Below are 143,616 nucleotides of genomic sequence, written 5' to 3'. Positions count from 1 at the left end.
TGTTCATTTGTGTCATATTTTAGATTCCACATATAAGTGATATCATATGGTATTTGTCTTTCTCTTTTCTGACTTACTTCGCTTAGTATGATAATCTCTAGGTCCATCCATGTTGCTGCAAATGGCATTATTTGCAATGAACATCTTGAATGTAGATTTTGCACAGATGTGAGATGTCTTTAGGATAGATTCCCGCACATGGGGCAAAGGATGTGTGTGTTTTGAACTTAGGTAGTAATTGTCAAATTTCCCTCCAAAGAGAGAAGACCAGTCAACATTCCCACTGACCATGTGTAAGGGCGCCTATTTCTCTACTAACCTTTTATTCTTAAAAGAGCTGCCTTGATTACTTAATTAGCTAATAGTTTAACAAGATCCTCCTAGAAAACATTTTCCTCTGTATTCAGGCCATAGTACTGCCTCAGGAAGGGAAGTCACCATCTAGCAAGGGTCTCCGATTACTTCAGAAATAAACCCCCTTTGGATCCCATCCAAGGCCTCTGGCCTAATACTAAATTGGTTTTATAGGGAACAGTGCCATGGCAAGGTTCCAACGTGCTAGGCTTTGCTCTGCTGAAACATTTCTTAAGCAAAGTAAATTAATTACAGGCCTTTGCAGGGTTTAGCTCCTTTGGGACTAGGATTACATCTAAAACATTTCAAGATAGTAATTGTTTTTTAGCAGAGTTAGGCATGTTACTCTTTTGTAACCTCAACAAAATGCTTTTGTCTAAAAAGAATATGAAGTTCACATGTTCTAATGGGACATTTTGGTGTCTCAAAGTTTTGCCACTTCTAACTCCATGATATGAAAGTATGCTAGGTCTGCTATAAGAGCTTAGTATGAATCAGGTGGTAGTCAATGTTAATTGACTTAAAACAATACAAAAAGTGTTGTAGGATGTATCTGTATATGGGAGTAGGTTTACAGTGAGTATAGTGAGGGTGGCACCTGTCTGGGTATGAATCCTAATTTCGTCACCTACCAGCTGTAACATCACAGGTAAGTTACTTAATATTTCTGGCCTCGTCTGCAAAGCAGAGTAATACTAGTATCTTCCTCATAGGACATTAGGAGGATTACAAGAATTAATTTGAATAAAGCATTTAGAATGATGCTTAACACATGGTACACTCTCAACAAACATAAACAATTACTATGTTTGCATGAGCCAGTATTTTTTCTTTTTTGGCAAAATGTATTAATTAACATAATCAAAGCTCTGTGAGATGATGTCCTGGTAGATGGTAGGGTGTTTTACAGTGTAAGTTGCCTTCTCCTAGCAAAACCAATCATACCCTTAGGAGCTATTCCAAAAACAAAGAGAAGCAAGCCACACATACAGAGACACATTTAACAGCAACGAACAATTGTCCATAAAAGACATTTCATGCAGGGACTCAGAAAATCACCTCTGTGGTAGAAACTCCACTGTAACCTTTTATTCCAGATATTTGCCAGTGGAGTTTATTTACCCTCATTAGATATGTGAATGGGCTATTTGGAGGGGCAGGGCTAGGGCCACAGCTGGAAGCTGGAGGGAATTGGCTTGAAGCAGGAAAGTGTAAATAAACAGGTGTCAAAATTCAGGGATAGACTGAACAAGAGGGGCTAGAGGGGAAGTAGATTTTGAGTAAGGTTTACACATTTATCTCCCTTTAGACTGTGAGCAAGGTGAGGGCAGGGGCCCCATGTATGAATCATCTCTCTAGGCTGAAGGTGATTCAGTAAATATTTATTGATGGCACTAAATGGAATTAAAATTAAACAGGTGTCAAGGATTCCAAAGTGAACAGGAGAGAGCTGGCAGATTCCTAGAGTGTCTGGGAGCAGTGGCCCTGAATGCAGCAGAGACAGATGGATGCATGGAATTGGCAAGACACCGTTAGAAAAAAATAGGCAATAAAACATTGCAGAAAATTTGAAAAAACTATTTCTAATCATATCTCACTACTAACAATTACTGTCATTTTTGTTTATCCCCTTGTAGTGGTTGTGATACCGTATGTATATTACTTTTCATTCTTAATTCAGTCAACAAATGTTTACTGAGCACACGTGCAGGCGTGTTCTGTACATGGTTGTACATGGGTGTGATCATAATTTGCACATCATTTTGTAGCCCGCCTCTCCACTTACAGTAGCATAAGCCAGCATTTCCCTCATGTGTTTTGCTGAGCACAAGCTGCCCCATGACAAAAAGCTTCCATGATCAAGAAGGCTTGGGCACACTGCAATCTAGAGCTCTTCTCTTGACAGTTCACAGCTCAGTTTCCTTTCTTGGTTGTTGCTTCTCTACCAGGTACCTAAACACTGGACAGCCCCAGGGCTCATCCTGGGTCCTCTTCTTTATTTACTTTTGCTCCCTAGGTGAACTCATCCAGTCTCAAGGCTTTAACATCGATGTTTTAAGGACTCCCGAATTTCTCTCCAGCCCTGACCACTGCCCTGAACTGCTCATCTGTATATCCAGCTGTCCACTGGCATCACCCTTTGAATGTCTAATAGGCAACTCAGATTCAGTATATATAAAACATAACCATTCATTCCTCTGACCTTCCCAAATCTGCTCTTTCTCAAATCTTTACCATCCTAATAAATGGCACCACCATCCATACAGCTGCTGAAACCCCAAACCTAGGAGTCATTCTTTTTTCTAATAATCAATTTTTTAAAAATTGAAGTATAGTTAATTTATAATGTTGTGTTAGCTTCAGGTATACAGCAAAGTGATTTAGTTATATATATATAAATTATATATTTTATATATATATAAATTATATATTTTATATATATATAAATTTATATATAATATATATTATATATATTATATATATAATATATATATATTATCTTCCAGATTCTTTTCCATTATAGGTTGTTATAACACATTGAATATAGTTCCCTGTGCTACAGTAGGACCTTGTTGTTTATCTATTTTATACATAGTAGTGTGTATATGTTAATTCCAAACTAGGAGTCATTCTTTTTTTTTTTTTTTTTGCGGTACGCGGGCCTCTCACTGTTGTGGCCTCTCCCTATGCGGAGCACAGGCTCCGAATGCGCAGGCTCAGCGGCCATGGCTCACGGGCCTAGCTGCTCCGCGGCATGTGGGATCTTCCCGGACCGGGGCACGAACCCGTGTCCCCTGCATCGGCAGGCGGACTCTCAGCCACTGCGCCACCAGGGAAGCCCAGGAGTCATTCTTGATTCCCCCCTTTCACTTGTCATCCACTTCCAAGTCACCAGACAGTCTGGTTGGTCCAATATTCAAAACATAACCAAAATCCTTCCACTTCTCCCCATCTCCATGGTTGCCTCCCTGGCCCAAGCTGCTGTCCTCTCTGCCTGGCTTGAAGCAGTAGTCTCCTTACTGGTCTCCTTACTGGCCTTCATTCTTGCTTCACTCCACTCTGTTCTCCACAGAGCAGCCAGAACAGTTCTGAAAAAAACAAAAAACAAAAAACAAATCATGTCAGCAACCCTCCTAAAACCCTCCAAGGGCTTTCCTTTGTTCTTGGAATAGAATCCCAATTCCTTAGCTTGGTCACTCTGCTTCACTCACCCTCTCCCAGTCATGTCGGCTTCTTTCTATTCCTGTAAAACAACAAACTCTCTCCCTCATCCGGGTCTTTGTGTTTGCTGTTCCCCTGCCCAGAAGACTCTCCCTTCAGGCTTCTTGATGTCACCCCAGAGGAACCTTCTGTGATCAACCCATCTAGAGTAGCCCTTCCCTCTCACTTCCCATCTCCCATATCACCCTGTCAATTCCCTGTACAGCACTTGTTGCAGTCTGAAGTAATTTGGCATATTTATTTGTATTTTGCCTCTTCTGATTGGAATATAAGCTTCATGAGGCCAGGGATCTTGTGTCTCTGTTCACTGCTGTATCCCCAACACCTAAGTGTCTGATATACCCAATAACTATTTGTCAAATGAATAAATGTATAATAAAGGCTCTGAGAAGTCCAGTTACTACTAAAGAAACCTTTTAAATCTGTATTAAAAAGACTATAAGTAATGTCTTATGTGTTTTGGGAGAAAAATACTTAAAGAAATGCTAGCAGAAGTATTTGTTTTCATGTTGCAGTGTAATGGAGTGAAAATAACAGAGGTTTCATATTCAGACATAGTACTCAAATCTTGGTTCTACCCCTCACTAGCTGTGTAATCTTTGGCAAGCTAATTTGCTTCTCTGAGCTTCAGTTTCTCCATATTTATTTTTTTAATATTTATTTATTTATTTGCCTGTGCTGGGTCTTAGTTGCAGCAGCGGGATCTTTAGTTGTGGCATATGGGATCTAGTTCCCTGACCAGGGATCAAACCCGGGCCCCCTGCATTGGGAGTGTGGAGTCCTAACCCCTGGACCACCAGGGAAGTCCCAGTTTCTCTATATTTAAATGAAAGTAACAATAAAAGACTTTGGAGGTGGCTGCATTAAACTAGATAAAGTAATGCACTTAGTATAGTATACATGTTAAGAAGTATCACTAAATAAATGTTAGTTTCCTTCCTTCCCATTATCATAATTATGATTTTTACTTAGTGGTGCTTAGCAAAGTTTATTCAATGGTTTCCCTGTTGAGGGATACTTGAGTCACTTCCAGACTCGTTCATATAACATTTTCCTTCCTTTGCATAATTTTCCTAGCATAGATTCCCAGAAGTAGGATTACTGAATAAGAAGGTATGAGCATTTACAATTTCCTGATGCAATTGCCAGATTTTATTTTAAAGGGATCATGTTTATTCATAGCGTCAGCAGCCAGTAACTCCAGGCATCAATTTGGTACTCTTTCCAGCCTGACATATTGTGATTTCTTCCTCTTCCCCTCAATTTTTGCTACTATAATAGGCAAAAAAATTGCCATTCAGTTTTCAAAATTTTGTATGTCTTCTCTCATTAAGGAAGAGTAGACATTTCCCCATATGTTTGCCTCCTAATAGTATTCCCGTCTGTTTGTGCCTTCGCTCATGTTCCTCTCATGCAAGTGTATTCCTATCATGGTTGCAAAGACCCAGGCTGGTGGCTCTCAGACCTGCTCTGATGCATCCTGCGGAGCAGGGGTGAATAAGGGTTGGTGCTGTGGTCCACTTCCTTTGGAAATTTGGCAGCTTCTTCTCTCCTGGGTTGCCGCCTCCCCCGTCTCTTTCCTAGACTCCTTTTCCTGCAGCCCTTCCCTTAAATTTGGTGCAACTCAGAATTGTATCCCAGGTCTTTAAAAAATGTTCTTGTTGTAAAATACAATACACAGACATGCATACAGAAAAGTATGCATACAGAAAAGTAAAACAAATGTACAGTTTGTACACTTGTAAAAATTGTTACAAGTGAACACCAGTATGACCACTATCCATGTCCAAAACTAGAACTTTGTCAGCACCCTAGAAGCCTCCCCTGTGTCCTCACCAATTACAATTTACTCTTCGTCTTATAAGGAGCCACTCTCTTAACTTTTATGATAGCAATTTCCTTGCTTTTTCACAAATAGTTTTATCATCTATCTGTACATCCCTAAACAAGAGTGTAGTTTTGTTTATTTTTGCACTTTACATAAATGGAATCATACCGTATGTGTTCCTTTGTGCCTTGCTTCTTTTGCTCAACTTTATATCTGTATTCTCCATACACGTTGTTGCATGTGGCTATAGTTTAATTGTCATTGCTGTATAATATTCCACAGTTTATTCGTTCTCCTCTTGATGGACTGCTGGGTGGTTTCCAGTTTGGGCTGTTATGTGCAATGCTGCTATGTATCTTCTGTATATCTTTTGGGAAAGATAGGTACACATTTCTCTAGGATATATAGCTAGGAGTGGAATTGCTGGGTCTTGGGGGATGTGTACCTTCAACTTGAATAGATAAACTGTTTTAACTGAAGTGGTTGAATTCAGATCCCCACCAGCAGTGTATCAGAGTTTCTATTCCTACACATCTTCCTCAACACTAGTTATTGTCAGACTTAAAGATATTTTGCCATAAAATTAAAAAAAAACTATTGTGTATAGAATGGGTAAACAACAAGGTTCTACTGTATAGCACAGGAAACTATATTCAATATCCCGTGATAAACCCTAATGAAAAAGAATATATATGTATAACTGAGTCACTTTGCTGTACAGGAGAAATGAACACAACATTGTAAATCAACTATACTTCAATAAAATTTAAAAAAGTATTTTTCCAGTCTGGTGGATGTGAAATGGTATGTCATTGTGTGTGTGTGTGTGTGTGTGTGTGTGTGTGTGTGTGTGTATTTTACAGCTATATTGAGGTATAATTGATGTACACCAAACTGCATGTATTTAAAGTGACAATTTGATGAGTATACTCATCTGTGAACAGAACCACAATCAATATAATGATCATACCCATCACCTCCAGAAGTTCCCCTGCCCCTTGGTAATTCATCCTCCCTCTTCCCACGTTCTTCATTTCTCTGATAGATGAGGTTAAGCACCTTTTCATGCTTATTGGATATTTGGAGTTCTTCTTTTATCATGAGCCCATACAAGTCCCTTGCCCATTTTTCTACTGAGTTTTGTTTTTATTACTAATTTGTAGTTCTTTGTGTATTCTGAGTACCAGCCTTTTGTTGGTTATATGTGTTACAAATATCTCTTCTTCTACTGTGGCTCACCTTTTCACTCTTTAAATAGTTTCCTAGTTTTAAAGTAGTTGAATTTTATCAATTTTCCTTTATGGTTAGTGGTTTTATTTCTTATTTAAGAAATCTTTCTCGATTCTGAGGTCATGAAGATATTTTCATTCATTATCTTCCAAAAGCTTTATATTCTTGCTGTTCATATTTAGGTTTTTGTCTACTTGGAACCGATTTTTTAGTATGGTATGAGGCTTATTTTTTATCATGTGAAAAAAATAAAATAGAATGATAGGCTTCTCAATATTTATTGAGCCCCTATGGCAACAAGTAAAATGAAGAATAAAGACATATGAGAGATATTTAGGTGGTAGAATCTGCAAAGCTTATTGGATGTAGGAGATAAGAAAAGACATCTAGGAAGGTGCCCAGGCCCCTGGCTCATGCAAATGAGTGGATGGTGACACAATTCACTGAGGGAAGAACCACAAGGAGAGGGGCAGTAGGTGTGACTGAGACAGCCCAGGGAAAGCTTGTAAAGGAGAAGGAGGAGAAAGCCTGGGATACAGGCCTGAGGACTCCAACTTAAAATAAGAGTGGAGGGAGAGGGACTTCCCTGGTGGTCCAGTGGCTAAGACTCCATGCTCCCAATGCAGGGGGCCTGGGTTCGATCCCTGGTCAGGGAACTAGATCCCACATGCTGCAACTAAAAAAAAAAGAGGATCCTGCATGCCACAATGAAGATCCCACGTGCCACAAGGAAGACCCGGCGCAGCCAAATAAATAAATAAATATTAAAAAAAAAAAGAGCAGAGGGAGAAGCAAAGGAAATTGTGAAGGAGCGGTCAGATAAGTGAGTGGGGAAACCAGGAGAGTGCAATGTCAAGGGGGCCAAAAGAAGCAGCTTTTTTTTTTTTGGCGGTACGCGGGCCTCTCACTGCTGTGGCCTCTCCCGCTACGGAGCACAGGCTCCGGACGCGCAGGCTCAGCGGCCATGGCTCATGGGCCCAGCCGCTCCGCGGCATGTGGGATCTTCCCGGACCGGGGCACGAACCCGTGTCCCCTGCATCGGCAGGCGGACCCTCAACCACTGCGCCACCAGGGAAGCCCGAGAAGCTTTTTGAGAAGAAAAAAAGCTCAAGAGTACCAAGTGCTTCAGAGGTATAAGACAGGACTGAAAGCATCGCTGGATTTTTAAAATTTTTTTGGCTGCATTGGGTCTTCGTTGCTGCACGCGGGCTTTTCTCTAGTTGCGGCAAGCGGGGGCTACTCTTCGTTGCAGTGCACGGGCTTCTCATTGCGGTGGCTTCTCTTGTTGCGGAGCACGGCCTTTAGGTGCGCAGGCTTCAGCAGTTGTGGCACGTGGGCTCAGCAGTTGTGGCTTGCAGGCTCTAGAGCACAGCCTCAGTAGTTGTGGCGCACGGGCTTAGTTGCTCTGCAGCATGTGGGATCTTACCGGACCAGGGCTTGAACCTGTGTCTTCTGCACTGGCAGGCGGACGCTCAACCACTGTGCCACCAGGGAAGTCCCAATTTTTTTTTTTTTTGACATGGAGGTCCTTAGTGGTCCTCAGGATGGCATGTGTACGTGGTGGAGGGAACTCAGATCAGAGAGAGTTGTGAGCAGGTGGCACATGAAGGACAGAGCTGGACAGTGCTGACAATTCTTTCATGATGTTAATTTTTTTTCTTGTTCAATACCTACTGGTCTTATATTTGTTATTTTGATATTGAGCACAGCCAGAGAATAGATAACTTTCCTTAGGAGAATTTGACTGAGGTATTATAATTTTAAAATATGTAAAAAAAGTGGCTTCTCATAAGTTGCAAATATTCACAAAATATTATTTTACACAGCAGTGCACAGTTGAGACTTTCACTCATGAGAGATCAAAAATCCAAATTTGTTTTCATTATCAACCCTTGAAAGAAATAAATTAGTCATAAATGTAGTTAATATTAAAGATTTTCCTATTCTAACTGATTTTTAAAAAAATCAAAGTATAGTTGATTTACAATGTTGTGTTAGTTTCAGGTGTACAGCACAGTGATTCAGTTATGCATACATACATATATAGATTCTTTTTCAGATTTGTTTCCATTATAGGTTATTACAAGGTATTGAATGCAGTTCCCTGTACTATACAGTAGGACCTTGTTGTTTTATCTATTTTACATATAGTAGTGTGTATCTGCTAATCCCAAACTCCTAATTTATCCCCTCTCCCTCTTTCCCCTTTGGTAGCCATAAGTTTGTATGTCTGAGTCTGTTTCTGTTTTGTAAATAAGTTCATTTGTATCATGATGTTAATTTTAATGAAAGGAGATGAGGCACAGGATGGTAGCTGGAAAGTGATGTGATGTCCAAGAAGAGTTATTTTTAGGATAGAGAGATGTGGCTGTTTCCTTTCCAAACAGAAGGAGTTAGGAGAAAGGAATCCCAGGTCACTGTTTGACCTCCACATTGCCTTGTTATTTCCAGAGAGAGTGACCCCTCCCCTCAAAAGGCCACACCATCTCAGCTGATGGCTCTGCTTCCTATTTCACTGAGAAACTTGAAGCAGCCAAAAATGAACTTCCTCAGACTCCTATATCCACTCCAGTCCATGCAACCGTGGCTGTGCCCAAATACTCTGCCTTCTGTCCTGTTACTATGGAAGAACTGTCCTCACGCCTATAAAAAGTCAACCAACCCTTCCTCCTGTGTTCAGGGTATTATTCACTCTCACCTTTTCTTTCTTTTTTAAAAACGTAATTGACGTATTGTTGATTTACAATGTAGTGTTAGTTTCAGCTGTACAGCAAAGTGATTCAGTTATACTTATATGTACGTTATTTTTTAGATTCTTTTCCATTATAGATTATTACAAGATTAAAAAAAATTTTATTGGAGTATAGTTGCTTTTCAATATTGTGTTAGTTTATACTGCACAGCAAAGTGAATCAGCTATACATATACATATATCCCCTCTTTTTTGGATTTCCTTCCCTTTTAGGTCACCACAGAGCACTGAGTAGAGTTCCCTGTGCTATACAGTAGGTTCTCACTAGTTATCTATTTCATACATAGTATCAATAGTGTATATATGTCAATCCCAATCTCCCAATTCATCCCACCCCCCCTCCTTTTCTCCCTTGGTATCCATACGTTTGTTCTCTACGTCTGAGTCTCTATTTCTGCTTTGTAAATAAGATCGTAATACCAGTGATTCCACATATATGCATTAATATACGATATTGGTTTTTCTCTTTCTGACTTACTTCACTCTGTATGACAGTCTCTAGGTCGATCCACGTCTTTACAAATGACCCAATTTCGTTCCGTTTTAAGGCTAAGTAGGGCTTCCCTGGTGGCGCAGTGCTTAAGAATCCGCCTGCCCCTAGGTTCTTCATGACCTTTTTTTTCCCCCTTAGATTCCATATATATGTGTTAGCATACGGTATTTGTTTTTCTCTTTCTGACTTACTTCACTCTGTATGACAGACTCTAGGTCCATCCATGAAGAACCTAGGGGTAAGACGGGAATAAAGACACAGACCTACTAGAGAATGGACTTGAGGATATGGGGAGGGGGAAGGGTAAGCTGTGACAAAGTAAGAGAGTGGCATGGACATATATACCAAATGTAAAATAGATAGCTAGTGGGAAGCAGCCGCATAGCACAGGGAGATCAGCTCGGTGGTTTGTGACCACCTAGAGGGATGGGATAGGGAGGGTGGGAGGGAGGGAGAAGCAAAAGGGAAGAGATATGGGAACATATGTATATGTATAACTGATTCACTTTGTTATAAAGCAGAAACTAACACACCATTGTAAAGCAATTATACCCCAATAAAGATGTTAAAAAAGAAAAAAAGAATCTGCCCGCCAATGCAGGGGACACGGGTTCAAACCCTGGTCCAGGAAGATCCCACATGCCTCAGAGCAACTAAGCCCGTGCGCCACAACTACTGAGCCCATGCACCACAACTACTGAAGCCCACGCACCTAGAGCCTGTACTCCACAACAACAGGAGCCACCGCAATGAGAAGCCTGCACACTGCAATGAAGAGTAGCCCCTGCTCACCACAGCTAAAGAAAGCCCATGTGCAACAACGAGGACCCAATGCAGCCATAAATTAATTAATTAATTAATTTTTTTTTAAAAAAAAAAGCCTGAGTAATATTCCATTGTATATGTGTACTACATCTTCTTTATCCATTTCTCTGTTGATGGACATTTAGGTTGTTTCCATGTCCTGACTATTGTAAATAGTGCTGCAGTGAACATTTGTCTTTTTTTTTTTTAACATCTTTATTGGGGTATAATTGCTTTACAATGGTGTGTTAGTTTCTGCTTTATAACAAAGTGAATCAGTTATACATATACATATGTTCCCATATGTCTTCCCTCTTGCGTCTCCCTCCCTCCCACCCTCCCTATCCCACCCCTCCAGGCTGTCACAAAGCACCGAGCCAATATCCCTGTGCCATGCGGCTGCTTCCCACTAGCTATCTACCTTACTACGTTTGTTAGTGTGTATATGTCCATGACTCTCTCTCGCCCTGTCACAGCTCACCCTTCCCCCTCCCCATAACCTCAAGTCCGTTCTCTAGTAGGTCTGCGTCTTTATTCCTGCCTTACCCCTAGGTTCTTCATGACATTTTTTTTTCTTAAATTCCATATATATGTGTTAGCATACGGTATTTGTCTCTCTCTTTCTGACTTACTTCACTCTGTATGACAGACTCTAGGTCTATCCACCTCATTACAAATAGCTCAATTTCGTTTCTTTTTATGGCTGAGCAATATTCCATTGTATATATGTGCCACATCTTCTTTATCCATTCATCCGATGATGGGCACTTAGGTTGTTTCCATCTCCGGGCTATTGTAAATAGAGCTGCAATGAACATTTTGGTACATGACTCTTTTTGAATTTTGGTTTTCTCAGGGTATATGCCCAGTAGTGGGATTGCTGGGTCATATGGTAGTTCTATTTTTAGTTTTTTAAGGAACCTCCATACTGTTCTCCATAGTGACTGAACCAATTCACATTCCCACCAGCAGTGCAAGAGTGTTCCCTTTTCTCCACACCCTCTCCAGCATTTATTGTTTCTAGATTTTTTGATGATGGCCATTCTGACTGGTGTGAGATGATATCTCATTGTAGTTTTGATTTGCATTTCTCTAATGATTAATGATGTTGAGCATTCTTTCATGTGTTTGTTGGCAGTCTGTATATCTTCTTGGAGAAATGTCTATTTAGGTCTTCTGCCCATTTTTGATTGGGTTGTTTGTTTTTTTGTTATTGAGCTGCATGAGCTGCTTGTAAATTTTGGAGATTAATCCTTTGTCGGTTGCTTCATTTGCAAATATTTTCTCCCATTCTGAGGGTTGTCTTTTGGTCTTGTTTATGGTTTCCTTTGCTGTACAAAAGCTTTTAAGCTTCATTAGGTTCCATTTGTTTATTTTTGTTTTATTTCCATTTCTCTAGGAGGTGGGTCAAAAAGGATCTTGCTGTGATTTATGTCATGGAGTGTTCTGTCTATGTTTTCCTCTAAGAGTTTAATAGTGTCTGGCCTTAAATTTAGGTCTTTAATCCATTTTGAGTTTATTTTTGTGTATGGTGTTAGGGAGTGTTCTAATTTCATTCTTTTACATGTAGCTGTCCAGTTTTCCCAGCACCAATCATTGAAGAGGCTGTCTTTTCTCCACTGTATATTCTTGCCTCCTTTATCAAAGATAAGATGACCATATGTGCGTGGGTTTATCTCTGGGCTTTCTATCCTGTTCCATTGATCTATATTTCTGTTTTGGTGCCAGTACCATACTGTCTTGATTACTGTAGCATAGTCTGAAGTCAGGGAGCCTGATTCCTCCAGCTCCGTTTTTCGTTCTCAAGATTGCTTTGGCTGTTCGGGGTGTTTTGTGTTTCCATACAAATTGTGAGATTTTTTGTTCTAGTTCTGTGAAAAATGCCATTGGGAGTTTGATAGGGATTGCACTGAATCTGTAGATTGCTTTGGGTAGTAGAGTCATTTTCACAATATTGATTCTTCCAATCCAAGAACATGGTATATCTCTCTATCTATTTGTATCATCTTTAATTTCTTTCATCAGTGTCTTATAAATGTCTGCATACAGGTCTTTTGTCTCCTTAGGTAGGTTTATTCCTAGATATTTTATTCTTTTTCTTGCAATGGTAAATGGGAGTGTTTTCTTGATTTCACTTTCAGATTTTTCATCATGAGTGTATAGGAATGCCAGAGATTTCTGTGCATTAATTTTGTATCCTGCTACTTTACCAAATTCATTGATTAGCTCTAATCGTTTTCTGGTAGCAACTTTAGGATTCTCTAAGTATAGTATCATGTCGTCTGCAAACAGTGACAGCTTTGCTTCTTCTTTTCCAATTTGGATTCCTTTTATTTCATTTTCTTCTCTGATTGCTATGGCCAAAACTTCCAAAACTATGTTGAATAATAGTGGTGAGAGTGGGTAACCTTTTCTTGTTCCTGATCTTAGTGGAAATGGTTTCAGTTTTTCACCATTGAATACGATGTTGGCTGTGGGTTTGTCATATATGGCCTTTGTTATGTTGAGGTAAGTTCCCTCTATGCCTACTTTCTGGAAGGTTTTTATCATAAATGGGTGTTGAATTTTGTGAAAAGCTTTCTCTGCATCTATTGAGATGATTATATGGTTTTTCTCCTTCAATTTGTTAATATGGTGTATCACATTGATTGATTTGCGTGTATTTAAGAATCCTTGCATTACTGGGGTAAACCCCGCTTGATCATGGTGTATGATCCTTTTTTTAATTTTTTTATGATCCTTTTAATGTGCTGTTGGATTCTGTTTGCTAGGATTTTGTTGAGGGTTTTTCATCTATGTTCATCAGTGATATTGGCCTGTAGTTTTCATTCTTAGTGACATCTTTGTCTGGTTTTGGTATCAGGGTGATGGTGGCTTTGTAGAGTGAGTTTGGGAGTGTTCGTCCCTCTGCTATATTTTGGAAGAGTTTGAGAAGGATAGGTGTTAGCTGTTCTCTAAAAGTTTGATAGAATTCGCCTGTGAAGCCATCTGGTCCTGGGGTCTAGTTTGTTGGAAGATGTTGTTTTTTAAATAAATGTATTTATTTATTTTTGGCTGTGTTGGGTCTTTGTTGCTGCGCATGGGCTTTCCTCTAGTTGCAGTGAGCAGGCGGCAACTCTTCGTTGCGGCGTGCAGTCTTATCCCGGTGGCTTCTCTTGTTGTGGAGCACTGGCTCTAGGTACGCAGGCTCAGTAGTTGTGGCGCGGGCTCTAGAGTGCAGGCTCAGTAGTTGTGGTGCTCAGGCTTAGTTTTTCTACAGCATGTGGTATCTTCCTGGACCAGGGCTTGAACCCGCGACCCCTGCATTGGCAGGCAGATTCTTAACCACTGTGCCACTGGGGAAGCCCTGTTGGAAGTTTTTGGGGTTTTTTTCCCCGTACGCTGGCCTCTCACTGTTGTGGCCTCTCCCATTGCGGAGCACAGGCTCCGGACGCGCAGACTCAGTGGCCATGGCTCACAGGCCCAGCTGCTCCGCGGCATGTGGGATCTTCCCGGACCAGTGCACGAACTCGTGTCCCCTGCATTGGCAGGCGGACTCTCAACCACTGCGCCACCAGGGAAGCCCCCTGTTGGAAGATTTTTAATCACAGTTTCAGTGTTTGTGATTGGTCTGTTCATATTTTCTGTTTCTTCATGGTTCAGTCTCAGAAGGTTGTGCATTTCTAAGAATTTGTCCATTTCTTCCAGGTTGTCCATTTTATTGGCATAGAGTTGACTGTAGTAATCTCTCATGATCCTTTGTATTTCTGCAGTGTCAGTTGTTACTTCTCCTTTTTCATTTCTAATTCTATTGATTTGAGTCTTCTCCCTTCTTTATGATTTCTTTCCTTCTGCTAACTTTTCGGGGGTTTCTTGGTTCTTCTTTCTCTAAGCGCTTTAGGTGTAAGGTTTGGTTGTTCATTTTAAATGTTTCTTGTTTCTTAAGGTAGGATTGTATTGCTATAAACTTCCCTCTTTGAACTGCTTTTGCTGCATCCCATAGGTTTTGGGTCGTCGTGTTTTTATTGTCATTTGTTTCTAGGTACTTTTATTTCCTCTTTGATTTCTTCAGTGATCTCTTGGTTATTAAGTAGTGTATTGTTTAGCCTCCATGTGTTTGTATTTTTTACAGTTTTTCCTGTAATTGATATGTAGTCTCATAGCGTTGTGGTCGGAAAAGATTCTTGATACGATTTCCATTTACTTAAATTTACCAAGGCTTGATTTATAACCCAAGATATGATCTATCCTGGAAAACGTTCCACAAGCACTTGAGAAGAAAGTGTATTCTGTTGTTTTTGGATGGAATGTCCTATAAATATCAATTAAGTCCATCTTGTTTAATGTATCAGTTAAAGCTTGTGTTTCCTTATTTATTTTCATTTTGGATGATCTGTCCATTGGTGAAAGTGGGGTGTTAAAGTCCCCTACTATGATTGTATTACTGTGAATTTCCCCTTCTATGGCTGTTAGTATTTGCTTTATGTATTGAGGTACTCCTATGTTCGGTGCATAAATATTTACAATTATTATATCTTCTTCTTGTATTGATCCCTTGATCATTATGTAGTGTCCTTCTTTGTCTCTTCTAATAGTCTTTGCTTTAAAGTCTATTTTGTCTGATATGAGAATTGCTATTTCAGCTTTCTTTTGATTTCCATTTGCATGGAATATCTTTTTCCATCCCCTCACTTTTAGTGTGTATGCGTCCCTAGGCCTGAAATGGGTCTCTTGTAGACCGCACATATACGGGTCTTGTTTTTGTATCCATTCAGTCAGTCTATGTCTTTTGGTTGGAACGTTTAATCCATTTACACTTACGGTAATTATTGATATGTATGTTCCTATTAACATTTTCTTAATTGTTTTGGATTTGTTATTGTAGGTCTTTTCCTTCTCTTGTGTTTCCTGCCTAGAGAAGTTCCTTTAGCATTTGTTGTAAAGCTGGTTTGGTGGTGCTGAATTCTCTTAGCTTTTGCTTGTCTGTAAAGGTTTTAATTTCTCCATCAAATCTGAATGAGATCCTTGCTGGGTAGAGTAACCTTGGTTGTAGGTTTTTCTCCTTCATCGCTTTAAATATGTCCTGCCACTCCCTTCTGGCTTGGAGAGTTTCCGCTGAAAGATCAGCTGTTAACCCTATGGGGATTCCCTTGTATGCTATTTGTTGTTTTTCACTTGCTGCTTTTAATATTTTTTCTTTGTATTTAATTTTTGATAGTTTGATTAATATGTGTCTTGGCATGTTTCTCCTTTGTTTTATCCTGTATGGGACTCTCTGTGCTTCCTGGACTTGACTATTTCCTTTCCCATATTAGGGAAGTTTTCAACTATAATCTCTTCAAATATTTTCTCTATCCCTTTCTTTTTCTCTTCTTCTTCTGGGACCCCTATAATTTGAATGTTGGTGCATTTAATGTTGTTCCAGAGGTCTCTGAGACTGTCCTCAATTCTTTTCATTTTTATAAAATTCTGCTCCGCAGTAGTTATTTCCACTATTTTATCTTCCAGGTCACTTATCTGTTCTTCTGCCTCAGTTATTATGCTATTGATCCCTTCTAGAGAATTTAAAATTTCATTTATTGTGTTGTTCATCCCTGTTTGCTCTTTAGTTCTTCTAGGTCCTTGTTAAACGTTTCTTGTATTTTCTCCATTCTATTTCCAAGATTTTGGATCATCTTTACTATCATTATTCTGAATTCTTTTTCAGGTAGACTGCCTATTTCCTCTTCATTTCTTAGGTCTGGTGGGTTTTTACCTTGCTCCTTCATCTGCTGTGCGTTTCTCTGTCTTCTCATTTTGCTTAACTTACTGTATTTGGGGTCTCCTTTTGTCACGCTGCAGGTTCATAGTTCCTGTTGTTTTTGGTGTCTGCCCCCAGTGACTAAGGTTGGTTCAGTGGGTTGTGTAGGCTTCCTGATGGAGGGGACTAGTGCTTGTGTTCTGGTGGATGAGGCTGGATATTGTCTTTCTGGTGGGCAGGTCCACGTCTGGTGGTGTGTTTTGGGGTGTCTGTGGCCTTATTATGATTTTAGGCTGCCTCTCTGCTCTTGGGTGGGGTTGTGATCCTGTCTTGCTAGTTGTTTGGCATAGGGTGTCCAGCACTGTAGCTTGCTGGTCTTTAGTGGAGCTCGTCTTGACGTTGAGATGGAGATCTCTGGGAGATTTCCACCATTTGATATTACATGGAGCTGGGAGGTCTCTTGTGGACCAATATCCTGAACTTGGCTCTCCCACCTCAGCGGCACAGCCCTGACGCCTGGCTTGGGCACCAAGAGCCTGTCAACCACACGGCTCAGAATAAAAGGGAGAAAAAGAAAGAAAGAAGAATATAAAATTAAATTAAAAAGTTATTAAAATAAAAAATAATTATTAAAAAATATTTTAAGTAATAAAAGAAGAAAGAAAGAAAGAAGAGAGCAACCAAACCAAAAAACAAATCCACCAATGATAAGAAGACCTAACACCTGTACTATAACAAGCAAACAAACAAAAATGGAGAGACAGAACCCTAGGGCAAATGGTAAAAACAAAGCTATACAGGTAAAATCACACACAGAAGCATACACATACACACTCACAAAAAAAGAAAAAGGGAAAAAATATATATATATCGTTGCTCCCAAATTCTACCTCCTCAATTTGGGATGATTCGTTGTCTATTCAGGTATTCCGCAGATTCAGGGTATATCAAGTTGATTGTGGAGATTTAAGCCGCTGCTCTTGAGGCTGCTGGGAGAGATTTTCCTTTCTCTTCTTTGTATGCACAGCTCCTGGGGTTCACCTTTGGATTTGGCCCTGCCGCTTTGTGTAGGTCGCCTGGGGGCATCTGTTCTTCGCTCAGACAGGACGGGGTTAAAGGAGCAGCTGATTCGGGGGCTCTGGCTCACTCAGGCCGGGGAGAGGGAGGGGTACCGAATGCGGGGCGTGCCTGCGGTGGCAGAGGCTGGGGTGAAGTTGCACCAGCCTGAGGCGCGCCATGTGTTCTGCTGGGGAAGCTGTCCCTGGATCACGGGACCCTGGCAGTGGCGGGCTGCACAGGCTCCCGGGAGGGGAGGTGTGGAGAGTGACCCGTGCTTGCACACTGGCTTCTTGGTGGCTGCAGTAGCAGCCTTAGCGTCTCATGCCCGTCTCTGGGGTCTGCGCTGATAGCCGCGGTTTGCGCGCGTCTCTGGAGCTCCTTTAAGCGGTGCTCTTAATCCCCTCTCCTTGCGCACCAGGAAACAAAGAGGCAAGAAAAAGTCTCTTGCCTCTTCAGCAGCTCCAGACATTTTCCCGGACTCTCTCCCGGCTACCTGTGGCGCACTAGCCCCCTTCAGGCTGTGTTCACACAGCCAACCCCAGTCCTCTCCCTGGGATCTGACCTCTGAAGCCGGAGCCTCAGCTCCCAGGCCCCGCCCGTCCCAGCGGGTGAGCAGACAAGCTTCTCAGGCTGGCGAGTGCTGGTCAGTACCGATCCTCAGTGCGGGAATGTCTCCGCTTTGCCCTCCGCACCCCTGTTGCTGCGCTCTCCTCTGTGCCTCCGAAGCTTTCCCCCTCCGCCACCTGCAGTCTCTGCCCACGAAGGGGCTTCCAAATGTGTGGAAACTTTTCCACCTTCACAGCTGCCTCGCACTGGTGCGTGTTCCGTCCGTATTCTTTTGTCTCTGTTTTTTTCTTTTCTTTTGCCCTACCCAGGTACGTGAGGAGTTTCTTGCCTTTTGGGAGGTCTGAGGTCTTCTGCCAACGTTCAGTAGGTGTTCTGTAGGGGTTGTTCCACGTGTAGATGTATTTCTGATGTATTTGTGGGGAGGAAGGTTATCTCCATGTCTTACTCTTCCGCCATCTTGAAGCTCCTCCTGTAGATGTATTCTTTTTATTTATTTATTTATTTATTTATTTATTTATGGCTGCGTTAGATTCTCGTCGCTGCATGTGGGCTTTCTCTTGTTTCGGCAAGCAGGGGCTACTCTTTGCGATGCACAGGCTTCTCATTGCTGTGGCTTTTCGTTGGGGAGCACGGGCTCTAGGCGTGTGGGCTCAGTTGCTCCGTGGCATGTGGGATCTTCCCGGACCAGGGCTCGATCCCGTGTCCCCTGCATTGGCAGGCGCACTCTCAACCACTGCGCCAACAGGGAAGTCCCTGTAGACGTATTCTTGATGCATTTGTGGAGAGAGATGAACTCCACGTCCTCCTACTCCTCCGTCATCTTGGTTTTTCCCTATTACAAGATATTGAATATAGTTCCCTGTGCTATACAGTAGGTCCTTGTTGACATCTATTTTGTATATAGTAGTATGTATCTGTTAATCCCAAACTCTTAATTTATCCCTCCCCCCTTTCCCCTTTGGTAACCATAAGTTTGTTTTCTATGTCTATGAGTCTATTTCTGTTTTGTATCATATTACTTGATCTCTCAGCAGCACTCGATGCAGTTGGTCATTCCTTACTTCTTATAAAACCTTCCTTTTTGTCTTTCATGACACGACATTCTCTGGGTTTCTCCTGCTGCTGCTCTGTCTCAATTTTCTTTGCTGATCTTCTTCTTCCATTCAGTTTCTAAGAATTCGAGGCTTCCCACAGCTCTGTCTTGATTCTCTCCGCTATCTACGTTCTCTCCCTATGTCAGCTCATTCAGTACCATGGCACCAAATATACCTATATGTTCATGGCTCCAAATTTATATCTCTTGCCCTGACTTCTCTCCTAAGCTCCAGCTTCACATAACCTGCTCTCTACTTGGTATTTCCACTTGTATAACTAATAAGGATCTCAAACTTCATGTGTTTAAAACACAAATTGTTCCCTTCAGCTCAAACATCACCTCCTGACAAATGCCTTCCCTGACCACCTTATCCAAAATAGTTCTCCCCTATTACTTTCTATCATAACATCCTATTGTATTTCCTTAATAATCTAAAACCATCTCGCTTGTTTGTTTACCAGTGTGTTGTCTGTTCCCTCACACTAGAATGTAAGCTCCTTAAAGACAGGAACCTTGACTGTTTTGCTTACTATTATAGTCCCAGCTCCTAGACGAGTGCCTCTCATATAGTAGGTGCTCAGTTAATATTTGTTGACTGAATGTTCATTGAAAAGGAGATGTTGGAGGTACAGGATAGAGGGGGGATAAGGAAGTGAGTGCACACAGGTGGGATTGTGGACTTGATGTTACTAAGGTAGAGGACTTCCCCTCTGATGGCTTCTAATTCCTCTGAGAAGCAGGTGGCAACATCATCTGCTGGAGAGGGAGCAGGGAGGGGAGACTAGTGGAGGGTTTTGACTCTGAGGAAAGTGGATGTTTGAAGTTGTGATGAATAGGAGAGCTGATTATGGAATGAGAGAGATAGATTTTTTTTTTTTGAGTAGAGCCAAAGGCCCCTTTTCAGTAAGAGAACACCAGTTTGCATGACTGTGCGTGGTCTTCTCCAGCAGCCTGGGTGTGAGAACAGAGAATGTAGGCAGTTGGATTGATCCAGGGGGGTTGTACCTCGTGGGTGGGAGGAAGGACAATGGAACTAAGGAAGTCGAGGATGTTTGCAAGAGAGTGGTCAAAATGATAGACCTGAACTAACTGGGGAAGAAGTTAAAAGAGAGGGAAGGGCTGTAATATAAGGGAAAAGTACACTGAGCTCCATGAGAGCAGGGATGATGTTTGTCATATTCAAAGCTGTATCTCCAGTACTTAATACAGTGTCTGGTGTGTTAGATGCCTACTAAATATTGAATGAATTAATGTGTTAAGTTATTGGAGGTCTCAATGAACTTGAACAGTGTCATGGAGTAATTGAATGAGAGAGTTGGAAAGCTAGGAGGTTGTGGAAGACTAAAGTTAAGATTTCAGTGATATAGCAATTCTGGAGGATGACAAGGTTCATTTGTGACCTTGAGAGTGGGTGACTGGAGCAGGAGAGGAGGCCATAAGAGGAGAGCAGGAAAGGAGGAAGAAGCCAGGGATTTGCAATGGGTCTTCCACAGGAAGGTTGAAGTGACCCCAGATTTTGGCAAGTCTACGGGTGGAGAGGAAGACTGAATGAAGGGGAGTGACTGAGAGGTTCAGCAATCATGGTCTAGAAGGTACAGTGGGGAGTAAGTAAGGGACCCACTCCACCTCCATATGCAGAAGTATTTGGGGAGGGAAGGAATCTCTGGGGAGAGGCCTATAGGAGAAGTGGAGTTCTTAGGGGAGAGTGAGATCTCAGTTAAGGAATGCATAAGGATGCTTTATGTTGGAGCTGTAGGGGTAATTATTAATCCCTAGAATTGAGGTTCCAGTGGACACAGTTGAAAATGATGGGGGGGAGGGGGGCAGTGGAAGGTTGGGTAGGAGAGAGGAAGCTTAGAGCACAGTGAAATCAGTATTGAGAGAAGAGGGATGACCAAGGGAATTCATATCCAGGGTGGTGACTCCCAAATAACAGGAATGTGTGGCCCATTGGTCCTGGTCCCCAGGGCTGCAGACTGAACTAGTCTCAGCAGTGGCCCCACTCGCCTGTAAGCTCCATGAGGGATGGGCATGGTGTCTGTGTCCGTCACTACTCTACCCTCAGCATCTAGCACCCTGCCAGGCAGGTAGAAGGAGCTTGTTATATTTTTGCTGACTGGATGAATAAAAGAAGTGGCTGGAGGAGCACGAAATGCCTGGCCCACTGCAGGTGCTTGATAGATGCTGGCGCCATTTTATTCCTGGTATCTTATGATGGCTCTACTTATCCATTTGCATCTGTGACATGCCCTTGGAGAAGGTTTGTTAATGGGCGTGAATGAGGCTTGTGAAACACCAAAGGCCAATTAAGGCTACTGGTATATATCCCGACATGGTGACTACAATTTGAGGAAGGTATGAACCTCATCAAACAAACTGTAATCTTTCTGAGGTAAGGAGTAGGAACCAGAAAATAAGAATTTGTAAGTGTTTAACTTGTGCTGTGCTTGGGAGAAAGACACCTGTAATGGACACAAAACTGTGTTGCCCAGATCCCCCTTCAAGGGCAGATATTGCCCCAGCTGCTCGGAGTGCTGTCAGCCGAGAACCGTCTTTAGCTGTCAACTCCTTCGGAGATTGCCTCTGCTGCAGAGAGCCACCTCACCCAGGGACTGACTGAAGCAGGGCCCATGCGGGACAACTCTGATGGGTCACGTTAGTGCCTGAGCTCTCTGTTGAGTCAGCTGAGGCTTTGTGGCACCTGCGTTGCTGCCTTTTCCTTCTTCAGCCTAAGTTTATTTCCTTCCCTTCTCTCCCACAGATGTCGATCCCTCGGACATTTCCTAATAAACATCCCGTGCACCAAACTCCATTCCCGAGTCTGCTTCCCAGGGAACCCAACCCGCAACAAGGCTCAAATGCCTTCAGGAGCCTGGCACATGATATAAATGAATGAAGCTGGTTGGGCTTCATATAACAGGGAGTGGTGGGGAACTAGGTAAAGTGGAGAGTTTGTGCCCCATCTACATTTTGAAAAATTAAAAACCAGCATTGTGTACTCCTGGCAATGTATGAGAACTCAGTTCAGTTTGCAGGCCTCCTGTTTAGGACCTGTGCTTTAAAGGTGTACTCTCTCTTTGGTTGATATACCGGCCCCTGGCTTTGACATGCCTTTTGTGAGTTTGGTCAGTGTGGGTCAATCCCTCAAAGCTCCCCCAGCTCATGGTGGGGGGGCACAAGCAGGCCCAGACCCTGCCGGGGTCAACACCAGCCCCTGAACCACAGGGTCTCACCGAGGTACTGCTTGCTGTGAGGCCCACCTCGAGCCAGTCTCCTTCTCTGATCTTGGTCTTAAGTCTTGACACCTGCTATTGTCTGAGAGTAGCCCTGGCCCCTCTCCCTCCCCTTGTAAGCTTTCTAGGTTGTTTCAGGCTCTGTGGTGTCTTTTTGAAAGATCAGCCCAGTGGTGTCAGGGGACGTGAGCTAGCACGGGGCCTGGGGAGACAAGGATACTGGCTGCAAGGGCCTCAGCCTTAGAGGCCTGAGCCAGTTGGCACCAGAGAACAAAGCTCCTTTTGGATGGAACTTGACCCTTGAATATAGCTGTCACCACCTGCATGGTGGGACCATACCCTTCTTGAGGGATGGAAGTGATCTGGGCCACATCTGGTCTGTGTTTTTTGCTCCCAGCCCTGACTCACTCTGGTCTTCCCTGCTGGGTGGCTTCATTGAGCCAGAGAACAAAGAGGGAGTGCATGCCCTGAGCACAGTTGCTATGGCAACCTCCTATCCTTAGGAGCCTGGTGACCGGTGCCTACTTCACCAGAGCTGTGCCTGTCTGAGGCCCCTTGTTGCTTCTAGGAGCAGTTGAACTAGAATCCCTGAGACAAAGTCCTCAAAGACATATTCCCTGCCCCTATAACTTAGGTTCACAGCTCGGTGGGCCAGGTTTCTGCAAGACACTGTGTCCCGCGTATCTGTTTTGGGCTCTCAGGGGTTTGTGAGAATCAAAGCTCATGTTTGTGGGTCCCACACTTGTGTGGTCTGGAAAACATACTCACAAACTGGGCTTAGTGTCTGGATAAAGTCATCATTGCTACAATGAGAATCAGAGGGTGAAACAAAATGGTTTTAACAGAAAAAGTTTATTTTAAGAAGACACAAACAGCTCTAGCTATATAAAGAATACAGTTCAATTGCTGGTAGCAAGCCAGTAAGGAATGCTTTTTCTTTTAAAGAAAAAAAAGAAAAAGAAAGAAAGACAAGAAAAACCCTTTGTAATATCACCCCACAGAGGGCTCCCTTCCATTTTGTGTTGGAATTCTAAAAAGACCGGGATGACAATCTCTCTTGCTGCTTCTTGATATTTTTATCCAGGGACACATTCTCATCACTTGAGGGAATTGCCTTATCTCTGCCTTCCAGTTTAGGATCTCGGTCTGCAAATTCCTGTCTCCCTTATTTTTCTTGAGTGCACCGTTGGCATTCAGTAAGCATTGAATGGTGAGCGCTAACATAACAAAAGTCCTTCTCCTGACTATGCAGAGTAGGCCTAGCCAATCCTCCTTCCTCATTTTGCTTTTGGCAAGTGTGGTACTTTTGCTGTTTTAGAGTCCAAGGTGCAAGCCTGGTTTCCTTCTTAAGGCTGGAAATCCTAAACAAAAGGCAGAAAGAAACTGTTTCATGGATGCTTTCAAATAAGGAAATCCTAAAGTTACTCGTGTCTTGAGTTTTTAAAATCTAGATTTCAGTAAGTGGGTAAATCCCTGGGCTCAAATGACAGAAAGCAAACTAAAGGTCCCAAGAAACAATGTTCTTAGATTTTAAAAAATCCTGCAGCCTGAGAGGTATGTCTTAAGTGACAGAGTTCATATGGAATTAAAGTCCTAGCTCTTTGTATGTTGGCCTGTCCAGAATTGCCCCAGAGGAGTTTCTTCAAATGGCTTCCAGGGAGAAGCCAGCACAAGCCAGTGGAAAGAAGGTTTCAAGAGACAAGAAAAGGGAAATGCCTCAGGAGCCCCACCATCCCTCCTCCTTGACCAGCCCCATCAGACCTGGAACTGGACCAGAGAATTGATGACAGAACTGGATGGTGTGTGTGTGTGTGTGTGTGTGTGTGTGTGTGTGTGTGTGTGAGATACACGAGTAAATGGGACCTTCATAGTCCAGGTGGAGAAACCACGCATACACACACAGGCACACACCTTGTCATTCAGCCGTATCCCCCAATATTTATACGAGCAAATGTGAAAATGTGAAACTGAGCTTTATACCCCCAAGTAGCATGAAAGGTAGAGATGGGAGTGAGATGAGAGAGATGTGAAGAAGCTTTAAGGAACCCTCTTAGGGGTTCAGAGAACAGGAGGTGGTGGTGTGCTGAATGACCGCTGGCTGTGGTGCTGCATGGGGCATCCCAAGGAGCTGATCCCCAAGGCTGGGGGTCTAGGAGGCAGGGGGTTAAGGTGGGGAAAAACTGTGGGCACAAAACACCTTCCATACCTCATTGATTTCATTGCTGGGGCTGAGTCTAGAACAGGTCCGAATCACATTAAAATGGACACATGGACATTTTGGGTTTTAAAACCAGCCATTGTAACCAAGAGAGCTAGTGATTCTCCTAGGAAATAATAGACTGAACTGGAATTTCATGGCCTGGGCCACCAGACTTTCCAGAGATGGCCCTGAACACATGATGGCAGTATAGGACAGAGTGGGACAGATGATCCAGGGCAGGGGTCCCCGACCACAGTTTGGGACAAACGAAATAAGAAACCTCAGATATCCATTCTTTCCTGCCAGCTCACCCCACACTCGAGGAAGCAGAGGCACATTGGATAACCAGTACAGGAGATCTAAAGAAAAGAATGAGGGTTTCTACACCGAGGTAGTTAGAGAGTGAGACACAGAGACAGAGACAGGTGAGAGAGTCCATCTATCGGAGAGTACTAGTTGGCAAATGCAGCCCCTTTCCACTCCCCTCTGCACAGGCCGGCCTGATAGCTCGGGAGATGGGAGGGCAGTGAGCCACATCACCCAGCACACAACTCAGTCATCATGTGGGTCACAGAAATGCCCGTCCCAGGGGTCAGCAAACTATGACAAGCAGGCAAAATCCAATCTGCAGCTTCGTATGGCCCAAGAGCTAAGAATAGTATTTACATTTTTGAAGTGTTGTCAAGTAAGCAAGCAAACAGTAACAAAGAAGAAGACCATGCTACAGAGACCATCTGTGGCCCACAAAGCCTAAAAGAGTTGCTTTCTGGTCCTTTATAGAAAAACTTTGTCAAACCTTGGTCTAGATGATGAGGAAAATCCCACCAATCTCTGAGCGTTCCTGTAAAGGGAAACCAGGGGAGGTCCAGGAGAAGGACTGGAACAATGGGATAATTGGAAATACCACTCCATCTGACGAGCACTGCCTGCAACTCTACTAAACCAGACTAATGAGGTACACAGGAGCTATGGAAGGAAGCCTGAGAATAGCTAAAGAGAGAGTCATACTAAGGAGCATTAGGCAAAGAATGTTCTGGAAATGAAACTGCATGCAGAGCTCAGTACTGATTAGGAAATTTGGTTATCGTTTGATAAGATTGAGATAGAGTTTGAGCCCAGGGATTGTTAAAATATCAAGAAGTTTCTAGAATACAACTAAGTATCTCACGAACACCTAACAGTCTGAAACTATCTTGTAAAGTTTAAGAAGGGGAGGATAAAGTAGATTCTAGGAAAGCCTACATTGGTTTGCCCTAATTTAAATAAATGCCACTTACAAAAGTTCACACTGAAAAAAAAAAGTAGAGGCATTAGGGGACATTGACAAGAGGATTTTTCATTTTTCAAAAGAAGTCACCAGAAGACTCCCTTCCATAGGAAACTTCTCTACTAAAAAAATGAAATTTAATCTATAAAAATTCATTTTTCAAATAACTTTTAGGGAAAGCATCCACTGTATAGAGTAGGGCACATACATTGAAATTGGAGGGAAATGAAAGTTTCTAAACTGAAAGTCAGATTTGTCTTTGGATTCATCAGCTAAAGAACTCGAACATTTTCCTTAAAGCATATATATTGCTCGCTGAAATACCTGGGAAATTCATGTGTCATAAAAGTAGAAGCCAGCTGTGGCTCTTCCATAAATGCAGTGCTTTGGATGAAAAAACACTGGGCCCAGAGGCAGGAGAACTGGGATTGAGGCTGGGCCCTGCCACTGTGTGATCTTGTGTAAGTTTGTGGTTTTTTTTGTTTTTTTTTTTGTTTTTGTGGTACGCGGGCCTCTCACTGCTGTGGCCTCTCCTGCTGCGGAGCACAGGCTCCGGACGCGCAGGCTCAGCGGCCATGGCTCACGGGCCCAGCCGCTCTGCTGCAGGTGGGATCTTCCTGGACCGGGGCACGAACCCGCGTCCCCTGCATCGGCAGGCAGACTCCCAACCACTGTGCCACCAGGGAAGCCCTTGTGTAAGTTTTTTGACTTTCTGGGCCTCAGTTTCCTCCTCTGTAAAAGGAGAGGTTGGTCTCTTTCAGCTCTAACATTCCATGACTACAGATAAATATAGAAATAAGATCAATACAGCAATCTAGAAATAAGAAATAGTCCCCAAAGTAAGCTCTGGAGTCAGTAGAAAAAAGTAGCAATGAAATATAATAAAAAGAATAAAATTTTAACTACTAGCCAGAGTAAATATATCTCATTTAAAAATTAATGAAAAGATTTGTAATTTACAATTGATTCAGGAGAGGTAAGAACATACATGTTGCTGTTTCTTCACCATCACACATATGGAGGAGGAGATGAGTGTCAGGTGACTTGTACAATGAGCACGATGCTGCGTTTGCATGCAGAACATTTTGTAAAATTGAACATTAAAAAGAGCTCAACACCACATAAGGAATACATTTGCATAAAGCTTGGAATTAGAGAGGAGTTAACTGGTTGTTCCAGTTCGGATTTTGTTTACAGATTTGTTGATATCAAATTCCACAAATATGCAAAATCTTAAAATCAAATCTATTTCTGCCAGAGCCCTCCTAGACAACAGCCACCACAGGAAAGACAGACATTTAAGGGTTGGCAATACCAAATGAATGTAACACATTTTCCTCTTTCCTATTTGTGAATTACAAAATTGTTTTTAAACCAAAAACTGGCCAGATGTGCTGGCTAAGTCAAATCAAAGGTTTTGCAGGTTGAGCAAGTAATTGATTCTGATAATTTCTTAACAGCAAATAAAAATGTATCCGAGCAACATGACAATATAAATCACATGGCCAGAGACTGATCACATAATGTAATGAGAGTAGAAAAGATGGGAAAGGCTGGAATCGTTTGGAGAGTCGTGGCTACAGTGACTCGGGGGCTTGAAGAAGTAACGTCACTGGAACACACACACACACACACACACACACACACACACACACACTATAGGGATGCTGCTGCTGATCCTGGGACCACGCTTTGAGAACCACTGGCCTAGGTTTTGGGCTTTACTGAGCAAAAGTAGATACCTATTTCACATAACCCATTACTTATGCAAATTTCTTGTTTTGTTAAACTTATTAAAAGTGCCTTAAATGTGTGCCTATAACCATTTCCTACTGTATTCCTCTACAAATATTTCAGAGTATTCAAAAATTTGTTTATTTCATATCCTTGTTAAAATCCTCATCATTTTTGCTGCCCTTTGACAAATGTAGCTCTTTTGTACCTCTTTCCTAGGCATCCGTTTAAATCCCAAATAGTTTAGTCAAGTACAGCTGAAATACACGCAAAGGCTTTGGAGGGACTGGGTGCTCTGGAATAGATCTGGTCTCATTCTCACACCAAGGGGAAGTAGTAGCACGAAACACAGATAAGCGTTGGGGGGCAGCCGAGGCTGCATGCAGTAAATTTGCGCCTCGAGGAAGTTTAATAATCTGGTACCAGAGATACCAGACAGCTGACATTGATCTGACACTGATTGGACAGTTTCACCTTTCATAGACAGGACACATTTTCACAAACTCTTTAAATCCTTGTGTTCTTTACTCAAATAATAAGTAGTATTAATTCCATTTGTGTAAAAATGTTAAGGTATAATAATTATCTGGGCCTTCTCAGTGGCTTTAGTAGCCATTTCTGAGAGTCCCTTGGTAGTAACCATACTGAACAGCACTGAGAATCAGGAGAATTTAATCGACCATCAGCAATTTACTTAGTTCCAGGAGATTAAGGTTTTTTCTATATTCGGGAGTTAGTCATCAGGGAATTTGACCTTTCCATGGTGAAAAATACACGTCTGCAACTGATTGATGCCTAAAATTCTACAAGTAGAACGTCATTCCTTTGGCTTAAGGCTTTTTCCCTGTTAAAATGCAAGTGACCCTCCAAAGAGGTATTATTAAGCCTTATAATCTCAAAGTAAAGGAATTTATCCCTTTCCTGAGAGCATGCTTTCCTTAGCAAGGAGGAGGACAAACGAGGACGCACTCAGAGTTGGTGCTAAGAAGCAAGGTCGGGGGGAATGGAGCAGACAGAGGAGACGGAGGATCCCAATGACAGACCTCCAACTCATTCACTATTTTGCTGAAGGGCTGTCCCTGTCAGCATCCCTATTGAAATGGGTGCTAACTTGCCACTTGGAGTAGGTTACTTAGAAATCGGCCATGTTTTCTGATAATATTGAAGAGTCTTTGATGTGTAGGCATACAAAGGTTTAGAGCAATGGAAAAATAGATGGCAATAAAACATTTGGTGCAACAGATGGGGAGTTACCCCCCGAAATCGGAAGAACCATACACGTCCATAGAAAGAAGATAAACCAATATTACTTTATAGAGTGCAAATCGCAAGGCCGGGACGAGGGTAAGGCACTAACATGGCCCCGAGAGTGGGTGCCTCCTTAAATTTTGCACCCCAGGCACCTCACTCACCCCACTCTAGTCCTGGCCCTGGCAAATCATATTAAAGTGAAGCCTGGCCATTGTGTTACAGACTTGATGATAATGGAAGGTTCTCTGGAGGAACAGAGCACTGACTGTGAACTTGTTTTTTTAATAAGTAGTTTGTTGATGAGGAAGAGGGCAGGTGGCGTGGACATATCTGCTCAGACTGATGGGTCCAGCGGGATCACAATCTGACCCACGTTGTCGGAGAGTTAAAATGGGTGTCCGGTGACGTGCTTGTTGTGAGAGCCTTGCAGACTCTCCTCTGTCTCTGAACATTCAAAGTAATGATTCCAGATCAACTGGTCGATCTGTGGTCAGTAAGCTAATGCAAGCTATTTTGCTGCCTGCGGTCTTGCGTCCTTAAAGGGTGAGCTGTCGGCTAGGGATGCAGTTCAAAGAAATAGGGACTGAGGGGCAAGTTGGGGCCATGTGGGAGGCCCAGGTGAGAGACTGAGACAGGCAAAGGACAGGAGACAGCAGCGAAGCTTCCTGTTGTGCTGAGAACGACTTGCTCCCTACCCTCAATGTTTGAACCACAAATACATAATGAACACCCACCAAGGGCAAAGTGCTCTTAGCTACCGATTAACCTCCTCCCCTGGGGACGACTGCATCTACTCCTGCCTAGGCAGAAGTCAGTCCAGTAGAGCCACCTGCTGCTATTGGTTAGAATCAGAGGAAACAAAGGGACAGAAACAACTTGAATTGGAACCTGACTTCCTGGGGCCAACTTCATTTCACCTGTATCCCTTCTGTATTCCACCTTCAAAAATTGTAATCACTCTTCACACTAGTAATAGCGGCAACAGTCACTTCTCTGAAAGGCCTCCTGGAAGGGGCTCTCAGCCTCTCTTCTCCAGCCTTGGCAGAGTAGGTGCACGAGGCAGCAGACACTGTGGCTTGTGCCTGGGTGGAAGACAGAGTTGGTGCTGTGATACCCAAGGGGAGGCGAGATGTTGAGTGTGAGGACTAGGAGAGTTGTCTGGTATTATGTTAATCAGAGATTGGTAGAAATTCTACAATTTGGTTGTTTGTTTGGGACTAGGTCCACCTGTTGCAAAATATTAAATGAATATTACCAGTCCTCAGTGTTACCTCTGACCACATCATCTCTGCCCCGAATCCTCTTATGCTAATGGCAACACCACTGGGCATTGGAGGGCCATAGTGAAGATGCAGAAGACCTTCTAAAAAATTCCAGGCATACGGAGTATTGCAGGGGAAAGCAAGACTCAAGGTAATTGAAAGATGTCAAGGTGTCTGGATATTCAGCTTTAGAATCTTTCTGGAAAACCACCAGAGGTGGCAAGGTGAGGGGAGAGGCAAAACCCACTAGAAGTACCAAACAAGAAGCTTCCAGAAAAGTTAGCGGAAGTAACAAGTCCTATACTGTGTGAGTCTCATACTCTGCTTCAGAGCTCATAATGGTTCTGGAGTAGAGGGCCCCGGCAGCCTTTCACTTTTGTTAGGCCAAAGCACAAACACTCCTTCATTTCCCCACAGAGGAAAATGTTTCCATCCTTTGGGATTCTGAGTCCAGGGCAGACAAGTGTGTGGCATTCATATATAAATTAAGGCCAGGAATGAATCTTATTTTATTTCAGGCAAAACCTCTGAAATTTGGTCAGGACCCTTGAACTAAATAGTTGGTTCACTTTCAAAAGCAACTGGGCTTTCAAGAACTGTCTATTATTTGAGGTGGCTTCTGTCTAAATCAGGGGGAGGCGCTGGGCCTGACCTGTACTCAGAAGTCTAGAATTCAGAACTGTAGCGACCAAGGGCCCAGGCCTAGGGGTTCTATGTGAGAGGCCCAAGTCCCCTCAGCACTCAGTGTGGTTTTCCAGCTGCTCTTCCGCTGTGTGGGCAGTTGGGCTAAAGAGCTTGCTTCTTACTGAGACCTGCCAAAATCAAGATCTGCTTGTCTCTGGGAGCAGTTTCCACATCCTCCAAGAGGTTGACCAATGAATCTGTTGGGTGGGGGGTGAAGGAGGAAGAGGTCAGGGGACTCTCTTTGTGAAGCAGGCTACAATTTCATTTGACTTTCCTTTTTCCCTCTTGGGAATGGTGGACAATTAATCCTCCATTATTAGTCAACCAGTTTTCTTTGTTCAGTGCTATTTTTCCCCCCCCAACCTCCCAGAAACCAGACATATGAAAATCAAATGAATCACAGCTCTTGCTTTGCTTAGAAAATTGAACTGACAAGGAAAGTTAGTGTCTATAAGCTTTGGCAGGGGGTGGGGAGAAGGGGTCACAATGACTGTCCTGGGACTCTGTCAGCATCCAGTATCCCATTTACCCCAGTCCTTACATTCTCCCCCAGAAGGTTAATTGAAAATTGGTCAAACAGCAGAAAGTAAATGGCAAAAAGTAGCCCTTTTTTTGGGTTATGGGCCATAGCAACTTGCAAGGCTGCCTTTCAGATTTTGGATCTATCCTTTTAGTCTATACGTTCTCGGTTTGGAAACAGAGGAAGATTTCCTTTAAACAAGACCAAACCAACCACAAACCACAATCTGAAGTGAATGGTGGTGGGCAAGTTACACTTACTTTCTCTCCTCCTTGGGACTTTGAGGATGCTGTTCCTTCAGCTAAAGACTTCCTGTAATGAATACTATAAGCAAATGAAGCGAGAGTTCTTCGAATGCAGCATGAGCTGGGCACAGACACTAGCTACCGTTGTTGGCAGACATTTGAAGGATCTCAAGGCGCACGTGTGAGTTACCTTGGATAGATCTGAGTGAACAAACGGCTGCCTTGTTTGTTGGCCAAGCTTGGTTCATCCAAAGCAACCCAGTCCTGACCTTTTCTAGCAAAGGGGGGTGGGGAGGGGGGGGTCTATATGTTTACTAAAACTCATCACCCTGATCTCCGTGTAGACAATCAAACTGAAAAAGGTGTGAAGTTCAGGACAGAGTCACATTCATATTTTGCACGACAAAAGCCATCCAATCAACCTCATGCCGAAACAAGTGCACACCTGCAAACCTCTTGTGGCGGAGAATTATACTGTGGCTGAAGAGGCATCAGGGTCCTTCTGTTTCTCCATGCAGGGCCATCAGGGCCTTGCTGGGAAAGTGAATAATCAGCAATGGCACCCTGTGTCCCCTGGGTTTGGCAGCCCCCAATCTGCTCTCTCACTGTGCCCCTCAGTGATAGGAGCCAGGGATGGAGCAGCCTGGTCATTGATTTAAAAGATGGCATATGTGCCCTTGCATCTGAGAATTTCTTCTGAGTGCATACCACTTGGGGGAAATAAGGAGAAAATCGGTAGTTAGTAATGGCAAGATTGTAAGTATGAGAACATAAAATGTCTGAAGATGATTAAAGTGCCTGATGATTTTAGTTCTGGATGTGGCCTCTCTCCTGTTGTCCAGAGTGTGAGTTAATGTAAAAGAAATGCAGGCTCTTTTGTTATTTCCATGGTTCCTTTTTAAAACCCTTTTTCTCTTCCCCCTTTTCTACTCAAGCTTAGTAACTCAACCTTGCTTGCTGAACCCAGGGCTTAGGTACTGGGGTTGTCAGGGGTTTCGTAGTCTTTTGAAAATTGTGCAATAATTCGCCGAGCCAGTGGGTTAGTGGTCTTCAGCAGTTCTGCTGCTGAGGGGCGGGACCTTGGAGTTGCCTTGCTTCCCTTCTTCTGTAGCAAGGCCTTGAAATCATCATTTCTGCCAGCATCTAGGCTGGCACTGCCGCTTGACCCTGCAGAGGCAGCCAACTCACTGATAGGAGACTCAGCCGTGTTCCTTATTGGTGAGTGGGAGGTTGGTCTGCTGCCACCAGCAAAGGCCTCACCAGGCTCCTTCCAGCCAAGCAGCTTTCTTTTGGACCTAAATGAGAGAAAGTTTACTTTGAGTGAATTTGTGCGGCAGACATTTCCTAATGCTTCATATAACTTCACGAATGCCAGTGACACAATCTGGGAACTTCTATGCAACAGCCTTGTGAGCAGTCGTACTTACCAGCTTTCTTTCTCTCCACTAAGTCCTCAGAGTCCCTTGTCTGGCCCCCTGTCCCTACATTCCTTTCAATGCCCACAGCTAGAGTCACTTGGCCTATGCCTGCAGACTCAGTCCTGCCCAGGTTCTGGTACCAAGGAAGAATTTAAGGAGTCAAAGCTAGTAGCTCAATGACTCTGAATCAAGACAGCCCATGAGCTGATCCTGTTCTGAACTGGTGCTCCAACTCCAATAACTGGGCTCTTTCCTGTTTCCTCATCACGGAGCCCATGCTTTGTGCTTCTGTCCAATAACTGGGTCCCCGTCTGGTCCCCCTTTGCCTAAGCTCCTGCTTTGATGCTCGGCCTGGTGCCCCACTTCGCTTCTTGATGAGATTTTTTGGTACAAGGAATTCTGTGAAGGGTTAAATGTCTCTGACTCTAGGCAGAGCTGTGAGAAAGCAGATGGAGCCACAATAGGCCCTGGGGTTGCTAGGAGACGAGGGGCCTCTCACTCTGCACCTGGTCCTCCCTTCCCCGCCTGCCTCTCTTCCATTTCACCCAAAGATGTCAATGAATTGGAGGTGGTGAGGCCCTGGACTGGGTTCACTACGTGGGTATCTGAACTTAGTCTCCAGTTTCCATTCTAAGCATTCTGCTTAGAGGTAGCAGTTTTCTTCTGGTATAAGAAGGAAAGGCAATTATAATAGGAATTTAGGAAATTTGTCCAGACCTGTGGATCACAGTAAATAAATCTTCAGTTGTTCGTGAAGCCACAAACACATCATCATCATCTTCCGCAATCCATTCGGCTGTTTTATCACTGATTACACTTTTTTCTTCGGTTCTTGGTTCCATCGAGCTCCCTAGGCATAAGAACCAGAAGGAATGACTTTGACCACAATTGTTAGGACAAAGCACATTCTCATATGTATTTCATGTGATGTTCAAAGCAGCTCCAGGAGGGCAGCAGGGCAGAGACTTGCTGTCTCCATTTTGCAGGGGAACAAAATGTTCCTAAGGTTAGTGATTTGGCCAACAAAACATGGAGGGGAGTGATGAAGATCAGCCTGGGTCCCTGTTCTCTCGTGCCTTTTCCATTACAACAGGTTGCCTGAGCATTCTCTCATTTTAAATGCATCATTTTTAAAACTCAAGGAGCTGAGAGTAATCTAAAGCAATGACTCAACCAGTGGGTGGGAGTAGGACCTATCTGAATCTCAGAGGGAGCCTGTGGAGTTTGAGGAAGCAGATTCTAAAATTACCTGTGGCTTTGATTTGTTTGCTTGTTTTAGTTGCAATGATTTAACTTACGTTGAAAGTCCAAATCAGCTTAAGGAAGGCCATAAGATTTTGATGTTTGGTGTTAAGGGTTTCAAAAAGGATGAGAAACATGGATGAACCTAGAGGACATTATGCTAAGTGAAATAAGCCAGTCACCAAAAGACAAATACTGTATGATTCCACTTATATGAGGTCCCTAGAGGAGTCAAATTCATAGAGACAGAAAGTAGAAGAGTGGTTGCCAGGGGCTGGGGGGAGAGGGTGATGGGGAGTTATCGTTGACTGGGTACAGACTTCAGTTTTGCAAGATGAAGAGAGTTCTGGAGATGGATGGTAGTGATAGTTGCACAACATTGTGAATGTGCTTAACACCTACTGAACTGTACACTTAAAAATGGTTAAGATGGTAAATTTTACGTTATATGTATTTTACCACAATTAAAACAAAGAGAGACAAGAAAACCCCCCAAAAGGATGAGAAACATTTTCTAGCCTCGTCTTAAGGTTCCAGGAAGAGCAAGGCTCAAACCATCCAAGAAAATGAGCCCCCTTTCCTCTAGAAAACACTAAGAGAAGCTGCTGCTGGTAACATATTCCACTGCTTGAAGCCTTCCAGCCTGCCATAGCGCTTGAAACTCAGGATGGGAGGGTACTGAGTCCCGCGCATGAAGCTAAATTCGTTGTGGCTGGTGAAAAGTGCCATACGGTGACGTGGAGAGACAGTGCCTAGGGCAGGAGATGCCTGCCTGAGGAGGAAGATAAGCTCCTAAGGTCCTAGGGTGCTAAGACCTAGTTTGATTTCATTCGCTCAGCACTGGCGGTTTCAGAGTAGTCTGGCCCAGGCTGGACCTTGGAGATCCACCCCTGGGTTGGTCCCGATCCCAAGGGCAGTGAGACGGATTTAGAGTAACTCAAACCCTCAAGAGGTGTACCCTACTGATTTGGTCACCCTGGGATCAGGATCATTATCTGGGGGCATTTGCTTCTGCCCCTGGCACTCTGTCCTCACCCTCACCTCTCCTGGGATTGAAAGGAAAAGCCAGCAGACACTTTACTAACCCAGAGGGCTTGCCTCCCTTTCACTGTCAGCCTGTGGCGTGGAGGTTGTCCTTGTACCCGCCGATGGCAGGTGGTCGCTAGTTGGTAGACACTTGGCATCTTCCTCCAGGGTGATGATGGGGCTGAGAGGCAGCCTTGGTTCAGCCGTGTAGGCCTCCATTTGAGTTGCAGGTGAGGTGAGAGGCAGGTACAGCACGCTGGGCTTTTTTGGTACAGGAGGTGGAATCTTGCCTTTCTTTTTCTCAGCTTCTTCTTGGCTCTGGAGGCTAATTCTTTCAGGTAGGGCTCTCCCCTTGGGGCCCTCATACTCCGTACTTCCCTGGGGAGGTTGCTGTGTTCCTGAGAAGAAAGCACCAGAGGAACTGGAAAAAGGCGTGAAAACAAGAGATGAGGGTGCTGTTGACTCCCCCAGGGTTCTGCCCTCAGGGAAGCTGGAGGACTTTGGTTTCTGCACCACCGTGTATATATCTTGAGGGAGTGGCCTCATATGTTGAATTGAGGTCTTGGGGGTCATAGCCAAGGTAGGCGAAGTTAGTGGGTACTCCTCGGGGACAGACGGTGGCTTGTGGACCAAGCTTGGAGGCCTTCGGGCCAGTGGGGGCTTCTCGGCTATGGGAGGTTTTGCCTTTCTCTCTGGCAAGGTGAAGACTTCAGCTCCTGACTCCTCAGCATAGTCAGGGCTCTCAATATCATCTTCCGGTTCAGACTTGCTGACTGACCTCAGGCGAACAGAACGTAAGTCAGACTGAGTAACCATGGGCATGATTGGCTGGTTGGGGCTAGTTTTCTGGGCCAGCTTGGCCCCAAAATTTGTATCCGAGTGATGCCGGCTCACCTTGGTTTTGCTTCGGATGGAGATACTCATCCCAGACAGGTCCAGGTTGGTTGAAGAGGTCAACGGTAGGTCAAACGATAGCCGTGACTTGGACATTTTCTCCACTGGTGATGTTGGGGGTAGTGATGACTTCCTCTCAGGTACCACTGGACGCACCCGGACACTGCCACTTGGAGGGGGCAAGTGGCCCAGGGTCAAGGACATGGAGACAGTGGGTGTTGGTGTCTCTGACTGGCTGGAGTATCCACTGGAGGGTGACATCAGCCCAGTGGGCCTTCCTGGGGAGGATACCTCCCTGGCCTCCACCTCGATGGAAAGCTGGGAAGGCGTTGTGGCTCTGGAGGTGGAAGGGGAGGCAAGAGACTCTGAGCTGCCCTGAACTTGGGTGCACTCAATGACTGTGGTGCCAGTGGCAGTGCTGGAGCTGGACAAGGATTGGTAGGTGTCACCAGACTTCCAGTCAGTAAGATACCAGTGGTGGGCGAATTGTGTACCTTCTGGGTCTTTGAAGGTTGGCACAGCTGGGTGACCCTGAGTATCTGGGTGGGATGAGTGATGTCCTTGGTGTTCCAAGGAGAGGCAAAGGCTCCTGGGCCTCTGGTCCTTGGGTAGCGCTGACCCACCGTCTGGCAAGAGGACTGGTTCATCTTTGACCAGTGAGACACTGCGAGTCGGTGGGGAAGGCTTCTTCTTGGCCTTCTTGAGTGAGATGCTCTTGGACCTCTGCCTTCTTTGCTGGGCCTCCTGTTGGGCGCTAAGGGAGGCAATGTTGTCGGCACTGTTACTGCCCTCAGAACTTGTACTGGCATAAGGCAGGGCACAGGCTTCACTGGCCTTCTGCTCCTCGTCATAGTCCACATCCGTGGTGCCTGTGTCTGTGGGTACAGACAGTGACCGCTCCCGGAACCTGCTGGCCCCACCTGGGCCTGTCTCCAGCCTTGAGGTATCACCAGTCAGGAGGCCAGTCTTGGAGGGTCGTTCTGATACGTGCCTTCGTTGAGTAGAATGCTCAGAGTAGCCAGCAGACCCACTGCATCCTGCTGGGGTATCACGAGTGACAAAGAAGGTAGCAGCCTCCTTAGGAACCAGAGGTGGCAATGTGTGCAGAGAGATCCAAGAATTCCCAGAGGAAGGACTTTTTCCATTTTCATTGTCTTGACTGCTCTGAGCAGTGGCACTTGGAGTCACGTAGGTAAAAGCATCTCCCTTCCAGGAAGGGGAGAACGTTGATTCTGTTGGTCCATTGCAAGAACTGGGGACACTGTACACCATGCCCATGCTCTCCATGCCAGGGACTTTTGTGCCACCACGTGCCTGGAGAGGTTCTTCCGGATCACTAGAAGGATTTCTCAGTACTGGCGAGGTGAGATTTGGTAACTGAGCTTCCTGACTGATGGCAACTCTTCCGTGAACACCTCCCGGAACTGAATGGCTGGGCTTGATGTCTGAGGTGGTAGAGCAGGCCACACTGCCTGTGGGGCTGTTGCTGTGACCTGGGGGAGGTAAACACAGAATGTTAGTGGTGCAGCCAGGGATCCCCCAGCAGCAGCTGTCACTAAAGAGACGGGAGCACCAAAGTTTTGCCAAGAAGCATTTGCCAACAGCTTGGTCAGAATTCCTTGGTTCTTCCTTTCCATAGATGAGGATACTGGGGACATTGGGTCCTTGCCCATCACCACACAGTGAGTCACAGGGTGCCCTTGAATTGTCCAGATGGCTTCCAAAGACTTTCCAGCTTTGAATATGCCTTTCAGAGCTGAAGTGGCACGTGGGACTACCATGGGTTTTTTCCAGGCTTTCACCCCAGGCTCATGAAACGACCACAGACCTCAGCGTTCACCTCCTCTGAGATGAGAGCAGAGGCTTTCGAACTGATAAAGGACAGCAGTGTGAACTTCAGCTCCAGCAGTGCATTGGGAGTATGCCACAGCTGGAAAGTTCAGAGTCTGGTTGCATTTTTGACACCTGTCACTTTTTAACTTGGCAATAGGAAAAAGTGAGAATAACCTACAGATGTGAGGAAACGATTCAGATGTTGAAAATCCCCAAAGATTTTCTCACATACACAACAATTATTATATCATGATGATGTTATATGATGATGATGATGATGATGACAACGATGACGACTACTCTTATGATAATTTATAATAACAGCCACCATTTGCTGAACACATACTATGTACCAGGCACATGGTAGGAAAATTACATACAATAACTCTGATCCTCAGGAACATTCCACCGGGTTGGAATCATCATCCCCAATTTACAGATGAAGAAGCTGAGGCTCAGAGAGGTTAGGGAACTTGGCTAAGGCCTCACAGTTAGTAAGTGGAGAGGCCAGAATTTGTATCCATATCTCTCTGGTCTGTGCTCTTTGGATGGCCTTCATTTAATGGCAGTGATGGTTTTGTGAAGATGGCACTTTTAGCGATGATTCCCCCTCTTAGGCATCTATCTGCCTAAATTCGAGATACATAGTTATATTCCACTTATAATGGGAAATATATACATAATGAATTTATTAGCCTGGGAGACCTGCTCTCCATATTTGGTTGCTGCCCTTGACAAAAGGTCCTTGGTTATCCTTAATTACTATATTGGCTTTTTCAGGACATCCAAAGTCCCTCCCCCCCCAATCATTCCTGTTCCCTGTCACAGCAATACCACTTGGGTTGCAGAAATGGTGAGAGTGAGCAAGGGGAAGGGTTTGGGGGATCAGCTATGGTGGGGTCACCTTGGTCTCGCTGGGAATAGTTAGAGAATCCAATAATGGTCCGCCTCCGCCTCAGGGTGGACTTGGGGTTCACGGCTGTCTCTGTGTTAAACAACGAGTGTCGCAAACTTGCATGTTTATCAAACTGCTGCCCTGTAGCCAAAATAAAGACACTTGGGTGCATCCTGGTTTCTGTTTACAGTATGGCAGAAACTGGCCTGAGGTTGAGAGAAGGGATGATGGGAGTAGCGATGAGCATGAATAGCATCCAGGCAGGCGACCCTTCTTCCCCATCCCTCCCAACTTGGCCCCGGGCACCCGCAGCTCCAAAGCACACATGCTAGCTTTCAGAGGTCCACCCGGGGTCACCTGTGAGTCTTAGGTGGCCGAGAGCCATGGTTTTCAACCCTGGCTACATATCGAAATAAACTGGGCAGCTTTTCAAACTCTAATAACTAGACCCCACCTCAGAACACTTAATACTCTGGGAATAGGGCCCAAGTAGAAGCATTTGCTCAAACTCCCCAGGTGATTGATTGTTCAGATGTACAGCCCGGGGTGAGAACCACTGGAGTGGAGAGACATGTTGAGACTAGATATTGCTTGATTGCAATCTCTTCTCAGATCAAAGCCTTTATTCAGGCCGATGAAGACAGTGTCTCCAAGAAGCTGCGCCATCCCTCCCCACTATCCAGGAAGCAGTCTGATAGTCTGCCCTCCAGGCACCTGATCACATTTGATCAAAGTTCGCCCCTGCGTGGTGATTGAGATCTATTTTTCTCAAAGCACCCGCTCAGTCTTTGCTCCTATGGAATTGCTAGGGCAGGGGCAGGGCGGGGGCAGTGGGGTGAGGTTTGCTGCTCCCCTGCACTGTCTCTCATTCAGCGGCTGCCTAACCAAACCCTCCCCTCTCAGCCCCATGGCCACATAGGTACCCCCCTCCACAGAAAGTGGCTCTGTGGGCAAAACACAGGGCCAGCCTCGTTGACAGCAAGGTAGAAGTTCAAAAACAAAGCACCCACCATCACTTTGTGCGTTTCTCCTCTCAGCCCTCGCACCTCTTAGTACATCTCCCTAGGCTCTGGGCTCTATTTCCTGTCTCTAATTTCCTGAGATGACACCAGTGGCGCTGGATTACCCCATATCCAGGGAGCGTCACCGCCTGTGGCCAGAGCTGTCCTCAACATCTTCATCAACTTTTTCCAGCACACCATGGGCTGGCACTGGCTCACAGGGTGCCTCTGGTCCCCTTGGGTTAGGAGGTCTTGATTTCATCAGGCCGTTGGCCCTATCTCCTTCTGAAATGACTGACCCTCTTCCTCTTCCACTTACAGCCGGTGAAGTGTGGAGAATGAATTAATAATGGGCATGGTACAGGGTGCCACATGTCCCCAGAGACACAACCAGCTGAGCTGCGTACATTATTTTCCCCATCTCAAGGTAGTACTGGATCCCTCTTTGGTCTCACACAAGTGCAAGAGGCCCACCTCACTAGGAGACTGCGTGATGACTCAAAGTGCCACAAGGCCCTTGGTCTGTACTCTGGGTCTGATCCTCCCGTTTAGTGCTCGCTTCGGCAGCACATATACTGATCCTCCCGTTTACCACCAGCACTCTGAACCCCACACTTCCCCTGCAACTCCTATCTGTGTGCTCCAAACCCGGCTTCTGGCACAAGAAGTCTTCTTTCCCCAAACCAAACATAACTCATACACTCCACAGATGCTCCACAGATGCTCCAAAGAGCACATGAATTCATAAGGTTTTAGAGTTTTCTGTTAAGAGAGTTTCCTTTGCCATCAAATGGTCTCAGTTAGTGTGGCAGGGCCAGTAGAGAGTGAAGAAAGAGCATGCCTCCGTTCCCGGGCGAGAGCCATGACCTTGACAGTGCAGGGTGAGCCAGTAGCAAAGAAAGTCTCGCTCCCTCCCCCAGCACCCAGTGCATTTGGAGAGGATGATCTGTAGTTGGCATGGAGGGAAGCGAACAGAGGCGATGCTAAACAACTCTACCGGAGACATTGATGGGCACGATGTCAGAGTGCGTGGGACAAGGCTGAAGCCATCGCTTCTCCTCTAGGACGGGCAGAGGGAAGGGACTATTCCAGGCAGCTTGCTTGTCGGCTGTGGTAGGCAGGCTCAGGGAGGCCTCAGGGGCCCTCACACCCTGCATGGTAGTCTCATCCTCGCTCAGCTGCCATTTTGTGGGCTGTTGGGAAAGAAGGTGATGGGAAGGGTGTGCTCCCGACTGGAGACGAGCCGTGCCCACAGAATGGCTGTCTAGGCAGGGTGGTTGGAGGCTTCATCTGGGAGGCAGGAAAGTGTGGACAGGCTGCCAGGCCGGACGCCTGCCATGCAGGTCCCATCTCGGCAGGGCCTCAGGATGGCTCTGCTGGTGAGCAGAGATGAGCAGCAGCTTCCAGTGGGTAATGTAAGCAGTTCCAGGTTCCCCGTCAATGGGTGCGGGGTGAGCTCTGCATGCTGGCTCTCCCAGGTGGGGGAGGAGGCAACTCACCATCAGTACAAACTCCAGACGCCTGGCAGACTGGGGCCTTGGGCTGGGAGTGGGCTCAGGGGCCTCATCAGCAGAGCGGAAGGTCTGCCCCAGAAGTCTGGCCTCCGAGTACTGTTCCTCATATTCTTCTGAAAAACAGCACAGTGGATACACACTCTAGGGAGCCACGGCCAAGCGGTGGGCCAGGGAAGGACCATGAGCTTGGGGCTCCTGCTCTAGCTGCCAGGTCTGACTTTCATTGTTTCTTTAGGATAGTTCCCGGCGTCTGAGCCATTTGGGAATGGAAAAATGCCTACTTCCTATGAGGAGAAAAGAGAGTCAATGGATTTGAGTTGTGCTGGTTCGGGGACCAAGCCTTTGTCTCCATGGCCCCCACCTTAAGTGCTCAACTCAGGAAAGAGGCTCAGGATGCAGACGCCTTTTGCTACTCTCTGCTGCAAGATTCTCTCTTTGAAGTCCTGCATCTCTTCAGGTTTTCTGCAACCCTACCAGGGACATGACCTGTGTGAAGCACAAAGAAATTTGCGTTGGGAAGTCCAACATGGAATGCTCCCTTGGATGCTGAGAACTCTTACCTGAGCCTCTGAGGGCTCGGTTCCCTGCACCTTAGTCCCACTGTGGGGGGCATATCAGGTCCAGGAAGGAGAGGGAAGGTGGAGGTAGTGGCGGAGGAGAAAGGAGAAGTTCGGGGGCATCGTTGCGGAATAAGAAGGATGCAGAAGATTTGAATGGGTTTCATTTAAGTGATGAATTCAACGAGTGAAGGAAGTGAGACTAAAGAACAGTCAGGACTCTGCACATTTGAACAGAGATTTGAAGAATCATAGAAACTTGGGGTCAGTAGGGGCCTCGAGGGTTCTCTGGTCCAACATCCCATTCTGGGCTCCGGCTTCCTCAGCATCCCTTCCAGGTGTTTCTTCAGCCTCCACACACACCTGCCTGCAGAGGAGGGGAGAAGCCTTCCTCCCAAGGTGGCTCATTCCATCCAAGGACAGTTGGGGCTTTCAGGCGTGTCAAGAATGTTCTTCCTTATCTTGAGGTAAATTGGCCTCCCCCTAGGTTTCCACCCACGTGTCCTCATTCTGCCCATGGTGGCAACACAGAGCACACTGACTCTTTCTTTCTGCATAGCAGCTCCTCTCTTATCTGAACACAAGGCTCATGGTGTCCCTTAGAATCTTGCTTCTCTAAGCTTGCCACTGCCCTGGCAGGGAGGTGGGGTCATGGCCGTTGTTCAGTTGGGTGGCCCCTCTGCAGTTTTCTGTTCTCCGTAAAAGTTACCCTTTGTTGGTATGGATAAATGACAGCTAATAAGACCTCTTTTCACTTTTAATGTTCACTCAGCAAATATCCTCTTGGGGATCCAGCCCTGTGCCCGGTGCTTCTGGAAACCGGAGAGTAGTAAGAGATGTGATCCTTTACATTCAGAAGCCCAGTCTGGTTAGGTGGACAAAACATATACCTAGGACTAGTAGATGAATGAGTAAATGAATGAACAAATGAAAGAAAAATCAGTTCGGAACTATGCAAGTCCTCTTGAGCTGGATGGTACAAAGGGCCTCGTATGAGTGCTTAGGGAGGGAATGATGCAAAGTGCAGAACTAGTGTTAAAGGTCTTTTTCGATGCGGCAAGAATAGAACTTGGAAGAAAGTGTAAGGATTGGAGTGGGGAAGAGGGAGTAAGGGCTTTTAGGCTTGGAAAAGAGGCCCGAATGGGAGAGTGAGTGCCTGGAGGGTGTAAGGAGCTTGTGACTAGCACTGGGGTTTTATTTGTATTATTTTCTCGAGATCTAACTTACCTAAAGTGCACAAATCTTAAGTGTGCAGCTCAGTGAATTCTGACATATTCATGCCCCTTGTAACTGCCATCCAGATATTTGTAGCACCCCAGTAGTCTCTCTCATAGCACTGAGTTTTAATCCTATTGCCACTTACACTGGATAAATCCCTCTGGTCAATGTGTACGTTCTTCACATTGTAAGGTCCTATCGGGGACCACAACTGTTTTTTTCTGTTACATTAATTTTAATATTGTGTCTAAATCAGCCTATGTTCCAAAGGACACAGACTGGGAGTAGATGTTGCATCTTATCTGGGTCTCTCCAGCTGCAAGATACTCTTGCTAATCAGTTTATGGACACCCTATTTTTAATTCTCACAAAATCATGCCATGTGGGGAAGTGGAATCCCCATTTTAAAGATGACTGACTGATCTGAAGCTCAGAGAGGTTGGGTAATCTGCATAATGTCACGCAGCTAGTTAGGTGTGGGATTCAAATTAGATTCTGACTCTGTCTGATTTCAAAGTCTCGGTTTTCTCATTCTGCCTGGTGCAGGCAATCTGACTGCTCAGGCATTATGGCTGGGCTGTTTCTCTGGGCTGTGTGGACCCAGCTTTGTGTACAAGGTGCTCATCAGTATACTTCAGAGACATGGGGTTGGGAATTGGGGATGAGGTGAGCTCTGAGTGCTGTGTATTGGGCTTACTTTGGTGAGGCAGGAGCGACCCAGGAGATATGTGGACAAGGTTATTGCAAGAGCAGAGTGAGTGAAGCCCAGAGTGGGAGACCCTGCAGATGCCTCTTTTGTCTTTGGGCACCGGGATTCCAAAGACTTGGGTGATGTTGCAAGAGAAGGCCTGAGGGTATGCGGGCCCATATTGCGGAGTCTCTCATCCAGCGCTCTTTGTAAATGACTTGACCCATGGCCCTGCCTCGGCCTCTGTCCCTTTTCCCCCAGAGACTACTGAACTGAAAAAAATGAGGGAGGGGGACCAGAGGGTGTAAACAGCCCATAGAATTAGGGCTTTTGGAGTCAGTAGTCTGGAAGGTGAAAGATGGAAAGTGTGTGTTTTGTTTCTCAATAGGTTTTCTACTATTCTCTCTCTTTATCTCGCGAGTCCCTGTCCTCTTTCTTCGTCGCCTCCCTCCAGACGCTATGCATCTGTCCCGTGGGCTCCGGCCGCAGCCCCCCTCCCTCTCAGTACCTTGCAACAGGCTCTGGAGATTGAGCTGCGCCTCGCGAAGCAGCTCCTCTACACTCGGGGGCCTGCCCGAGGAGAGGAACACGTTCACTGGCTGTCGCCATGACGACCTCGAGTGGGCAGTCGCTGTCGCATTTTCCCGACCCGAGTTAGCTGCAGCTAGGGAAGGAGAGAGGCAGTGAGAGGCGCCGCCGGCGAGGGGGGGGGGGGCCGGGGGCGGGGCGCGGCGGCCAGGGGGCCCCCGGGGTTCCCCAAGACCCGCCCCGGCCGGGGGGGGGGGGGGGGTGGCGCGGGCCACGCTTAAAAGGCGGGGACGCGCCAGCCGCAAGATTTTTCCTCGACAGATCGTGCTGCAGTCCGTTCTCTCCCTCGCCACCAGCCTCCGCCCGCCCGATCTTCGCCTCGCTGCCTCGCCGCCCGCCTCCTCCGCCCGGCGCCTCCTGGCTCCCGCCGCCGCCCGTCCTTTGCGCTCCCCGGGACGAGGTAACGCGCCCTGGGCCGAGCCGCCGGGCCCTTGCCCTGGTGGGTGTGGCTCGGCCTCCCGCGCGCCCCGCCGCGGCCCCCGGCTCCCCATCCCACCCCCGCCCGCAGCCCCAGGCCCCCAGGCTAGTCCTGATGTCCGAGGCGGCCGGGAATCTCAATAGCCTCCGCATGGCGAACGTGGCCCTGCGAGAAGAATTAAATGCCCTTCGCGGGGAGAATGCCAATCTGGGCCTTCAGCTCGGCAGGGCCCTGGCCGAGGTCAATTCCTTGCGGGGCAATGTCTCGAGCTACATGCGTTGGCCGGTGCCCGTGGTGCCCGTCCTTTCCGAGGAGAACTTTGAGTTCCCGCTCAGTGAGATTGACGCCGTTCCTGAGGGAGAACTGCCCTTCCTGTGCTGGCCTCCCCCGCGCGCCGAGCCCGAGTACGCCCCAGACGAACTGTTGATTAGCGTGATCCAGGATTGCGGCACCTCCGGCGGGCCCGCCGACCCACCCCCGCTGCCCAGCCCGCCCCCGCCGGCGCTGCCCCCACCCTCGGCCAAGGAGCTGCCCCCGCAGCCTCCTCTGCCGCCGCTGGAGCGGCCCGAGATAGAACCCTTCTCGGGCGACCCAGTCTACCTGGCTGAATTCCTGATGCAGCTAGAGACTTTCATAGCCGACCATGAGGATCATTTCCCCGGGGGCGCTGAGCGGGTGTCCTTTCTGATCTCCTTTTTCGCTGGTGAAGCCAAGGACTGGGCCGTCTCAGTCACCCAGGAAGGAAGCCCCCTGCATGCCAACTTCCCGCGCTTCCTGGATGAAATTCGTAAGGAATTCTGTGGCCCCATCCCCCCAAGTGTGGCAAAAAAAGCCATCCGCAAGCTCAAGCAGGGAGACTGTACCCTGGGCAGCTATGCAGATGCTTTTCAGTTCCTGGCTCAATTCTTGTCTTGGGATGACTGCCGCCTTCAAAACCAATTCCTCAAAGGCCTGTCAGAATTCTTCCGCAAGGAGCTCTTATGGTCAACTGAAATGGCCGACCTGGACGAGCTGATTCTCGAGTGCGTGGAGATAGAAAGAAAAGTGCGTGTCCCCAAGCCAACCCCACTCCCTGGGGTTCGCAATATTTTCTTCCCTTTTGCAGCAGACCGTAATCTTGAAGGTGAAGAGGGAGAAGAGTGCCACAGTGGGGATGAAGATGAAGAGGCATGCAGGCGCAAGCTCCAGGACAAGGACCAGGGGAGGCATGTGAGAGCTATTCAGCAAGAGACCAGGGGGGAGGAGAGGGGGAAGAGGGAGGAAGAGATGAGGAAGAAGGAGCTGAAACAAAAAGGGGAGGAGGACAAGGAGGAGGAAGAAGAAGAGGAGGAGGAAGAAGAGGAGGAGGAAGCAGAGGAGGAAGAGGAGGAGGGGATGAGGAAGAAGAGGAAGAAGGAGGAGGAAGATCAGAATAAGGATGAGAAAGACGATGAGCATGAGGGTGGCCGCCAGGAACCGGAGCAGGAGCTCGAGCAGGAGCCAGAACAGGAGCAAGAGACAGAGGATGAGACCCAAGATGATGACCTGGATGAGCTGATGGAGATAGAGCCCACCTATGCCAATGCTTCATCCCAGACTTCTGGCTACTATCATGAAAATTTCCTAGATGTGTCACCTCCCATCATACAGCCCAGCAGACGGAGGAACCAGAATCGAGTCCCACTTCTGGAGGGCCTTCCAGGTACCAATTCACCATTCTACAGTTCGCCGCCACTGATTCGCCGGGCAGGTCGCCTGGGGCAACGCCAAATACGACGCCGTCCCCCGGTGCTATTCCGCCTCACTCCGAGGCAGGGGGGCCACCGGGCTGCGCGGGGCCGCATTCGCGTGTGAGAGCCGGGGCGAGCTGCCCCCACCCCGGAACACACCCTTCCACTGCGTCCCCTGCCCCTGCTTTCGCTGCCACACCTGCCCCATTGACCGACCAGTACTTAAGGGAGTTCCAAACCTGCAGAACCCGAAGAAGACCTGGAGAACTCCAGACCTTCCTGCGACTGTGACCGGGGAGTGACACCAGGGAAAGGAGGGCTCAGCAGTAGCTGCCCTCTTGGTGTGCACTCTGCTCCGTCCTGCCGCGAGCTAGAGAGCAGGTGTCTGGGCCTGTTCCTGTAAATGAACTGGTCACCCTCTTGTATTTCCCCTCTAGTTGTTCCCAGCCCTCACCTCTCCTGCGTTTATTCACGCTGTGTTCTATGGTTTAATCCTCTGACTAGCTAACCAGGACTTCACCCAGTGCCTCACTGCTCTGCCCCAGTGAGTGAAAGGACAGGCTCCACTGAACTCTTAAAGCCACTGAGGCCACTTACTAGGTATAATCAGTGGAGAGCAAATGCTATCAAGAAACGGTCCTGGAAGCCTACACTTGCTTCAGGTCACCCCTCCAGCAGGAGGGCCCTGAAGAACCCCCTCCCTCTAGCCCAGTGAGAGTATGCAAAACCACGTGTCCAGTGGACCACCCAGCTGAGACCTGACCTTGACTGACTGAGCAAGCTGGTTCCACCTTCCCACAGACTACAGGCTCAGGGCCTCAGGGCTCTCCAGATCTGGGACCCTCTCCTCTTACTACATTACCCTCCTGGGCATCCCCAGTGGACAGAGCCCAATGTTCCATGCCCTACCCTTTTCCTTGATGTTGCCTAGAGGGTAGGCAGTTGGGTGGGGGAGCCGGAGGAGGAGAAAGCAGCAGCAACAACTCAGTTTGACCTTGTAAGGAGTGACTCTTTCCTTAGGGACGGTGGTCTCCTCCCCCGGCCAGGCCTTGGACTGCAGTCTCCAGCCAAAGGTCTTGGCAGAAGATTTGCCATCCTTGGGGTTCCAGAGGTGGCCTAATTGGCCTTCCCTTCCCAGACTGCCAGAGAGAGAGGCCCAAGGCCTGCTCTTCAACTCCAACTTAAAGGACTCCTTATTTCTGAGAGTAGAGAGGAAGGTCCTCTCTACAGAGACTTCACCCACTGCAGCCTTGCAGTCGGGATGACCTTGTGTCTCTCACATTCGGGGCAAGCCATGGCCTGGCGCTGGGCATCGAGTAGGCGGTGAGGCCTAAGCGGTTGACTGCCTCCTAGTAACTCCTGGGGCTTCTGGGTCCTAACTTAGGGGCCCTCATAGAGACCTGCTGCTTGCCTTGGGTCCAGAAAACACTGCTTCTGCAGTGAAAAATACACAGTATGTCACTCTGGCCACAGAATGCCAGTCAGATCCACTGCTGGCCTGAACTGCCCTCCACACTGGGCTTCCTGCACAGGGGCTGGCAGCTGGGCAAGTGCAGCCGAAGTGTCTGAGGCCAAAGGGAGGAAAACATAGTAAATTAAGCCTCTGTTCCTCACCGGAGTCTGATAGGTAACCTCAGCCCAGCCTTAGGATTTTGAGCCCAGAGGCAAGAGGAAGGAGCTGGAGGAAGAGGAGTCATGGAGAAGCCCAGTCCTCCGGCGGGTTTCTGGTGAGGTCTCTGTTCATCAGTGGGAGGTAAGAAGCCCTTTTGTTGCTCACACATTTCTCAGCCTGGGGATCGGTGGAGCCAAGTTCCTATAACCTGTTGCTACCTTTTAAAAAGGCTACTACCCCCCTCCTCCAAAGGGAAAAGTAATACATAATCATTATAGAAAAATTGGCAAATAGAGAAAACGATAAGAACCCCAAAGCCCCAAACATTCAGAATCCCACCACACAGACGCAAGCACTGTTAACACTTTCTTTCTAGCGTGTTCTCACTGCGTCTTTTTTTTTTTTTTTTTTTTTTTTTTTTAGCGGTATACGGGCCTCTCACTGTTGTGGCCCCTCCCGCTGCGGAGCACAGGCTCCGGACGCGCAGGCTCAGCGGCCATGGCTCACGGACCCAGCCGCTCCGCGGCACGTGGGATTCTCGAGGACCGGAACACGAACCCACGTCCCCCGCATCGGCAGGCGGACCCTCAACCACTGCGCCACCAGGGAAGCCCCCTCACTGCGTCTTTTCAAAGCCAAGATCATCCTGCGAGCTCTCGATCAGCAGGATTTAAAATGGCTGCCACCTATGCAGTCACACAGACTGAATCATTTATTTAAGCATTCTCCTAATGTGTTGCACATGTCAATTGCCTGGTTTCCCCCATCCCCACCAGTGCAGGAGTAAATAACCCTGTAAAGAAAAGTTTGTCTGTTTTTCAGCTATTTCCTCAGGAGAGAGTTCCAGAAGGGGAACCGCTGTTCTTCAAAGCCGTGGACCCTGTTTGCTGATGGTCGATACGCTGGCCCTGCTGCCCACGTGCCTGCCAGAGAAGTGCAAAGGACAGGTGCCTTGCACGCCCATCTCCAGGGACCCCTCAGCACAGGCCCTGCCTGTTCCCATGGTGCTTCTCATCCTGAGCCCGTGTAGCTTCAGCCGGGGAAAGAGCAGATGAGCAGTGAGCTGGTTTCTGGCCCTCTGGTGGCAAGGGGGCTTGGGCTCCCCTTGACCCTCTTCCCCCCTTTTCCCAGGTCTTCAATATTGTGATGTAACAGCCACAAGGGCTGTAAGAGGAACTATGGGCTTTGGGTGCTTTCTTGGGTTGAAAGAGGGGTGGGTGGGGATGGGGGGGATGCATGCAGGGGTATGAAGGCTGCCCACGGATTCCCAGAGACCCGGGAAGAAATCGTTTGAAACCAATGTGTTATTGTATATTGTTGCATTACTGTGTTGTGAAGATGAGAAATCGTTCTGTATGCTAAAGCTTTCTCCTCAATAAAAAAGATAGAGGGTGTGTAAAGACTGTGTCTCTCTGGGTTACTGAGCAAGCACAGAAGCCCACCTAGGAGGCATTAGGTACTTACCAGGCACTTCGCCTGGATCAACCCTAGCCTGAAGCCTTGACGTCCTTCGATGAGGAAACTAAGGGCCCTAGCCTACCGAGTTTGTGGATGGCAGAAGTTGTCAGGAGGGAAGTGGAGGGACTAGGTATCTTGAAAAACAGCATTAGTTCTCCACTAATATAAAGACATAAAGGTATGAGTGGTCTAGCCCTACCCTACCATCCTATAACAGTGCTGCCCCCCTGGCCCCCAAACACACACACCCCCGCACACACCCCCACACACAGGACTTTGGAGGGAGGGAGGGGGCCCACATCGGGGAAGGGGGAGGGCCCTTCCACTTCTTGGCACTAGATGGTGCTATGGGACACCAGTGAGAAAGCTGGTGAAGATTTTTAAATACATCCCTAGAGCAGTCCACGCAGACACCCTCCAGCAAGATTTCACTGCTCCTCACAGATTGTGGGGGCAGAAGAAACTGAATCCCATTCTGGGATTTGCTCAAGTTTCCCAGCCATGAGTTGAAATTTCTTCCCCTGGGACAGTGGGTGAGAACGTTTATGGACTTATACCCCCTACCAGGTATAAGTGCCGTTCCAGGCACTACACATCCGTTATCTCATTTCATCTCACCCCCATCTTACAGATGAGGAAACTGGCTTAGAGAGGAGAAGTCACTGGCCCAAAGTTTACAGCTGCTAAGTGGCTCTATCACAGCACCGCAGCTGCCCATTCATCAGCTCCAGGGATGCTTCGCCCCTCTCTGCCTCCCCTCCAGTGGCCCTCCTGTTTCCCGGGTCTGCTCTGTCCTGCCCACCTGTCCTCTTGCCCTGCCACTGTACAGGCGTGCGGTGAGAAACAAAGCCAGGCATCAGAGTTGCACTTGCTTTGCCTCTTTATGGGGAGGGAGGGAGGGAGGAAGCCAGCTTGTTTCTGACTGTGTGCCAGACACTTTCACCACATTTCATTCCCACACTCAGTGAGGCAGGTAATGGTGTTTTCTTTTAGAGCTGAGGGACCTGAATTTCAGAGATATTAGGTTCCATGGGGGACTTGGGTCTTTGTGACTCCCAGACCCATACTCTCTCAACTCTGATACTCCATGCCCTTTCCCAGGAAAGCCCCCTGACGAGCTCAAGCCTCAACCTGACTGGATTCTGGGTCTTTGCCAAAGCAATCAGGTATGCATCAGGTGCCCTCTCTCTGGAGGCTCCAGAACCAGTCAGTTCTGCCCTGCAGGGAAGGGCCTGCAGAGCAAGCCAGGCCAGTGGTAGGGCTGAGTTTACTGCGATGAGTATGCATGAGTGTGTGGCTGACTGCCCCTTCTGGGGAGGGACAGGGCTGTGGGGCTGTGAGCAGCATCAGTGAGCACTAGGGTTCCCCTTTCTGCTTCAGGGGGTCAGATAAAGTCTCCAGCACCCCCTGGAGTTTCTCACGCCATTGCAGGTAGGGAATAGGTGATCCCAGATTGAGTGTGCGATGGCCCATCAGAGCAGGCGGGGGAAAGTAAGAGCAAGGTCAGCCTTGCCCACCCCTGCAGTGGGGAGCCCTATGAGTACAGGGGAAAAAACCCTGGATTCTAGTCCGGCCCCACCACTGACTGGATTTGGGACCCTATGTGAGTCCCATTCCTGCTCAGAACACAGGTTCCTCATCTGCCTAGTCCCTGGGGCCCAGCACAAGGCTGGATACACAGTAGGATCACAACCCCAGTTTGGTACATAAACTAAGAAGTGAGTGAATAAATGGGCCGCTGGATGGAGACCTAGAGGTAGCTTGCCGAGGGCATCTGCAGATGGCATGAAGCTTGGAGGACCAGAGGATCCCCTCCAAAATGGAATCAGGAGCACCCCCGCAATCTCTCTAACTTGGAAGCATGTACTGAAATGACCTTTACTAGGTGCACTTGTGAGATCTTGCAGTTAAGTTCCGAAAACCATCTGCAGAAGCCCGAGTGGGGAAGATGTGGATGAGAAGAAACTTGTGAAAAAAAATCTGAAAACCTGAGTTGATGGGGGCTCAGGATGAATCAGCAGACTGCCATGGCTGCCAGAAATGCTAATACCTTCTGGGGCTGCTGCAACAGAGTGAGTGCGAGACCCAGGAGATGGACAGGGCCCACCTGGGATCCTGGCTGCCCAATGGAAGGTGACCAGGTTGCATCTCACAGAAGCCCTTTTGCATGCCCAAAATAGGAAAATAGAGCAAAAGCCAGGAAGAAGGAAGGAAGGAAAGAGTGGGGGCAGTAGAAGGGTGACAAGGATGGCAAGAGTCATAAAAACTCTGTTCCCAAGGTATGGAGGAAGGCAGAGAAAAGCTTGCTGCCTGTGAAGCAGGCTTCACTGTTCCTCTCATTCATTTGTGAGGAAACGGGCAGCTCAAGGTCACTTGCTCCATTTGCAGAGTTTGACTGTGAACTCCAGCGGTTAGACCTCCATAACTCTTAACCTCCACCCTACACTCACAACCCACGCTGGTAGAATCAGAATGTCCAGGAATTTCTATTTCTGAAAAGCTCCCTAGGCAATTCTAATGACCAGCTCAGCCCAGCGCAGAAAAGAGCATTGGGGACCAACTAGCCCGCATGATATTTAGCAGCCAGTTTGGTCCTGAGACTTCCCATAGAGTTCCCTGGAGCAGGAACCAGCCTGGAGATCCTGAACTAGCACACAGTAAGTAATCAAGAAATATTTGTGCAATGATCCCCCAGCATGTACCATGATCTGGTGTGAGCTCGCCCCTCCGGGACACCTGCTTAGATCGCACCTCCTGAGAGAGGTGTGCCATAGGATCAGTGCAGAAATCTGACTTTGAGAAACCAGGTCCTAAGCCTTAACCCTTGACCGCCAGAACTGACTCCCCTGAGGCCTTGGCCCCTCCCAGGGGATGACGACAGGCATTAACAAGGCAAGAGATTACCCCCAAATGGGGATGGGGGCTCTACCTCCGGCTAGCACTTCCTGCATCCTGCCCAGACAAGGGAAAGCTCGGCAGACCACTTCTCCCCAGGGACTCCACAGACACAGAAACACAAAGCCCAGGGTTCTCGGTTGCCCTGGTAACAGCGGGACCTACTTGGAAGAAAATAGTCTCTGAAAGGCTTAGGAGGGTGGATATTTCCTTTGACAGAGGGCAGGCTCTGACCTGTTCTTCACGGCCCCTGTGCCCTTCCTGCCTGCCACACAGAGGGGTACAGCTGGGGCCCCTCACCTCGGCTACTCTCCCAGGAGGGCAGGGCCAGAAAATAAGGCCCTGGCTTTTCATTCTGCTCTTGCTGTGTGCTGTTAATACGAGAAAGAGGCTAAAGTGGAAGGTGTTAGTCTGTGAATTCATGGCGACTGTCCTCTGGCCCAAGGAAGCTTTTCCATCCACAACCAAACTTGAGGAGGGCAAGTGCCCCGAGGAATTGCCGGTTTGGTCCTACCTCCTCCTCACCACTTAGTGCAGACACGTGAGCCAGAAGGAGCGTCACAAGTTCCAGACTCCTCCCCACCCAGTTTAGCACCCCCCCATCTCTCCCCTGGACTGCTGAAGTAGCCTCCCTGCTGGTCTAACCAGCCTCCAGTCTCAACTCCTAATCAATCCACCTTCTACACGCCTGCTTGTAGTGTGGGTGGGCATGGTCCTTTGAACGCACAAATCTGCTCCTGTTGCTCCTATACAAAAACCCTTCAATGGCTTTCCTTCCTCTATTGGAAGACTTGTGGACTCGGTTCTGGCCTTCCTCACTAGCTGGTTATAAATAAACTACCTATGCCGTCTCATCTGCCCATGCCAACCTTCTTCCCTCTTCCATTCAGTCCAAACCCCAGACATCCTGAATTACTTTCTTCTTTCCTTACATCCCGGGCCCTTTTATGCCTCTGGCCCTTTGCGCACTCTATTCCCTCTGCTTTAAAAATTCATAAGCATTCCTGGCCCCACTCCAATTGGCGATCTCCTCCACTCCAAGACCACTTCCTCCACGATGCTGCCTTCACTCCCCAGACAAGCTCCTGCTTTTCTGAGTCCCCAGTCACTCCCCTGCCCCTGACCCCAATGCTCCATAAGGCTTGAGCAGAGGCTGGTTCATGACCCCAAATGAGCTTGGTGCTCATTTGTCCCCTTTGCACATGGGGGCTGCACTGGCAGTAGCCTTTGGGAGGAGGACTGGCTTCCTGAGATCTGGCTGAGGGCTGACGGTATGCAAGTGGAACTGGGAGCACCACCCCTCCCCACCCCTCCCCGCCATCAAGTTGGAGGTGTGGACAGTAGGAATAAGTTGGGAAGGAAAAGCAGGAGGGTGCAGAGCTTGTTGTCCATTCCCGACTAAGCCCCCTGTTGATGGTCCCTGTCTCCTCTTTGGGGGACCATCACTCCCAATCTGTGATGTGGTGGAGAGAGACATCTGCTGGGCTTGTGAATCCCACAGACCTGGCTTTGAACTCTGGCTCTGCCATTTCCTTGTGTGTACCCTTGGGTCAGTCATTTCACCTCTCTAAGCCCCAGTTTCCTTTTTCTAAAAATGGAGATAATAATAGTAGATATTAGTGAGATAATTGATATGAAATGACAACAACAATAAAAATAGCTAATACTTACTAGCACTTACTATTGGTTGGGCACTAAGCGCTTTACACTGATTAACTCATTGAATCATCACTACAACCCTATAAAAGTGTAGGTAGTGTTATTATTCCCCATTCTGAAGGTTAAGAAACAGCAGGGAAATTTTAACTTGCCCAATGTCACAGCACTAGCATGCTAATGCTTTCGAGCCCTCCAGTAAGCCAGGGAAAGTTCTGTGGAGCAGAAATGAGGCCAGTGGAGCAGGAGAGTGCCAAGATCCAGGGCTGGGGTCTCAATCCCTTTTAGATCATGGGTCCCTCTAGCAGTTTGGTGAAACCTCTGGACTCCTTCTCAGAATAATGTTTTCAGATGCATAAAATATAGTGCATAGAATTAAAAAGGAAATGAATCATATTGAAATAGTTACAAAATACTTTTAAGAAATTATGATCTAGTTATGTTACTACTTTAATAATGCATTAAGTTACAAGACTGAGTGGCAAGTCTACAGATTAGAAGTTTTGAAGTGATGATGAGCATAAGTAACTTTCTTGAGATACAATAACTGTAATCTGATATGAAAATATTTGTGATTTCTATTGGGGATAAAGTCACAGATACTATTAATACTATTACGCTGGCTGCCTACATTCCTAGTTTGAGGAAATGCTAAATTTCTGTTAGAGGTTAGTGGAAAATGATCAAAAAATTTTCCCATCCAAGTTCACAGACCCCCTAAATTCTTTCCACCCCTTGGAGGTCCATAGAGCTGAAGATGAGAAGCCCTGCCCTCGGGTGTCAGAGAAAAGACAATAGCTGAACTGTAAGCTCCCAGGAGAAGCTGGGGGCTGGCAGAAAGACAAGTGTGTGGTTTCTCTTTCAAGAACTGTTTACAGAAATCATGAAGTCTGGCAGCTCCCTCTTCCTCTTGGTCCTGAGTCAGCAGCCCAGGGTGGGGCTGAGGCTGTCACACTTGGTTTGAGTTTCAAGCTCACCACACACTCCTCCCTAAGAGTTGATTTGTTGCCACTTCCTTACCAGTGAAAGCTTGGTGGGTTTTGCTCCATTTTAAAATTTGGACTTGCTTGCACACACAGATTTCCCATTAGTCTGGAAATAATCTTTAAGCGAACATTTTATTGGCTCGAAGACATTTTCTGAGCTAATGGATGCTTCTGCCCTAGCACCCCAGCCAGGCTTAAGTTTTGCAGAGAGAAGGGGAAAGATCACCAACTGTGCCACGCACCCCAGAACACCAGTCAAAATCGGCAATTTCCCAAAATCCCAAATGCTTTTTCCTGACTTCCTGACTTTGCCACCTGTCAGCTGAATCCCTGCCAAGCAGGGCAGCACAGTCTGGGTGCCATGGCCAAGGAGACAAATGGTCAGAACAGCAGTAGGCCTCTGCTCTTCTAAATTGCCTCTGCTCCCATTCAAGACTCAAAGAGCACTGTTCATCAAGACCAGGCCCCAGGCCTACTCACAATGCCTTGCTTGGGGGTCCCAGCTGGCCAGGGTCCGCTGCCTTCTGCTCTTCTCCAGGCCCCCATATTTACTCAGAAATGAGCAATACTTGGCTGATGGCTAATGTGCTAAAAGGGCTGCACGCTTAATTTTCAAAGTGAGAGGATGAGATTGTGATAGCTTTATGAGCTATAGCCAGGGGCTAATAAAGAGTCTGGTTCGCAATGAGTCTGCCTCAGTTAGTCGAGGGAACAGAATAGTATGCTTTGGGGGTTCAGATTGAGAGCTCCACATGCTGGAGTGTGAATAAGACCTATTTTCTTGACTATAAAAGAAATATATGTATGTTCTTAGGTTGGCCAATGCTCCCAAACATAGGCAGAAGGAGACTGAGGACCAAATGAGAATTCCAAAGAACTTTGATTAGCTAGATTGATCAAGAATAAAAGAGAGAAGACCCCAATTACTTAAATCAGAAATTTAAAAAGGGGACATTACAATTAATCTTACAGAAATAAAAAAGATTATAAAGGAATACTATGAACAATTGTATGACAGTAAGGTATACAACTTAGATAGAATGCATAAAGTCTTAGAAAGACACAAACTATTGAAAAGACACAAAGAAGGAACAAAAACTCCAAATAAATCTAAGTAAAGAGATTGAATTAGTAATCAAAACTACTCATAAAGAGAAGCCCAGGGCTTCCCTGGTGGCGCAGTGGTTAAGAATCTGCCTGCCAATGCAGGGGACACGGGTTTGATCCCTGGTCGGGGAATATCCCACATGCCGCAGAGCAACTAAGCCGATGAGCCACAGCTACTGAGCCTGCGCTCTAGAGCCCACGAGCCACAACTACTGAAGCCCGTGTGCCTAGAGCCCGTGCTCTGCAAACAACAGAAGCCACCTCAATGAGAAGCCCATGCACAGCAATGAAGAGTAGCCCTCCTTGCTCGCTGCAGCTAGAGAAATCCCGCGTGCAGCAACGAAGACCTAATGCGGCCAAAAATAAATAAATTAATTTAAAAAAAGATTGACTTAAAAAAAAAAGAAAAGCCCAGACACAGATGGCTTCTTTGATGAATTCTATCAAATAATTAAAGAAGAATTAATGTCAGTTCTTCACAAACTCTTTCAAAATATAGACGAAGGGGTAACACTTTTCAACTCATTCTATGAGGCCCGTATTACCCTGATACCAAAACTAGACAAAAAGCATCACAAGAAAAGAAAACTACAGACCAATATCTCTTATGATTATGGACACAAAAATCCTCAACAATATACGAGCAAACCAAATCCAGCAACATATAGAAAGGATCATATACCATGGCCAAGTAGGATTTATCCAAGGAATGCACAGTTGTTTTAACATCTGAAAATCAATTTATGAAATAGAGTATATCAATAGAATGAAAAACAAAAACATAATTATCGCAATAGACACAGTAAAAGGATTTAACAAAATACAACACCCTTTCATGATTAAAAAAGAAAAAACCTCTCAACAAACTAGAAATAGAAAGGAACTTCATCAACCTAACAAAGGGCATCTGTGAAAAACCCACAAGAACATGACAATAGCAAAACGCTAGAAGCTTTCCCTCTAAGATCAGGAATGGACAAGGGTGTCCCCTCCCGCCACTTCTATTCAACATTGTACTGGAGGTTCTAGCCATTGGTAAGAAAAAGAAATAAAAGGCACTGGAAAGATTGGAAAGGAAGAAGTAAACTATATTTACAGATGACATGATCTTGTATTATATATAGAAATCCTAAGGAATCTGCTAAAAAAAAACTATTTAAATTAATAGATGATTTCAACAAAGTTGTAGGATATGAAATCAGTATAGAAATTGTATTGTAATACACTTGTAATGAACAATCTGAAATAAAACTAAGAAAATAACTCCATTTACAATATCATCAAAAGAATAAAACACTTAGAATAAATTAAACAAAAGTGGTGCCAGACTTGTACATTGAAAACTTACAAGACATGTTCAAAGAAAGTAAAGAAGATTGAAGCAAATGGAAAGACATCCTATGTTCATGGATCAAAATACTTAATATTGTTAAGATGGCAGTACTCTCCAAAATGATCTATAGATTCCAAGCAATCCCGATAAGAAGCCCTGCTGGATTCTTTGTATTAATAGACATTGACAAGCTGATCCTAAAATTCATATGGAAATTCCAGGGACCCAGAATGGCCAAAGCAAACTTAAAAAAGAACGAAGTTGGAGAACTCACACTTCCCACCAATTTCAAAACTTTATACAAAGCTACAGTAATTAAAATAATGTTCTGGGACTTCCCTGGTGGCGCAGTGGTTAAGAATCCGCCTGCCAATGCAGGGGACATGGGTTCAAGCCCTGGTCCAGGAAGATCCCACATGCCGCAGAGCAACTAAGCCCATGCACCACGACTACTGAAGCCCGCATGCCTAGAGCCTGTGCTCTGCAACAAAAGAAGTCACTGCAATGAGAAGCCTGCACACTGCAACGAAGAGTAGCCCCCGCTCGCTGCAACTAGAGAAAGCCCACGCACAGCAACCAAGACCCAAGACAGCCAATAAATTAAAAAAAAATAAATTTATATAAAAAAATAATGTGCTGGGCTTCCCTGGTGGCACAGTGGTTGAGAGTCTGCCTGCCGTTGCAGGGGACACGGGTTCGTGTCCCGGTCCGGGAGGATCCCACGTGCTGCTGAGTAGCTGGGCCCGTGAGCCGTGGCCGCTGGGCCTGCACGTCCGGAGCCTGTGCTCTGCAACAGGAGAGGCCGCAACAGTGAGAGGCCTGCGTACCGCAAAAAAAAAAAAAAAAAAAAAAAAAAAAAAAAAAAAAAAAAAAATGTGCTGATAGCATAAAGATAGGCATATAGATCAATGGAACAGAACTGAGAATCCAGAAATAAACTCATACTCAAGGCCAGTTGATTTTTGACAAGAGTGCCAAATTCATTCACTGTGGAAAGAACAGTCTTTTCAACAAGTGGTTCTAGGACAACTGGATTTCCATATGTAGAAGAACGAAATTGGAATTCATTCTCACACTCATACAGAATTAAATTCAAATTGGATCAAAGACTTACACATAACAGCTAAAATTATAACACTGAGAAGGAAACATAGGTGTAAATCTTTGAGACCTTGGATTATGCAATAGTTGCTTAGATGTGACACAAATTGCACAAACAACAAAAGAAAAAATAGATAAACTGGAATTCATCAAAATTAAAAAAATTTGTGTTACAAATAACACCATCAAGAAAGTAAAAAGCCTACAGAATGCCAGAAAATATTTGCAAATCATATGTCTAATAAGAGACTTGTATCCAGAATATATAAACGTCTCTTACAAATCAATAATAAAAGACAAATAAACCAATTCAAAAATGGGCAAAAGGTCTGAATAGACATTTCTCCAAGGAAGATATACAAATGGCCAATGAACACATAAAAAGATGCTCAACATCATTATTCATTAGGGGAATGAAGATAAAAAACACAATGAGATCCCACTCCACACCCACTAGGGTGGCTAGACTCAAAAAGTCAGACAAATGTTGATGAGGATGTAGAGAAACTGGTACTCTCACACATTGCTGGTGGGAACGTAACATGGTGCAGCTGCTTTGGAAAATGGTAAGTTCCTCAAAATGTTAAATATGGAGTTGTCATACAACCCAGTCCTTCCACTACTAGGCATACACCCAAGAGAAATGAAAACACGCGTCCACACAAAAACTTGTACATGAATATTCATAGCCACATTATTTACAATAGCCAAAAGTGGAAACAACCCATGTGCATCAACTGGTGAATGGATAAATAAATAAACAAAATGTGGTATAGCCATGCAATGGAATGTTATTCAGCCACAAAAAGGAATGAAGTAATGAGACATACTACAACATCAATGAACATTGAAAGCATTATGCCACGTGAAAGAAGCCAGACACAATAGGCCACGTAGTGAATGATTCCATTTATATGACATGTCCAGAATAGGCAAATCCATGGAGACAGAAAGGAGATTAGTGTTTGCCTAGGGCTGGGGAGGGGGTTCAGGGTTTCTTTCAGGGGTGTTGAAAATGTTCTAAGATTGTGGTCATGGCTGCACAACTCTTTAAATATATTAAAACCCATGGAATTGTACATTTTAAAATGGGTGAACTATATGGTATATACATGCATTACGTCTCAATAAAGCTGTTGTATACATGAAAAATAACCTTGGTAAGTCAGAAATGTACCACAATATCATACTCAAGTATTAAAACAAAGGCCACAAGATGAGATCAGGGTAGTTTATGTGATAAACTGCAGAAATTCTAGTACGTCTTATTAGATTCCATTGTCACCATGTATCAACAGATATGCTACCATTTAAAAGTAAACAGGTTACCGAGGTACAAAGAAATACTCTGTAGAAACAAGCACTATACTCAGATCTTAGTAAACTCTAACTGGAGTGTCCTTGTTCTAGGTTTTAAACCAAAGTTTAAAAGTGGAAAGTGGAGCTGAGAGTAGCATACATGTTTGAAGTTTCAAGCTTACTACACACCTACCCCAATAATTTGACCTAGATCTTAATCTTGAAGTCAGCTATCCTGGCCCTATGCCAGGATTTTACAGCCCAATCAGGAGTTCCCTGATACCTAGATATATGTAGGTGACAAGATGGAGATATAGACCCGCCGGCTAGCTGGAATTATTCCTTTAGAGATGGAGATTTAATTGAAGCTCTCACCAAACATTCAGACTTTTACACAGCAATCATCAAGATCTTAGAGCTCCCAAGGCCATGCTGACTCTCAGCTGGAATCTTTCTCCCTTCCTGAGGATGAATTCATTGCCCAGCCCTCATGCCCACCTCCCAGCCATCCTTCATGCTATTATTGAGGTTCCTTAGTTGGACCAGACTCTGGCTCACATCTCTTCCCTTTTAACCTTGAGGGACCTCGTGTTTTGCTCTGATGTGACCTGATGAGCCCAGAACTGCTGTCCTGTCCCTGAGTGGAGACAGGGACCCACATGTGGCAGCCCTATATCTTGAGTGTTCTGGAGCAGTCTTCAACTCTGCCCATTGGTTATCTATGATCCAATACATTTTTATCATCTAGTCGAATGTAGTTAATATTTTGATTCCAAAGGTATATTACATTTAACCACATGCAAACATTTGTGATTAGAGAAAGAAATCACCCATAATTTTACCTTGTTCATGTGCATACCCATTTTTACATAAGTACAATCACAGTAAAGAGAAAATTTTGTACCATATGGTTTTACTTATCAAATCATAGGAATTTTACGATCCTGTTTTTTACTTAGAGTCACTGTCATGCTGAAGGAGCAGACAGAAGCCCTAGGCTCCATTATTTCCAACAATAACAGCAGTTGTTAACATTTATAAATACAGCCCCTTACCATGTCCCAGACATTGCTCTAGGCACTTTGCAAACTTAATCTTCACAATAACTCTATAAGGCAGGTACTATTATAGCCCCATTTTACAGATGAAGAAACTGAGACACTGAGAGGTTAGATGCTTTGTCCAAAGTCATATACTAGTAACCCAGGCTGCCTGGTGCCAGAGTTTGTGCTCATAACTCATCCACTGAGTCTCGAACTTTAGTGAGAATCAGAATGCCATGGAGGGCCTGTTAACACACAGACTGCTGGGCCCCGCTCCCAGCCTTTCTAATCGAGTAGGTCTGGGGTAGAGTCCAAGATTCTGCATTTCTCGCAAGTTCCCAAGGGATGCTGATCCTGCTGCTGCGAGGATCACATTTGAGAACCACTGCCTCCCAACAGCAGCACGCAGCTTAGAGATACCCGAATCCCCAAACCAGTTATTACAGTGGTCAGGGAGGGGGCATCACTTGTCATCTGCCTTCTCTTCTCCTTCCCTCATCCTTCCCTCTGCAGGACACCCACCGAGGAGCACCACGTCACAAGGGGGTTGCCTGAAGAGAGGGCTTATTATGCCAGTCTCAGACTCAATTAGCTAAATGCAATCCCATCCATTAAAAAGACTGATAAATCAGCCCCTGGCTGTCAGGCTGCCCTGGCCACTGCTGAATTAATGCCTGTGCTGTCACTTGTCTGGTGCCTGCAGCCAATAGTTCTCACAGGTTAATAAGATTAACTGAAGATTAACTCAGCCAGACTGCCTGAAGCCTCTCATGTCCCCCCCAAACTGGGGAGGCTCAGGCTTGTCCTTGGTGCAAAAAAGCTCTGATCCCCTCCAAAGAGAGCAGCTTTCCAGAAGAGGAAGGGCCATTTTGTGTTGCAACCACTAAGTCAAATTTCACTTTGTGATTTGCAGGATTGAGATGGGCTCATCCGGAAATTGATTGGTAGGTGTGGGGAACAAACTGGTTTAGCATTAATGAGGAGGAAGAGATTTGTCCATTTGATCCCAAAACAAATCACTTGAAATTTTGGGCAGCTGTGTCACCAGGGAAAGAGGGTGGGACCTGGGGCTGGACAGAGCTGGCTCTGAGCCTACCTCATCACCACCTAGCTGTGTCTCCTCTCTGAACCCAGGATTCCTCACTAATAAAATGCACCCATAATATTTCCACCCTGTCTGTATTCCAAAGCCATGAAAGGATCCTAGGAGACAAAGTCTGGACCAATGTTTTGGATCCTGGGAAGTACCTAAACTAAAGGCTGGCCCATCGGTGGCCCTCAAGGGTCACTGCCTGAGGAGACAAATCAGGAATAGAGATCAGAGCTCAGAATGATAGAGCAGCCAGGCATCTGAGTTCAAAAATGAGGTTTTCCTCTTTGAAACTGCCCCCTAATATCTGCCTAGGGCCTTGCCCTTCATGAAGGTCACCTGCAAGGCAGTCCTCTTATAGCGGACACTGTGATGTGCTGCCCAGATCTCACCTCAGGGACAAACAACTTAGTCTCCTAAGTGTCAGCAGAGCTGCCATAGGTAGCATTGCACTGCCAGCCCTCTTTGGGGATCGCTTGTCAAATGTCGCACCTCCTTCCTGGGGTGGCTCCTTCATCCCAAGTCAGGCCACCTCTGAGGGGCCGGCTCAGAGACAGAGCCTCCCGCTTAGATTGACCGAGTGAGGCTGTTGTCAGGACTGCGGTACAGTTTACTTTATCCCCTCTGCACGATCCTGCTTCCTTACCCACTTTCCACAGCTGTCGATCACAAGATCCTCCCTACTAAACTTCCCGCACGCTCATCTCCCTCTCAGAGTCCACTTTCTGGGACACCCAACCTCGCTTGGCAGAAAGAGCAACTTGCATTTTGAAAGGTGCGTAGAGGCGTGCTCCTACCGGCCCTGTTGGAGACTAGCTTTCCCTCTCCCTTTTCCTGTTAATGACCTCTAGGCAATCTCTCTCTTCAAAAAAAATTGTCAAATTTAGTTTCTTTCTCTTATGCCTTTCTTTTTTCCCCCTTTTACAAAAGCAAAATGTGTTTGTCACAGTGAAAAATCAGAACATACAAACAAACTGAAAGAGGAAAAGAATACACATCATCCTACACACTGCTGATACCTTGGGTGTATCTTTCCTGAAATTTTCCTATGCCAAACAAATTAAGGGATCATACTGTAAATATTGCTTTGTGGTTTGTTTGCTTAAACTCTCTCTCACACTCCCACAATAAATCTTTTCTGCCAGCCTTATTCAGCTACCCTGTGAGACTGGGGAGCTAAAGACCCAGAAGCCTGTGGGCAGCCAGAGACCCAAGTCCAGCCCCTCACATAATAGAGATGTGGAAACTGGGGCCAAGAAAGAGGAAAGGTGTCTTCTCAGGTCTCACATTGCGTTAGTGTGACAGGGGCTCCTCCCCACCACCCAAGGCCATCCATATCACTTCCTGAGCTTGTTTTCCAGATGTCTGAGTTGCCCAACCAGGTTCAAACCAGGAGAGGAGCAGGAAACAGGACTTGCATAAAAGAAAGGCAAGAAAACATGGACAGCATATCAGTGTTTGTGCCTGGGTCTGGGCCACTTTGCAGGCTTCAGAGCCCAGCCCTCAATCAGGAGGCCAAGGTTCCGCTCAGTACTCTAAGCAGAGTACTCAAAGCACCCCTCACGGCCACTGTCGTCCTGCTTCTGCTCAGTACTCTGCAGCCCTGCCTCCCATCTGTTCCCAGCATGATGGCCAGAAGAGTCATTCTCAAAGTCAAGGGATAAGGAGATGGATTCTTAGCTATGACACCAAAAGCACAAGCAACAGAAGAAAAAAATAAGATAAATTGGGCTTCATTAAAATTAAACATTTTTGTGCTTCAAAGGACACCATCAAGAAAGTGAAAAGACAACTCACAAAACTTGAGAAAATACTTGCCAATCATCTACCTAAGGAACTTGTATCTAGAATATATAAAGAACTCTTACAACTCAATAATAAAATGATAAATAGTAATGTAATGCAAAAATGGGTAGACATTTCTCCAAAGAACATATACAAATGGCCAGTAAGTACATGAAAAGATGCTTGACATCTTTAGTCATCAGAGAAATGCAAACCGAAACCACAATGATATCCCACTTCACACTCACTAAGATGGCTAGAATCAGATAATCACAAGTGTTGGCAAGGATGTGGAGGAGTTGGCCCCAAATACACTGCTGGTGGGAATGTTAAATTGTGTAGCCACTATGGAAAACAGGCTGCAGTTTCTCAAATGATTAAACAGAGTTACTACATGACCCAGCCATTCCATTTGTAGTTATCACCCAAGAAAATTGAAAACATATGTCCACACAAAATCTTGTACACGAATGCTTGTAGCAATACTATGCATAATAGCCAAAAGGTGGAAACAAGCCAAATGTCCATTAACGGATGAATGGATAAACGAAATGTGCTATATCCACACAATGGAACATTATTTGGCAATAAAAAGGAACGAAGCTCTGGTACATGCTATAACGTGGATGAAACTTGTCAACATTATGCTAAGTGAAATAAGCTAGTCACAAAAGGTCACACGTTGTATGATTCCATTCATATGACATGTCCAGACTAGGCAAATCCAAGAGACAGAAAGTAAATTAGTGACTACCAGTGGTCGGGGGTGGGTGTTGGCGGATGTGGGAAGTGACTGCTAATGGGTAAAGGGTTGCAAACGTTCTGGAATTAGACAGTGGTAATGGTTGCACATATATGGGAATATACTAAGAACCATTGAATTGTGTGCTTTAAATGGGTGAATTGCAAAAAGATACATGTACCCCAGTGCTCACAATGGCCAAGACGTGGAAGTAACTTAAATGTCCATTGACAGATGAATGGATAAAGATGTGGTATATATACATACAATGGAATATTACTCAGCCATAAAAAAGAATGAAATAATACCATTTGCAGCAACATGGATGAACGTAGATAGAGATTATCATACTAAGTGAAGTAAGTCAGACAGAGAAAGACAAATATCATATGATATCACTTATATGTGCAATCTAAAAAATGATACAAATGAACTTATTTACAAAACAGAAATAGACTCACAGACATAGAAAACAGACTTATGGTTACCAAAGGGGAAAGGGTGGGGGAGGGATAAATTAGGAGTTTGGAATTAACAGATACAAACTACTATGTGTAAAATAGATAAACAACAAGAACCTACTGTATAGCACAGGGAACTATATTCAATGTCTTGTAATAAACTATGATGGAAAAGAATCTAGAAAAGAATATATATATATATATATATGTATATATATACCTGAATCACTTTGCTGTATACCTGAAACTAACACAACATTGTAAATCAACTATACTTCAATTTAAATAAATAAACAAGTCAATAAATAAATAAATAAATGGGTGAGTTCTATGGCATGTGAATTATATCTCAATAAACCTGTTATTAAAGAAAAATGTAAATTATATTCTATTGTTCCTCACCACAGCCTCCCATTGCTTCTCATCCCATTAGATGAAAATGCAAAGTCCTTACCATGATGTGGCCTCTGGCCCCCTCTCTGGCCTCATTGCTTACCACTCTCCTTGCTTGCTCTTTTTTGGTCACTGCTGCCTTCTTGCTGCTTCTCAAACATGCCAGGCCCATTCCCACTTCAAGGCCTTGGCACTGGCTGCTCCCTCTGCCTGAAACACTCTTCTACCAGATAGTCACATGGTTTGCTTCCTTCTTTCATTTGGGTCTTTGCTCAAATATCACCTCCTCAGGTAGACCTTCTCTGATCCTGCAATCCTATGGTACCCAGATCCTAGTCGCCCTGGCCACATCTCTGCTTGCTTTCCTTCATAGGGCTTCCACCATTTGAAACTTTTCTGGTTTATTGATTTCATTGTTTCCTGTCTATTTGCCTTTCACTGGATGGTAAACTCCCTGAGGCCAGGGATTTTGTCTGTCTTGGTCACCAGCCTATCCACAGTGCCTGGCACATAGTAGGTGCTGGGTAAATGCATGTTGAGTGAATAAACGAGTGACTCTCACTCCAGCCAAATGTCCTTGCAAATATCTGCTCCTGATGCTGAGGGGGACTGAGTGTGAGTGTGTGGAGGATCAGTGCAGCCCTTCCTCACTGCTAACATGCTACCTTGGAACTGCTACTGCTGCTATAACTCTTTTTTTATTTTTGGCCGCACAGCGCAGCTAGTAGGATCTTAGTTCTCAAACCAGGGATCGAACCCACACCCTCGACAGTGGAAGTGCGTAGTCCTAACCACTGGACCGCCACGGAATTCCCTGTGAAAGTCTTGTCATTAGGTTGTTGCATGGTTTCTCTTTTTCTTTTTTTTTTTTTTTTGCGGTACGTGGGCCTCTCACTGTTGTGGCTTCTCCCGTTGCGGAGCACGGGCTCCGGACGCGCAGGCTCAGCGGCCATGGCTCACGGGCCCAGCCGCTCCACGGCATGTGGGATCTTCCCGGACCGGGGCACGAACCCGTGTCCCCTGCATCGGCAGGCGGACTCTCAACCACTGCGCCACCAGCGAAGCCCTCCCTGTGATTCTTTAATTTAGCTTTCGATGGCGCTTACCACCTGCTGTCAGCTGCTACCCAATCCTGGTCCCAGCACCTGGCAGCAGTCCTGGCTGCTGTGGACTGTGGTTGCCTGGTGATCTCTGTCTTTTCCACTGGTTGGGAGCTCCTTGAAGAGAGGGGCCGTGGGTGTCATTCCTGGAATGTCACCTGTACCTTAGAACTATCTGGGGAACTTAAAAATACTAATCCCTGGGCTCCACCCTCAGGGATTTTGATTTACTTGGTCTGGAGTAAGGCTCCAACATGGGCTATTTTAAAAAACTCTCCAGATGATTCTTTTTTTTTTTAAACCTTTATTCAGTTCCTATTGTATGTCAGGCATTAGGTAAGCCCCGTACATATATTATCTCTAATTCCTACAACAAGCTTTCATTTAAAAAATGAGATTGAGAGGCTCTGTAAATCACCCAGCCAGTAAAGAGTAGCCCTACACTTAAATTCAGGTCTCTCTGACAGTTAATTTTCCAACCCAGCTTGCAGAAATAGATATGATTTCTTAATCATATATATCCCCAGTGATTCCAGTGGGCAGTGGCTTTGCTAACACTGAGCTGAATGTAAATAGTGCTTGGGGCTGCTGAGGCGGTTGACGGAGTCATAAGGCAGTTTTCTGGGGGGTTCTTCTAGCCCTGGAAGCAGTGAGAGATGAGAACTCTGTGGTTCTTAATCCCAGCTCTGTGACTTCCCAGCTGTGTGACCATGGGCATGTCACTAGCCCTCTGAGAGCCTCTGTTTTATCTTTTATAAAATGGGAAAAATAGCATCTACCTTACAGTGAGGATTAAATGGGAATGGGGATGTTTAATTTCTGGCAAATTTTATTCCCCTACTCAAAACTGCACAAGACCTGGTGTGTGTGTGTGTGCACGCGCATGTGTGTGTGCGCATCTGCGTGTGAGGGCCCTCACTGGGTCTCCGGAGTGCAGATGGACCCCCTTTGTGCTCCCTGCTGAGCACTGACTGTGGTGTGCTGGGGTGAGGGTGTACCCGCTTGGTCCTGGGCTGGTGATCCTCCAGGCAGGCTCTGAAGGCTTTGTCTTGGGCTGGGTGAGGGGCTCTTTCTTAGGCCCTTGTTATTCAGCTGGGCTCCAGCCCATGCTGACAGCTACATAACACCAAGCAAACCAACATACAACAGGCTGGTGATAATCTCACAACAGTAGCCTATTCAAGGCTAGAAAGAGAAGAGGGCGAAGGGCCTCAGCACTATTCATTTAATACTAAGTGGCAATTTCAAAAGCAGCAACAGATTTTGCTATGTATTAAGAAAAGCCTTGGTGCATAAAAGCTTAGCGGGATGGAGCCCGCTTTTTCTAATGGGCCCAGGACACCTCACAGCAGCCTCCTAACCTCCTCCACTGCCAAGGTTCACAGTGCATTGCCCAACTTTGTAGGGAAGGAAGCAGAAAACTTGACCGAGGCTGGGCCCTCTGATTGGCCTCCTTTCCTGACCCTTGGAGTCTCAGGTGCTCCCACCCCTCTCCTTGTTGGCTTGAGACCTTCAATCTCTCTTCTTCCCATCCCAAAGGCCAGTGTTTCCTGAGTCTGAGGAGCCCTTTGGAATATCTGAAAGGGAGAGGGAATCAAGAAGCGAGAGTAGGGCCCCTCTGAGGAGGGACCGATTTGCCATTCCTTCTGTGCAGGGCCCTCTGGCTCCCCACGCTGCCCAGCATCTTGCCTGGGGCTGCCTGTATTGGTACCCAACTTACTGCAACGTTTCCCCCCAACGCGTCCTTGGACCCCTTGAAGGCAAAAAGCAAATGTAATTTGTCTATGCTCTTCTCAGGACCTGACACAGAGTAGGTGCTCCATAAATTATTTTGAACTGAATGAATGAATGAATGAGGGCATAAGATAATACCTGGTTTCATGTTTCAGCTGATTAGTCCCTTGACTTTGCAGCAAAGGCCACAAGCGGTGACTAAGATTCCAATCCCAGCTCTGACTTACTGTGTGACTTTTGACAAGTCACTCCACAGACCTAAGACTCAGTCTCCTTATTTGCAAAACTGAGGTAATAATAATGCCTGGCAGGGTTGTGGCAAGGATTGAATGTGAGAGTCAACTTAGCTCAGTGCCCAGCACATAGTTAGGACCCAATCGAGAGTAGCTACTGTGATTTTTCTTCAACTCTCCTGCCTTCCCCTTATTCCAGGAAGTTGTGGCGTTCCTCTGGCAGCAGAGTGGAGGGCTCGCTTGCACACGCAGTTCTGGACCTCTGGTCAGGACATCCTCTTCCCGGGTAGCTTCCTTTCCCACGTATCCTTTATGACCTCAGCCTGCATCACCACAGGCGGGTCCCCCGCGAGCGGCCCCCAGTCCCGGTGCACAAGCCCACCCAGGTGGGATGGCTTGATCCTCAACTGGCCCTCCTCCTCCTCCTCTTCTAGGCAGAACCAGGCGATAAGGAGATGAGCTCACAAATTGTTTTCCGCTCTTCTGAAAACTCTCAGTCCCAAAACATTGCACATAACCTCCTCGGCCAAGTTACTTTCCTAATCCCAGTTGCCATAACAACGTGACTTAATGAAGGAGCAATTTTTTTCTTAAAATAATTTGACCCGTTTCCATATCAACTGAGGTTTATTTTGGTTGCACGCTCAGCAAGGGCTTGGTAGCCAGCACCTGGCAGCACCTTCTGCACCCTGGAAGGGACCTGGATTTCCAGGGGGGGCATTTGAGAAGTGGCATGGGGATGGCGGTGGTCACTGGTGCTGAGGAGGCCAGGCTCTCAGTGAAGAGAGCAAAAACCAGAGTGTGGGCACCTCAGAAGTTCCTCCTTGGGGTTTTCGGGGTAGGAGGATGGAGGAAGCAAGCCTATTCAGCATCCTGTCCAAAGTCTAAGGCCTATAGAGACAAATTCCCTGGTGTTGGGCCTCCCTCACGGGACCATAGGCTAAGAAGGAGCCCCAGGACTGGGCCTCTGCCTTGGGCAGCTTGCAGAAGTGGGTGACAGGGGCGGGCAGGGCTGCACAATGTGCCTGGTACATGATTCTATCTGTGCCTAAGCTGGCTGTATGTGGCTAGATTTCTTCAGCAATATACTCATTCAACACACATTACTAAGTACCCGCTAGGTGCCCGGCACTGTGCAAGGAACCTGGGGACACAACAAGACACAGCCCTGCCCTCAGGGAGCTCCGATCTGGTGAGGAGCTAGGTCACTCTCAGAGGCTGCCCCCTAGGTCAGTGCTTCTCAAACTTTTCATGCATATGAATCCCATGAAGATGTTGTTAAAATGAAGGTTTGAATCAGTAGGTGGGAAGAGGGTGTGTGCTGAGATGCTGTATTCCTAACTAGGTCCCAGGTGCCGCTATTGCTGCTGGTCCTCATATCACACTCTGATTAAGAAGAAGTTGGTAGAGAAAAGACACCTGGGCCAGAGGGAGGCATTTCGCCCCTCTGTTCCTGCATCCTCCAGGGGATGTTCAGTCCTGTGAGTTTCAGCTGCATCTCCCACTGGGGTGAGATGACTTTCTCACTGAGTGGAAATTATGCTTTGCACTCTGAGGGGCAAATCTAACTTCTCTAAATATGTGGGTTTTTTAATAAACAAGAAAAAAATGGGACAACCTCAACCTTCTCAATCGAGATCCTGTTTGAATGCACACTTTGGAGCAAAGTGTTGTAGGGGAACCAGCATCAGTCAGGAGTCAAATCCCAGCTCTGTCTCTTCCGAAGCCCCATGGCCTTGGGCAAGTCTCTCCACCTCTCCATGCCTCATTTTCCTCATCTACAAAATGGGGATCATAAGCATACCTGGCTTATCCTCATGGGGATGTTTTAAAGATGAAATGAATTAATATTTGCAAAGTACCAGACACAAAGTAGGTGCCAAAAAAATAGTTCATTCATTCAACAAATACATTGGGTCCTTCTCTGTACTGGGCACACAGGCATTCGGGGATACAGTGATGACCAGGATGGGCACAGTCCCTGACCTCTTGGACTTTGCTTTGAAGCAAAGGATGGTTTGAGGAGACTATGCACTATGGCTAAGGTCAGGATGTGCCAGGGTGTCCGGAGGGATGCTAGGGAGCTCTTCAAGGAGCTGTTTGCCTTGTGGAAAGACAGTCCATTGGCTGTCTTTGGCTTTGAGGTTGGAGTGCATTAACGGATGGGCAAGTGCCGAACAAAGGGCACCCGCTACTGTGGCCGCCAGCAGAGCTCAGCAATGCGCCATGGTGTGCAAGTTCCCACCCACCTTGAGGAATCAAGAGGACCTGTTAGTCTGACCTCCTAAATCCCTCTTGAATCGCTTCCTTCCTCTACTCACTGGCACCTCCCCAAATCAAAGCCCTATTACTTCTCACCTAAACAGTGGCAGGAACCTCCTGCCTGTCCTCCCTGCCTGGGGTCTTGCCCTCCATGGGGTCACCAGAGTCATCTTCTAGTCGCACATGTCAGATCACCTCATGCCTCTGCCTCAAAACCTCTGGGATAAAAAGCCAGTTCCTCAGCCTGGCTGGCAAGGCCTCCTCCACCCCTCTCCACTACACACGTGCCACTTCCTTTAGAAGCGCCATCCTCCGGCATTCCTTTGTGCTGACATGCCTCTTTCCCCTACCCCTGCCCTCTTTGCCACCCAGTAGAAGTCTACCCAGCCTCCTAGAATCTCTGTTAAGTTTTCCCAACTTCTCTTGACCACATTTGTGGCTCCTTCCCCAAGGCCCTGTCTGTTGGTACACAATGAGTCTGCAATGTCTAGGTCGGTGGGTCCAAGTCCCACCCTAGGTAGTGAGCGGAAGAGAGCAGAGACAGCCCTGTGAGCAAGAGCCATAACACCATCCAGCATTGCAATCCTAGCATCCATCTTTTCTGGGTCTAGTGTTCATGAACACAAACGCTGACATGACAGGGCCCCTGCTGAGGAGAGCAGCAGGCTTGAATGGGGTCTGAGGTGAACTGGCGGGGGGGGGGGGGACCCACGCCCATCCACAAGGGGGCAGCACTTAGCTCTTGCTGACGGGTTCATTGTGGTCAGATCTTACAATTTTTAAAAAAGTGAATTGGTCCCTAGGGTCTCCAGAACCTTTTTTTTTTTTTTCCCTTAGATTCCATGAAGAACCTAGGGGCGGGACAGGAATAAAGTTGCAAACCTACTAGAGAATGGCCGTGAGGACATGGGGAGGGGGAAGGGTAAGCTGGTATGAGGTGAGAGAGTGGCACGGACATATATACACTACCAAATGTAAACTAGATAGCTAGTGGAAAGCAGCCGCATAGCACAGGGAGATCAGCTCGGTGCTTTGTGACCACCTAGAGGGGAGGGATAGGGAGGGTTGGAGGGAGACACAAGAGGGTGGAGACAAGGGGATATATGTATACGTATAGCTGATTCACTTTGTTATACAGCAGAAACTAACACAGCATTGTAAAGCAATAATACTCCAATAAAGATGTTAAAATAAAAAGTGAATTGGCAACTGACTTAAATTAGTTTTTAAAACTATGTACAACAACAACAACAAGCTGGTCTTCAGCCACATTTGGTTTGTCAGCCTATCATTTTGCAAACTCAGAACCTGTTATTTTTTTGTGGAATGAAAGAATGAATGAATGAACGAATCAATTTTTCTGGATTTTAAAGTTTGGGGAGAGTTTGTGCCTAATCAGTTTGGTTGCTATTTGGTTTGCTTTTTTGGTCTTAGGACATAAATGTCAAAATCAAAAGTCAAGTTTGTACGTTTCTCGCTTTCAAAATGAAGCCCAACCTCTTTTTATTTGGCAGCTCTAACGGTATCATTTCCTGGACAGACTGCAGGCCTTGTGAGCAGGGCTCTAACCTCAATTGTGGTGACATCCCCTCTTTGAGATGTGGGTCGCCCCAGAAGGAAGGGAGGGACACAGAGGCCACAGAACCTGTTTCTGCTGTGGTTGGTTTGCTTAGTTTGGTAACCTCTTAAAAACAAACTGCAGAGAATGGCAACGGCTCAGCTCTCTCCAACTTCCCCCCAGCTTAGCCCCAAATGGGAGAGGTTGGAGGAGATACTGAGGACCTGAATTACAGGCACCAAGGACTCAAATTCCTTTTAGGCCCTGACTCACTGTCCCTGGGACTCCTACAACTGGCTGTGGACGGCAGGGTGGGACTTGCTCAGAGGCCTGCGCAGGGTTGTGGGGGGGTAGCCACTTGCACTTTCCCTGTGGCTGGGAGAACAGACTTTGAGCTTCCCCTCTTCGCCATTTAGGACCAAGGCACTCAATCCCCCAGCTGCCAGAGATGTTGGCTGATGGCTCACAGTTGAGTCCCTATCCAAGGTAATGCTCCTTCCCTGGGGGGAGGGCAGCCTACATCCAAAGACTAGTCAATAGATGGGGGCAAGGGTGGTGGGAGGAGAAAGGTCCAGCCGCCAGCCTCAGTTGGGACCCTCTGAAGGGACCATCCCAGCTCAGAGCTCCTCACGGGGTCAGCTAAGGTCTCCAGTGTGACTGTGTTTTGCAGTTCAACTCCTGCCTTTGACCAATCCTGCTTCCCTTACTTCTTCACAGGTGCTGTTCTAGAAGCCAGTCCCATAAACCTGAACAAAAATCTCAGAATCTGTTTCCCAGAGAAGCCAGCCTATGACAGCCCCTTGCCTTGGCCTCTTTTCTCCCACTGTCCTTTTTCCACTGATGACTGCAATTACTCCAAATGCTTCCATGACCATCTTGAAGGATGACCCCCCCGCCCAAATCTTTCCTGTTGCCATGGCCACTCTCCCAGTCTGCCCATTTGCATTTCCCAGAGCTGGGTGGACAACTTCACCTGGATGTCCATTTTTTTAGTCCCAAATTTAATACGTTTAAAACAAAACCCTCTCCCACCACCCCGATCAAACTTTCCTCCTGACTTCTCTATTTCTGTTAATGCTACAACCATCTCTGGAATCCCAGGCTGGAAACCTCAGCATCATCTTGTGCAGTCTCCTGCTTAGAAACCTTTAGCATCCTCCTGGTGCCTGCAGAGCACAAGCCCGTGCTGCCTCTTCTGGCATCTAGGCCTTCCCTGTTGACCCCAATCAGCCTGATTTCCTGCCAACTCTAGAACCCAGTAGTTCTTAACACATTTATGGCTTGGACCGTTTTGGGAGTCTGATGACACCTATGGACTCCTTCTTGGAATGTTTCTATAAGCATAAAATAAGATACATAGGATTACAAGGGAAGCCAACCATATTTAAAGATGGTTATAAATATATATGTTTTAAAATTTGTGATATAGTAATAGACATTTCATTATTAGCACATTGAGTAACATGATCTAGTGGCAGGTCCAGTAACGACCACACTTTTGAAGTAGCCATGAGTGTAATGTTATTTCAAAATACCTGCAGCAATGGTAATGAGATAGAAAAATCTCTGCAGTTCTAACTGGAGACAAAGTCGCAGGTAGTGCTAATATGACTTCAGTGTGCTGCTGCATTCATTAGGGAAGGAAAGGCGAAATTTCAGTTAGAGGTTAGTGAAGACAAAGTTGTCATTTTTTTCCCCATCCAAGTACATGGACTCCTGCTCAGGCACCTCTGTGCTCTGGGAGTCAATGCTGTAGCTCAAGTTGGAGATTCATCACACTTCCCTGAACAAATTTCACACATGCCATCCTGCTTGATGCTGGGAAACTAGCACTTGGGCCGTGGGTCGAGTTGGCCTCACTCTCCATGTGGACTCTCTGGCACAGGCTGGCCAGGGCTTGGGGCCCTCAGCAGAGTGGTTCACTGCCTGCCAGTGGTACACACTCAATTTGGGCAGCTCCTGGGGGATGTCTTCCCTGGCTTTTCTCCCCTGAGGTCCCAGGCCGGGTCTGAGTGATTTTACATGTCTCCACTGGCCCAGGCAAGATTACCCAGGCACTAGGATCATGGGGTAGCTCACAGCCATCAGACCAACACATAGTTGTGGAGCATCTAGTTAAAAAAGTCACCTTCAAGGTGCCATTCAGAACGGTGGAGAGGCTACCACTCTGCTGGGGCCCTTCTCCTGAGCCTCGGTGGCTGGGACTCACCCGGTTCTTAGACTTACAATGTGCACCCTATCCTTATCTTGCTGTCAGATGCTACTTGTCCTGCAATGCACAGGACAGTCCTATACAATGAATTGTCTTAACCAAAATGACAATCATGCCCTCGGTGGGAAACACTGAGTAGGCACTCTATAAATGTCTGCTTAGTGCTCCCGTGGTCCTCATCAGCCTGGGGAGCCAGCATCCAAGGCGTGGCTAGTCAATGGGCATTTCTCTTGACTCCTCCCATCCCCCTCCCACCTGAAATCCCTGTGACTTTTACAGCGAGAGCTGGGATTGGGTAGCAGATATGTAGGATGGTGAGAGGGCTTTTCCTACTGTGGTCACCACAGCTGTCAGTTCCAAATTGGAGCTTTCTCAGGCCTGGATCTTTGCTGGATCAAGAGGATCTGGGCTTGACAGCTGTCACTAGGCAGAGAAAAGCTGGCAGGCAGCTGCTTTCAGTTTCTTCCAAGTGCCTGGTGGCCTGGGACCCCTGTGGCTCTGCCCCTGGGAAGGAAGGCCCGTCCTGGGCCATCTCTGCCTTGCAACTTGACCTAGGGAGTGAGCACTCTCACCCAGGTCAGGAGAAGGTGCCAACTCCTACTGTGCTCTTGTGGGTAAATCATTTCCAGGCAGGAGCTGCCACGAGTCACCCTGTTCCCAGGCCAAACTACTGCAGGAAATGCCTGCAGCCATGATTGGTGGAGAAGTGGTTGCTTCTATTAGTTTGACCTGTATTCTGATGAAAGGGATAAAACACTTTATATATTAGGTTGAACCGTACAAAATTGCTGGTGTTCAACTGTTTGGGGGCAATTTCTTAGGGTTCAACCTAATACATTTTCTCATTTATTCCTTACCATAATCCCAGATAGGTATTTTTAGCTCCATTTTACAGAGCAGAGTCCTAAGTGTTGGAGAGGAAAAATGACTTTTGACTAAGGTTACATAGATAGGAAAAAGCAGGCTTGAGACTTGAACCCAACCCCCATGCTCTTGATTCTCAAAGTAGGATGATTCACCCCAGAAGACCCTACAAGCAATAATGTGAGGAGAGACAAGGTTGTGAGACCATTCTCCAAGCCTACCCTCAGGAATCCTTGGGCTGGTTGTACTCAGGAATTTTTCTTAGTTACTGGAGATTAGTGTCAGCCTAGGTGCCTGGAGTAGAAGGCACTAAAGTGATGATGTGAGAGATTTTAGTTTGAGGGCTTTGGGAGCAAGTAGTACAGCAAAGACAAAATCTAGAGCATGTTCATCCATCCATCCATCCATCCATGGGAACTCTACTGGTTAGCTCCCATGTATGCACCGGGCTCTGCATTAGGTGCTGAGCTACTGACATTCAGGGATGAGTCTTAATTAGCAGGGTTCCACCCTTTGGCCAGCTGGGGGAGGGAGCTGGCACAGTGGAACTGGGGTGAGGGCACCATGTGCATATGGCACTTTGTGAAGCTGCTCTGTCTTCCTAGTCCTTTTCCTCTGGCCCAGGCTCGACTTGTTGGGAGGCTCCAGCTTAGGTGACCAGGCAGAAAGCAGTTGGGTTTCTTCTGATCCCTCTGAGAGTCTGATCCCTCTGAGAGTTTCTAGGCTGCAGGGCTGGAGGAGGCAGCAGCAGGAGTGAAAGAGGAATGCTGGGCCTCCGCCCCCGCAAGGCAGCCGCGGGCAAACTGGGTGTGAGATAGGTGAAGAAGAGCTCCCTCCCAGCTGCCACAGGACGACATTCCTTTCTCCTGCTCCAGAGTCCACTGTGAGACCTTGGCCCAGCCCGCCAACATGGGTTGGTTCTTGTGGCTGGCCAGGAGGGGAAGGGTAGGCTGGGGTAGGGCTGATTTGGAAATCAGTCAGGCAGTGGGCATGGGGCCACCACCGTTGCCCAGGGACAGCATGCTGCCCTGCAGGGGATAATCACATTTCTCAGCTTCCTGCCAACCCGGGGGCAAGCTCTCAAGCCTGCTGGGAAGTCCAAATGCTTCCCAAACCTGGCCTGGCTCAGGCCAGGCCAAAGCTGGCTTCCCCATCCTCAGGGCCCTCCAGCCACCTGCCTCGTCGCGCACTGCCAGCACCCATCCAGGCGCCAACCCCCAACCTCAAACCCCACTGCAAATCCCCTCACAGTGTGCAATCGTGCTCATGCTCACCATTCCAGGTGCTAGGCTGGGCTGCCATGGCTGTCACCACTGACACCAAGGACCGCAGCAGCTCTGGGGGCCACTGGGTTAAGATCTCACAGTTGAGCAAGCCACAGTGTGGGCTCCTCACACCACACCCTCCTCAACCCCAGTGCCAGGGCTTTCCTCAGAGCCCCATTGCCACACCACTCTGTTTTTGAAAAAAGGAAATGGAGCATTGGGTACAACGCTCATTAAGTACAATGAGAAGCTGTGAACAGAAGTACCTCTGGAAGCAAAGAAAGGGGAACCTGTGACAGGCCCCAGATTATCACTTCCTGAGTACTCGAGGTCCTTTCCTTATCTCTGTGGCCAGCAGAGCTAGAGCCCATGAGGGGTAAGGAGCTGGGCTTTTTGTACTTGCGTTGGCTATTCTGCCCTGCACCAGGCCAGCGTGCAGCGAGTTTATGGGGGTCCACACACAAAGGACCCGAGAGGCCCCAGGAATTGTCCCAAGTTGTGACGCTGAGGTTTTCATTCTCAGCTTCTGCCCTTCTAATCCATTCCTACCCACCACAGAGACACACAACTCAGGTGACATTTTGGCCTCTGCCTGCTAGACTTCCACTCTCCAGTACCACAGCCACCAGCCATGTACGGCTCTTGAGCACTTGAAATTGGCTAGTCTGAATTGCAATGTGCTATAAGTGTAAAATTCACACCGGATTTTAAAACTGAGTATGAAAATAAGAGTGTTAAATGTCTTATTAATAATTTTTTTAATTGGAATTTTTTTTATATTGAGTTGTGTGAGTTCTTTATATATTTTGGATATTAACCCCTTATTAGATACATGATTTGCAAATATTTTCTCCCATTCTGAAAGTTGCCTTTTCATTCTGTTGATGGTTTCCTTTACCAAGAAAAGTGTTTTAGTGTGATGTAGTCCAATATGTTTATTTCTGCTTTCGTAGTCTATTTTTTTTAATTTTTGAACTTTATTTTATTTACTTTTTTATACAGCAGGTTCTTATTAGCTATCCATTTTATACATATTAGTGTATATATGTCAATCCCAATCTCCCATTCATCACACCACCACCCCCCACCACTTTCTCCCCTTGGTGTCCATACGTTTGTTCTCTACATCTGTGTCTCTATTTGTGCCCTGCAAACTGGTTCATGTGTACCATTTTTCTAGGTTCCACATATATGCATTAATATACAATATTTGTTTTCCTCTTTCTGACTTACTTCACTCTGTATGACAGTCCCTAGATCCATCCACGTCTCTACAAATGAGCCAATTTCGTTCCTTTTTATGGCTAAGTAATATTCCATTGTATATACATACCACATCTTCTTTATCCATTCGTCTGTTGATGGGCATTTAGGTTGATTCCATGACCTGGCTATTGTGAATAGTGCCACAATTAACATTGGGGTGCATGTGTCTTTTTGAATTAAGGTTTTCTCTGGGTATATGTCCAGTAGTGGGATTGCTGGGTCATATGGTAATTCTACTTTTAGTTTTTTAAGGAACCTCCATACTGTTCTCCATAGTGGCTGTATCAATTTACATTCCCACCAACAGTGCAAGACGGTTCCCTTTTCTCCACACCCTCTCCAGCATTTGTTGTTTGTAGATTTTCTGATGATGCCCATTCTAACTGGTGTGAGGTGATACCTCATTGTAGTTTTGATTTGCATTTCTCTAATAATTACTGATGTTGAGCAGCTTTTCATGTGCTTCTTGGCCATCTGTATGTCTTCTTTGGAGAAATGTCTATTTCGGTCTTCTGCCCATTTTTGGATTGGGTTGTTTGTTTTTTTATATTGAGCTGCATGCGCTGTATATATTTTGGAGATTAATCCTTTGTCCGTTGATTCGTTTGCAAATATTTTCTCCCATTCTGAGGGTTGTCTTTTCGTCTTGTTTGTAGTTTCCTTCGCTTTGCAAAAGCTTTCAAGTTTCATTAGGTCCCATTTGTTTATTTTTGTTTTTATTTCCATTACTCTAGGAGGTGGATCAAAAAAGATCTTGCTGTGATTTATGTCAAAGAGTGTTCTTCCTATGTTTTCCTCTAAGAGTTTTATAGTGTCTGGTCTTACATTTAGGTCTCTAATCCATTTTGAGTTTATTTTTGTGTATGGTGTTAGGGAGTGTTCTAATTTCATTCTTTTACATGTAGCTGTCCAGTTTTCCCAGCACCACTTTTTGAAGAGACTGTCTTTTCTCCATTGTATATCCTTGCCTCCTTTGTCATAGATTAGTTGACCATGTGTGCGTGGGTTTATCTCTGGGCTTTCTATCCTGTTACATTGATCCATATTTCTGTTTTTGTGCCACTACCATACTGTCTTGATTACTGTAGCTTTGTAGTGTTGTCTGAAGTCCGGGAGCCTGATTCCTCCAGGTCCGTTTTTCTTTCTCAAGATTGCTTTGGCTATTTGGGGTCTTTTGTGTTTCCATACAAATTGTGAAATTTTTTGTTTTAGTTCTCTGAAAAATGCCATTGGGAGTTTGATAGGGATTGCACTGAATCTGTAGATTGCTTTGGGTAGTATAGTCATTTTCACAATGTTGATTCTTCCAATCCAAGAAAATGGTATATCTCTCCAACTGTTTGTATCATCTTTAATTTCTTTCATCAGTGTCTTATCATTTTCTGCATACAGGTCTTTTGTCTCCCTAGGTAGGTTTACTCCTAGGTATTTTATTCTTTTTGTTGCAATGGTAAATGCGAGTGTTTCCTTAATTTCTCTTTCAGATTTTTAATCATTAGTGTATAGGAATGCAAGAGATTTCTGTGCATTAATTTTGTATCCTGCAACTTTACCAAATTCATTGATTAGCTCTACTAGTTTTCTGGTGGCATCTTTAGGATTCTCTATGTATAGTGTTGTGTCATCTGCAAACAGTGGCCGTTTTACTTCTACTTTTCCCATTTGTATTCCTTTTATTTCTTTTTCTTCCCTGATTGCCATGGCTAGGACTTCCAAAACTATGTTGAATAATAGTGGCGAGAGTGGACATCCTTATCTTGTTCCTGATTTTAGAGGAAATGCTTTCAGTTTTTCACCATTGAGAATGATGGCTGCTGTGGGTTTGTCGTATATGGCCTTTATTATGTTGAGGTAGGCTCCCTCTATGCCCACTTTCTGGAGAGTTTTTATCATAAATGGGTGTTGAATTTTGTCAAAAGCTTTTTCTGCATCCATTGAGATGATCATATGGTTTTTATTCTTCAATTTGTTAATATGGTGTATCACATTGATTGATTGTCATATATTGAAGAATCCTTGCACCCCTGGGATAAATCCCACTTGATCATGGTGTATGATCCTTTTAATGTGTTGTTGGATTCTGTTTTCTAGTCTTTTGTTGAGGATTTTTGCTTCTATATTCCTCAGGGATACTGGTCTGTAATTTTCTTTTTTTGTAGTATCTTTGTCTGGTTTTGGTATCAGGGTGATGGTGGCCTCATAAAATGAGTTTGGGAGTGTTCCTTCTTCTGCAATTTTTTGGAAGAGTTTGAGAAGGATGGGTGTTAGCTCTTCTCTAAACGTTTGATAGAATTCGCCTGTGAAGCCGTCTGGTCCTGGGCTTTTGTTTGTTGGAAGATTTTTAATCACAGTTTCGATTTCAGTGCTTGTGATTGGTCTGCTCATATTTTCTATTTCTTCCTGGTTCAGTCTTGGAAGGTTTAACCTTTCTAAGAATATGTCCATTTCTTCCAGGTTGTCCATTTTTTGGCATAGAGTTGCTTGTAGTAGTCTCTCAGGATGCTTTGTATTTCTGCAGTGTCTGTTGTAACTTCTTTTTCATTTCTAGTTTTATTGATTTGAGTCCTCTCCCTCTTTTTTTTGATGAGTCTGGCTAAAGGTTATCAATTTTGTTTAACTTCTCAAAGAACCAACTTTTAGTTTTATTGATGTTTGCTATTGTTTTCTTTGCTTCTATTTCATTTATTTCTGCTCTGATCTTTATGATTTCTTTCCTTCTACTAACTTTGGGTTTTGTTTGTTCTTCTTTTTCTAGTTCTTTTAGGTGTAAAGTTAGATTGTTTATTTGAGATTTTTCTTGTTTCTTGAGGTAGGATTGTATTGCTATAATCTTCCCTCTTAGAACTGCTTTAGCTGCATCCCATAGGTTTTGGATCATTGTGTTTTCGTTGTCATTTGTCTCTAGGTAGTTTTTGATTTCTTCTTTGATTTTTTCAGTGATCTCTTGGTTATTTAGTAATGTATTGTTTAGCCTCCATGTGTTTGTGTTTTTTATGTTTTTTCCCCTGTAATTGATTTCTAATCTCATAGCGTTGTGCTCACAGAAGATGCTGGATATGATTTCAATTTTCTTAAATTTACTGAGGCTTGATTTGTGACCCAAGATGTGATCTCTCCCGGAGAATGTTCCGTGTGCACTTGAGAAGAAAGTGTAATCTGCCGTTTTTGGATGGAATGTCTTATAAATATCAATTAAATCTATCTGGTCTATTGTGTCATTTAAAGCTTGTGTTTCCTTATTAATTTTCTGTTTGGATGATCTGTCCATTGGTGTACGTGAGGTGTTAAAGTTCCCCACTATTACTGTGTTACTGTCGATTTCCTCTTTTATAGCTGTTAGCAGTTGCCTAATGTATTGAAGTGCTCCTATGTTGGGTGCATATATATTTATAATTGTTATATCTTCTTCTTGGATTGATCCCTTGATCACTATGTAGTGTCCTTCCTCGTCTCTTGTAACGTTCCTTAAAGTCTATTTTATCTGATATGAGTATTGCTACTCCAGCTTTCTTTGGATTTCCATCTACATGGAATATCTTTTCCCATCCCCTCACTTTCAGTCTGTATGTGTCCCTAGGTTTGAAGTGGGTCTCTTGTAGACAGCATATATATGGGTCTGGTTTTTTTATCCATTCAGCGAGCCTGTGTCTTTTGGTTGGAGCATTTAATCCATTCACATTTAAGGTAATTATCGATATGTATGTTCCTATGACCATTTTCTTACTTGTTATGGGTTTGTTTTGTAGGTCCTTTTCTTCTCTTGTGTTTCCCACTTAGCGAAGTTCCTTTAGTGTTTGTTGTAGAGCTGGTTTGCTGGTGCTGAATTCTCTTAGATTTTACTTGTCTGTACAGCTTTTGATTTCTCCATCCAATCTGAATGAGATGCTTGCCAGGTAGAGTAATCTTGGTTGTAGGTTCTTCCCTTTCATCACTTTAAATATATCATGCCACTCCCTTCTGGCTTGTAGAGTTTCTGCTGAGAAATCAGCTGTTATCCTTATGGGAATTCCCTTGTATGTTATTTGTCATTTTTCCCTTGTTGCTTTCAATAATTTTTTTTGTCTTTAATTTTTGTCAATTTGATTTCTATGCATCTCAGTGTGTTTCTCCTTGGGTTTATCCTGCCTGGAACTCTCTGAGATTCCTGGACTTGGGTGGCTATTTCCTTTCCCACGTTAGGGAAGTTTTTGACTATAATCTCTTCAAATATTTTCTCGGGTCCTTTCTCTCTCTCTCCTCCTTCTGGGACCCCTATAATGCGAATGTTGTTGTGTTTAATGTTGTCCCAGAGGTCTCTTAGGCTGTCTTCATTTCTTTTCATTCTTTTTTCTTTATTCTATTCCGCAGCAGTGAATTCCACCATTCTGTCTTCCAGGTCACTTATCCGTTCTTCTACCTCAGTTATTCTGCTATTGATTCCTTCTAGTGTACTTTTCATTTCAGTTACTGTATTGTTCATCTTTGTTTGTTTGTTCTTTAATTCTTCTAGGTGTTTGTTCTTTAATTCTTCTAGGTCTTTGTGAAACATTTCTTGCATCTTCTCAGTCTTTGCCTCCGTTCTTTTTCCAAGGTCCTGGATCATCTTCACTATCATTATTCTGAATTCTTTTTCTCAAAGGTTGCCTATCTCCACTTCATTTAGTTGTTTTTCTGGGGTTTCATCTTGTTCCTTCATCTGGTACAAAGTCCTCTGCCTTTTCATTTTGTCTATCTTTCTGTGAATGTTGTTTTCCTTCCACAGGCTGCAGAATTGTAGTTCTTCTTGCTTCTGCTGTCTGCCCTCTGGTGGATCTGTCTTATTAATAATTTTTAATATTGATTTCATGTTGAAAAATATTTTTGATAATTGGAGTCAATGAAGTATATTCTCAAGATTAATTTCATCTCTTTCTTTTTATTTTATTTTCAGTATGGAAATGAGTTGAAACAAGATATATATTGGAGAAAACTGACTATGTCAAAAATCGTTTCTAGAATCTCTTTTTTTTTTTTTTTTTTTTTTTTACTTTTTAAATGTGGCTACTGGAAATGGGGGATACTGGTGTAGAAAGTGGCAAATTGGTGAATGAAATAAAATAGTCCAAGAGAGGTTCATGTGTATATGAGTGTTTAGAGTATCATAAAAGTGACATCTCAAATCAGCAGGGAGAAAACGTGGCTACTACCAGGAAAGTCAAAATTCCATAGGTGGCTTGCATTTGTGCTTCACATTCTGTTTCTATTGGATGGTGCTGTGCTGGGCTTCCTATTTTACTTAAATGTCAATCAACAGGGTTCCACACACCACAGGGTGTCCATACAATGGGATGCCATGCAGTCATTGAGAAGAATGAAGTAGATATCTATGAGTAGAAATGGGAAAACTTCAAACATTGTAAATGAACTCACTTCAATGAAAATAAGTCAGTAAGAAGATGTGGTACATATATACAATGGAATACTACTCAGCCATTAAAAATAATGAAATAATGACATTTGCAGCAACACGGATGGACCTAGAGATTATCATACTAAGTGGAGTAAGTCAGACAAAGACAAATATCATATGATAGCACTTACATGTGGAGTATAAAAAATGATATAAATGAACTTATTTAGAAAACAAAAATAGACTCACAGACATAGAAAACAGACTTATGGTTACCAAAGGGGAAGGGAGGGGGAGGGATAAATTAGGAGTTTGGGATTAGCAGATATAAACTACTATATATAAAATAGATAAACAACAGGGTCCTACTGTATAGCACAGGGAACTATATTCAGTATCTTGTAATAAACTATAATGGAAAAAAGATGAAAAAGAATATATATGTGAATAATTGAATCACTTTACTGTACACCAGAAACTAACACAACATTGGAAATGAACTATACTTCAATTAAAAAAAAAACTTTGTTTTGAAACTACCAAAAAATTAAATTAAAAAAAGCAATGGGAAAATTTCAGAGAGTTATTGTTAATTTTAAGGGAAAAAGGATAAGGAATGGGCCAGCATGTATAATATGATCTCATTTGTGCATCTAGAAAGCACACATAAGTTTGTATATGAACGATACAATATATTGTATAATTTTATATTGTATAATATACAATATATAATTGTATATTGTATAATATACCGTATTGTAAACAAGTCTGCCAAGGACACACAAGGACTGTTATCATCAATGGCCTCCTGGGGGCGTGAGGAGGGCTTTGAGAGGGAGGGAGAAGGACTCTGACTCGGATTTTTCACTTTAAACCCTTCAGTGCTATTTGAAGTTTTAACAACAAATGTGATGTTTTTACAGTAATGAACCCATTGCATATATTTAAATTTTATATGTTGGAAAATAATTTATTATAATAGTTTATATAATAGTATAAAAGTATTAACATTTTTCAACCCCCAAATCAGAGGTTCTATTATTCTTTTCATAGCTTTATTTCTACTTGCAAACACCCCTCTTGCCTTACTCTTTCTTGTTCCTCCTTTTCTGCCCTTGTCTTTCCTCACCTTCTCTTTTCTCTCACCTTCAAAATCCTGTGCATGGGGAGCCATTCCACTTCCGTTGGCTCTTTGCTCAGCTTGAACCTGAGGTCCCCTCTGTCTTTCCATAGAAAAGGAAGGCATCATGCTGGATAAAGCTCAGCTACCCACAGCATTATCAAAGACGGCCAGGAGACTTCCCCTGTGGTCCAGTGGTAAAGAATCCACCTTACAATGCAGGGGACACGGGTTCGACCCCTGGTCAGGGAACTAAGATCCCACGTGCCGCGGAGCAACTAAGCCTGCGCACCACAACTACTGAGCTTGTGCGCCTCAACTAGAGCCCGCATGCCGCAAACTATAGAGCCCACGCGCTCTGGAACCTGTGCACCACAACTAGAGAAGAGAAAACCCGCATGCCACAACTAGAGAGAAGCCCGTGTGCCACAACGAAGAGCCCACGTGCCGCAACTACGACCCGACACAGCCAAAAATAAATAAAATTTAAAAATAAATAAATAATAAATAAGTCTTAAAAAACAACAACAACAACAAAAAAAGACAAAGACCGCCAGGTCAGCCCCATCCGCTGTGGAGAGAAAAACCTACCCAGTGGAGATACACCCTACCATTTCTCCCTAGGAGTTTGCCACATTCATGTTAAGATGAGACTGCTTAGAAAAGAGAAAAATAACAACTTAGGGAAACGTGTGTGTGGTTTTTTCTTTCCTAGTTCAGGGATGGGTGGAGGCAGGGTAAAAGCAGTGGGCTTTGGAGAGGCTTGGTCCAAGTTTGGGAAACCAATTTCATGTGCCATCTGCAGTTAAAAATCACTAAGAGGTTCAAGTGTTTTGAAAAGAGAACTATAGAAGTTGGAGAAAGGAAAAAAGCTCTCTAGCTACTGGGAAACAGGTATAACAAAAGATTTGTTTGCTCCAAGGCAGATGGAACCTCAGTCCTTAGTGTTTAATTGAGAGAGGAAAAAAGACAAGAGGTCTCAGCAACTGTCAAGCAGATAATAGCTTCTGAAGGGTGGGCCTGCAAGGATTGAGAAATAAAAGCCCTGTTGATGTGTAGAGGGGACAATTGGTGTGGGAAAATACCAAATTTTCTTTTAACAATCATTCTCAGTGCAAATGAAATAAATTGCTTCAATAAAGAAGGGTCTTGAATGTCTATTGGGACTTTTTGTTTTTCATGGAGAGACCTGCCCCTCCCCTCCCCCTCCCCCACGCCCCAAAGTTAAGGACCTGGCAGTGCTGTAAGTAGCAAAAGCACTGGACTGGGAGTCAGGACATAACTCTGGTCCTGAATTTGCAAAATATGACAACAAATAATTGGTGTGAAATTCCTTTGAAAACTATAAAGTGTGGTTCACTATTGTTATGAAACTCAAACTTGTCTTTGGCCCTTCCTGTCTCTCCCTCCCCTTTCAGGCCTCTTCTCTCCCAGCCTCTTGGAACAAAAAATACTGAGCCAGAGGTTTGAAAGGAATCCAGTTGAAAGAACATATGCTGGTCCCTGAGGAGATCACCTAGACTGAAGATTTTTTTCAGCATCCTAAATCAATGGAAACTGTGTTGTTTTTAAAGTAACATTCCATTTGAAATTTGGAAGCAAAGGATTTCCCTTTAAGGGGAAATATGCATTCATTGTAAAGCCGGAATGCCGTATATTTGCCTTTATTATCTACCTCAAAGCAAAATTTTAAATACTAAACGATTAAGATCAAGTCCAGCAAACCGATTTGACTGGAATTGCACCGTTCTACAGAAGGGAGAAGAGAAGAAACGCAACCTCCACATGGAATCCCTCAGCAGCCTTGGGACTGACTCTGTGGCTCCAGTGGCTCCAGTCCTTGGGACACAGCTAGCTAAGATACCTCCTTGCCTCTTCCCCGCTCCCAAATGTCAGTCCATCATCCAGTTCTGTTGCTTCTACCTTCAAAATAGATCCAGAATCTGACCCTTTCTCACCGTCACTGCCACCACCCTAGTCCACGCTACCACGGCTGGCAGAAGCCTCCTAAGTGGCCTCCAGCCCCTTCTCTAGCCCTCTCACTCTACAAAACAGCCAGAGCCATCATTTAGAAAGAACAGCTCTACCTCTGTGTGAACTTTGGATGGGTAATTCTTTGGCTACTGTCTGCCATCTGCCTTGGGCTGAAAGCTCCATGCTAGCAGGGACCTTGTCTGTTTTGCTCACGTCTGTATCCCCAGGACTGGCTTTGTGCCTGGCATGTAGTGGACACTTACTGGTTGAATGTAGGGATAAATTTTAACAACTAACACTTGTACGAGCTTTAAAGGTAAACATCTCATTTGATGTTTGCTTGAAATAACCCTGTATCGTAGATATTATTGTTCTCACTTTACAGATGAGGCAATTGGGGCTCAGAGCATTGCCCAAGCTGACAGAATTAATGCAGAGAATATTGAAACCCAGGCCTCTGGGGGTCAAAACCTATGCCTTTCTGGCTACACGCCCCCTGGAGAGCTACAGTGGTGTGGAGGGCAAGGAGTCTAGAGGCACTTTGATGTTTCTTGGCAGTGTAAGAGGCCACCTTGCTCAGGCCTTTAGTGCCCAGGGGCAGGCACTGTGGGGATTCCCTGCCGCCCAGTGGGGCAGAGTGAGTTCTAATGAGCTCTTCCTGGCTGACTTAGAGAGCTACTATAACTACAGTGACCTTATTTTCTGAATCTCAAATCAGGATCCTTGGTCTGACAAACAGAACCCAATACTTGAAACTGGGACTTTTCTGGAAAATCTAGGGCACAGAGTTGCTATACTTGAAACGCATGACAGCTGCATAATGGGCACTTCTCAGCTAATTCTGACCCAGCCATCTTGGTCCATCACATCTCAAGAAGATTCCTTAAAAGTACCTGTTTTCTGGGCCTCGTGTTTCTATACACCAAATTCTTTCCACCCACTCTTTTTGTTTAATTAGTTCCCTACTCTCTCTTATCTTTTCTGTTAACCACTTTCTCCCTGGTCTGCCTCAAAGAGCTTCTAGGTCCTGCTTGCTGATGGATGCCATGAATGGCTGAAAGAAATAATAAGCAAAAGCCCTTGGGGACTATGGCAACAGGGGCCATGGCAACAGGGCCAAGCACTGAGGACTGCCCTTCCTACCCCTCCTAGTTTCTGTTTTAGACCAAGTGCTGCTGATAAGACCTGATGGTTCCATTGTGTCACCCGATCAGGGCAATGCTGCTTGCAGGAGGCACTGTGGCAAAATTTCAGTTCTGGGAAGAGCTTTGCAATACTCTTGCTTCCCTGCACCCATGCTGCAATGGTGGGCTTATGGTAAAGGCTCTTGACAAATCAGGACTGGATCTAATATTTGCCCTAAGCCTTCATCACACTCGGTTTGAGTACACACAGAATCCTTAGATGGGCGGGCAGGCAGACTCCACCATTTGGGTGACAATAGCAAAAATTAGGTGGCCATCCTCTTGGGTCAGGAAGCCAAGAATCATGATGTTATTACCCAAGCAGTCCACGCCAAGGATTTATACTGGAGTCTGGGACAGAAGGGGGTTCTCAGTGAATCAGGGTGCGAGGTCCCTTCCCGTAGAGGATATTGGTCTCTCTGATGTACTGGGTGCTCCTGGACAAAAGGATCAGCTCCAGAGAGGCTGTGAACCTATCTGAGCCTCAGTTTCCTCATCTGCAAAAAAGGAGCAGAGGGAATCTTTGCTCTACTTCTATTTTCTTCTTTTTTGAAGATGATGAACTATTTTAAGCATACAGAAAAGTATTAGGAACAAACACATTTCCTAGTATTTACCCCAGAACCTTTTCCTTAAAGAAATAAAATATTCAGTTGAAGCCGCTTGTGTCCTTCCCCAGTCGCACATTCATCCCACCAGAGGCAGCCATCCTCCTGAATGGACAGCCTATGATTCACATGCATGTTTTAAAATATACTCTGCATATGCTCGTAAACAATGACAATATATAGTATTGTTTTGCATGTCCTTAAACTTTGTACAAATTATATTGAACCGTATATATCTTTCTGCAATTTGCTTTCTTTGCTCAACATTAGATTTGTGAGAAATAGCACATTGATGTTGGTTCAGACATTTTTATGCTGTGTAGTATTCCACTGTTTGAATTTACAGTGATTTTATTTATCTATCTGTACTCCTGTTGTTTCTCAAGTTTTTGCTCTTTTAAACAATGCTGTCATGAACATCCATGGTATATGTGCCAGTGTCCACCTGCGTGAGAGTTTCTCTAGAATATACACCTAGGCGTGCAATAATTGAGGTAAAGGGTGGAAGTTTAAATTTTCAAGCCTTATATGAGGGCAATACTCTTTTTTTTATTTTTAAAAAATTTTTGGCTGCGTTGGGTCTTCGTTGCTGTGCGTGGGCTTTCTCTAGTTGTGGTGAGTTAGGGCTACTCTTATTGCAGAGCACAGGCTCTAGGCACGCGGGCTTCAGTGGTTGCAGCATGCAGCCTCAGTAGTTGTGGCTCGCAGGCTCAGTAGTTGTGGCTCGCGGGCTTAGTTGCTCCACAGCATGTGGGATCCTCCTGGACCAGGGATCGAACCCATGTCCCCTGCACTGGCAGGTGGATTCCTAACCACTGTGCTGCCAGGGAAGTCCCTGGCAGGCGGATTCTTTTTTTTATTTTGTTTTTTTTATTATTTATTTACTTTTAACATTTTTATTGGAGTATAATTGCTCTACAATGGTGTGTTAGCCTCTGCTCTACAACAAAGTGAATCAGCTATACATATACATATATCCTTATATCTCTTCCCTCTTGCGCCTCCCTCCCACACCCCCATCCCACCCCTCTAGGTGGTCACAAAGCACCGAGCTGATCCCCCTGTGCTCGGGGATTACCGAGCTGATCCCCCTGTGCTATGTAGCTATCTACTTTACATTTGGTAGTGTATATATGTTCATGCCACTCTCTCACTTTGTCCCAGCTTACCCTTTCCCCTCCCCGTGTCCTCAGGTCCATTCTCTATGTATGCGTCTTTATTCCTGTCCTGCCCCTAGGTTCTTCAGAACCATTTTTTTTTTTAGATTCCATATATATGTGTTATCATACGGTATTTGTTTTTCTCTTTCTGACTTACTTCACTCTGTGTGACAGACTCTAGGTCCATCCACCTCACTACAAATAACTCAATTTCGTTTCTTTTTATGGCTGAGTAATATTCCATTGTATATATGTGCCACATCTCCTTTATCCATTCATCTGTCGATGGACACTCAGGTTGCTTCCATGTCCTGGCGATTGTAAATAGAGCTGGCAAGTGGATTCTTAACCACTGCGCCACCAGGGAAGTCCCAAGTGCAATATTCCGATATTTATCCAAAGTAACTATTCATACTCTATTTGATCCAGTAACTGCACTTTCATAAAGCTAGACTAGGGAAGTAGTCATACATGTACACACAGATTTATGTACAAGAACACTCATTGCCCCGTTATCAGCCATTGTGTGAAACTGGAAACATTCTCAACATCCATCAGTGCAGAGTGGGGCAGATGAACAACTTATGGAACCCCTACCCTAGAGAATGCCTGGACTCTGGAAGAAAGCAATGTTAAGCAGTCCCTTTCTCACCTACTGCCTTGACTCCTGGACTGAAGAAATAATGTTGCTCACAGCACAGGGCCAGGTACCCAGGAGGTGACTTGTAACTGCTGGTGTATTAGATAGAGATACCCTCACTTCTGCCATGTGGAGACCTGGCCAGAGTCCCATGTCTGCAGGGAAGGTGCCTTTCCTGGCAATCAATTTCAATAAAAATAGGGAAATCATCCAAGGAATAAATTAGAACTCAGGTTGTGGAACTATCAGAGGGAGACAGAATTCATAAGTGTTTGAAAGGAACATTTGCAAATTGATGAGGTGCCTTGCTTAGTCTCAAAGCTAAATGGTCAGCAGAAAGAAAAGGCAGAAAAGGCTTTTTCCTTTGGTAATGGACATCAATAAGAGGAAATGCTTGTGGTGCCTGGCGGTATTTGACTTGAGACATTCAAGCATATCTCTAGAACTGCAAGCACACTCTCATTTACTGGGAGCTTAATAGATAAAGCCAGAAGGTTTAACTTTTAAAAATGACTTTAATAATCACAATAGATAATACCTCTTGAACACCTTTAAGTACCAGGCACTGCATTCTTTGTCTAGACTAGTTTTCCTAATGACACAACAAGATAGATATATTATGATATATATATAATATATATATATATATATATAATTACCATGTTATTGGTAAGGACAGGGAGAGGTCAAGGAACCTGCTCAAAGCTGCAGCGTTAGTGATAGTCAGGATTTGAACTCAGGTCTATCTGGTGACAAAGCCTGCATTCTTCTCCTTATAACATGCTGCACCTTTACATTGGAGACAGAAGTATATCAGAAATCCAGGTAATTCATTTGCTAAGTGTGGCCTTAGAGAGGGCTCCCACAATGCTTTGCGTGCCTGCCTCACCCATAGCCCCTTCTGAACAAAGTGTACAGAAGTGATTCCTTGATTCTGGATTATTATTTACTCATTCAATCAATATTTTGTTGAGTGGCTACTCTGTGCCAGGCACTGTTCTTTTGGTCATGACTGAATGAACTGGGGAACCTGTGCCTGAGTCAAGGGTAGCCATCTGCCAGCTGGCTCCGAGGGCGCCCAGTGGCCTGTGAGTGTTCTGCAGTGAGGACCCAGACAGACAGGTGTTCCAGAAAGCAGAATGACCAACTGACCCGATGAGACTCCTTCCCTAGGTAATGTGATGTGAGACATACAGACAGAAGAGCACATGCAGTGGGGGAGGCCCAGAAGCCAGGAGATGCCCACAGAGACAGCAGTAAGCAGAAGCCACGGGAAGTGGGTAAAGCAAGACCACAGGGAGCAGCAGGAGAAGCAATGGCAGAGAGCAGCTGAGTGGGAGAAGTGGTAGGCACTTTGCTTTCTTGTAAAGCACTGCTGAGGCATCAGTTGTGAAGAGTAGTGGCTGCCGGAGACGACTTCCTGTCCTTCACTTACACATGAATCCTTACACTCACGCCCTGCCACCCAGGAAACCAAGACACACCCTTGTTCTTGCAACCAACTAACCTGAAGTGTCTGGGAACCCAGACCGCGCATGAGCTGTGCTTCCTAAGGCCTGGGCTTGCATTTCTGAACCTGGGTCTTGAGTTCTACATTCAGTCCTTTTGGGGTGTGTGTGTGAATTAGGGAACAGTGGGTGAAAATACGTTTTGCTGGAGGCCCCGCTCTCCAGCAGAATGCCATCCAGGCTTCCTGGTCCTGGCTGGTGATGCACATAAGCAGGTCCAGAAGAGGTTCTGTGTGAAGCTGGAAGAGGGTGGCAAGAACCAAAAGGGTCTCTTTGGGCAGTCCAGGACCTGCACCACATGGGTTTGTGGATCATGGGTAATTCCTGGGTGCCACTAGATACCTAAGGTCTTGGGGACACAATTTTGTGGGTTAAATGCACCATCGGGCTGTTATGAGAGTCTCAACCATACCCATGGGGAACAAGTGGGCCATCTGTGCCTTCCCTGACTACACTCCCACCCCACCACTTCAGGTTTTCATCCTCTTCCTCTGGCACAGATGAAAAAATTTTGTTACCCACTGTGATGGGGAGAGAGGGTATGGAGGGACAGGACTCTCATGGCTAATGGGAGGGTCAACTGGAACAACTTCTTTGGAGGACAGTTTGGCATTATCTGTCAAAAGTGTAAAATGCACATTCCTTTTATCCAACAATGCCACTTCTAGGAATTTACACTAGAGACAAAGTACACACGAAGACACATGAACAAAGATATACATTGTAGTACTATGTGCAATAGCAAACTACTGGCAATAACCCCGTCAGTAGAAGATAGGTTAAACAGTGGTTCAGCCACACGATGGCATACTCTGCAGCCATTAAGAAGAATCATGTAGCTGAAATATGTGCTGATATGGAATGTTGTCTCTTCCTCTGCCCCCTCCCTCCCTCCTTCCCCCCCCACAGACACACACACACACACACACACACACACACACACACACACTCTCACACATAGAAGTGATCTATGTATACCCATAGATCACTTCTGGAAGGGCACACAAGCAACTTGGTCTCTGTGGTTGCCTCTTGAGAGGAGAGCTATTAAAGTGGGGGCGGGGGTTAGGGGTAGGCAGGAGAATTACTTTTTCGCTAAATACTCCTTTTTACTGTTGAATTTCTTTTGCCACATGCGTATATTACTGCATATATTACTTCAAAGACATGAAAGAAAAAGCAAAATTAATTGAAGAATTCTTTATCAATAGGGTGTTGGTTAAATAAGTTACAGCATACTCTTATTAAGGAATGCTATATAGCCATTCAGAAGAAGAGATTCTGCCATAGAAAAATGTCCACAGACAGATTAGGTTAAAAACATCAAGGCTCTGTACAAGATGTATAAGAGAATCTCACTTATATAAAAAGATATGTATACACATACACGGACATATTCATAGGAAAAGATCTGGAATGAGTCACGACATGCAAATAACAGATGTAGTCTCTGAAAGCGACTGGGATTGACTAGGGGAAGGGGGAGGAGAGGTTAGAGGGGAACTTATGTTTTTTTCTCTAAATGCTTGTTGATTTACTTGTGATTTTTTTGGCATAATGACTGTATTTTATCTCATAATAAAAATATATAAATGGTAAATAAATGATGAGGAAAACAAGAAGTCTGATCTTAGAGGAATCTGCATTCTAAAGCTTGGTTTCCTCACATGCTCCTCTGTTCCAAAGCTGCCCAGTGACCTCACAGCAGGAAGGTCCAGCACCTCAGTCTGGCACTGGAGGCCTCCAGGTCTGGATCACCTCCCCTTTTCTTCCACTGCCCCTTCACTTTCCTCTGTGCAGCTCAATTGGCCTCCTCACTCCTCACCAGGCCCAAGCAGGTGTCCATCTTTCTTCCCTATTCAATTTGCTTCCCTCATGCTCCACAGCTGGCTCTGCTGCCCTTCCCCACCCCCACTCCCTACTGACCTTCTGCTCATGCTTCATGGCCCATCTCAAGCAAGTCTTCTGGAACCCTTTTGCCCATTAGTAACTGAGCACCACAGGGACTCATTTAGAGCTTGGGAAACTGCCTTGTGACATTATTTGGCCATCTTGTATTGTTCTGGAAGCTTTATGGAAACATTTAACTAAAATATGGATATCATGTTCTTGTTTACAAAGCACTTACACGACTATCACTTCATTGGAGCCTCCCGTCCATTCTATGAAGGAGGCAAGGCAGGTATTATGACTATTATTCTCATTTTATTGATGAGGAAACTGAGGGGTAGGGAGGCTTCTTCTTCAAGGTAACATACATAGAAAGTGGCCAAGAGGGAGCTAGGTCTGCTGGACTCACCAAGAACACCTGCTTTTGTTTTCCCAGCCAGAGTATAAGTCCCTGGAGGTACATTTTCAATGTTTCTGTGCACACTAAAGGGACAGAGGGAAAGCCAGCAGTGTTCTTATGAGAAGCTTACCAAAGGAGACTGACAGTCAACCAAAGGGCATGTGGTGGGGACCTGCTGAGGGCTTAGGCCAGTGCTGCATGCTGAGGGACACCAGAACCATAGTACCTGTCCTCAAGGAGCTTACCATCTTCCACTGAGGCCAAACATGCTGAACAATTAGAATACAACCAAGTATGAAATAAATGTGATTTGAGGTGGTACACCGATGAACTTTTTTCTTTACATAGCCTAGCAAACCTGCAGCTTTGGGCAAGTAAAATCTTTTAAAAGAGAGTCAATTTTTAAAAAATTAGAAAATAGTACAGATAGCAAACAAAATTTGTGACAGAGGTACATGGATGGTTGAAATTTGGGAAACTGCCATAGCCCATTAGGATAAGAGATGGGCCAGGGACATAAAGTGGGAGCTCTGCCTGAGTGAAGCTCAGAAACTCAGCAGGGAGTTGGGAGAAGCCAACCTGGCTGGGACTGAGGGCACTGAGACTTGAAAGCTCTTTTTCAAATTTTAAGCCAGGCTAGAGTCCAGAGGCTTCTGCTAACCAGTCTGGGAAGTGTGGGCTAGATCAGGAGTCATTTCAGTTCTGTGTGTGGGAGGAACAGTGAAAGCGGTGTTTTGAAAGACCAGTCTGGTGGATTCATACTGGATTTAGTATGGACTGAAGTGAGCCTGACAAGTGGCCCAGGTCTGCACTTGCTGGGTGCCCCTCAGAATATGCCACCAAGATGTTAATGCCATGAGAGTCAGGCCTTGAAGCTAAAGTTGTTTCTTTCATGGAGACCCATATGGGAGTTGTGATTTGTCATGTATTATTTGAGGTGTTAAGAAAAATTATCTGCAGCTTGACACAGGGCAAAAAATATTACTGAGTGCCCTTTCAAGAACATAGGAGAGTATCATCTATGTGGTTGTTTGACTATTCACTATTTAAAAAAATTTTTTAGTTGAAGTATAGTTGGTTTACAATGTTGTGTTAGTTTCAGGTGTACGGCAAAGTGATTTGGTTATACATATATATCTGTATCTATCTATCTATCTATATAGTCTTTCTTCCCCATTCTTTTCCATTATAGGTTATTACAAGGTATTGAATATAATTCCCTGTCCTGTACAGTAAATCCTTGTTGTTTGACTATTCACTATTAATTAAGGCCCACTCTGTAAAGTTAAACGCTAGCTTGTAAAAGATTGATAAGTTGCAAATGATTTTTGCCTGGTAGAAATGAAAATTATTTCTGTCTAGTAGGAAAGATAGCCCCAAGAGTTAAAGTTTTATTATCCTGTATAACTAACCAGTTTTGTATCCAGCTTTTTGATCTTATTCCAGCCTTCTTTTGAAGTCCCTCAAATCTTTTGGTCTCTCATACATTTTTTTTACTATTTTTTTTTAATGTGGTAAAATATATATAACACGAAATTTGCCATTTAAATCATTTTAAGTATATAGTTCAGTGGCACTAATTATATTCACGATGTTGTACAACCATCACCACTATCCATTTCCAAAATTTTTCATCACCCCAAACAGAAACGTTGAGCAGTAATTTCCCTTCCCCCCTCTTCCCAACCCCTGGTAACTTCCAGCCTACTTTCTGTCCCTATGAATTTGCCTATTCTAGATATTTCATATAAATGGAATCATACAATATTTCTTTTGTGTTTGGCTTCTTTCACGTAGCGTAATGTCTTCAAGGTTCATCCATACTGTGGTATGGATTAGAACTTCACTCCCTTTTATGGATGGATAATATTCCAATGTATGGATATACCATATTTTGTTTATTCATTCATCCATTGATGGACATTTGGGTTGTGAATAATGGACATTTTGGCTATTGTGAATAATGCTGCTATGAACATTAACATACAAGTATCTGTTCAAGTCCCTATTTTCAATTCTTTTGGTCATATACCTAGAAGTGGAATTGCTGGTTCATATGGTACTTCTATATTTAACTTTGAGGAACTGCCAAACTCTCATATCTTTTTTAAAAACAGCTTTACCACAATGTTGGTTCCTTCATCAACAAGTTCAATACATTTTTGATATGTGATCACTATATATTTCAATGAGAGTCATGTTTTTAGTTCTTTGAAAGTTACACTTTGATAAGGGCAATTTATCTACCTTGCTAATCTTTAAAGCGTAAAATTGACTCCTGCACCCCACTTCAGCCCCTATTGCCTATTGCAAGCTCCCTACAAGGAAGTCAAGGAAATGAGTAGAAATGAGGGCTCCCTTGCCATGAGGCCAGCATGGTGTTTTGGTAGTTATAACAAGAGGGGAAACTTTTTTTTTTTTTTTTTGCGGTACGCGGGCCTCTCACTGTTGCGGCCTCTCCCGTCACGGAGCACAGGCTCCGGACGCGCAGGCTCAGCGGCCATGGCTCACGGGCCTAGCCGCTCCGGGGCATGTGGGATCCTCTCGGACCAGGGCACGAACCCGTGTCCCCTGCATCAGCAGGCGGACTCCCAACCACTGCGCCACCAGGGAAGCCCCAAGAGGGGAAACTTTAATTATGATCCCGTAATAGTGATGGCAAATGAAATCATGCAGGGCTAGGCATGGACACAGAGCGTGTACATCTTTATTTTCACTGGGAACGTACGGAGACTTTTCTCCTTCGGAACATAGAGCAACTGTTGGTTCTCTACAGTGTGACAGCTTCGGCTAGGAAAACTCTAGAGAAAAGTTTTGCTTTAGGTGAGCTCTGGGATCAGAGAGGCCACAGAAATGAATCCACTGGGAGAGATTCTAGTATTCTTTGGGGGCAGCTTCAAACTTTGCCCTCATCATCATTTGACAGAAAGTCTTTAAGGTAGGGAATGAAGAGAAGAAAGAAACTCAGCCTGCAGTTTGAGGAGGAGGGTGGGCACAAAGGTAGGGAGAGGGCACAGACTTGGGTGGGTCGGGGAGCAAGGAACAGCAACCCTGCCCAAGACACAGCTTCTCAATGGGGATTTTTAGTTGCTCCTGAGCGGTCTTTTATTCAAACTATACAATCTCCCCCATAGAACATCTCTCCTAGAGTATTAATCACACATAGAATCAGAGGTATTCTTGCTTTCATACATTTTTAATGTTTCAAGCCAAGAAAGTTTTGCCTTTTTGAGTAAGGCTGAAATCAAAGAAAAAACACATATTTTTCCCCCTCACAGCTCAAAAGGAACGAATTGGATTTTGATCACAATTTTCTCACTTTTGAGACAAGATATGGAAGAACAGATGAGTGTAATGGAAGAATTTCACAGGTGGTTAAGAATGTGTAGGAAAAAGAAAACCAGAATAAAAAAGAATGTCACTGTTATAAATATGATCAGAATATATCTATATCTGAAAGCATACCAGGCAAGTTAAGAAAATAAAGGTAAAAGTCTACTTTCCTCTGACACCCTTATTTTACTCCCTCACAGGGCTGTGACAAGATGGAACATACGTAATAAGCAGTTTGCAAAGGACTGCACGTGGCTTGGAGAGGGGCTGGGTGTTTAGGCTCACCCGCTTGGGGGATCTAAGTGGCAGTGAGTTCTAGAGAAAATCCCTGGATCTCAATTTTCACATGTGAAGAGTGAAGACAAGAATTCATGCCTTAGAGGGTTGTCAGAAGGGTGGTAAGATAAGGCTTCCAAGAGAAGCAATAACGAGATGCTGTGGCAGCGTGGTCTGTAGGACACATTGTAGCCCCTACACACATTGTTCTGGAATAGTTCTTTTTCCATATCTGTCACCCCAATTATACCAGAAGTTCCCTGTGACTTGTTTGCCTCTGTATCCTCCTTGCCTCTAAGCACGTTGCCTTGAACCTCATACTCAGCCATTCATTTTTTAACAAACATTTACTAGGCTCTTCCAGCCACCAACTCTTGACAGCTACATTCTGCCCTTCAAACCACTGCTCTATTCTCCCTGCCCTCCCAGCACTGAAGTCCCAGGGGGCAAGACAAAGCTCTTTTCATGGACACAGCGATGTCCCCCCACAGACTCCCCCAGGACTGAGAACTGTTGGCTGACAGTCCTCTTCGAGGATTGCCCAGCCGCCTCCTCAGACCAGTGCTGCATCGCCCAAGACCGTGCTCCTTCCCTGGGACCAGCCTGCATCTAATAACTGGTCCATATGGGCTGGTGTCAACGCCTGGGCCCCTCACCCTAACTCAGAACAACTCTGAAGGGCCAACCCAGTTCCAGAGCTCCTCACAGGGTCAGCTGAGGCTGTTATGAGCTGTCCCAGCCCAACATTCTCCCTCGAACCAATCCTGCTTCCTTCCCTTAGATCCCAGGTGTTGATCCCAAAGGCACCCAGTAAACTTCTTACATGCAGCCTGCATCCGTCCCCCAGAGGCAGCTCCTGGGCCAGCTTTGTGGCCTGTGTAGGCTCTGGCTCAGCACCTGGGAAGTCTCAATTCCAAGTGATCCCAGGAGGTGTAACAGTCCCCAAGGCCCAATCACTGTGCCCAGGCCTTACTCACAGTTACATTTTTATTCCTTTCTCTCTCTCTCTCTTTCTTATAAAATGCATTTGGAACCAATAGGGTGGAAGATATCAGCCTGGAAGCACATAATTATAGCCATGGGAGAGACTATGATAGAGAAATAAATGAACCTAGTGCTTAGCTGAAGAAAAGCTCCCTAGAGGAGGTACCATTTAAACTGAGTTTTGAAGGCTGAGTTAGGGTTTGATGGGTGGACAAGGGATGTGGGAGAGGCACTCCAGACACAGGGTACAGCATGTGCAAAGGCTGGCAGGCGTGAAAGGGTGTGGGGTATGGGAGGGAGAGGAGTAAGGAACAACAAATTCTGGGACACTAGTGGGTGTAGACTGTGCAGGGCGCTACGGGTCACACTGAGGAACCTGGTGCTGAACGAATGCCACCTTCCAGTGTTGCCTAAGCTTCAGCCATTTAGGAACCACTTTGACAAGTTTTGCCATATCTGCGCACTGCTGGTTCTATTTACTATTCACTTCATCTTTTTCTCGCCATGAATTTTTTTTTTTTACTTAAAGAAATATATATTAAAAAAATTTTATATGGCACCCAAGAACCAAAACAAAAAAGAGGATCTTTTGCCAGAAATAGAAAGTAACTGTAAAAATAAATACAATGGGAACAGAACAGAGTAATTAAATTCTATGTAGATATCATTGCCTGTCTTTGTCTTTGAGCCTGAGGCCTGCTCTAGCTCTGTTCCGAAAGAAGATTAGCAAGCATTACACAGGGTGAAGAATAGGATCACACTGAGACTTTCTCCTTGATGTAATCAGAAAGCTGGAAAGAGAATGAAGCGAGAATCATTTTCTCACCATGTAATTTAATGTTTTTTAAAGATGCACCGTGTACCATTAAGATCACCTTGGCGTCCCCCTCCCTAGCGCTCGGCTGGCTATGAGAACAGTTGGTAGACAATAAAGTGCCCTACAAATGTGGTTGTTATTACCACTTGATCGCTTTGTCCATTGGCTCTGGGGCAGTCATTCTGGTGTAGCTGCCCTTTCATTGGCTTAGTGAAGGTTTCCAAACGAGTGCCTGTGGCGACCATCATTCTCCATATTGTGCGAGAGAAAGCAGAAAGGGTGGGGCTGGGAGAGGGGCAGGACCCTGGGCATCCCAGGTTCTTAGAACTGTGAGGGCCTTAACAGAGCACCCTATCTTCCCACTTTACAGGTGGGGAAACTGGGACCAGAGGAGAGACACAATTTGTCTAAGGCCACGGAGGGTGTTAGTGTTAGTGGTCTAGTGGGCAGACATGGAAGAAAGAATCGTATAGCCTATTGTTTGAGATCCTGGTCCTAGTAGCTGCTATCTGTGAGGCAGAAGAGAACAGAATGTGGAAGCAGAGATAGGGGGAAGTCAGCCCATCAGGCCTGAGAGCACGGGGGCACCATCAAAAGACCTCCTGGGCTGGGCTCCACAGCTAGGGGCAGAGGTTGAGGTGGGCCTGGGGCCTGCATAGTGGGCAGTGCGGACACAGCCTGCAAGGGGCTCAAGCATTTGCAAAAGATACCCAAAGAAATGAGGGAGAACTGCCCCAAAGGGCAGTACCGACACAGCCAGAGGTGTCCCGGGACTGGGCAAAGCCACCAGGCTTTCTTTTTTTTGAATTTTATTTTATTTTATTTATTTTTGTATACAGCAGGTTCTTATTAGTTACCTATTTTATGCATATTAGTGTATATATGTCAATCCAAATCTCCCAATTCATCCCACCACCAGCCCCCCGCCACTTTCCCCCCTTGGTGTCCATATGTTTGTTCTCTACATCTGCGTCTCTATTTCTGCCCTGCAAACTGGTTCGTCTGTACCATTTTCCTAGGTTCCACATATATGCGTTAATATATGATATTTGTTCTTCTCTTTCTGACTTACTTCACTCTGTATGACAGCCTCTAGATCCATCCACGTCTCTACAAATGACCCAATTTCGTTCCTTTTTATGGCTGCGTAATATTGCATTGTATATATGTACCACATCTTCTTTATCCATTCGTCTGTCAATGGGCATTTAGGTTGCTTCCATGCCCTGGCTATTGTAAATAGTGCCACAATGAACATTGGGGTGCATGTATCTTTTTTAATTATGGTTTTCTCTGGGTATATGCCCAGTAGTGGGATTGCTGGGTCATATGGTAATTCTATTTTTAGTTTTTTAAGGAACCTCCATACTGTTCACCATCGGGCTTTGGAGTTTGACAGGCCTGGGCTCAATCCCGGTTCTGTCACTTTCTAGCTGTGTCTGACTTTGGGTAAAGTCACTGAACTGCTCTGAGCCCATCCACTCTCTGGAGATGATGTGGGTACTATTAGCACCTACCTCCTAGGAATGCTGTGAGGATCGCACAAGGCAGTGTATGCAAAGTATCATATACAGGGTCCAGCACATTACTCAGCATTACTCCCTTTCCCCCTTCTATGGCCACAACCAGACCCCTGACAAGACATTTTCTTCTCTCCTGGCTCCCTCCCTTAGCCCAGCCCACCCCTTGCAGCTGTCCTCTGATCTATTCTTGTGCTCACCTGCTGTCCCACTTATTGGGCTATGGGGTTCATAAGCAGTCTTTCAGGTATTTGCAGATAAGAAAGCTGAGGGGGCACACTGCAGGGGTTGGGACGGGGACCTCTCTCACCGAAAGACAGAGGGGATGGTGGGTGCTCTGGGGCAAGTGGCCTGCACCCGCTGGAGGGAAAGGCTGGCTGTGGCTTCGCAGAGAACAAAGAAAAGGCTCTAGGCTCCTGTGGCGGCGTTAGAAGGCAGTGCCTTAAGCAAGTCCCTCCATTATAAACTACAAGGCGGAAGGTTAAATATAGCCCTTTCCAGCTGTCTAGGACATAGATTTATGAAATGTCAGAGTTGCGTTACAGTGAGAAACGATCTTATCTCTGCTCTGTTTTTAGAGAGTAGAAAGGAGGCAATAGAGAAGAGAAATAAATCTGGACTTGCACCAGTGGGCGGTGGGCGGCCACTGGAAGATTTTTAGCAGCCGGGGCTGTTTTATAAGGTCTCACTCTGGTTGCTGAGTGGAGAATGGGTTGGAGAGGGGCAAGAGTGGAAGCAGGGAGCCCAGCAGCAGGGAGGGAGATGGGAGTGCTGGACCAGAGGTTGGGAGGAGAGAACCCAGTGCAGGATGGGGCCGGCCCTGCAGGCCAGGTGCCCCTGGTGCTTTCCTCCCTCCACCCCTCCCTCCTTGGAAGAAGAAGACCAGCTCTCACTTGCCCTGTCTTCTCTAGGGCTCGCTCTGTTACTTCCCAAAGACACCCAGACTCCTTACTCCTTTGTAAGGCAGCCCATGGAGAGTCTGCTAGAGAGTTCCTCCTTGTCCACAGGTCACACAACTCTGTCTCCTGAGCCCCCCTCAGCCCCCATCTATTCCCTTCACCCTGTGACAGACCCTCAAAGACCTGAAGACCAAAGACCACTTTCCTCTGCTTCTTCTCCATGCCAAACAGCACGTAGTCCTCACAGTATTCAGTTCTCAGTGCCATCACTCTGCTTTTCAAACTCCTTTAGCTCATAAACTCCTTTTGAGCCTACCACAGAGGACCAGCCCTTGTTCCTGCCAGCTACCTCTGCGGCCGTAACTAGAGCTTCCAGTACATTGTCAAGGGCAGGCAACATCTTCTTCACACAAACCAAAGAGGGGTCCCCTGGTGTGGCTCAGGACCCTGAACTTGATTCCACCCTACTGCCAGGAGGTCTGGCTTGAACTACGCTTAGAAAGCACTTGGCCCCTTGGCAGTAACCTGTGTTGACAGATGACCAGTGATAGGCACCTCTTTCCTGCCCCCTCCCATCCGCATCCTTTGGTAGTGCAAAAAACCCAGCATTTTAGCAGGACTCCAGGAGGTGGGTAAAGCCCCGAGATTGACTGAAAAGGCATTTTCCACAATGCAAGGGTCAAGGCTTCAGAGAGCATGTTAAGTCGATTTATAGAAAATGAGAGATAGTATTTGACACATACACTTATAATTCTTCAGTCACTTTTCTTATCCCTCTAGAATCCCAGATTATCAGGGTTGGGATGTGATCACATCCACCCTCTCCTCCTCCAGAGCCACCCAAATTTGAATTCCTTTTATAGCCCCTCTGCCAAGCGGTTACCTGCCCCTCCTCGTATGCCTCTAGCACTAAAGGAACCCATCTTCCCCCCGAGAGGCCCAGGCTGCCTCAGGACAGCTCTGAGTGCACGACCCTCCCCCTCAGCGAGCCCCGATTCCTCCCCACGCCCCCTCTGCTGAGCATGCGACCCTGCTCCTCCTCCGACTCACCTCCCCGGCTCCAGAAGAGGGTGATAGCCTCGGCTCTCTCCATCCTAGCGGTATGGACGACCAAGACTCCACATCCAGCAACTCCTCATGCAAGGGAGAAGCGTGTGGTGAGCCCACACTGAGGGCAGGGAGCCGAGGGGCTCCACACTGTTCTGAACCCCGTCCCCAGGCTCCTCAGCGGACACCCAGGGACTCTTCCTGAACCCCGTTTCCCAGCACCCTGGCTGGGTCAGTTTGGCCCTATCGGTCACATGCTCTGTTGCCCGTAAAGTTGTTCCCAGGCTGCCCAGCCCAGGGAAAGCGAAGCAGGATTCAAAGAGTTTCCTCTCTCTCCTTTTCCACTCCCCGCTGCCCCCACTTGCCTGCCCACAGCCACAGTGGTCCAGTCCGTCCCGTCACAGCGAGACCTGTCTGTGAGTTGGTCTTGTCTTTCTCTAGGAAAGGTTCTCGGCCAAAAGCCCGAATCAGAGCCACACAGAGGGCTGACCTCCCGCTCGGCTGCTGTCCTACAGTGAGGGGAAATGAGCAGGAACTGGCTGTCTGAGTCAGCGCCCCTGGTCTATTGTCACCGTGTGGGCCCCTTCCTTCCCAGAGGAGAAACGTGCAGAGAGATAGGCCTTGTTTTTTGCAAGCCTCTCTTGCACACACACACTTTCTCTCTTGGCCTGGAACAAGGCTGTGCACTATGGCCGAACCCAATTCAATTCAGTTTCCCCAACTCCTAGCGAGTGCCTACTCTGGCAGAGGATCACGCCTCCAGCACATAAGGGTCATGTCCCAGCATCCTCGCCACAGACAGAGGAGCTAATGATTATGAGCCCCAGTAACTGGGGAGGAAACTGAGGCTCCAAGAGGGAAAGGGGCTTTCACAAGGTCCAACAGCCAGAGAATAGTGAGACTCAGAGTCCAACTTTGCTCTCCATAGCATCAAGTGGAGAACCCTGCTGCCCTTCTTCACTGCTTCTCCCACCTCCACCCTGCCAGCATTCTAGAATCAGCGTTGCAAATTCTAGCAAAGCCTATTTCCCAGGACACAAAGTAGGAGAGAATGGCTGGCTTTAAAACATATCTTGTTCACATTTGTTTCTGTGTGCTTAGAAAGACAAGGTCCTGGGAAATGAGCCATGCGTGCCAGACGCTCATTGCAGAGGGACTCCATGACCATACCTGGCAAAAAGAGCACAGGCGGACGGACGGCGCCCTGTCCCAGTAACCGGCTTTTAACTGGAAGAGAGGCATCATGGGTTCTTGCTCACAGAGTGAAGACCTAGCCGGAGCTTTGTTCTCTTTCCCATTTTTGCCAGAGGTGCAAAGAGACAGGGAAGCAGCTTGAGGGAGGGAGTTGGGGGCCTCCAGTGGAGAAGCCACCTTGTTGCCTCAAGTACAAGGACGCTGAGCCCCTCTTGTGCTGACAAAACTCTCAACTCCTCGAAGGCAGGGCTGTGGGTCTCTGGAGGCCCCACCCTCAGAACATATTTGTGTGGCTTGGGACAAAAACCCATCTAAAAAGACTGACATGAAATGTCCAGGCAAGGACGATGGGTTATGCCCCCAAGGTTGGGAGAAGGTTAGCTTCTAGGAGCAAGGACCTATTGACATCATCAACTGCATTCAAGAATTTAAGTAGGCTGAGGACTAAGCAGTGAACATGCACTGTTGCAACACCAAAAGGGTAGCTTGGCAAGGCCAGCTCCCAGAGGCCAGACGAAAACAGGTTAGGGAGGGAAAAGGCAGGGAAGGGGAGACCCCTCAGGGAGTCTGGCTGTGGTTAGAGAGGAAAGAGAGCCATAGTTAGAGGGAGAGGCAGAGCTACGGCTGGGAGTTAGATGTTTGTCAAGATGGGAGAGATGCTGTGTGTGTGTGTGTGTGTGTGTGTGTGTGTTTTATATATAGATATATATGTTCGTTTATTATTTTTGTGTCAAGATTGCTGGGTTTTTAAAATAAATTTATTTATTTTTATTTTATTTATTTTTGGCTGCATTCGGTCCTCATTGCTGCGTGCGGGCTTTCTCTAGTTGCGGCGAGTGGAGCTACCCTTTGTTGCGTTGCATGGGCTTCTCATTGCGGTGGCTTCTCTTATTGTGGAGCATGGGCTCCAGGCACGCGGGCTTCAGTAGTTGTGGCACGTGGGCTCAGTAGTTGTGGCTCACGGGCTCTAGAGAGCAGGCTAAGTAGTTGTGGCACATGGGCTTAGCTGCTCCGTGGCATGTGGGATCTTCCCAGATCAGGGCTCGAACCCATGTCCCCTGCATTGACAGGCGTATTCTTTTTTTTTTTTTTTTTTTTTGTGGTACACGGGCCTCTCACTGTTGTGGCCTCTCCCGTTGTGGACGCGCAGGCTCAGCGGCCATGGCTCACAGTCCCAGCCGCTCCGCGGCATGTGGGATCTTCCCGGACCGGGGCACGAACCCGTGTCCCCTGCATCAGCAGGCGGACTCTCAACCACTGTGCCACCAGGGAAGCCCGGCAGGCGTATTCTTAACCACCGCGCCGCCAGGGAAGCCCATGCTGTGTGTTTTTAAGTCGAGGAGCTTCCATCAAAATTGCCTCTCATCCTACCCTCCACACCCCCTGAAGGCTGGACTTCATCTCAGACCAATTAAACCAGAATTTCTCAGGGGTGGTGCCCAGGAGTTGATAGTGTTTTAAATCTCCCCAGGCTGAGAATCATCACACTAGTTCTTGGTAGAGACTGAAGTCCAGTCTTAGCCCAGTTAGTAGGTAGAGGGGAAAGTGGCCTGACTCTCTTAGCTCCCCTATGTTGGCAGCTTAGCAGAGTAGTTAAGAAGACAGACTTGGGAGCCCTACTGCCTGGACTTGAATCCCAGTCTCACTTGTGTGCCCTTGGACAAGTTACTTACCCTCTCTGAGCCTCAGTTTCTAATCTATAGATTAGTTATATAATCTACAGTTTCTAAACTATACATCCCCTTAAAAGATAATAAAAGTACCTATACCGTCAGGTTGTCGTGTGGATCAAATGAGTTAATGTCTGCAAAGTGCTCAGGATGCTGCCTAGTTTGATAGAAACTATGCTGGGGCTGGCCCGTGTCTTCTACTGTCTCTCCTGGAAGTCCACCTAAGGCTCAGGAGAGCCTCCCTTCAAAAATGTTGGTGGTCCTGCCCTCGGCTTCTTCTCCCATCAGCTATCATCCCTGGCCTGCCTTGCACAGGCTGGATTCTGTCATCCCCCTCGGCAGCTGCTTCTCACCTGGGCTCCTCTAGGCTGGAGCTGGCTGCTGTTGCTGTGATAGGAACCACCACCACGCATGAGCAGAGCCACATTGTTTGGAGTGGGAAGACTCCACAGCTAGAGTCTCGGCCGATATCTGCCTTTTGTTTCTCAACTCATGTTTCTGAGTTCCTCTGGCTGGAATCAGAGCAAACTATTGTCCCTGGGTGGAGAAATGATCGGTGTGTGTCAGTTTCCACAACACAGACTTCATTTTGGGGGCGTTGGAGGCCTGATGATGGTGGGGGAAGGGGCTGTCTTCATCCTCAGAACAAGCAGTGTGACCTTGGGCTCTCTGGATCAGGACTCTGGCTTGGACGGCCACTGAAAGAGATCTCAAACTTTCCCCTTTTGCCCTTTACCTTGTGTAGACATCTCCTGTCCCCCAAGCCAGGCCCTGAAGCATCCAAAGAAGCTGGTGACAGAACCAAAGTTTGGGGTAGATGTCCAGGAGGACAGCCATGGTACAGAGGCAGGGGTAGTCAAGAGTCTGGAAAAGGAGATGGGGTAAGCATCTGTGTTCCGCAACAAAAGTAAGGGCAGAAGTGAGAGGAGCTAAGCCACGAAAGTCAGAAACCCCAGAAGCCAGGCCCCCAAGCCAAGTCCCCAAAGCAAGAGCAAGGTTTCAGGCTGCTGGGTGGGTAAGAATATTTCAAAGGAGCAGTATGCTAGACATGGTATGTGCCTTTTACCTCCTGTGTGGCACAGGAGAGGGGCACATCTTCTCCAAGGCAAGCCTAAAGGGGCTAACCAGCAAACCGTGCCCCCCTGCCCCACCCCCCAACCTCCAGGTCTACAAATTCCACAAAAGGAATTCACAGAGGTGGCTCGGTGCCACCTTCCCCAATGCCAGAAACGAGAGGCAGAGAACACACTCCACTCAGATGGCGGGGAGCAATTGGGAGCCTCATCCCGCTTCTGGGACCCCACAGCCCTCCATGTGTGCTCTTGGAGAATTTGACAGGAGACTGTTAAGTAGAAAATCTGCTGCTGGGAGAGATGAAGGTTTCATCAAAGACCATTTACTCGACAGGGATGCAGATGGCACTTAGGAGGCCATGTCAGCCCAGATTGTTTGGAAGCACTACCCAGGGCTGATGCAGAGCTGACCTGTCAGCATGCAGGACCCCCTTCCAGGGACATCTTTCCTTGTCATCTCAAGCATCGTTTTTGCCTCTTCTCCATGTCAGAGCCTTGTCTGTTTTCTCCCAGTTTGGTCACATGGCCAATGTGGCACAGCGTGTCTCCACCAGAGTGATGAGGAAATCCGAGGCCACAAGGACATCTCTTGGGCACTGGTAACAGCGGTGGGTGGGGGGAGCGGGGGTGGAGAGCAGCTGGACTGTGACCCACATCAATCTCATCTCTGTAGCTAGGTAACTGTGGGCACAGCACCGCACTTGTGTGGGTCTATAAAATGAAAGGTTTGTGGGAGATAAGTGGTTTCCAAAAGCATATCTCACCTTTTAAAATACCTGGGTCCCACCATGATAGACAAAATGTCTACTTTTGCCATGGAAGACTTTTTAACATTGACATGCAAAAATCATAATATATACACACTGTGCTCCCCCAGGACTCCCTCCACACCCCTCTTGGCACCTGTTGAGAAGCTCAGAATCAGGTGATCCCTAGAGTCCCCTCCTACTCTGACAGTTTTAGGCAGTAATGATGGCAGCACACCCATGCTCCTTGCTTACCATGTGCCAGGGGCTTTGCACGCTGCACCTGGTTTCATCCTCACAACCACTCTATGAGGTAGACACTATGAATCCTACCAGACCAAGGAGGCAACGGAGACTCCGAGAGCTTAGGTCACTTGCCTAAAGGCCTACAGCTAGTACGTGGCCAAGTCTGGCTGAGAATCCAAGCAGCTGTGGAACTCTTCGCTATGTTCTGTATCAGTGATTCTAATCTCTCCACGAATTTTAAGCATTTTAGAGGAGAAGAATCTACAACATTGCCCCAGTTATTCCCCAACCATAGGTAAAACCAGAAAGCTTCACTTGCTTAATCAAATTTCAATGGCATCCTGCAATCAGAGAAGATACCTGAAACTACCCAGCAGCACAGGCCCAGCCTGGCTTTGTTGTCAAGTGAGGTGGGACAGTGGCAAACAGTACCTATTACTTTTGTTTCCAAGTCTTTGTATCTCTACCATGATGAGGCTTTACACTGTGTGGCATTTTTACACCTCACACAAAAAGCCCTTTAAAACATCCTGTGCCATTTTCTCCTCACCACAGCCCTGTAAAGTGGTGGTGGTGATTATCATTATCCTCTCGTGACAGATGAAGAAACTGAGGCCACAGGAGTAAAATAACTTCCTCCAAAGACCCTAAGCAAGGGTCAGAGCTTGGATTCGAACCTGAGGTTTCCCACACTAAATCCACACATTTCCACATTCCCTGTGGCTGCTTCCCTCCATAAAAAGAGACACCAACTTTTGCATTTATGTCTTTCAAGTATATTTGCTGGCTCAGGGATGTGATATGATTTGGTCTCTCAGTTTGACAGAATGATTTGTCAGGGTAACTGTTCTATATGTAAATGGTTTCTATTTTTCTTTGCACAAACATTATAACAACATTAATGGAAGTCTAAGGGAAAAGAAAAATTCACCAATAAGCCTGCCACCCACAATAAATCTAGTTTTGCTTTTTCCACAAATTCCCTTCCAGCCCTCGCTCATGTGTAGACATGCTTTTTTGCAGGGTTTGTAAAGCTCAGCCTGGATAAAATTTGGTATCGTGCCTTTTGTATGTTATACTTTACTAAGAGCATTGTCTGTGTTGCTAAACTATCTTCATAATTAGCTCTTTAGTGACTCCACCTCACTTCAGTGAGGTTGGCTGCATCAGGTTCACTTAGCCATTCCCCTACTATTTGACAGTAGGGTGGTCACTGTACTTTTTTTATACCCGCTTTTTGCTTCCTTCTAGTTCTGGCCCAAGGAATGTGGGAGTATCACGATTGGCCTCAAGCCCTGGGCCCATGCCTCTACCTTCAACATGTCTCTCAGCTGTGGGAGGTGAGGAGCACCAGGAAATATTTTGTTTGGTGGCCTAGGGTTTCAGCTTCCTCCATACCTTCCAATGGGCTCATTAAGTTGGCTTAGGAATTATGCCTTTGGGAAGAAGGTCCCCAGGGGGATAGACACCACTTGATTCCCTTATAAGTCTCTGCCACTTCAGCATCCATCATACTGAAATCGAGGATTGTGAGAGTTCCATAAGCTTGTGACTATGAAAGGGCCAGGTCAACTATGAAAATGCCCGGCAAACGCAATGAGGTGATTTCATTGCGTTTAGGTACAGAGGAGAGAATGGTGGACTCATTTTCATCTTGAAGCACAGATCACCTTGCTTACAGTGCCGGCGTGGCTGCTTGGTGAGGTGGAGAGGGGTTGGAAAGAAGCATGATACCAGTTGTCTCTGCTTCGGAAGCCCCTCTCAACACCTGGTTTGGGCTTAAATTCAAGAATCCCCCACTTTCTCGCTATCTCAGGAATCCTCAGCTCTAGCTTCTGGACCCAACATGGAGCCTCAAATGAGTTCAGTTATTCCAACAACACAAACGTGTCATCAGACACACATAGTGTGGGACTTCTACAAGGCTGGGAATTGCAGTCCTTGTTGCTGTAGAGATCTGCTAGCCCTAACAGCACAGAACCATAGAACCCTCCTTTCACCATACCTGGTCCCCAGGGTTACTAACTCCTGTCACAGATGCAAAGATGCTGAAAAGCACATGGCATGGCACAATGGGCACAAGCTTGATAGTCAGACAGAATTGGCCTCAAATCCTGGCTCTGCAACTTCCTTGTAATCAGACCATGAGGGAGCTCACCCCCTGCGTCTCAGTTTTCTCCTCTGTAAAATGGCATCAACAGTCCCTGCCTGACCAGCACAGACAAGACTACCCATGAGCAGAGGTTACCCCCAGCAGGTACAGGTCAGGGGCATTCTGGGAGAGAAGGGGAGAAGGGGGCAGATGGGAAGCGAGGGGTACATGGAGAAGGAGGGGAGTGGGGGTGGTGGGGGGGAGGGAGCAGTGAAAATTGGTGTGGATCATTTACCAGGAGAGATTCATCAAGTCCAAGACTGTGACTTGGTCATCTCACCTCCAGGCAAACCATTTTTGAAAACTGTTTCACAGAACAAATAGGAGCTATACTAATGGGAAGTTGAATGCAATATGTGCTAATTATTAAAATAAATAAAACGTTTCTCTATCGTTTTCCAAAAAACAATTCCCCCACCCCCCAAAAAAACCCACTCCCTGCCTGGAGGTTGTTCTGAGGGTTAAGTAAAATTGTGGATGAAATGTGCTGGCATTTATATACAGGACGGATAAACAACAAGGTCCTACTGTAGAGCACAGAGAACTATATTCAGTATCCTATGATAAACCATAATGGAAAATAATATTAAAAAAGAATGCATATATATGTATAACTGAATCACTTTGCTGTACAGCAGTAATTAACACAACATTGTAAATCAACCATACTTCAATTTTAAAAAGTGCTGGCAGGGCTTCCCTGGTGGCGCAGTGGTTGAGAGTCCGCCTGCCGATGCAGGGGACACGGGTTCGTGCCCCGGTCCGGGAAGATCCCGCAAGCCGCGGAGTGGCTGGGCCCGTAAGCCATGGCCGCTGAGCCTGCGCGTCCGGAGCCTGTGCTCCGCAATGGGAGAGGCCACAACAGTGAGAGGCCTGCGTACCGCAAAAAAAAAAAAAAAAAAAAGTGCTGGCATACAGTAGGTGTGTGATATTGGTTCCCTGTCTCTTCTCTGTGGGATACTGGTTCACATAGATGGTTCATATGTGCACAGGTATGCACATGCTGTGTAGTTAGGGTGGCACTACCATGTATCTTCCCTCACCCCATACAGATTCACAGGGCAACAGGGCTACACTTACTCAAGAGGTGAAAGGGGGTGTGAAAGTTGATGAGAAATCAATTCCAACTCACGAGCCTGGTAGACAAGTCTTTCCAGGGTCAAAGCAACCTATGCTCCATGGTCATGTTGGGCTTCCACACACTGTGACTACCCTGCCCCCACCCCCCACCTCCACCTGCTTTGTAGCTGCACTGGCTGCTCCCCACGGTCCCCCACACATGCCAAGCTCACTTCTGCTTTCATTCTCAGGGCAAGACCCATGGTGTTCCCCCATCTGCAATCATAATCACTTGTTTCATTTGAAAAGCAATCCCAACTTTCTAAAATCTTCCTAGCATCTCACACCACATCTTCCCAAGCCCCCTTGGCAGGGGTGGGGTGGGGTGTGTGTGTGCTAAGGATCACCTTTAAGGATTTATAGCTTTTATAGCTGAAGGATGGAGGTAACAGAGGTGAATGACTTGCCTAAGATCACCCTGCTGGTTCACAGGCAAGAGAGATGAGAACCCAAGCCTTCCAAGGCCCGGTCAACAGCTTTTCTCCACCCTCTGGTAAACAAATTTTAGCCCTTGCCTTAGAAAAGCTCACATTTTACTAGGGCAGATAAGCACGTAATAACAACCATAAAAATGACAATGCCTGAAGGAAACCAATCTGAAAAGGCTACATACTGCATGATTCCAACTATATGACATTCTGGAAAAGTCAAAGCTATGTTAATATTATAGTGATCAGTGGTTGCTAGAATGATTGGCGGCGGTGGTGGTGGAGGGGAGATGGAGGTGGAGCATGGAGCACTTTTAGGGCAGTGAAAATACTCTGTATGATACCATAACGATGGATACATGTCATTATACATTTGTCCAAACCCATAGAATGTACAACACCAAGAGTGAACCGTAACGTAAACTATGGACTTTGGGTGATTATGATGTGTCAGTGTAGGTTCATCAATTATAACAAATGTAGCACTCTGGTGGGGGATGCTGATCATGCAGGAGACTATGCATGTGCGGGGGTAGGGGGGATATGGGAAATCTCTATACCTTCTCTTTAATTTTTCTGTGAACCTAAAACTGCTCTTAAAAATAAAAGGCTTTATTTTTTAAGAGACAGAGGAAAAGCACATTGAAAAAAAAAAGACAATGCCAGCAATGATAAAATTATGTACAAGTTCCCAAATTAGTACAGAGGAGGGAAAGATGAACTCTGTTAATTAATTTTGTATGGAGGAAGGAGGTCGGTCAGGTAAGGCTTTAAAGAAGAGGTGACACCCAATCAGGGTTTTGAAGGATGACTAGGAAATTGCCAAGAGAAGATAGGTGGTTAGAGGCAGGGGTCCAGACAGAGGAAAGTGCACTTGTGAAAGCATGGACGTGTTGAATGGGCATGTTGTATTTGGGAAACCACAAGTTATTCAAGATGGCTGGATCATCAAGTTCAACAGGAAGTGACAGGAGGTAAGGCCAGAGAAGTAGGTGGGGTCCAATCATGGAAGGTCTCTAAGTTGTGCTAAGGAACATATAATTTACCCTAGAAACTGGTGCTTCCCAAACCTTAGGCAATCCTGTTTTACATTCTCAAATTTTTCAATGCACCTATACTACTATTTACTTAGCCATTTTATTAAAAAAGGTTCACTTTAAAAACACTTAATCTTGCCCTAATAAAAAATATATGAGAAACCACAGGTTGGATTTGCTAGTTATATTTTTTCCTAATACACATGAAAATATATCCAGAACTCTGAAAGGTGAAAAAAAGTTTTGTCTATACCACCTGCAAATGATTCTCTGGGCCACCTGGGACATGCAGGGTACATGTTGGGTGCAATCCTGATCTCCCTTCTGCAAATTAGCAAGGCTTGGCTTCATAGCAGGGGAGTGCAGGGGAAGCTCATTCTGGGGGCTGTGCTATGCACGGCCAGGAGAAGAGCAAATATGGAGGCAGGGAGCCTAGTTCTGGAACGGGCCAGAGATAGCAAAGGCCTGGACTCAGACATTGACACTGGGATAAGAGGAGGGGCTGCCAGGTCTCAGAGGAAGACTCAACAATAAAGATTTGTTGAATGAACGGATGGATGGGTGGGTGGATGAGTGAAAAGTGTAAGTGTGAGGTGAGGGAGAAAGAGAAGATGACTCCCAGGTTTCTAGTTTGGGTTCCTGGAGAGATGGTGGTGTCACCAAGAGAAAATGGAAAAGAGAAAGGGGGGCTTCTCTGCAGGGGCATGTGCTCAGCTGAGTGTGAGGTCCTCGTGTGATATTCAGGTGGAGATGGAGCAGTTGACTATGTTAGTTTGAGCTGGAGGTAGAGATTTGGAGGCCAGGCCTCTGGAGGTGGTCTCTGGGTGTGGCCTTGACCGCCAGGGGAGAGGGTGCAGAGTAGGAGGAGACACAGGCTGAGACAGCGCTCTGAGGAAAGGAATTTGCAGTAAGGGTGGGCAATGGAAGTGGTACTTTCTTTCTCCACAAAGCCTTTCCTCATGACCTCAGGACAAACCGCCTCCCATGGCCAGGGCCTTGCTTCCTTCCTTAGGCCACTAGCCAACTTTCTCCTGTGTTTCCCTCCTCTCCTTGACCAGTCTGTGGGCAGCCTGGGGCTAGGAGGCTAACCAGGCTCTCTCTAGTTAGCCCAGTGGGCATGAATGTTCAACCAAGGCTTCTGGGACTGCCTAGGGATGCTGAGGGTGAAGGTACAGTGCTGGGGGAAGGCAAGAGCCAGAAGGTGAAGCGGGGCGGGAGGTAGAGTGAGGGGTGGGGGGAGAAGTGGTCATGAGACCACCTCCTCAGGCAGCCAGAAGCTACTCCCATAGCTACTGCCTCCAGGATGATCCTGGATTGGAGCTGCCACTGAAGATGCAGAGCAATTTTTAAGAGATGAAATGGCAGCCAGTAACTGTCCCAAGCTGTAGCACAAGCAGTTATGCGGGAAGTTACCCTCAAGCTCCTGTACTGGCCTGTACAAGGCATCTCCATTTAATACCAGCAGGTCCTGAGCCTCCAGCTCTGTGGCAGAGAAGCAGGAGGTGGCGGTTGGGCCATTCACTTAGCGGCGTCCTTAGAAGAGTGTGTCCCCAGAAGATTCCAAAGAAACTTCAATGCCCAGAACCTTTGCCGTTGGCTCATTCCACCACAGGGTCCCCAGTTCAGCCCATCCAGGAGGCCAAACCAGGACCTGCTCTGACAGGTGGGCCCCCGTGGCAGTCACCCTGCCTGGCAGCACATCCCAAGTCACTTGTTTTGTAGCTTCCCTCCTCACTACACCCTGCAAGACTCCCGTTTTAGGGCTGCCCCTAGGACTGGCTGGCCCTGGACAACTCCCCTCAACCAGACGGCCAGTTGAGTCCCCAGGAAAAGGCAGAGGCAACCCTCTGGGCCTGAGCATGGCAGATTTTCAGCAAGACACCTATCTATTTGTTGCTTTCTTATGGTAAACTTGAATTAAATTTAGCGAAAACTTTTTCTTCCTTCCCGCTGGCCTGAATGGTAGTTGAGGCCCTCCCCAACAGGTACAGATGAAAACCACTGGCTTCTCTGTGAGGAGGGATACTGAGAAGGGAGAGGAGGGGGCACCGTCAAGACAGAGGGAGGAGGGCAGGGAAGGTACCCCTGACCCTAGTGCATGCGGCCTGATCTGAAGCAGCAGTGGAAGGTGCTTCCCAGTGACCAAGGGAAAAGCAGGAGGGAAAAGAGTTGGTGGGGGGTGAAAGGGACAAGAGAAGTTGCGTCCACATTGCTCTTGCACTGCCTGGGATGGCGGGCTAGGAAAAGTTGTCTCCAGATCCTGTGTCCCTGATTTCCACACTGTTAGCATCCAGGAAGGGGTTGTTGGGGGGAGCTATGCCAGCACCCTTGAGTCTTTGTTTGGAGAGGGCCCAGGGGCGAAGCAGGTCACGCCCAGGGTAGGAAGGCAACAAGCTCAAAGCTGGCATGGGCTCCTCTCGCCCTTGTGGTGAGGAGAGCTCCCTGCCGGGGCTGGGGCAGAAGGTGGGGGCAGGGCATTACACAGCAAGAAACAGATTCATCTGGATCATTCCGTGCATGCAGCATAGGAGGTAGAGCCAGGAGAGGTGTAGGTGTACAGTGCGGGGGTGGGGGCCGCTGGGGGAGATGAAGGTTTGAATAACAAAGGAGGCTCATAAAGGATAAGCCATGCATGGTTCCAGGTCTCTGCCTACTGATGCAGACAGAAAGCACAGTCCTAGCAATAAACTTCAGTCCACAGCACGTTGCTCACTTCCCTGACGCTCCAGCTACCCTCCAGAGGCTACATGGGGTTGCTGACGAAGAGGCCGGCCCCTACCAGCTCGGGGAGCTCTGACTTATGCAATTCAGGCTGGCGCGGGAGCAAGGGAGCTGGGAGTTCACCGGCATCTCCCTCGGGCTCTCTCGCCGCCCCCTGCCAGCCCCTGAAAGTCACGCCAAGGGTCAGGGGCCCCCGCGCGGCTGCAGCTGGGGAGGCCCTGGTTGGAGGGGCCCCGGAAAAAGGAGGGAAGGGAAGAGAGTACCTGTTGCTGAATGCATCCTGCTTTGGCTCTTACTCCTCGGTTGCTTGTGGTGAGAGTTGCCCATCATTCTGTTCTGGACTGGCAGCCGCCCCGTGGCTGCCGCCGCCGCCTCCTCCTCCTCCTCCTTTTCCTCCTCCTCCTCCTCCTCCCCCTCCTCCCCCCTCCTCCTCCTCCTCTGCCTGTGCTCCTCCCCAGGTGCTTACATCACCTCAGCTTTGCTTCTCACACACATGGCTCATCAAAATCCCACTTGTGCCCCTGGCACACAATTGTCCAGATCTGACGCTCTCACTTGGACTAGAGCCTGCTAGGAGCTTCTCTCAGCCTCTCTCTATCTCTCTCCCTCTCTCCCTCCCTCTCTCCCTCCCTTCCTCTCTCTCTCTCCCCCTCCCTCCCCCCTCCCCCTTGCTTGGTGCTCCACTCAGGTTGAGCAGCCCAGGTTCCAGGAGAACCCTAGTGAGCCTCGAGTTTGGCCCCCGCCACATCTGCCTCTGCAGACGGGGCCAGCACGGGAGCCCTCGGGGACCCGTCTCGCCAGCCCTCACCGTCCCTGGCTGCCTCTGTTCCTAGTGCTGTCATTTCTGCTGCCGCTAGCTTGCGGCTCTGTCTGCAGAAGCTTGCAGGAGCGAGGGGCCAATAACAGAGCCTAATCTGGGAGTGTGACAGGGACCAGTGAAGGAATGTGCTACCCAGGAATTCTAAGTGACACAGTTCCCTGCTTCACTGGGGGACGGATCCAGTTCTGTAAGTGACAGCTGCCAATGGACTCTGGGCTCCAGTCTTGACAGGAAATCTGGGCAGAGCACGAGGCTGCCAGGCTGCAGACTGGGAACGAACACAGCCAGATGCCTCTCGCATGCCCAGTGTGGCCACTAGGTGTACCTGCCTCCTTGTCAGACACACCTGAAGTCTCACTCCACTCTCCCCTCCTTCGCCTGCCTTGTCTTCCCAGGGGAGGGTAGCGCTGGCAGCCCAGAGATTCACAGACAGGAGCCGGGACCCTTGGCAGCCAATGAGAAGGCTCCTTCCATGAGTCCCACTGTAAATCCTCTTCCTCTCTTTCTCTCCTCTCTCTCTCTCTCTCTCTCTCTCTCTCCCTCTCTCTCTCTCTCTGTCACACACACACACACACACACACACACACACACACACACACACACACGAAGCTGTTCCCTGCAAGCGTTGCAGCCCTGTGGGATAAATGACATGGGGCAGGTTGTGCTGGCTTAGCAGCTCATTCCAGCCACAATAGCCTGGCAGCGAGGAAGGGCCATGACTCCTGGAATCAACTCTGCCAGAGCCAGACAGCCTTGAGTGACTTCACTTACTTAGCAGAGTTGTCGTACTGCCCAACGCTGATGTCATCAGACTCATGCTCACAGAGACAGGGAGCCTGTCTGTCACAATCACGGCCACAGAGCACTGTGGATGCAGGTCCAACTACAGCCTCAGCCTGGCAGACTTGGGGCTCTGTGCCACCCAGAAAGCAGAGCTTTCTGACTTTGGGGCAAGAGGTCTAAAGTGGGATCCATCTGTCCGTCCATCCATCCATCCATCCACCCACTCACTCTCCCATTCAGTCATTTAGTCATTTTTTCAACAGTTTCCAGGGATCTGCTCTGGCCAGGCAGGCCTTGTGCTAAGTGTTGGGGACACAGCGGTGTCAGTCACCATGTAGGAGGGGTGACTGACATATCCACAGACTATGACAGTACAGTGTGATCACTGCTATACCAGGGAAAGGATCACATGCTGGGGGAACACCAAAGAGAAACTTCTTTGGTCTGGAAAGGTTGGAGATACCTTCCCAGAGGAGGTAACTCTTGCAGTGGGTCGAGAAGGATGAAGAAGAATTGGCCAGACTCAGAAAGGGAAAGGGTAGATTGTTAAATAGTTGGAATAGTACCTGTGCTAGGAACATCTCCTGCCAGGCCCCCAGATGTCAAGGGTCTGTTCAGGTTTCTTCAATAATTCCACACACATCCCTTCAGCTCCACCTCTGTGCCAGAACAAGGCTACAGAGGGAGGCAGACACTGCTGGGGAGATAGATAATTATACTGAGAAGTCACAGGATGGTGTGATCCTTGCTTGGGCTTTGCAGCTCACTGTTGAATGTGTCAGGAGGCCTCCAAGGGGACCTACTGGAGGTCAGAAAAGAGGTCTTGGGAAATAGAGGTCCCAGAGCAAGTGTGAAGGACCAAGGGTGAAGCATCTTGAGAAAACAGATTTATGAGAAAAACCTTAAAGATTTATGAACATAGGAAAAACCTTGAAAGTGAGGTTTGGGGACAGTTTGGTCCCTGCCCTCTTGTCCACTTGTGGTGTGTCCTAGATATGAGTCTTGGTAGGTCCAAGGTTGTAAACATGGACTGAAAAAAGCTTAGAGAGGCTGGAAGAGACAGAACCCTGATGTCTTGAGATAGTCCTAAAATGCACAGGAACACCCTGAGAGTCAAAGCAGAATCGAACTCAACTGGGCTGTGCACTTGGGCCACCAGATGATATTCCCAGGGGCCAGGTGAGGAAGATTGAATAGGAACAGGCATGTTTTGGAAGTGTTTGGGGACTAAGGGGATGGAGGGGGCTGCTGAGGAATGAGTGAATGATAAACTGAGCACACTTGTGTACTCACTACCCAGGTCAACAAGCTGAGCCTGACCAGGACTACAAAAGCCCTCCTACAATCAGTTTTTAAACCATTATTGCAGATCTCCTCGCAATAGCCCTGTCAGGTAGGTATCAGTTCAATCCACTTTACAGATACCTAAACGGAGGCTAAGTGAGGGGAGGGAGCTTGACTGAGGTCTCCACTGGCCTCTTCCACTGGGCCTATACACCTGCTCAAGTTGCCCCCAGAGGAGAAAAGCCAACAGAACAGAACAACAGACACAGAACCCCTCCTTTCTCCTTGTGTCCCTTGACCTTATCATTCCTCTCCCTCCTTTTCTTGTCTGAGCTTCTCATAAGGGGAGTCTACAGCCCGTGTCCCACGTCCTCACCTCCTCCCCTCTGCAGCCCTGGCCCCTCCTCATCCCTCACCCAGTAACCAATGTCCCCATGGCCACATCCAGGATGCTTCAGCATCTTTTGTCATTGGGTCTCCCTGCTCTGTTTGCCACTGGGAGTCACGTGCTCCTTCTTGACTAAATGAACCCAACTAGTACACGGGGCAGCCAGTATTTGAACCCCTGTCTGGCTATCTCCAAATTCAGCACCTTCTCCACCATACCCCTCTTTATCATCTAACGGGGATGGGAAATGCCTTTAGACATGTTTACCACTTTCCTCTTCTTCCCCTATCCATTTACTGAATCCTGTAAGCTATTCCTTGGAACTGTCTCATATCCAAGCACTTCTCAGTGTCACCTCCAGTTCTCTCACCCTGGTCCCAGCCACCATTATCCCTCTCCCCCAGAAAACTGCAGTGAGCATCCTCTTCACTGGGTTCCCTGCTTCCATCGCTGCATCTCATAATCTATTCTGCACACAACAGCCAGAATGAGCTTTTACAAACGTAAACCAGATCATATCAGTCCACTGCTTGGAGCCTTCCAGTGATCTGTTGTCTAAAGTGTCAAGTCCATGCTCTCTAGCCAACACTCAGAACCCGCCCAGCTGACCTCTTCAACTTCTCTCTCTCTCTCGTTCCCTGAAACAAACCCCTCTGCCCATGCAACCTGTGGGCTACTCGTTATATTCTTTACCTTGTCCTTGTGATTTATCACTCCATGGTGCAGCAACCCGGGAAAGGTTTTGTAGTCAGAGAAATCTGGATTCATATCCCCACTCTGCCATTTCTGCCTGTGTGATCTTGCAAAGTTACTTAACCTCCCTGCCCTCGACTTTCCGTATCTGTATAATGGAGGATGAAAACATCTAACTTGCAGGCTATTTAGAGATGTGTTAGCTAACGGGCATCAGGCACGTAGTAGGTGCTTGCTAAAAAGTGCTTCTCATCCCCTTCTCACTGCCTCTCCTTATTGTTCCCAAATCCTACAGCCCCTCAAGCTTCAGCTCAATCCCCACCATCCCATGAAAGCCCTCTCCCCACCCACCCTCAGTCTGCAGGGCTCACTCCCTCCTCAGTACCTTCAGCCCCGGCTGTATGAGCCACTCACTTGTCCCTAAACATAGATGTCCTGAAATTGTTAGAAATCTTGCATGTGCTCATGAACCTTCTCTGCCCAGGCAGCTTGTGAGTTCCTTGAGGGATGGGTTGGAATTTGCATCTTCGAGTATGCCCTGCACAGGGCCTGGCACAGAGGATGTCTCAGTGTTTGCCAGTCAATCAGCAAAGACCAAGCTACCCTGACCAGGCAGACCTTCCTTCCTCCTCTTCCTCCACATCTTCTTTGCTCCCTGACAATCCCTCCAAAGGCTCCACATGCTTGGTCCTCGTGTCCCTACCAACCCAAGAGTCTTCTGAAAATGTTCTCATCCCTTTTTACTTATCAGGGTGGACCTCCAGGCTGTGTGTGGTGCTAGTGGCAGCTGTTCTGCTGGGTCCACTGATATGAGATCACTGCTCATAGAACGGTGCCAGGAAGATCAGCTACCCATTGCGCCGAGTAGTGTGCTGGGGATGGGATGCAGTGGCTTTAGGAAGGGGTTAGACCTGTTATGATGTTTTCATGTGGAGTTTTAGAGGGGAAAGGGCTTCAGCACACACATAAGCCACGCCAGGCCAGGAGCAGCCGTGGCTATGGAGGAAAGGCCAGGTCCTCACCCGACTTGGAGTCTTAGAGACACCAGGAGAGGTGACAGAGAAGTCTGAGGCTTGAAATAAGCAAGTCTGGGGTCCATTTCCCCAAAGTGAAAGCGTTTAAGGCTCATTGTTGCCACCTCATCAGTCACATCCAGCTGTACTCGGGGCTGGGGGAAGAGTGGACGGGGCAGTAGTATCTCCAGACTGTTCCCGGGAGCCCAGGAGCTGGAACTAGAGCCAGCATGTGGCTTGAGTCATGCTCTCACTCACTCCTCACAACCACCCTGTGACCTGTGTGCATTATTAGGCCCGGTTCTGCAGATGAGGAAGTAGAGCTTGGGGAGGGAGGTGGAGCTGCTAAGTGACATGGTCAGAACTAAAAGCCAAGTTAGACCAACTCCAAACCTGGTCCTTCCCTCCTCTGGCCTGGCTGCCATGACCCTCACAAACACTATCCGGCTGTGGGCAAACCTCCAGGTGCAAGTTCCGCAAGGAGAAGTGGATTCTAATACCCGTCTCCAACTCTGGCTCTGGCAGGCCGTAGCCGACGAGAAGCTGGCCCCAGGCAGTTCACTCAGTGCCCCATCCCGGGGATACTTTCCCACTGCACATCAGTCACAGCCCCTCAAGCCTGAAGCACTAACTTCTCTTCCAGCCCCAAATAAGAGCTGCCTGTTTTCTACTTCTTCTGCCAGGAATGCTTTTCCTTCCACTTCCAACTCTGCTTGTGAAAAGTCATATTCATCTCTCAAGACCCAGCCTCCTCCTCCATGAAGCTTACTTTCAGCCTTGCAGACAGAAGCAAACTCACCTCCACGTGGCCATATCCTCTTTATTTGTTATTAAAATTTTTCCCCAAACTCATCAAGTTGTATACATTAACTATGTACAGTTTTTGTATGTCAATCATACCTCAATACAGTGGTTAAGAAAACATATCCTGGGCTTCCCTGGTGGCGCAGTGGTTGAGAGTCCGCCTGCCGAAGCAGGGGACATGGGTTCGTGCCCCGGTCCGGGAAGATCCCACATGCCGCGGAGTGGCTGGGCCCGGGAGCCATGGCCGCTGAGCCTGCACGTCCGGAGCCTGTGCCCCGCAGCGGGAGAGGCCACAGCAGTGAGAGGCCCGCGTACCGCAAAAAATAAAATTAAAAAAAAAAAACATATCCTCTTCACAAATGTCAGGCCCATAGCACATGCCTCCTCGTCCTGCTTCAAGCCTTTCCTGATCTTCCCAAATGTAAACTGCCTCTTCCTTGTGTTTACGATGTTACAATACAATGTTCCCCAAAGTGTGGTATACATTTTGCTGTGGCAAATGCTAGTGAGAGAATGGTACGAGAGAGGGAATTTTCAGTATATGTGAAGGATCTTTTTAAAGTTTAATAGTCATGTATTCATTCTAATGCATATTAAATTCTAATAATATTCAGAGGAAAACTCTAGTGCAGAAAATGTGTAATTTCCTGAGCACTCAAGGCTGAATTAAGTGAGTTGGTTTAAAGAAAAATAATTCAGTATCTTTAAAGTATATTGAATTACTTACACCTTCTTCCCAGGGCTGTTGTGAGAAGATCTGCAGTGATGGCCAAAAACTGCTTTGAGGAGGGCTTCTTTAGTCCTGGTCAGGCTCAACTTCTTGACCTGGGTAGTGGGTACATTGGTGTATTCACTTTGTCATCATTCATCAATGTGAGCACTTTTTGACGTGTGCATTTTTTGGTGTGTATGTTAATTACCCATAAAATTTATTTTTGGAAAAGCAGCTGACAAATTTTTAAAAACAGTCCCTTGCTCAAGAGGAGCTGAATACTTTGTGTTTGGGGCCCAAGTGACTAGAGAGGTGGTGCCGTTAACATCCAAGGAAGGGAGGGCATGGCTGTATAGAAAGTGGGTTTAGGGAAAGCAGGAGGCTGTGGATTTGTGATTTGGGGCATGTTTTCTTCTTTGTCCCCTGTCCCAGTGAGAAAGCCAGAGCACCTTCTGAGAGCTGGTGCTGATGAGTCGCAGGCCAAGGGGGTGGAACCAGCCTGGATCATAAACGAGCATACATCCCAGAGGCTGAGCAAAGAGGCCGGCACAGGGGACAGAGTGTTGGCTGGATGCTTCATAACCTTGGGTGGGTTCTGGGCCTCTCTGCACCCCATTTAGTTCCCACTTGGGCAGTGAAATAAATGGACCTAATTGTTCCCTGAGGGTCCTGTCAGCTCAGACATTCAGAAAGGTGTTGCTGCACTGAAATTTTCAACAACAAATGTGTTGCACTGAAATTTGTCAACGAATGCGTTCTTGAATCATCTGAGCACTCATTCTGCTCTAGGCAACGTTCTGGTCATAGGGGATGCAAGATTGAGAGGCCCCAGCTGCTGCCCTCAGGGGGCTCCCAGGCCTCGGTTTTTCCAATATACTTGCTCCTGGGGATAGACCAGCACCAAGTTCCAGAGTAGGAGGGTCTCTAGAGACTTGCAAGGGAAACCCTAGCTGGGGTTGGAAATGCATGAGGCCGGGAAGGGCAGAGAAATGTGTGAAGTATGCTGGGGGAAGCAATAGGGGGTGGTGGAGAGCTGGAGTGTACATGCTGCCCATCCCTGACTCTGGGCCCTAAGCACTCAACCTCCAAACTGCAAAACCTCTATGCTAGCCCAGCCCAACCTATCTGTGGTCCACAGGCTGCCAACAGCTTGCCAGTGTGCTTCCCACCAGCTGTGGTCTCCCAGTCCTCTTGAGCCCATACCCCAGCATCTGTATATTGACGTATAAATGATATTCATGTAATACTGTGCTAATCGATCTTATAAATTGTAAAACATAGACAAATATGGAAATTCAGATGTGACTAAAATGAATGTTAATAGGAATGTTAATATTCTCTTCCTGCACCCCGATGGATTATGCACCCACTTTGGTAGCCACAGGTCTAGTGAACCACCATCTGCCTACAGCCAGGTGATGGAAGAAGGCAAAAGGAGGGGATAAGCATGTGTTGTGCTCTACTATCTTTCAGGCTTTGTTCTCAGTGCTCTGCATGCCTTAGTCATTCATTCATTCAATAGATTTCATTGAGCCTATTATACCTAGGCCCTGTGCTGGGCACTGGGGGACAGAGAGATGGACAGGACACACACAAGGAGTTTACAATCCGGTCAGAGGAGACAGACAATAATCAAAGACACACACACACACACACACACACACAAAATAATCAAAGACACAAATAACCAAGGTAGGACTAGCTTGTGAAAAGTGCTATGAAGAAATCAACATGGCAATATGACAGTGAGTGATGGGGGTGGGGTGGGGAGCTAGTTTGGATAAGTCATCAGGGAAGGTCTCTCTGAGCTAAGAAATGAGGATGTCCAGGAGCCAGCAGAGGAAACAGAAAGTGCCAAGTCCATGAGGTGAAAAGGATCTTAATGTTTTTGAGAAATGGAAAGGAGGCCAGCACATCTAGGGTGGAGGAGGTGGTGGGGAGAGTTGTGGATTTTATTTTAAGTACAATGGGAAACCGTTAGAGTTTTAAACAAGGGTGTGATAAGATCTGATTTAAAAATTTAAAAGGCCACCATGTCTGCTATGTGGACTATGGACTGAAAGGGGGTTCGAGTAGAAATGGGAAGCGAGGAGGCTACCATACTTGTCCAGGCAAGAGACGATGGACCAGGATCAGGGCAATGGAAACAGCGAGAAGCAGGCAAGCATAAGATATATTTAAACCTTGTGACAACCTTACAATAATGCCCTTGAAAGGCCAGTATTATCATCCCCACTCCCCTTATGAGGGAACTGAGGCCAAGAGAAGTTAACTTGTCCAAGATCACACAGCTTGTAAGTGACAAAAGCAGGATTCACCCAGGTCTGCCTGGCTACATTTCCATCCTACTCAGAATTCTAATTATGTTTCCTGCTCCAGGGACTCATTCACCAAGACAATACAGGGTCTTCCTGATTCAATCCTGAAAATTACTGGGCATCCTGAACAAAGAAAAGGGGATTGAAGACTATTTGACCCAGCACTCAGCCAAGGTTATATAAGTGATTAAAACAGTCCATTTGTCCCATTTTCTTAAACATGCTGAGTTCACCAGAGCTCAAAGTAAGGGAAAACCCATTCTTTCTTTTGGAGGGGGAGTGGACAGGAGGAGGGTGGTGATGGTGTATTTGGAAAGAGAAAAATTAAAAGCTGCCAATTTGTGCCTTCAAGGAAAGCCCAGGGGCGCAGGCCAAGCCAGGGGAAGTGACTTGCCAAATCCCTCACGGCCCCCAAAGTTATCCGTGTGAAAAAGAAGGCGGAATTGTTCCTGCCAAAGACATGAAGTCCTTTACAGAGCACTTTGTTAGCAAAGCCTAGCATCCCTGTCACTATGCAAAGCACGCTGGAATGTTGCCATGGCAACAGGCAGCTGGGTGCCTGAATCAGCTCAAGGGCTGCCTCAACAGAGAGGCCCAAGCCCCGTGGGGGTATCTCCCAGAGGCAGGGGGTGGAGAGGTGCGAGCCGGTTTTGTGTATGTTGATGAAGATCCCTGAGCTCACTTCCAGGTTACCAGGGTCCAAAGCCTGTGTCTTGGGGAAATACTTCTGGTTGGCAGATTTGCCTAACTTCCCTAAAACACAGCACCCCAGGTTGTCATGACCTGACCCTTTTCCCTGGCTCTCTCCTGGCGGTGGGGTGGAGAGAAGAACAGAGAGCCACAGTGACATGGGAATAGAATGGGTGGTGCCATTCTCCAAGTTAGGTGGCTCTGGAAGAGGGGCAGGTGCAGGGAAGGGGGAGAGAGCTCAGCTTGGCCACTGGGCATGTGCAGTGCCTCTGGGCGCAGCTGTCCGGGAGGCGGTGGAGATGTGCAGTCTGGAGCTCGGAGGAGGTCAGGGGTATATGGAGCAGTCACTACCTCTCAGGGGTGTATGAAGCCAAAGATAGATGAGCCAGTCCAGTTTGAGTGGGGAGAATGGGAAGAGAAGGGAGCACTGACGTTTACGTTTTGTGTCCTTTTTGTGTCTCTCCCTGGCTCTGCACTAGTCCAACTTTTCGGGAAACCCCTGCAATGCAGATCAGTGCCCTCCTGCAACTGGGCGGACAAAGATGACATGGGCTCGTGTGCATAGGGCCTTAGCAATCCAGGCAGGCAGCTGGCACCCTTGACATGAGGATCTTCTGGAAGAGGGACTTGATAATCCCAACAGGTCGTGAAGAATTAAGGGGCAGGAAAAGAAAGTCTTTAAGTATTGAGAAGCTGTCAAGCCCGTGGTGGCAGAAACAAATTTTCCAAAATTCTGATTTTCACTTGAAAGTTCAAATTTTATCTTTGGTAACAGGCACTGTCAGCTGTTTTCCTTGAAGTGACAGGCTCACTCCATTCATATTTGAGAAAATGTCTGCCAAGTACCCAAGTCTGAATAACCATAGTTTGTCTGTCAGTCGTCCTTTCAAGTAAAAATGATGTTCCATGAAAAAAGAGGCCTGTTGAGCTCACACCTCAAACAATCGCACAAGTGCTTTTCCGCGAGACGAACATCATCCTTCGGCATCAGCACAAGTGCTCTATGTGTTCTTCCTGTTCCGTCACACAGAATATTAAAAAGATCTGAACTCAAGGGTCAAGATTTAATCAAATTAACAATTTTTACTGCTTTATCAAAGCCATTCTTCAGTAAGACCGACTTTAAAAAAAAAACTTAGAGTGTGTGGTGGTGAAGTATTCAATGACCACTAGTACAGTTTGGTGCCACTGCCTTGATTCATACTAAGGTGCCAGCAGTTTTGCCTTTGGTGCAAACGTCAGCCTCGTGAAAAAGGCAAATAATGTCTTAGTACAATATTATCTTGAAAATAGCTCTGATCTTGCACACCTCCTGAAAGGGCCCTGGTAACTCCTAGGGGTCTGTGTACCACACTTTAAGAACTGCTGGCTTAGAGAAATTCTTGCCCAGGTCCATGGGGGCAACTTAAGAAAGGTTTATTGCAGTACTATTTGTGGTCATAACAGGTTGGCAGGACCAAGACGTCCAATCTTAGAGGAACGGAGAAGCAAAATGTGACAGATGTATGCTGTGTCAGAAGTAGTAAACTAGATGTGCACATAGCAGCGTAGGGAGACTTCAAAAACTGAGTGTTGAGGGAAAAAAGAATATGATCTATGGATCAACACCACTTATGTAAATTAAAAGCACATATATACATAAAACACTATGTATTTTTCAAAGACATCCATACAGGTACACCTCATTTTATTGCACTTCTCTTTATTGTGCTTCGCAGATGGCGTGGTTTTTTTTACAAACTGAAGGTTAGTGGCAACCCTGCATTGTCAGATAATGGTTAGCATTTTTAAGTCATAAAGTATTTTAAAATTAAGGTATGTACATCTTTGTTTTAGACACAATGCTATTGCACACTTGATAGACTAAATATAGTGTAAATGGCTTTTATGTGCACTGGGAAACTGAAAAAAAATTGTGTGACTCACTTCATAGCGATATTAGCTTGATTGCAGTGGTCTGGAACTGGACCCACAACATCTACGAGGTATGCGTGTATTTCCAAGAACACATACCAACCGACTAGAGAGGGGATGGGCGTGGGGATTAGAGGTGAAAGGGAAAAATAAAATAAAACTGCACAAAAATTTAAAGGACCTTGCATGGATAGATAATAGTATGCAGAGCAATATATTTAACTGTGCCCTTGAGTGCAAATACGGACAGAACGAATGGGAGGCAGAAAACAGTCTACTCTTTCAAGAGCTCTGATGGTGAAAAGCAGGGGGGATTGCTGGAGAGAGGTCCCGAGAAAGAAATGGATTGGATATCTGCATTTTGCCTTCTATCAATCTACCCAACATGCACTAGCTTGGGTTACCACTGGCCTCCTGGTTTCTAAAGTTCACAGAATAAGGCCAGAATAAGATAGGGGAGGGCACGGAAGGAGCTTCCACTTGCTGGCTCCTATTTTCTCTGGGAAGTAGGAGATGAGATCATTTCTAGGAGATGGTATGTAGTTGGGGCTTGAAGAGCCAGGGAAGGGACTTTCCTGGTGGTGCAGTGGTTAAGAATCCGCCTTCCAATGCAGGGGACGCGGGTTTGATCCCTGGTCAGAGAACTAAGATCCCACATGCCGCAGGGGCAGCGCCACAACTAGAGACCCCATGTGCTGCAATGAAAGATCCCACATGCTGCAATGAAAGATCCCGCGTGCTGAAACGAGGATCCCCATGTGCCGCAACTAAGATCCGATGCAGCCAAATAAAAAATAAAATTAAACAAATAAAACAAAACAAAATAAAATAAAAAGAGCCATGGAAGATGTGAAGCAGCTGCCATAGAGACTAGAGAGAAATAAAAGTATGTCTAGGCAGCATCGAAGGCCCAGCTGGAGACTGAGGAACCTGAGATAGATGGGAGGAAAACTGCCTTGATTTTTCATTCATTTATTTAGTCAGTCAATTAGTTAACAAATAGTTATTAAACGTCTGTTATGTGCCAAGAAGATTGCAAAGTACTTGGGATACCATAAGGAGTAAAATAGGCATAGTCCCTATCCTCATGGACCTGCCAGCCTAGGGGTGTATGTGTGTGTGTGTGAGGTGGGTGTTAAGTGAGCACATAAATACAAATATAATTAAACCATGATAACTGCAAGGAAGGAAGAAGGTACAGGATGTTGAGAGTGTATACTGGTGAGGCTGGATGCAGTTCGGGAGACCTGCTGATAAATAGAGATCTCAATCTCATTTTCAACAGCTTCACAGTACCTCACTGTAGGGCCACGCCATAACTGACTTAGCCAGTCCCCTATTTAGGGCATTTAGAATTTTTTCCTTTTCTCTCTACATCATAGCCAACACTTTTTTTTTTTGTTTTTTTTGCGGTATGCGGGCCTCTCACTGCTGTGGCCTCTCCCGTTGCGGAGCACAGGCTCCGGACATGCAGGTCCAGCGGCCATGGCTCACGGGCCCAGCCGCTCCGCGGCACGTGGGTTCCTCCCGGATCAGGGCACGAACCCGTGTCCCCTGCATTGGCAGGCAGACTCTCAACCACTGCGCCACCAGGGAAGCCCCATAACCAACATTTTGATGTACATCTTTGTATAAGAATCGTTGGGCACTTGTTTATTACCTTAGCATGCATTTCTAAAAGTAGAATTGCCAGGCCAAAGGGTATACACGTGTTAAGGCTTTTGAATGATACTGCCTAAATGCCCTGCAGAAAGGCTGTACCGATTTACCTGGGAAAAAGTCTGTTTCAAAAAATAAAAGATTAACAGTAGTCAGATCTAAGTGGTAAAAATTCTGTAAAGATTGTTTTATTTTCTACATTTATATTTCTCCTCATTTCTCCAGCTTCTAACCACTCTTGTGTGTATGTGTGTTACTCATTTTAGGATGTTTTTTGAATCGTTAATGCATATGCACTGCATAAATATTAAGAGAGTACAAAAGTGAATTCAGAGAAAAGTGAGTCTCCTTGAGCCCTAGCCCAGTTTCTTGGACATCCTGCCAGAGATGTTCTGTGCATATACAAGAAATTAGATGGTAGCATCATGTTACACACATTTTTGGCACCTTACACTTTTCATTTAACACAAAGAGCCACCTCATTTTTTAAGGTTGCATAGTATTCCATGGTTATTCAGGCCATTTCTACTCTTTTCCCATTACATTTTTTTTTTTACTTATTTAACAACGATAATAACAAAGGTGGAAAAGGAAGAAAAAAAGAGCATCTACTGAGGTTAGAATATGTCTCCATTTGTTCAAGTTACATGCTGGGTGACAGGAATAAAAAGGTAAGAACTTTTTGTTAGAGTTTCCAGAAAAAAAAGCAGATTGTTTTTTAGTCTCAAGGTTTGGAACACTTGTGCTTTCACTAAGCAATTGATTTGCTTTTATCTGTGAATCGTATAACTGATCATGCATCCCCTTCCTGTTATCTGCTATGAAAGCTTAAAGCCAAATTTCGAGATTCATGTTTATCAAGAAGGGACTTCTTCACCAGTTACCCTTGTTTTCCCCTTGCCTCATCTTTCTCTCGTACATCTGATTTAGGCTCTTTCCAAGTACTGGGTGTATCTTCATAAGCTACCTTAAATCCTTTTTGGAATAAGTCAAGGTATAAATCATTTTTTACAAAAATTGAGCTAATGCTTGGGTCTCTCTCCAATGCAGTCCTCAAGAGGGATGGGCAAGATGTGAGCAGAAGATGTTTCAAGAAAACAAAAACCTAATGTAAGGTCAATCGATTTCTGGGCTACATGCATCAAAGCTGAGGTCTTCAGCTTCCAAACACGCAAAGCAATTTAGAGCTCGAGTTCCCATGGCAACTGTGTCGGAGAAGATGCAGGAGCCTGTCGTGGCGGTTGCTGGGGGAGCCTGGCCTGGTGGTTGCTGGGGGAGCTCTGGCTGCTGGCCGCATGACTTCACTCAGTCCCGAGTGTTTAGATGCTCAGGGACTGTCCATTAACGGGGAGCACTAGATTTGAACCTAATTGAAAATGTAGTTACTGAGAAGAGGTGAAAAGCATACACTGGAGATGGGGTGAGAGCAAGGTAGCCCTCCAACACTTGAAGTTAGTTCTCACTTTTCTTTTCCTCCCTCTCCCCACTGAGAAGGAGGTTAGGAAGCAGGAGATAGAAGCTTGGTGGGAGGGATCCACACCACGCTGTCCTTTGTCAAAGGGGCTGAAAGAGTGACTGGGGTATAGACCTCATTAGCATATTTAAAGCCTCAGCCTAATTGATTGCTTTGGCCTCCATTGAAGAAAGGTTGTGTTCACCGCAGGGGGAGGGGCTGCTCGGAGGCTGGAAGAGGGAAGCCCAGAAGAAGTAGAATGGGGCAAGGTCGGTGAACGTTCCCCTCACCACTAGAGGAGAATATAGATGAGTATTCATCTGATCTGGGAAGAGGGAAGACTTTCTAAGCATAAAAGTCACAAAGGAAAACGGCCACACATTTGGCAGCATCATTTAAAAAAAAACGTTAGCACATCCCAAAGCACAATAAGTCAAAAATCAAAGTACCAAAGTGGGAAATAAAAATATATTTGCAGCACAGGGCAAAAAAAGGTTAATATCTATGTTACATAAAGAGATTTAAGTAATAAGTTCTTTGCCAATAAGTAAAACATTTTACTTTTATAATCAGGAAAATCAACTCTATTTAAGACAAGGTTGGGGGGTGGGACCAGAACATGTCATTCTCTGAAAGGGAAGCTATTAAGAATCTCAGAACATGGATCAGCTCAGACAACTGCAAAAGTGGCCCAGAGAAGAGAGAGTTTGAAAATGTCCTGCTTATTGCACTGGGGAGGTGGGAGTGGGGGTCTCCTAAAGCTTATTGAACCCATCTAAAAGCAGCCAATGTAGAACAACCTACCAAACGGTACTAGAACTTGTCATTGACATGTGCAAGTAGGATAACTCTGCTTCCTATACAGAGTACAGAGAGGAGCATGGCAGAGAACGGGTTATGTAGTCTCCTTGGAAAGAGGGCTACGCTGTATCCCCAGCACCCAGAGCAGACCTGGCCCAGAGTGAGAAGGTGCTCAGTGAGGCCTTGCTGAAGATTCTGTAAGGCTCTCTTCGTGATGACCAAGTCCTTAGATGGAGTCCCTGCCCCCAAGCCACCTTCAAGGGACTCACAGGAGAAGCAGACATATTCTGTGTTTCTCTAGATGGTAAGACTGTTCATTTCTCCCACAAACATTGCTTGACACCTACTATGTGCTGGACATGAGATGGGAGTGGAGGAGTGGACCCCCAGATGAGAAGATTATTACAGAAAGTTCCCAGTTTGGGGAAGATAATATGCAACTTGTGAAAGAAGTGGCTTTTGAGATGGGCTTTGAAGGTAGGGTAGGAGTTCAGGAGGCAGATGTAGTCAGGGAGAGCATGAGAATTGAAGTGAAGGCAAAGACATGTGAGTGGGCGAGATGATCTCTCAGGCCCTTTTCAGCTCTGCCAGTCTGTGGTTCTGAACTTCAGCCTCATCCTAAGCAATAATATCTCTATGACACCAAGGATTTGATATGCTGCTTATACTTTTCTCTAGTGTATAGAAAAATAAATACATAAGCATTCAAATAAAAGGAAAAGTTCATCCGTACCTCTGGAAGGCATTTCAATTCATGAAAGTGGAGGAGATTCCAAGTTTTGGGAAATTGTACCAAAGGTAATAAAGAGCCACTGAAGGCTCTATCTCCAGAATTGAGAAGATTGGTTGGGGAGAGAATGAAGGCAGGCAAACTAGTCAGGAGGCTCTTGCAAGAATCTAGTGAGAGGGGGTGCGGCCCTCAACTCCGAAGAAATGGCCCAGAAGCCTGGGGTCGGCGGGGAGAAGTGACCGACTAAAGAACAGGTTCCTAATTCCCAGTTCGCTGCACTCAATTCCTAATGAGGCAGGGCTCACATTCAATTCTGGCCATTATGTTCTTCCCAACATGGAGGAGTATTGTTTTTCATTTCCCTTCCCCAATTTGGGACACATTGTTATGGCTGTTTAAACAAAGTGCCAATCGGACTGGGCAATGGCAGGAAATGTTTCCCCACAGGAAAGGTTCACATCAGATCCCTGCTGCCTTTTGCAAGTAGAAATCAAGCCGCCTCCTACAGAGGCCAAGAGGGCCAGACCGCAGCGGCACCTTCAACAGGTGTTAATAAGAGAGAAAATTATCCTTTTCAGTTAGCAACCCGGGAAAGGGGTGTCTGCAGAGGGGCTGCGGGGGACAAGGCAGTGACATGTCCCCAGCTCTGCTGCCTGAGCAGCATGGAGGGAAAGCCCAGAGAGATGGGTGGCTCCAGTGAGGCCACCAACTGCCTTTTCCATTGCAACCTGGAGGGGGGCTTTCATTCCTTACACACAGGAAAATGTCAAGCTTGGAAACCACCAGGGCATCAGCCCAAGTTGGAGAGGCAGATGAGAGCGTCCTGTGCCCCTGGAGGAATGGGAGAGGGACACAGGGGAATGTGGAGTGGAGAGGCAGAAGTGGGGAGGACCAGAGAGTAGTCAGGTCCCTGCCCTATCCCCTCCTGTGCCTCCAAGCACACCTCCTTAAGTTGAGACTCCTAGCTTTATTCCAGAAGTTGTGTGGCCTCCCAGACAACTCCCAGGATGGTTGGCTTGGAGGCCTCCTGGCACCTCTGTGACCTAACTAAGGACTGCTTCTCTCCCTTCCAGTCTCCAAGCCTTTCAGTGCCTCACCTTGCACATAAGCAAGCTCACTCTCATCCCTCCTTGGCACCAGGCACTGGGGACATAACGTGGGGCGCCCAGTCAGGCATGCCTCAGAGGCCCGAGGGCCCAGCTTTCTCAGAGGATGACAGGCACGCGTGTTGCTCCTTGTCCCATCACACTGGGAGCACCAGGAGGGCAGGGGCCCAGTTGGGCTCAGCCACCAGTCAGCACCTGACCCGGATGTAGTGGGCATGTGATTCATATTTGTTTAATTTCTTGAAGAAATTCTAAGCAACAAGGGAAAATGAGTCCACGCTGGCCAAACTTACTTTCCAAGCAAGAGTCAAGAGGCTTTATGTCTGATTTTTTTCAAGCTGCTGGGATAAATACTGTATTAAGTGCAGTGGGAACCAAGAGGGGGCTTTGCCTAGAGGTATCTGGGACGGCTTCCAGAGAAGGTGCCATTGAGGCAAGCTTTGAGGAATAAATGAGGTTTTCATAGGTGGAAATGAACACTGTGGTTAGGTGTAGGGAACAGTAGCATGACCAAAGGTGTGTAGATAACAGATTGGGATGCACGGTTGGAGGCCTGCAATTAGAAGACTTTGCTGGAAGCAAGTGGTAGGAGATGATATTGGAAAGGTTGCCTGTACCCATCCTGTGGAGGGTCTTAAATTCCAGCTGGAGGAATGGATCAGGAACGCATTGTGGAGAAGGAAAACTTAACTAAGATTGACCTGGCAGTGACGTGGGAGAAGCGAGAGAGAGGTGGGTCAGGTAGGAGGTGATCCTGTGGCATGACATTATCTGGGATGTGCAGTCGCTGTGGGAAATGCTGATGTTGACCTAGGGGAAGAGGTTCTCTCATATATTACTGGTGGAACTGTAAATTGGCACAGCCATCTTAAAGAGCAGTTTTGTAATATCTAGACATACCCCTCAACCCAGCAATCTGACTTCTAGGTACATACAGTTGAATTTCTACATGTGCGTGGGGAAATATGCACAAGAACGTTCACTGCAGCGTAGTTCGCAGTGGTAAAAAATAGAAACAACCTAAGTTTCTATCATCAGGGATTAGAGAAATAGATTTTATTATTCATATGATGGTACACCATGTAGCAGTTACCATGAACAACCTACATCTATATGTGTAAAAAGAACAGAGACCAAAAATACAGTGCTGAGTGAAAAAAGCAAATTTTAGAGAGCTATTTCATAAAGAATATCACTTATGACAAATTTTAAAGTACAAAAACTAACACTAAACACCATATATGGACACATAAACATGGCCTGGATACGTAACGTTATCATGGTTAAGGCAATGAAGGATGGGACTGAGAGGACAGCACAGGGAGTTGAGTGGGATCTGTAATGTGTCATCTCGCTAGAAAAAAATTTCAGGCAAACGTGATGCAAATGTTAACATTTGTTCATTTTGGTGGAAGGTACATGAGCATTTGCTACATTATCCTCTGACTTTTTGAAATATTCTTTAAGTAAAAGAGAAAAAAGGAAAGGAGGGGAGGGATGAAAGAGACAGAGCTGGCCACTACTACATCCAACCAACTAGAAGCCCACAGACCCGTACTGAAGAACAACACAGCCATGATCAGGAAAAATAACAGGAAAAATGATCCCACAGTTCCTAATAAAAGCCAAATCACAGAGCCTGGGTTCAGTGCCACCCTTGCCCGTATCCAGCTTCGCTGGCTTTCAGTCAAAAAACCAATAAATAAATGTTAAACGAAAATGACCCAAGGTGGAGAACAATGATTTGGAACTTATTGCCAGGCCCGGATGCAAAGGCACTTGGAGAGCAAAATTTACACATATGTTCCTCACATGAGAATCAGCTCCTCCCTGCAGGATGTCTGAGCTCCATAGCCAAGGTGGCAGGTCCAGCCTTTGCAGGGGCCAGGAGGGGGTCTTCCGGAGGGGAAGGAGAAGAGGAGAGCTTTCAGGTCATCAGACCCAGAGAAGGATGGTGAAATCAAAGGGAATGTGATCTCGCTAGAACTAGAACGTAAGCTCCAGCAGAATTTACTCGTGTTCACTGCTGCGTCCCCAGTGCCTAGAAGAGTGCCTGGCACAGAGTAGGTGCTCACTGACTATCTGCTGAGTGAGTGAAAAGGAGCGCTGAGTGGCACAGGGTGGAAGGGAGAAGCCTTGAGTGTCCCCAGCTCTGCGTCATTTTGATTCCTCAAATGACCGGATTTCAGATGCACCAAAGCAGGTGCTCACAGTGTTTCTAGGGAATGTATACTGCTGCCTGAGGTAGGAGCTGGGGACTGGGTTTGAGGTGTCGGCAGAAGGAAGGGTGATAGAGCTACAGAGAAGTGAGACTCCAGGAAGAGGAAAAAGCCAGGAGGCTCAGGCAGGAAATGTCCCTAAAAAATGTATGGGGAGGGGGCTCTTAGAAGCAAAATGGACACCAGAGAGAATAAGGAAGGGAGGAGGGTCTTACTCCCATTGGGCACTGCTAGCTCATAAGGGCACCTTTGCACAAATTTGAGAAAGGTGTCTTCTCCTGCTGGACACACAATTTGGAGAGCAGTGATGCCTCGGGGAGGATTAGGGTAAATGGCCCCCAGATGCAGAGCTTGGCTATTGGAGCTTGGGCTGGATTTCAGTCCCAACTTGCTTGGGCGCCCTTGCACAGGGCACAACTTGAAGAACCATATGCAGTGGTCCTGATCCCCGTATCAGCCTTCTGGCCAACCAGGTTGTTTCTAGTCTCCCATCATTCTGCAATCCACTGTCACCTGCTGAGGGCACTGTCACCACCCTGGCTGCTATCCCTGTTTCACAGCTCCTGCCAGGCCACCTTGCCCTGGAACACAGCAGTTTCTTCCCTGGCAGGAAGGTAGGTGGAGCCAATGGACGAAAATCAGTTCTTGGGTGAATTTTGAATATTATTCTACAAGCAAGGACTCTGTGTTCTATTATCAGCAACATCTCACCTGCTTCATTTAGGGAGGTACATGCTTCTCTACCCTCCCAACAGATGTCGAGTAAAGTCCAAGAAGCCAGAGGCTACAAACAAGCTGCTGTACCCCCTGGTGTTGCCTAAAGGCAATGTTGATGACATTTCTCCTGTCACTCTGAAGGAGAAATAAAAGGCTCCCCCACTGGCATCCACATGTGAGTTTTTGACTCTGCTGGAACATCTGCATTGGAAACAATGGGGATAGAGCATCAGCACTCTCCCCAAGATCGCAGTGGGATCATGTCACCCCTTTTCAAGCAAGAGAATACAGACTCGTAATTCTGAGAAAGTGGTAGCCATCAGACGGGAACTCTGTCACTCTGCCCCTCCCACCAACAAAGTTATCTGCATCTGCTTTTCATGAGTTCCTTTCTCCCCTGAAAGATGATAGGTCCTTCATCTTTTCTCAAGTCTGCCCCTGCCCACCTCTATCCTGGATCACATCCCATCCTATTAACTACCTTTCCTTTAACACAAGTGGTGGAAAGTGACTTAATCTGTGTGCCTCCACTTCCTCATCTGTATTATGGGAAGAAAACAGTATCTACCCTATGGAGTTGTTGTGAGGATTGAGGGAGTTAAACCACATAAAGTGTTTAGCTTAGTGCCTGCCATGTAGTAGGGACTCGATAAGTGTTGCTTATTATTATTATCATTATCTTGAGTGTGAAGGGCACAGTGAACGGCAATGAAGTGTCAATGGCACTGAACCAGTCTGGACAAGTCTGGGTTGGATAGCTCAGGTTTTGTTTCAGGATGGAAGCCCTGCAAAAGAAGGCTCCTGGTCACTGCCAGGCTGGATCCCAGAGCCCTCAGGGTGCATTCTTCTGCATGGCGGAGTTCGCAATCCTTTCCTCTTGACACTCTTGGCTTCCCAGCTTGCTTCTCTTCACCCTACTTCGACTTGCTCTCCCGATCTGAAATGACTGGGCAACCCCAAGGGCTGCTAGCACTAGGAGCTGGCCTCAGGTGCCGTGTTGCATTCAGGCACCAGGCACACCTTCTCTGTGCCTAGCCCAGCACACTGGACCTCACAATGGTTGGGAGAAATCTACTAATGGTTCTCATCCTGAGACACTTGGTGCTCCCTGGAACCCTATTTGGTGAGACAACTAATGAACTAAAAAACTTACAGTCAGGGCCAGGCTCAATATAGGCAGAGAGGATTTGGAGAGCAAGAGAAAAGCTGAGCAGTGCCTCCTCTGTCATTCAGTGGCTGTTGCCATTAGAAAGCTTCAGTCCATGGCCAAAGCCATTGTTCCCAGTGAGAATGCAAAGCCTGAGAATGGGAACACAGTGAATCAGTCTCGAATGTTGACGGCTTTAGTAGAACAGTTTACTGAGCAAAGTCTCTGCAAAACTGAGAAATACAATGGGTGCAAGCTCCCTTCTCCCCATGCTCGGTCTGCCAACACCTACTGAGAAATAAATACTCAAATACAAGTAAGGGAAGCATAATGGGGGAGACCCCTTGGGGGAAGCATGAGGGCAACTAGGCTCTTGGATACGGTTTCAGGATGGTGGGCAAAAAGGATGATGAAGTGAGGTATGTGTGTGTAAGAGGGAGGGAACTAAGGGGACAGCCGTGTTTCAACTTCACCACCTTCAGGGTGAACAACAGCTGTAGTGTATGCACATGACATTACATTCTGAATTAAACAATCCTGGGATTTTAATACCAGCTCTGCCACTTATTAGCTGTGTGACTTTAGATAAGTCACTTAACCTCTCTGAACCTCTGTTTTCCCATCTGTACAACCCTGATAATAATAACAACAATAACAATACTAAATTGGTAATGTTGTTTGGGGGCTTCAATGTGTATAAGAGAAACTAGCCAAGTGCCAGGCACAGAGGAAGTCATTTATTTGTTACATCTAAATTTTGTTCTGAGCCAGCATTAGGGGCTTTGCCAGCAACGTAAAGATACTGAGAAGCAGAAACACAGGGCAAAGGTGACCCCTGAACCCCCCTCTCTGTAGTGTCTGTCCTTGAAATGTCCCCAGAGAAGAGAGCATAATCCTCAGCTCAGGATTTGGGAGCCAGAATCCAGGTGGCATGGCCCATTTATCAGTGCCACCAGACTCTCAGCTTTAATAAGCTTTCTGCATTCATAACCACAGGATGAGGAGGAAATGGGCCAGATTCCTTAGTGATCATGAGTACTGCCAGCTCACTTTTATATTGGCAAAGTGCATCGAGATCACTCTGATTAGTTCATTCTCACATCAGCCCTCAGGGGGCACGGGAGTATTTTTCTTTTTGTTTAAAGATGTGGGAATTGGGAAGCACAAGATTTCTGCCATTTCCAACACCTGGCCTGATCAAAGCCCTCTTCTGGGTATGCGGAGTTGCCTTATTGCTGTTAGAATTTTAGGGATGGCTTTTTAGGGTCTCGAGCCATTCGATACTTTTCCAGGAAGATAGGCTGCCTGGTGTTGTCTAAGCGACTCTTTTACCTATCAGATGGGGCTGTGGGGAGGCCTAGGAGGAAAGAAACTCCAAACCTTAAAAGGTTAGGAATGCAGAGCCCAGGGAGATAGGGGGAACGGACCAATGAAAGCACTCAGCAACATCCAAGGACCAATGGAGGGTGAGCCCCTCTGTTTCCATGAGGCAGCCTTGATTTTCATTGGCTGTGATCGAGAAACCGTCTTCCTGAACTGGGGAAAGGGGAGGAGGGGTCTGCAGCTCTGTTTAGGTACTTATACCTGTCCATGGAGGGGGCTTAAGAAAGCTGGGGGCGCTCCCACTCAGGCCTTTGGCATCCGTAAGTTCTAAGTCATATTAAAAAAAAAAACAACCAAAAAAACCTACGGCAGTTTTTAGCAGACTTTTGCTTTTGCCAGGTCTGCACAAATGCAAATTGTGCAGGCCATAGGCATGTGGTCTGTACATGATATAAAAAGGCACACATGGTCATCTTAAACCCCTGAGTGAAGGAAAAGCTATTTATATGTCAGTCCCTGCCTGCCCCAAGCCTGTCTCAGTCAGCAAGGATGATCAAAGACTTTCTGCCCGCTCAACTTGGCCCAGCTCTGGAATCAATGTGAACCCAGCCTGACAGGGCGCTAGGGGGTTCCCTCCTCAGCAAGCGGTATGAGGGGACACTGCAAATAGCATTTGCTGCCCTGGGCGCTGCATCTGAGGCTGGGAGTGAGCTAAGCCCCAGAGGCCATAGGGGTCTCCCACCTCCCACTGCCCCTGAACCCCCACCTTGAAGGGCTGGTTTTCCTGACCAGCCATTGTGCCTGGGGCCACTGTCCTCGATCTCTCCATCAGCCTCACCTCCCAGGGGACCTGGCATCCAGTCCTGAGCCTCAGCTGGCTGCTGGGGAGCCAATTGGCAGGTTTGGTTCCTGCCAGTCCCTCCCTTTCCTCAGTGTTAAAACTGTACTTAGACCCCATGCCTTGTATGGGCTTGTGGGATGGGTGACTAGATTCCCACCGAATGCCAAGGCCTGCTATTGCACCCTGCTGCCCCCACTCCCTAGATATTGCACTCTGTATCACATCTGCCTTGAGTTTCCCCCACATCCTTTAGACATTATACTCAGACTGCTTCTCATGCCCTGGCTGGGCTATTTCTTAATTTTAGCACCTACCGTGTGCTAGAAGCTGGGAAGGTTGCTGGGTTCTAGCTGTCCCCGGCCCCTCTGTCCAGAGCCAGCTTGGACCCTGATGGCCCCATACCCCGACGTGGGAGTTTCTAGCCTGCTGTACAGCCAGGGCCACCCCAGTTAGGAAGTTTCCACGAGCCACTGATTTATGCTCTTATCTTTATTATTTCCTCCATTCTTCTTACTTTGGGTCTTTTTTTCTTCTATGTTCTTGGAGTAAGAACTTAGATTATGGACCTGGGGCCTTTCTCCTTTTCTAAGGTAAGCATTTAGTGCCACAGGTTTCCCTCTAAGCACTGCTTTAGATGCATCCTACAAATTTTGATATATTGTATTTTACTTTTCATTCAGTTCAATGTTCTGTGGGGGCACAAGCCACGCTGAGGTGGGAGGTGGGAGGGGCACACTGACAAGGATACTGGTTGATGCTCACACTAAAGAGGGCTTGAGTCCTTGTTTAGGGAGCAGCACCTTCCCTTCCACTCAATGGGGGGAAGAGTTCCAAAACTAGGAGGAACCAGGATTCAGTCTGCTGTCCTAAATCCTAGTCTCTAGCTGTGTCGGATGGGCCCCAAGCATGTGAGAATCCAAAGAGCCACAACGTCCTCCACTGCTACCACGTTGGCCCCAGATATCTCCTTCTGGTTCTTCTTTGGATTCATGATTGGCTCTCGTGTCAATGCTGGCTCTCTCTGTGCCAGTCTGCCTTAAGTGCCAGTCTGCCGGGCCCAAGATTGACCTGTGTCCCCTCAGCTCCAGCCTTTTGTCTTCCATGACCACAGCACTGGTGATGCCCGTCTGGAAATGGCTCTCCACAAACCTCCCAAATAGCCTGGGAGGCCCTTAAGGATGGGGTCTGGGCCTCATTCATCTCTGTATCTCCATCACCACCCATAGAGTGTGTGACACAAAGGAGGGCCTGTAAGTGTTGGCAGAACAAATACCTGCACTCAGCTTCGAGTGTAGGACTAAACTGGCTTCCTCATGGCTTGGTCAGCTTATTTTGTCCTTGCAGAATCTCCACTCCTTTCGAAGAAAGATCTGACCTAAAACTTGGATTTCCACTTGTGATTACGAAGTGAATTTTTGCTCACGCTGAGTTGAGTGGGGAAGGACAAGGGCTTAGGAACACAGGCCCCAGATGAGACGGAGAGTAAATATTTGCCAACATAATCAACTGTGCGTTGTCCAAGAGGGACAGCGACCACGTTGGTCAAAAGGAAGCCTCAGGGAGTCTTAATGCACAGCAGCCTCTGAGGAAAGGGGCCCCCAAGTAAAGAGTGCTGAAATGTGCACAGGGGCTCTAAAGAAGTCGTTTCTGAGGGAGCAAGGTGTAAGAGAAAGCATACAGGTTTGAGGCCAGAGTGCCTAGGATCAAATCCCAGCTTTGCCATCTACTGGGTGACGTTGGCAATTTCAAAAGGAAACTTCATTGCCTATTTCTTCGCGCGTAAAATGGGGATAGTAACATTATCTGCTCAAGTTAGCACAAAGGTTACAAATAATACATAGAAGCTATCTTGTAACCTGGAACATTCTCAATAAATGGCATATATTAGTAATATGATTAATAATGTTTGGTACATGATTGATCCTGACACACAAAGTTGAACCTGGTTAAATTTGCAGAGACTTCAAGCAGGGTCTTCAGGGTGGAATTATGTGTGTAGGCAGGTTATATCTTCTAGGAAATTCACTTTAGGATAGTAAATGAGGTGACAGTGAACTGACTGTTTATTAGGTCTGATGGGGATTAGGTCTGATGAGGCAGAGAACACTGGAGTAGGGACCTGCACCTTGCAGTTGCATGTGTGCATGCTCACCTCCCCCAAGCCAACTGTGGGCACCCCAGTGGCAGCACCCAGCCCAACCCTCCTCTCTCTGCCCCACCACCCTACGTACCTAGCCCAGGCCTGGCACAGAGCAGATGCATGAGGGGAGAGGGCAACCAGAGAATCCTGGACAGAAGCTACCCGACTTGGGTCTGTGAGAGCTCTGAATTACATGTCTTCACCTGGTTTGTTCATCCATCCATTTGAGACAGGAAGGGGACAGGGCACAACCTTTAAAAGAATGACATAGCCCAAGGACACGACATAAACTGATTAGAACCAAATAGGTCCAAGATGGCGGATGAGTCGACTTCCACTAGACCTTGAGCCTCAGTATACGCTCATTGTAACACATCGGCAAGCTAAATGACACACCCACAGGTGCCATGACAGTTCAAGGCCAACCAGAAAGGTCAAAAAGTGGGCGGTGGCCCAATTCCTGGAAATCCCCACCCCTTCCCCAAAATAGCTGGAATACTCCTCCTACTCATTAGCCTATGAAATTACCCACCCCTATAGAAACTGACAACCCCATACCCTCTTGCCTCTCTTAGCTCCCAAGATGGTCCACACTCTGTCTATGGAGTATGTTTCAAACCTTCTTTCACTTTACTATGGCTTGCTCTTGAATTCTTTTCTGCATGAAACCAAGAACCCACACTCTGCAGCCGTCCCAGGGACTGGCCTGAGACCTGGGACGTGACCTTCCTCTCTGGCCCCAGCTCTCTTTCCTGCAACACATTCACTTATTCAATAAAGCACCTACCATGCATGAGGCACATAGTAGGTCCACACCAACCCAGGCCTAAGGCTCCCTGCTCACTCTACAAAGTCCTTGCAGCTCCTTCTTTGGGTTCAGGAACTGTCTTCTTCGTCGGACATCCTGCTCAGCTTTGATTTTCAGCTTCTTCACAAGATTCTGCTTCTTAAATCCTACCTCTTGGCTCCTCCCATTACGGCCTACAAATAGGTGTGGTGTATAGTTCCTAACCCCCCTCCAGCTCCAGGACACCCCACCCTGGCCTGGCCCTAACATCCCAGGCTCCTACTGGCCTGAAAAAGGGGTCAGGATTGAGGACCAACTCAAAGACAAAGAGAAGAGAGCAACTGAGCCCTGCTCTCAGGGAGGATGTGGATGGGGGTGGAGTAGGGCAGAGAAACAGTGAAGCCAGGAAGTCAGCTGGGGACAGTCCTCTCCTAGACCCCTACTGGGGGTGAACTGGGACAGCCAATCTCTCACAGAGGCAGCACACTGGGCCGGCTGCCCCGCCGCATCCCCACAGGAGGTTGAAGCCCCATGAGCGGAGTTTCAGGCTTTTGTTTCAAAGACTAGCTCACACCTGACCCTGTGGGTTGAAACCATCCTAGATGTTTTTCTGTTGAAATCACAGGAACTAGGAATCAGACAGACTGGGAGGGGAGAGTAGAACACCCAGGGGCAAGGCCCGAGGGTGTGGCTTCATCCATGATGCCTGCAAGGCCTTTGTCCCCAAGCAAAGCCTCCAGTGTCCACCCCAGGCCAGTATTCCTGCTCTTACCTGAAATAAAGCTCTTGGGCTCTGTGGCAGCTGTTTCTGTCAGGGCTGGCAAGTCTCATAGAGGAGCCCAGAACTGAGGTGTGAAGGGGAAAGAGAAGGCAAGCAGCATCCTGCGTGGGCAGCTTCTGAGAGAAGCCCTCACCATGCCTTTCTTGAACTCCTTTTGTTTTCCATCCCACCCCCACCCCCAGCCTGCTGAGAATCACTAGCTGAAGGCCACGATCAGATGAGTAAATAAGCCAGACACTAAATGTTTCCACCCAGAAAGGGAAAGAGGGAAGTGACATGAAACCCTCCTCCCATTTTTTCTTCTCCAACTTCTTGGATATTATTTTGTGCTGTCTCCTGTTTGAAAGCCAATTTTTAAAGTCAGGTGGATGTACTTCTGCATCACCCAGAAGTAGGACTACTTGCAGAGGGGAAGGGTAGGGCATCTGGCCCTAGTGTTTCTTCCCTGCTCCCTCTGCTCTCCACGTTAAAGTCATATCAGAGGCCGTAAAGGAGTGGCCAGTAGACATGTTCTTTTTATTTCCATCCAGCTATTCTTTTATTTTATTTTTTCAAACATCTTTATTGGAGTATAATTGCTTTACAATGGTGTGTTAGCTTCTGCTGTATCACAAAGTGAATCAGCTATACGTATACATATATCCCCATATCCCCTCCCACTTGTGTCTCCCTCCCTCGTCTCCCTCCCACCCTCCCTAACCCACCCCTCTAGGTGGTCACAAAGCATGGAGCTGATCTCCCTGTGCTATGTGGCTGCTTCCCACTAGCTATCTATTTTACATTTGGTAGTGTATATATCTCCATGCCACTCTCTCATTTCATCCCAGCTTCCCCTTCCCCTTCCCCGTGTCCTCAAGTCCATTCTCTACATTTGCATCTTTATTCCTGCAGTAGACATGTTTTGATGGTGTAGCTTACACATTTGAAATCATTGTCAACATTGAAAAGTGACCATATTTTACAGTAAAAAATATTAATTTCTGGCATCTCGAAAAACTGGAAAATGTTGACAGCACTGGGCCAGTAATTCCAGATGACAACGAGTAGCAGAGCTTAGAAGCAGCAGTCCCCTTGGGGCACAGACTGTCCAGTTTCCCACATTCCTCATACTTCCCTCTGGTGCTCCAGGCATGGAGGGCCACTTACTATGTTCATGCTAGTCTTTGTTTGTACATGACCTGCTTCACGCACTTATATTAACTTCCTGGGCCCTCTCAGCACTTCAGTTGAGATCTCTGATTTACTTTCAGCTACTTATTATTTCCAAAACACACCTCCATGTTTCCTTTATTCTACCGTTGGCATGGAATGCCACCCCATAGCCTACCTAGAAAATGTCTACCCATCCTTTACAACCCAACTGAAGCCTCATCTCCCCTGTGAAGCCTTCCCTAACTCATGCA

At 46.4% G+C, this 143,616-nt stretch overlaps 2 protein-coding genes across 5 annotated transcripts; one reads left to right on the top strand and one right to left on the bottom strand.

The window, feature by feature from the left end:
• Positions 1-26,734: 26,734 nt before the first annotated feature.
• On the bottom strand, positions 26,735-115,451 carry NHSL2 (NHS like 2). 3 transcript variants are annotated; one of them, XM_027099634.1, is made up of 8 exons: positions 45,413-45,517; positions 44,315-44,470; positions 41,329-41,456; positions 40,827-41,022; positions 38,838-38,969; positions 35,266-37,593; positions 33,656-33,788; positions 26,735-32,815 (listed from the first exon to the last, which is right to left on the bottom strand). In XM_027099634.1, the coding sequence occupies exons 3-8, from the start codon at positions 41,329-41,331 to the stop codon at positions 32,491-32,493; spliced, it is 3,117 nt and encodes a 1,038-aa protein (XP_026955435.1). In that variant the 5' UTR covers positions 41,332-41,456; positions 44,315-44,470; positions 45,413-45,517; the 3' UTR covers positions 26,735-32,490. The 3 variants fall into 3 exon arrangements, with proteins under 3 accessions (XP_026955435.1, XP_026955437.1, XP_026955436.1); XM_027099635.1 differs by lacking the exons at positions 26,735-32,815; positions 33,656-33,788; positions 45,413-45,517 and adding an exon at positions 115,354-115,451 and having other exon boundaries at positions 34,676-37,593; XM_027099636.1 differs by lacking the exons at positions 40,827-41,022; positions 41,329-41,456; positions 44,315-44,470; positions 45,413-45,517 and having other exon boundaries at positions 38,838-40,649.
• Positions 44,918-49,527, top strand: RTL5 (retrotransposon Gag like 5). Of its 2 annotated transcripts, none has more exons than XM_027099639.1 (2): positions 44,918-48,274; positions 48,956-49,527. In XM_027099639.1, the coding sequence occupies exon 1, from the start codon at positions 44,927-44,929 to the stop codon at positions 46,643-46,645; it is 1,719 nt and encodes a 572-aa protein (XP_026955440.1). In that variant the 5' UTR covers positions 44,918-44,926; the 3' UTR covers positions 46,646-48,274; positions 48,956-49,527. The 2 variants fall into 2 exon arrangements, with proteins under 2 accessions (XP_026955440.1, XP_026955439.1); XM_027099638.1 differs by lacking the exon at positions 48,956-49,527 and adding an exon at positions 48,557-48,602.
• Positions 115,452-143,616: the final 28,165 nt, after the last annotated feature.

Source organism: Aethalodelphis obliquidens, unplaced genomic scaffold, assembly GCF_003676395.1.
Source record: "Aethalodelphis obliquidens isolate GAN/ISIS:26980383/991018 unplaced genomic scaffold, ASM367639v1 scaffold135, whole genome shotgun sequence".
NCBI classification, from domain to species: Eukaryota; Metazoa; Chordata; class Mammalia; order Artiodactyla; family Delphinidae; genus Aethalodelphis; species Aethalodelphis obliquidens.
The sequence above is the reverse complement of the archived record's forward strand: the minus strand, read 5'-3'. Positions and strand labels throughout refer to the sequence as shown.

What these genes read in the sequence shown, in the direction of transcription:
- NHSL2 (XM_027099634.1), bottom strand. An exon ending in CGTGCCCATCAATGTCTCCG is followed by an intron (nt 38,970 to 40,826) that starts GTAGAGTTGTTT and finishes TTTTGGCTACAG; the next exon opens with GGCAGCAGTTTGATAAACAT. An exon ending in TTATTTACTGTGATCCACAG is followed by an intron (nt 32,816 to 33,655) that starts GTCTGGACAAAT and finishes TCTCTCATTTAG; the next exon opens with GTCCAAAAGAAAGCTGCTTG.
- RTL5 (XM_027099639.1), top strand. Translation starts at nt 44,927, where the DNA reads ATGTCCGAGGCGGCCGGGAATCTCAATAGCCTCCGCATGGCGAACGTG.